We start from the raw sequence: 140,816 nt of genomic DNA, 5'->3' as shown, positions 1-140,816 counted from the left end.
GGTACTGGTGTACAGTTTTTGCACACAGATTTGGTAAAGCTCTTAATTTTAAAAGTAGAAGGAGAATGTTCTTTCTTAATCTTTTATACAGAAATGATTGAGTTTTTTTGACAGTGCTAGAAGGAAATAAAGGACTTGTTGATGTTTGTGATAAAAGGAAATTAAGTTTATATGGGGGGGTTGTATTATCCAACTATTTATTAATGAAAACTAAGAAGAACTTTAGTCTGTTACAAATATATTTTTGCAAGATTTCCATTCTCTCAGTTCTTTCAGGCACTTCTCGAACATCTTTGTATCTTTCTAAAATGTACCAATAAAACTGGCCACAGATTCAGTCTCAAAGACTATTAAGTGACTTCCTTTACTCCAAGCTGCACATCAGCTTAAGCTACATTGGTTATGCACTGCAAAGGGTGCACCCATCGCTTTATGTGGTCTCCTAACCCAGTAAGAAGCTAGCAGGGAACAAGCCAGCAAGAAACATCTATTAGGAAGTTCCTGCAGAATAATCAGTGACCTTTGGACAGCCATTCTCAATCACACAAAAGCAAGAGATAATTAAATTTGGATAAATATTAACACGGTCAGGTAGCCTGTTAGCACAAGAGTAATTGCTCATTTAAAAGTGTTTTATAAGCATATTTGAATAAAGGTTCCATCTAGCAGTTTTCACTGTTAGTAGTGCTAATAGTATTTACAAGGAAGTTGGTTAGCTGTCAATGTAAGTGGAAAGTACAGCTGCATTTACAGGTATTTTTGAACACTAATATGCAGAAAGATCAACGCGCCTGTACACTCACCCTTTCTTTGTACATGATACAAAACAGCAATGTGTAGAACTCTCCACTTTAAAAAAATAAGTGCACTTGAAATCCCAAGTTTTATATATGCCACCTGGTCACAACTCCATTCCTGCACCAGTCACAGTTACATGGTAACAAAGTGGTAATAAATAATGGTGTTTACGCCATTTAAAATTCACTTATCTGACCTAGACGTTTCAAGATTTAAAGTAGGTATTGCATCTCTGTGCTACATCTAGCACAGGCTTTACTGGTACTACAGTTACCTATAAAATAGCTATTAGGTGAGGACAACTTTCTTTTGACACAGCATTTGGAGCATTTCATCCTATCCTTAGCTGCAGTAAAGGAGAAAAGGTGATGTGAAGTAGCTGATGGGTATGAAGTAGCTGTTCCACAATGGGTACTCCAGAGCTCATGAGAGTAGCAACTTTTGTGTGCTGAGCATCATTCAGGTCCTTGATTTTTTTGTAAGAATGGGAAGAGAACTGCTCAGACCCCAGGCAAGCTACCACAGCTCAGCTGTTTTAGAAGGCACACCTTACCTCCTGTCAGAGGTCAACTGACAGCAAGGCAAACATGCTCATAATTGCTGCCAAAACCTACATACAACTGAAATTTCAAAGATGTTTCTGATATTAGAAACAACTGTGATACCACTACAACAGCAGCACTCAGAGCAGGTCAAGAAAATAAATGGGCATTAACAGTCCAAACCAGAATATACCTCATTTATCCCATATTTGAGAGATGCTGTAGCAGAACAGGGGGAGGAAGGGACAAAGAGAAAAGACAGAAGAGGAAAAAACAAACCATTGAATTCAGGCTAGCTCACCTCATACCCAGAATAGCCACTGAGGCACAAACTGATTCCTGTTATAAATATCCTGATTTCTTGTTAGTGCTAAGTCTTTGATATGCATAATAACGTCTGCTATTATTCTGAAGGGACTGTGTGAGATTTGACCAAACTTTGTGCAAAGTGTTAATCATCTTAGTTTTTGTATTCCTATATCAATAGTTTCAGACATATCCTGTCATTTTCAAGAGTAGTCTTTTAAATAACTTCACAGAAGAAATCTTAAAGTAGCACGTTAAGTAATTCGTTTCATCTCTCATGTTGTGTTTTAACTTCTGAATTAGATTGAGAACACTTCTGCCACTATCTGCTGAAAGGTCCCAGAGTGCAGAAATTAAACATGCAGAACAGCACTGAGACAAGGCACTGCATACAAAATTAAGCTCTAGGATTAATAAAATAAGTGTTAGAATAGAGACTTGAAATATTAACAAATACTTCCAGAGACAGAGTTATGAGCAGTAGACCTTAAAGTTTCCTTAGTTTATTAAATAATTCCATGGCACAGGCTGTTTTCCATCGGCATAGCTTTGGGTATGCAGTCACTAAACAGAGTCAGATTATCCAGGTAAACACCGTGCTCTTTAACCAGTTCTGTAGATGTGTAGATGTACGTGCACGTGGCAGTGCGCACAAGCTGCCATCTCCACCTGAAGAAGCTGCTCCTGGCTACACTGATAACTAGGTTTTGCTACCATGCCTTTGTTGAACAGTGATTTTGTTCCTGCTCCTAAAATATGAAGGTAAACAGGGAGTAGAACATCAGGCACCAACTGGCACATACTCAATTTGAAGTATGCCCACCGTTGCTGTAAATTCCACTATAAGGAGTGATATCAAACAGTGTTGTCAGGTAGAAATCGGAACATAATATATATTCTTAAGATATGAACTAGCATAAAAGAATTTATAGTCCAAGTATGACTTTAAGTTCATAAGTCCTATACAGATAAATGCATCTTAAAAAGAGAAATTCCTGATGTAAAATATTAAAGTTAATGCCGTTAATAAATTAAGTTTAAAAAAAGTTAAAAAAGATCTCTCCACATTCAAGAAACAGGTAAGCGAGTGAGACATTAATCAGAAGAAAAAAATCTGGAGTGTTTGAGAGGTTTTAGAAACCATACTACTTATATTTCATATACACTTTAAATTACTCTTTTAGAAGAGCATAAAAATGTAAACATTTCTTGGCTTTTTCCTCTTTGTCGTTCAAAATAGTCTACTCACAGTCCATGCAGCATCTCTCCATCAGGTATCTTCAGTGACTGAAGATGAGGGTTTAAGACAAAACAATTAAGAACTGTAATAAAAAGAAATCTAGAAAACTATTGTAGCCTAACAGTACTTTCGCATTCATTTGATTTATTTTAGCATAGCCACAGAACAAAATAACTTGTACATTCAGTCACATTAAAAACAAGGAATTACAAAGCAGTCCACATTTAACCTAAGTGCATTCCCTTGGAGTAACACAGTTCCGTTTGTTTCACTTGTATGTCTTCATATGCCAAAGACCATCATTTAAATAGTGGATATTTTCGATGCCAATCCCTTTGTTGACCTTCTCACTGTTGAAGAATGAAAAGAGTACAAAAGCATTACGTTAAAGATTAGAGCAGTACTAGACTCCATATGTAAAGTAAAAAAAAAAGTGTACTATTTGTCAATTAAAAGGGGAGAAGCTATCATCCACAAGTCATAAACGACATATGGACAGGAAACGGTGTTTGCTATCATTCAGCAATGTGAGTCATGTGTAATAATATGACAATATTTGCCTCCCATATTTTGTCAAACCCCTTTGATAGTATTTTTAACTGCTTCTTTGTGGGAGACAGTTCCTAAGAAAGTCACCAGAAGGGTTGTATGAATTGCAGCATTTCTCTATCAAAGAAGCACAGGGGCTGTAAATGACTCTTCCCCTTGTAGCACAAGTGGGGGGGTGTAACAGGAAACAAGGCAAGAACACAGAGCCTGACATGCTCTGGTTCCAAATATGCCACAGACGATCAAATACAGGTGAGCTGGTTTGCTTCTAGTTGCAGGTCATCTACCCACTTAATAAAGGACTACAAATGCTAAATTAATGTGGAACTTGCAACGTGTTACAGACATCCTGTCCTATATAGTTTGAGTCAAGTCAGCTCTTAAAAGTGGTTGTTTTATACATCTGCACTGGATTTGTGTTCATCTTTTTTCCAGTAGATTAATTCCATAGAAAAAAAATCCAGTCTTGTCACAATAAAAGACAAAACTAATCATTCCAAAACTGAAAAGTTTAATTACCCTGGAGAATATAATTTACCCTCTTTACACCAAGTACTCTATTACTTATAGAACTTGTCCAAAGGTAATCAGGAAGGAAAATACTTCTATGCTAATTGCATTAATGCATCGTGTATCATAATCATACTCATACCAAGTGACTGAAATCATACTGAATAAAACAAAACTGTGAAACAGTATCACAGCAAACAGTATGCTAACATGCTGCATAGATCAATATCAATTTTTCCTCTCCAGTTTATGTTGCTCCTTGTAAGAACAGGACATTCACCTGCAAGGCTGCTGAATTTGAAATTAGGATTAGGAATACAAATAATCCAGGCTTGCACATCACTGCAGGTGTAGGACTAGCTAGCTAAATAAATAATAGCTACACATTTCCCTTCTTCCTACATGTTCTCAACCTCTCAAAAACGCTACAGATAATCCTGAGCAGTAATTCCCTACCAGCTAGAGCAGGTGCAAATCCAGGCTGCAGCAGTCCCATTCTACCCCTGTCCGTTAGGGCACGTTGCCACCTCTCCCCCTCATGCTCTCATTACTCCTTATGATTGCACAGTGACTCAGTACAGAAGATGACCCAGATGAGAATAACCCCACAAGAAAAAGTGGCTTGTTTTCATCAGAATCAGCTTTGTCACCCACACTACTGCTGGATGGGGCTGCAACCAAAGCAGCCCAGACTTACAGGGGCTGCTTTGTATGATGCAAGATCATGCTGCTGCCAGGTGCCACAACTTAAAATGGCAAAGTGTTTTAATTCCTCATAATTTAGCATTTATGCTAGGAATAACTAATGCCCATTTTAGTTTTCTGCCTCTTTCTTCTGAAGTAGTTTTCACTTGATGTTTATCCCCAAATGGACCTCCACATTTCACAAGCAGCTTAGCTAAGCTACTAAGCACATCAGGCAGGAATGCTGCACATCGGTACAAGGCAAAGAAAAAGAGAAGGCCGCAGAGGAAATGCCCAGTTGGTCAGCCAAGTACCAGCAGGACTTTAGTCTCTGTTACTCCTGCAGACAAAATCACTTTAATGATGCCAACCCACACAGATCCAAATTACACTTCTTGCCCAGCCCAGGCAGCAAGTACTGTAACAAATATTTCTTTGTTCAGCAAGATCTTTGAAGAAGTATGATCAGAGCACAAGAAACAGTGACATTCAGAGGCACTACTGCTGTTGTGCATCTTAAAATCCACATTTACGTAAATACTTTATTTTAATTTCGTAAACAAAAATCTAGGGAAGGGATTCCTTGCCTCCTCTTCCTCTCGACTTTAATATTAATTAACAAAAGAACAGCTTGAATAAACGCCATACTTGAAAGAAATATGATACAATAGTGATTCAGTAACCATGACAGGGGTGCTTAAATTCCAAACTAACAATTATGACACGGGACAGGTTACATTTCAATTGTCACAACACTTACATGTCCTCAGCTGACATCTTCATTACTCCCACACATAATGCATGTTGCTTTCCCTCTGCCATTATTGCCTACAAGTTACCACTAAGGAAAAAGGATTTTTTTAAAACTATTTCAGAAAAGTAAAAGCAATAACATAAAATCACCTTTCAAAAAGCAACAAACTCCCTAGTTGAACTGTTGCCCCTTTAGTAATTGTAGAGCGCTAGCTCTTGAAGATAAGCAGAATCACACACTGCATTTAACAATTGAATCACAGTGCACGGAACATAAAGCATGTATTTATGAACCTCAAATAGCAATTACAAAATAAAAAGACCTCCCACCATTACATTCTATTTCTTCCTTTATGCCTAGCACAGAGAGATGACAGTCTCTCCCTTTCTAGAACAAAGCTACAACTATACATGAGGCCATTTTAGATTCCAACGTGGAGAATAATTGAGACAAATCTGAAAAAAATATAAGCACTGAAATCAGACATGGCCTTTTCAAAGTTCAATAACATGTAATGCCAACTGCTCATCTTTTCCCACAGCTTCCGAATAACGACAAAAGCAGCAGAGGTTGGCATTGTATTTGCTCACTAATACAATTAGCAGAAGTGAATTAGCACACTTTCCTCCTTTCAGATATGCTGAAGTTCGCCAGATGCATGGAGCAAGTCCGGATTACAGCAGAGCTGATCCTAAACCTCTGTCCAAATGCCCTGAGAACAGGACCACATCCTTCTATAACTGAAGATGAATTGATTAAGAAGGCAGGTTACAAATTAGGCTGTACCTCATCTCCTTCCACAGTTCCAACATCATGAAGGAGCTCCAATTACCTATCAGATTAATGGTAGAGCATCCCACCTAATGGAGCAGAGCAGAATTAATTATGTGGGGGTTTGGAACATCACGGTAAGTAAAAGGAATTAAGAACAATTTTCACCTTGCCAAATAACACCTGAACCTCTGCAGGTCTTTTCAGATTGCTAGTTACTCCATTCCATACCATTCAACTCCAGAGTAATTCAAATTACAATCAGCTGAGAACACATGAATAGAAAATTAACTCAGCAAGCAGTAATCCACAGATGAAGAAGGATACAACAACAGTATCAACCGCAGCAGGGTAAAGCTTGGCTCCAGGAGATGTCAGGCCAGGGCACATTATATTAGCTCCACTTAGCACAAATTTAATGGCTCCTTTATCAACCTGCTGATGTGGTAGAATAAATGGATCTAGGAGGGGAAAGATATAGCATTACAATTAATATGTGAGGATGACAACATGAATAGCTCATTACCAAGTCACTTTAAAAGGGGCAATTCGATGCTTAAAGTGCTGCAAGGGTAGGAAGGCTGAGAAACAATTATCAGAGCACCTGCCAGACAGCACTGTCCTGAAAGGACACGAGGACAGTTTTCCCTGATCAAATACATATATATATATATATTATTTTTTCCTCTGAGAAACAAAGGCTGCAACTATCAGAATCAAACACTGGGCCTAAGCCTCCTGCTCACTCACAGAGCCCACATACTGAGCAAGTTTTAATGAGCTTCCCCCATGAAAACAATTGCTCAAGTGCCCACATGCTAAGGGACGTTAAATCCCCCAAATAACATGTATAATCTCTCCCGTGAAAAATAAACACTTTAACATTATTGAGACGAAAAAGGCAAAGACAGACAAAATTAGGAAGGCCGTCAGCTCTCAAAGGCATTTTTCAAGCATGTACAACCTCTTGAAACATTTCAAACATTGAGACTTACTGTCACCTAAACTCATCCAATCATAACAGAATTGAGCAGAACAGTAAGAACAGCAATAAAAATAACTTAAGATATGACACTGAAACAAGTACAAACCAGGCAGCCTAAATACTGAAAGGAGACGAGCATCCATTGCATCATTAAATCCACAATTAAAGACTATTTTTGCAGTAAGAACCTACAAGTATTTGAAGGCAGCAAGAAGGGTTTAAAGAAAGACTTGGAAGAACAAAGACAGGGCAACAGGACTAACAACAAGAAGTTTAGACTATGTGCTAGAGAATTCACTGTAAAGAATTTTTGTGGGACTTTATGCAATTTATTGTTTAAAAAACAGAGGTTACATTATTTAACATATAGAATTACATTAATTCTGGAGGAATGCAAATCACGTAGGCACCTGCAAAGGCCATGCAATTACAGTTTGGAAGGTATAGGACATTTTAAAGATCTGTTCTGTAACGTGTAGTAGGTTGTGGGTTTTTTTAAACCTATTTATACAGAAGCCCTCTTGAATCACACACTCACCCCTCTCCCCACCTCCACTGTACTCAGCAAACTTACATTTGTGAAGCAACCTTAGCGTTGGGTAAAAAACCCCTTCTCTTTGTCTGAAGAACAGCAACTCCCCATTCACAGTGAGTATTTCTATATGCTCGTGACTGCAAGATAAAAAAAATAGAAACATAGTTCTAGTAACTCCTTAGCCCTTTTTTTGTTTAAGTTAAATATTTCACTTTGCACATTCTGGTCTACCTTGGCATCTGAGAAGGCAGTCAACTATCAAGAAAGTTTAAAACTAAAAATATTATCTTGTATGCCTTGAACACTGGTCCCATGCACACTTTCTTCCCCTTAAAGATCCAGAAGCAGCCAACCAGCTGTTCACAAAGATTAGCAAAAATATACTACCCTCCAATTAAAAAAAAAAAAAGGAAAGTCATCCAAACAATACATGGAAGCCCAATATTAAAAAAAAAATGCTACTGGAACTGTCCAAACAAGTTTGACCTTTCACATTCACAAAGATGAATGTTTCCCTTCAATAAGCTAATTCCCAGAGCCACCAAGTATGCTGTACATTCACTATTAGCCAGCACTTTTATTTTCCGCAAGCATCCTACCAACACACCCTCAAAAGCACAACAAGCACGTGCAAACTTTCTGGTTTGGTGATAACAAGCACTATTATCTATAAGAAACGAATCCCCTATGTCCTTCTGCTGTGAAAAGTAAACAGAAGAATGAAGCAACCCAAGCACTTTGGAAGTGGAGGTTAAGAGGAAAGAAACTTACCATCGTACTATTTTGACAGGGTCTTTCTTTGGCATAATTTGGTTCAGCCATGGTTCAATAACAGGAAATTGGTCTATCAGCTGGTTCTTAATACCTTTAATAACTGAAGTCTTCAACTGGATGCAGTTTGATACATTTTCCTTTTCATCAAATCTGCCAAGTGAGAGCATTTCAGAAACACAGAACCTGCTGCCCAAGAGGTGGCATATTTGAGAGGCATTATTAAGAAACAGTTGTAAATCGATAGGGGAATTAACAGGGTAACATCTGTACAGCTTTCAGCGTAGGACTTCACGAGGCTTAAACCTAAACCTATCCCCCTGGGAACGCCCGGCTAAGGGAGGAGAAAGCTTTCCCAGCAGGAGGCTGGCTTTGTCCCCTACACACCGTGCACACCTCTGAGACACCTCTTTGGCGTCCTACAGGCACGCAGAGGTATTCCAGGGACTCATGGAGCAGATTTTGCTGACGGCACGCCCCCCCCGGGCCTGGCTCTGCCGGAGCAGCGGGCAGGGCCGGGCCCGGAGAGCGGCGGGCCCGCGGGCGGCCCCCCTCAGCTTCCCGAGCGCGGCCCCACTTACTTCTTGAACATCCTGTGGGCGGCGGGCGCCAGGCAGCGGCGGGGCCAGGCGGGAGGCGTCGGCGCGGGCAGCCACAGCCTCACACGAGGTGCCGACCCTGCCCTCCACGCCAGCCGGAAGCGCCGCGCGCTTTACGGCGTGTCGCGCCGCCTCCATGGCAACCCAACGCCGCGCTGGGCGTGACTACAGCTCCCAGGGGGCCGCGCGGAGACTCGGCGCATGCGCATAGTGGGGAGGCGGGCAGTGCCTGACGGGCCGGGCGGGAGGCGGCTGGAGGCGCTGGAGCTGCTGTGTTGGCAAGCAATAAATATATCGCTTCTAACACGAAACCAGAGTCATAGCTATGAACATCAGCCCGTCATAACTAATGATGCTAAACACAAAATGAAAAAAGTATTGTTCTTTATCTCTGTGAGGAGCAGACGCGAATGGTTTTGCTCTTTATGCAGCTGACTGCTATAAAAGCATACAGACATACACACAGACAACAGCCCAATTTCGTTTTAGAGCAACGGAAATGTTACCACAGGCATAAAGAAGACAAAAGGTCATCGTTTATGATAACTACTGAGTTATTTTTCCATACCAAAGGAATTAATGAACTTTGCTACTATAGCTGCTAATTGGAACCTAATACAATGGCAATGCAGCTATACAAAGTAAAATCCAGCTGTTTTACATGGTATCATTTATTCCTATTGTAAAATACAGAGTCAGGAACACACTAATAGTTAAAAAAGGGACAGGAAAGGGCTGTGGTATCCGAGCTCACACACTCACTTGGGCGCGAGCAGGAGCCCGCCGCCTTGACAGGCCGTCCCAACTTGTCTCCCGCGCTCCCCAGAGCAGTCTTGACGAGCACTCTGCCGAGCCAGCACCCCCCGCAGCCGCGCCGGCAGTTTGAAACCCAGCGAAACTCCACCCGCGGCGCCCCGTCACCGCCGGAGCTCCCCCAAAACCCGGAGCACCCCACATCGCCCGCCCGCCGGGACGGGCCCGTGAGCGCCCAGAAGAGCCGCACGCGGTAGCTCAGTTCGCGCGGCCACGTTTAAGGACAGGAACTGCGGTCCCGCCGGGCAGGGCCTCCACGGAGCCCCCTCGGGCCCCCCCCCCCCGCCCCTCAGCGCCGCGGCCCCGCCCCCCGGGACCGCCTGAGGGAGTCGCGGCCCCGCCCCGCCCCCCGCCCGCTCCCGCCACGCGCGGCCGGCCAGCATGATCGCTTCCGGTGGGTCAGAGGGCGGTGGGAGGGCGGCGGGAGCGGACGCGTGGGGGATGCGCTCCGGTGGGGCCGGGCCTATAGGGTCGAGGTGCGGCCTGCGGGGCCGGGGCGGGGCCCGCCGCATCCCCGGGACGCCCTGCCGCGCTTCCGGGCGTCCCCGCCCCAGCATGCAGCGCGAGCGGATGTGCCGCCATCTTTAGGCTCCCTCTCTGCCGTGTATTGACAATAACAAGCCCCGTGCCGGGCCGCCCGCCCCAGGCAGAGCCAGCAGCCCGCAGAGAGGGGCAGGGGGGCAGCCCGAGCGGAGCCGGGCTGCGGGGAAAAGGAGTCGGCTGGGCGGCGGAGCGGGAGAGGGAGGCGCGAGGGGCTGGAGGCCCGGCGTGAGGAGCCGCGCTCAGCCTTCCCCGGGGCTGCTCGGCGGAGAGGAGGCGGCAGGGGAGCGCGAGGCAGAGCTCGGGGAGCAGGCGGCCCGGGGGAGGCGGGGGTGCCGGAGAGAAGGACCGGGAGAAGACGGTGGGCCGCAAGAGGCAGGAGCGGACACACTCCCTTGAGAAGGGAGTGCCGGCAGGAAAACGGAGGCAAACTGTGAGGAGAAGCGAAGCGATAAAGGGGCGAGAGGGGAGACAGGGCGATCGCTCCGAGGAAGAAGGCGGCGAAGGAGGGGGAGCACGGAAGGACTCCGCTGATAAGAGGAGGAGAGAGGAATTAAAAGACTCCTTGAAGAGACCCCGGCGACTGACCCTAAAACTCTCTCCCCCTCTTTGTCACATCACAAGGATTTGATGCCCCACAGCCTGTTCACTTCTGTGTGTTCATGTTTCCCACAGGTTTCTCTTCCCCCAACCCCCCAGCTGCAGCTCAGGAGGTCAGACCTGCCACTGATGGTAATAGCAGCAGCAGCTCCTCCTGCAAGAAGAGAAAGTTAAATAACAGTAGCAACAGCAACTCTGAAAGAGAAGAATTTGATTCTATTTCCTCCTGCTCCTCTTCTCCTTCCAAAACCAACTCCTCCTCATCTTCCGCTGTCATTACTGCCTCCTCGTGCTCCTCAGGGGTTGCCTCCTCCAACCATCACCTCCAGAAGAAGCTGCGCTTTGAGGACTCCTTGGATTTTATTGGACTCGATGTGAAGATGGCTGAAGAGTCGTCTTCCTCCTCCTCTCCTGCTGCCTCTTCTCAACAGCAGCACCAACAGCAGCTCAAAAATAAAAGCCTTTTAATTTCTTCAGTGGCTGTAGGGCACCACGCAAATGGCCTGACCAAAGCTGCCTCCTCTACCGTTTCCAGTTTCGCCAACAGTAAACCTGGGTCCGCTAAGAAATTAGTGATCAAGAACTTTAAAGGTAACAGGCCATAATTCCTCACCACCCGTGCGGAGCTGCCTCTCAGCTCTCTGTTTTGTTTTCAACATGAAAACCGGTTGGCTTTCAAATAGCTCCAGGTTTTACAGGAAATGCTTTTCTGTGGTAAACGTTTCTAAACTTACGTGAAGGGGGCAATAATATTTATCATGCATACTTGCCCAGTCATGCACACATCCTGAGCTAGTCTTCCCAGTTTAGGATTATTTTTCAGGCTGCTTTCACGCTGTCGGGGAGAAGGCCTTAACCTGCCTGTTAAACAAAATATTTTACTACATAAGAGTGTAAATTGCTTTTGTTAAACTTTTAACATTTCACGGCCTTTTTTTTTTTTAAATTGGACCTGAATCTATGTCTTGCCCCTATCCATTTTGTCTGTTTGTTGGTTATTCTGCCTGTGCTTAGCTTTAAATGTTGAAACTAAGGTGATTATCAGGCTATCATGGCAGATTTTCTTTCTGCTTCCCCCACTTACATTCAAAGAAGGTCAGATTTTTGTTGGATGCTTTCCGCACAATATCCTTGCTTCAGCTCTTATTGTTTAGCTTTTTAATGTCTTTTCTCTCTCTGGATGTGCTCTTTCTTCAAGTTTACATTATTTTACAGTTTCCCAACAAACATGTTTGAGCTTCTCCAGCGTTGTTACTTGAGACCAGCTGAAGCAGGGAGATGAAACTTTCTGCTGCAGTGCTGCATAATATTCTAGTAAACAAAATTACAGTAGGTGTAGACAGCTTAGCTAAAACTCTGTAGTCTTTATCCTATAAAGATGGGTAAATTGTGAGATTTTTTTGTTTCCTTCCTGCCTCTTGCAGTCTTTTACAACAGTCTGATTAAAAACAAATCAAGAAAGAAACTTCTTTTTCCTAATGTGTTTGAGTGTAGGGGTAGAGGGGCTTAAGGATATTAAGATTAAAACTAATTTTGAAATACACAACTGATGCAGATGTGCTGTAGAGATATCCCAGGAGGTAAGGATCAGGATCATTTTAGTCACTGTAGTGTTCCAGTGTAACTTTTTGTTTTGAGGGCCTTGTAATCCTCAAGAATCTTCTCCACCCATTTCCCCTGGTCACATTGTCGTTGTTTAGTTTGGCTGTTTGAAAATTTATATTTGTGATGCACGATGGTGAAAAAGAAATGTCACTCTTCTGCTGCATGTACCCTGTTGTTATCTTTAAGGAAAGTCGGCTTTTTCTGTTCAAAATACTAGCTAAATGTCATAGATTGCATGGTGCTGCAATTCTCATTGCTTAGGAATTGGTATTCTAGTTGCTGGCTTTAAAAGGATGTTTTGAGAAGCTGCCAGCTTTGCTTTTTATTTACTCTCAGATGCTAAACTGAACAATAGTCTCGGTGTGCTTTTGTGTGTGATAGCAATAACATCCTTTACAACTTCCCAAAACCCCAAATCTTGGTATTTACTGCTGAGTAGTGTACTCGTTTCTTTCTAGCGAAAGTGGGCAAGTCCTGCTCGTATGAGTTGTCCCTATAGATTCTTACAGCACAGCAATGTTGAGATATTGCCAATACTGTAGGGAAATGTATGAGGAAAAACAAAAAGAGAGAAGTGGGGTTGTTTTGCTTTTATTATTTTTTTCAAAAGAAATCAAAAAGCTTTGTTTTTTTACCTTTGGGTTTGCAGAAGTCCATTTAAATAGAGCGAATACTCTGGATCAGTTCCACTTGTTGGTGGCATGGATGTGCATGTGACTTCCTTATGTTTCTCCTCCTCCTGCTTCCATTTGAGAACTTGTGTGTTACAACAAAAAGGGTTGTTTTAACTAGCTTGAGAGCACACAGTTTTAAAATAGTTACAGTTTTCTGGGTGTGTGACTTGGCTAATCTTTCTCAGCCTTTTTTAAATGGGAGAAACTTAATGGAAAGCATCAAATCTGCAAAGCTTGAGCTGTATGAACATTAAAAGAGGGCTTCACTCACAAATATTCACTGGCCAAACCCACGAGACGTATAAATGGATTAGTTCAGAATTGGAAGGTTTTCCTTGTGACTATAAAGCCTTACTTTATAATAAAGTATTTCCGTGTATGTGTCTTGGGGTTTCTTTCCAAGTGCTAATACAGAGTAGAATTAATGAACTTGATAAGAAATAATCTATACACAGCTGTTAATCCATCATTTTCAGCTTTAATGTTCAGTTTTTTACTCTTATCTGTGATGTCCTTGTACAAAAAGGGAGTGTAATGAAGATGCAGGTCTGTTTTGCTGGGTTTTAGGGTTTCTACTAATTAAGCTGCTCATGTATGACACATTGTGATTTTTATTTTTTAATAAATCACACATACAATTTGGGCTACTGATGTTGTGATGTGTTATGTGAAGAATAATGCTGAATTTTTACGGTGTGATATCATTTCAAACATAAGGTACTGCTTTTACACTAATGTCTAAGTACAACCTAGAGCATCAGCCTATGTCTTCTCTGAGCTATGTCTTTCTGTAAAAGGTAAAATGTTTTACTTAATACTTTCTCAAATTCTATAAAATAATTTCTTTTCAAGATAAACCCAAATTGCCCGAAAACTACACAGATGAAACCTGGCAAAAACTGAAAGAGGCTGTAGAAGCTATCCAGAACAGTACTTCAATTAAGTACAATTTAGAGGAGCTCTATCAGGTAAGCGCTTTAAGTACAAGTGGTGGGGTGGGGTTTTGGTGATTTGGGTTTTTTATTTAAAACAATTTTGAGACAGTGTTAGGAATATGATATTTTGGTTGATATTCTCACTCGAAATCTTTTCATAGAACAGTTTCTCGAATCTGAAATTGATCAACACAAATCTCAGGAGACCTAACATTGAACAAATTTTTTTTACTTGCCACAACATAATCCAAGGTGTGGTTTCCCTTGCAACACTTGACAAGAATTAAATAAGGCAAGGGGCTGTATTTCCTTTACTGTTTGAGGGTTTATGGTGTGTAGCTGCTGAAGGAGAAATGTGAAATCCTAAGACGGTGGTGTTTAGGTATGAAAAAGATGATTTAAAGATATAATCCTTTGTCTCAAGACAGTATCTGTGATTGAGGGTTATAAGTAATTCATTTAAACACTGAAACTTTTTGTTTGCCCCTTAAAAAGTAAATAGAATACCATTGTATTATGTTGGTTTGATTGCAGTTGCTTATCATTGAGCATTATGTCTTAATTGAGAATTAAAACTCATTTATTTCCAGCAACAGCTTTGATTGCTTTGCCCTAGACGTTTTAGGAAGTGATCACACTCGAACTGCATTTCCTAACATGTTTTTCTGTAAACTCAACTTCTGCTTTTTCAGCTCTTTCTCCTCACCTGCCCCCTCCTAACATCCTAGTGCTTGTGGTTTTAGTGGTGTAGTAGCCATGCTGCTCTAGCTGGGTATAAGGAAGCACTCTAATTACTCCTAAAGTTTTTATTACCTCGTTGGTTGGTTTCTCCATGTGTATATATAAATCCTTCTCTGTCTGTTTTTAGTGTCTCTTCTTCCCCATTCCCTCCCCTTTCCATAAAAAAAAAATAAATTCCCATTTGGTTATACTTAATTTCTGTGAAAAGTTAGGGAGAAAAATCCTGTTTGCACAAGGTTTGGGGTCAGATTTAGGGAAAGATAAATTGCCATTCCTTGTAGAACCTGGAACCTAACTGGTCGAGTTCCTTGGTCCAGTGCATTTTTGAGGTTATGATAATTCTTTATAATGTTCAATTAATTTAAAAATAGCTTTTTCTAACAGTTGGTCAAGATGATATATGGTGTTGTTGAAGTAACTACAGTATTGTTAATTCTGCAAAACCTGATGAAATTAATAAATTACAATACACTATATTGGCTGGTATTTTAAACAACTCACTGTACACTGATCAGCAGAGCAAATAAGTTAATCAAGTACTTGAGGATATTCAAGATTGTTTAAAGATGCAAAGTTGTATTGAAAACTTTGCCTCTGCTACAAAATTAGCAATGAAAAATTTCTGTTCAGTTTTACCACAGCCTTGCTTTTTAATGGTGTTTATGCTCAGAAAACAAAAGGATAAGATTTTTTTCTAAATCTCTGTTAACATTATAATAATGTAGCTAGGTTTTAAGAGAATAGAGTGCAATCTAGTATGAAATCTTTGTATTCTTTTTATAAATCTAATAATGTCTTCATTTAAAAATAAGAATAGCAATCAGCGTTTTTAAATGCTTACTTAACTAATGTCGTTTCTGAACAGCTGTTTGGTAAATGGATCTGGTTCCAAATATGCCATGGCAGACGCCATTATCCAAGCACAGAGGGTAATTGCAAAATAACCTGCAAAAGTTCTTGCTGCACACCTCAAAATAACATACTTGATAATTGAGTTAAATTTGAATTTGGTTTAACTGTTGTCTGTGTTGGAAAACCTCTCTGAGCAAACATTTTGAGGCTTTATTTCTTTGTGGGCCATAACTTTATTACTTATGTTGTTCGCCACCTACCCCAGCAAGAGAAATAATACACATCTGTGATCAGCTGAAGTGCTACAGAATTGACAGCTTCTTTATCAAAACAAGTTTCCTTCTTGTAGTACCAGGAAGAAATCATCTAGGTCTTTGGTACTAGATCCATTGTTAGTTTTCCTTTTCTAATCAATCACAGATGTAAGTACTTCTGGGAAATTCTGTTGTTCTCTCATCAGAGCCCTTTCCAGTTTTTTCCTAACAGAGACCCTGGTGTGGATGCTGCAATTAAAAATTAAAAAAATATGTTACACAAAAGAAGTACAACACTTTGCTTTCAGGTGTTCTGACCATCTTTAAGACACCGATGCCCTGGCCAAAATGTTATATTCCACTAATTCTGAACAAAGCAATTTTTTGAACTGTAGCTCCTAAAGTTACCAGGAATTTTCTCTCTATAATACAACTATTGTTTTGTAGCACCAGTAGTTAAATTTGCTGCACATAACATTGCAATATTGTTTCGCTCCACAGAGCAAATCTTAAAGTTTTGTTTGTGTCCTTGGAAAGTTTGCCCTCTTAAAAATTAACATAATAATGCCAGTAAGTTGAGCAGAATTCACAAACTAAAACATTTTTACAGATGTTCTCAATGAGGATGCAGAAGCTTTGTACCTGTTGTTCAAGCACTCAGATTCTAGCACATACTTGGTGTTTAACATATAGGAGTTTCTGATACACAGACGCAAAAGCGCAGCTTTACATGAGCTGTTGAGATGGGGGAGCTGACCAGTAGTTTTTAGTGATGAAGTACAGCGAAATGGCTGCTGGTGTCAGGCTGCTAGTTAGAAGTGAGTCTAAGCGGGATTATGCAGGTGACTAACAAGTCGACAGCATTTGTCTTTCCAGCTCTGTTTCTTCTCCAAAATAAGTGGGAGAAGTCTGTTTATTGCACTTACTACAGGTCTAATCAGCCTCTCTAAACTTGGTGTTTAAAGAACCATGAAGTAGATTATCTCCTCCTATTGCATCTTTGTATTTGTTTGGGTTTTCTTAAGTGTTAAGGCTGAGAGTTGAATTTTACTGCCATTTCCAGCTATTAAGGTCTGTATACTTTCATGTCTGTGTATGGTGACAATCAATTTCTGGCTTTCCTAATCATGATTCATACGTCACATACCTGGTTTGTATTTGTGTAGGTCAGTGTTCAGAGATGCTGCTTTAGTGTTAATTGGTGTACTCACTCTCTTGCTGTACCTGTCTTTTTATGAGAATAAGCTTATGCAGGTTTAGTTTTCTTTTTTGGTTGTGTTGGCTGGGGTTTTGTTTTCTTTTGATTCAACCTCTCTGTCATAGAGCCCACATTAGCTGTAGTGCACTTGCAAGCAAGCTGGTGCTTCCACCCCAGGAACGATGACTGGTTTAGCTGTTTCGATTATTGCTGTGCTTGCAGTGGTGGCTGTTAACTGTGAGAAGCTGATGGCTTCTATGTGCACTGTCAGGAAGTATTTGGGGATGTGGGGACTTCAGTGTAATGGAATAGGGATGCTCTGTACACATCTGAACTGTTTTCACTGCCTGGCTGCCCATGGTTGCTGGGGAGCAAACTTGATTTTCCAGTACTTTGATCCTATGAGTTGGTTGTACTGGCAACTAAAGCACTTTCCATTAAGAAAACAAATAAGATCAGGAAGCATTGGTTGAAAGCCATATATGTTTTTCCTCTCTTGTTTGTACAGATGTTTTCCAGAATATACACACATTGTGACTTTGTATCTCAAGGAGTTAGAATTGCTCTGTTTCTTGCCAAATCTGGGCAATAGGCATACATTTTGGAAAAGTCTTCATTGTGCTTATGGACTGTAGAATGCTTGTTTCCGTGATCAGTCTCCTAAGACAAGTCCTCATTAAACTTTTCTTGCTATGAAGCACAGGCACAAATCTTGTAGTACTTGATTGTGATCTAGAACGTTTGCCACTGTAAACACCTGGAATGTAGTTATACTACCAAAAACTAAATTCAAACTAAATATAGCCAATGGGTAAAGGGACACACACACTTAGTTTTGTGGGTAAGGGGAATTTTAATCAAGGAAAGGACAAGCAGTGTGTTTTTTTAACCAATATTGGTGTGACTTGCAGAGCACGGCAGCTGATAAAATGAGGACCTTAGTGTCTGCTTTGAAGTATGAAACACAGCAAGCTGCTTGAATGTACTAAACCAACATCCTTGTTCTTTGTGTTCCTTATTAGCTATTGATACTCCAGCTGAAATTAATAAGCCCTCATGTTCTAAGCTGTTCAGGGCATGGCTCTCATTTTGTCGCATATTGCTGTTAGTGTCATGTCTCTCTCTTGCATGCAGCTGTTAAGTGTTACAATTAAAAGCAGGTAACTTTTGAATGAGAAGCAGAAGAATTCCACATCTCTTTCTTTCCTTGTAAAACCACATGTCAGACTATAAGCAGACTGCTTAGTATCTGTTTCTCTTTACTTCAGGCTGTTGAAAATCTCTGCTCCTACAAGATTTCTGCAAACTTGTACAAGCAGTTGAGACAGATCTGTGAAGACCACATTAAAGCACAAATTCACCAATTCAGAGAATATCCTTTTTATTAAGCTGTTGACAAGCCAGAATGTTTTTACCTGCCAGCATGTGGCGATCGATTTCTTTCACTAGTTCGTGACATTAGGCCATGGTGATTTGAATTCCTATTTTTTGCATAACTGGGTCTGTTTCCATTTTTTTGGGGACCTCACAAAGAACACTGCTAGTTCCTTTATCTGTAATCGTGTGATAACTTCATGAGAAAATGTTCTTGGTATTTATGATACGTTTTGACATCTTGGAGAAGCTCATAAAGTAAGGCTTAAAAACGGCTGTGTTGGCTGCATCAAGTACCAAACCTGCCGTGCTTGGGTAAACAGAAAAATTTTGGAACTAGTTCCTTTTTTTCTATTTGGAAAAGTGCTAGTGGACTGGAAATGTACGATGGTACCAGTTCTGAGGATCAAAATGGTGTATCTAGAAAAGTTTGGAGTTGCATCAGAATGAGATCTTGTAAAGTGGATGTTAATTAGTACCAGAATTACCCTGTGAACTGAGTACAAGTCAAAATTTGCAAACAAAGTTTTTCTCTTAAGGTTCTCTCTTAACATGACATGAAATTACAGAATCTATGTAGTGGCAGGCTGTTAGACATATTGTGAATTGTTGGGTTTTGAGGTTTGCTTGTTTCCCATGCAAGCCCCTGCCAGGATGGAGCATTGGACAAAGCATTCAGAAGTGTATTTCCTTTTTTTTAAATAGTTCAAATTGTTTTTGTTTGTCATTATTGAGAACACCTTGTTTACGCCAGGACCCTCATTAAAACTAAACAAGTTGGAAGAAATTAAGTGGTCTTGTTTGGGAGTAGGTGAGTTCGTTGTGCTGTATGTTAAGTGTCTTTTAAATAAAACAAAATGCTGGTTCATTTCGCCGTTAGTGCTGCCTGTTAATCATAATTTTCTTAATGATTTCTTCATGGATTCATTGGATAGTGTTCTTTTTCTAAAGAAAATAGACAAATGCTGGCAAGACCACTGCAGACAAATGGTAAGTGTTTTTTTTTCCTTTTAAAGAAAAACAGTTCACTAGTCCAGCTGATACTTTACTTAATTCTGTTCCTTTACAAACACACTGTGCTTCTGAAATGTTGTCTTAAATTTAATAAGGCTTCTTTGTGAAATACAACCATATCTGGTACGTTAGAAATTAAGCCATGAAAATAATGTAGTATATTTTTTTTAACACATTGGTCTGACCTTGGGGCTGGGTGGGGGTACACCACTTCTGAACAGTTGTTCTTATGCAACCTTTTTTCTGTTCATACCTGTTATGAAAGGAGCTATTTTTTTTCTAGAGAAAAATGCTAAATGTTGACTGAGCAGCTCACCGTAATTGGAGGAGTGTTTTAAATAAATAACAAAGCACTGCCTAAAGCCTGTCACTGGAATTTTTTTGTTGTTGTCAAGCATAATTTGTTTTGCTCTTCAGTTTCAAGAGTAAAATGATTGTGGCTTTTTTTCTTCTTCTCATACCAGATTATGATTAGAAGTATCTTTTTGTTCTTGGATCGAACTTACGTACTTCAGAATTCAATGCTGCCATCTATTTGGTAAGGGCACAAAGGATAAAATTGTGAGGGGACTATTTAAATTATCCCATGTTATCTTACTAGCTGCGTTCTAGTGACCTGTAAATTAGATGGTGAATATGTACCTGCTTATTGCAAAGGGGGGTCACATTTTTAATGTACTTACCATGAATTGTAGGATTCTTCTAGAACTGTGATAGCAAATCTCAGCTAAATATATATCAGCCTCCAGTTTGCACAGTAAAAGGAGAGGACATGTTCAACAACTGAAGTGCCAGGGTTTGGGTTGTCCAGTTATTGCCTTTAGTAGTGTAACAGTAACATGCATAGTATTTGAAGTTCTTTGAACGTTTTTGAAGGGGAAAAGTTACCTAAAAATAAGAGCAAGTAGTTTTCTTATGAACACAACCCCTCCTTCCCCAGCCCGATTTTAGTAATTAGCAAATGCCCTACAGTGCCTTTGCCATACAACATTTGGCTCTTCACTGGGTGCTAAGCTACCTGGATTACTTTGCCATAGAGATCCTTCTCTTTCAAATCACTGAGATCTTCTGATGTCTGCCTAACACACTTAGATCAGTAAGTGGTGGACTAAAAGGAATATTGTCCAACAGTTTAAACTTGGAATTGGGGCCCAGAATGGCATTCTCCTTTTCTAGTTGAAAGCTATTGTTTGTTTAGTTTCAATCAGCCTGTCAACTGAAAAATACTGCAAAAGTTAGGGGGTTATTTAAAAAAAACGTGTTGGTCTTTAAAATCTGTAACTTAGAGTTGGTGCTTTGTCATGGCTTATTTTAGTATGTATGTGCTTGTTCATCATGAGTCATTTGGGGATAAAGGAGTGAGGAATTCAGAGAATGCATGTAATTTATTGGGCTCTGTTTGATCTAGATCAAATTTTATTAATATTTGGGGCTGATTCTTATGCAATATATTAAATAGTTTTTATTTTCTTTTTAGGGATATGGGGCTAGAATTGTTCAGAACTCATATAATAAGTGATCAGAAGGTTCAGAACAAAACTATTGATGGCATTCTTCTACTCATTGAGAGGGAAAGAAATGGTGAGGCTATTGATAGGAGCTTACTGCGAAGCCTTTTAAGCATGCTTTCTGACTTGCAGGTGAGTAAGCTTGTTTCAGCTTTCAACCAATAAACCAGCTTATTCTTATTTAGTGCTCATTAAGCTTTACCCTGGATTGTTGTTGTGTTATTTCCCTAGATATATCAAGATTCTTTCGAACATAGATTCTTGGAAGAGACTAACCGCTTGTATGCAGCAGAGGGCCAGAGGCTTATGCAGGAAAGAGAGGTATTTTGAATTTTCAATTATTTTTTTATGCCTAATGACGGGACACTTCTCAAGGAGAGGAACTAGTCTGTTGCACTAAATAGTGTACTGGGCAATAATGTGTCTTGTATGTTTTATAGTACTCTGAGAAAGCAAATTCAGATGAGGCTTCCTTCATTCACAGTGTAATGATTTGTGCTTTAAACTGGAGCTGCTGGAGCTGTCAGCCAGCATTGTCATTTTTTTCTCTTTTGATTTTTAAAACATACAAAACTACTCTGGCATTTTCAGGTTCCAGAATATCTTCACCATGTCAACAAGCGCTTGGAAGAAGAAGCAGACAGGATAATCACTTACTTAGATCAGAGTACACAGTAAGTGTAATCTCTCTTTGCTTTGTATCATTAGTGGTTTGGCTCTCTTGTTGAGAGCCATCTAATAGCTACAGTTTATTTCAGTTATTAAACAATCATCAAATGCTTCTTATTTCCCAAAATTCCTTGGTTATGATGAAGTACTGTCTTGGTTCACACAGCTGATAGCCTTTTCTTGTAAGTCACTGCTTTGACATAAACATTGTTGGGCATCTCTATTTAGAAATACAGGCTGCCACTCCCCGTCCAAACATCTTCCTGAAATGCAAATAATCAGCTGTCATACTACCTGAAAAAAATAGGACAGAGGATAGAGAATTCTCAAGTAAAAGGCTGTTAATATTTACATATTCTTAATGGGGTGTGGAAAATTGACTAATTTTACTCTTCAGTCTTTTCTACTTGGAGTCAGGATTTCCACAAAATCAGGTTGAAAAAAGGACAAATGTGTATACTCATTTACGTCTTTGGCCACAGATAATTAGAGCACTCCCAATGCTGATTGTAGTTAGTGTAATCTCAAAATAATTAAAACTGTCAATACTGGAAAAAGGAAAAGTAATTCTAAACATTTTTTCTATAGGAAGCCACTAATTGCAACTGTAGAAAAGCAACTTCTAGGTGAACATTTAACAGCAATTCTTCAGAAAGGTAATCTTTCTTCTTTATAGAAATGTTTCTAATTACTGCTTCGGGGCTTTCAATTCCTCTGCTGAAAAAGAAAGTGACAGATTCAGGTGCTGGGGGATGACACAAGCTACATCATTCTTTAATGCCCTTTGCTACTCAGTTCATGAAATAGCACTGACCATTTTGCAAGAGGGCAAGTACCATTCTCCTTGTCAGAGGTAAGAAGCCACAGTGGTGTCTTCAGTTATATAACAAAGCAAACTGAAAACTAGAATAGGGGACTCTTCAGCTCAATGTGTTGAGTAGCATTCTGAAGACTTAGAGGTAAGGGAAAAGCCTTTGAATTCTGGCTGCACCGGAAAAGAGAAACACTGATTGCTTGCTGTTTGTAAAATAAAGCTGTTTTTTTTATTTAAAAAATAAAAAAATGTGAAATTTGAGCAGTGATGTACATTAACCTCAGCTCTTCAACAGTCTCTGTGGAGTTAGTGACCATTTGTTACTCTGAGGGATAGTCTGGAGATAAATATGGGTGTAGCAAAAGTTGGATAATAAAATGATCAAATTCTTATCTGTTTTGTCCACAATCTGGTTAGTATGTGAGCATCTTCCTGCACATCTGGAACAGACTGTTTATTGAGAGGAGTATCAGGTTGGCAATATTTACCCATGTACTTTTTAGAACCTTGCTCTAGAGTATCAGGCCTTCTGCCAGAAAGTTAAAAAAAGCGGAAGGTGAAGATATTTCTTGAAGTTGCTTGCCTTCAGACATCTGTAAAATGCATTTTTTCAGCTGGAATTGAGACTTAGAGCTCTGTATTGCCAGAGGACCTTTCCTTCTGATCCATAGAGCATAGACCTCTCAAATTTTTAGGGCAGAGTAGAGCAGAAGTAAGCAAAGGTGTTGTGATTAACATGTTATGTAAAGTAGCCTAAGAACCAGTCCAGATAGCTCTTCTACATTTCACTGGATTTCTGTTAAATCGGGTAGCATTCCAATTAAAAAAAATACAACCTAACAGATTGATAAGAAATGCTAGTATTGAAGAGGTCCCTTACTGTAGTAATATGCTGTGCTCTCTGGGGATCGCTGTATGTTTTCAATTTTTACTGAAATTCTCTCATTTGCAGGTTTAAATCACCTTCTTGATGAAAATCGAATTCAAGACCTGTCTCTTCTGTATCAGTTATTTAGTCGTGTGAGAGGTGGAGTGCAAGTTCTCTTACAACACTGGATTGAGTACATAAAGGTACCATTTCTAGAATTCTGGTATTGATTGGGTTTTATACACAGATATTTAAGTCATCTCTAAAAACTATTGCATTTTTGTAAGAAATCATTACATGCTTATAAGCAAATATTAACAGCCTTTGAAACTCTACTGGGAAAAGTACAGTAACTGTTCAGGTCTTGTTGAAGAAAATAGCAAATTGTTCAACTGAATTATTGAACTCCAAATAAATTTGAACTCCAAATAAACTCCAAAATAAATTTGGAGTTACCTTGTTTATAGCTAGTTGTGGGAGACAACTATATTTTTTCCAATATGTGTTTTGATAATGACAAAACACTTCTATCATCTCCATTCTGAAATTTCTTGTCAGAAAAAAGTTCTAAATTTGTTTATCTATTGACAGTTTGGTTTTGAATCAACATACACGGTCTGAGAATGACGACATATAATTCCTTTATAATGCTGTTACTTCTGTTGTGTTAGTGGAACTAATAGGAATATCAAAACCAAAACATTACAAAGATAACTTAAGTTTTAAAAGTGTTTTCATTTAAATTCATTGTTCAGACTAATTGAAAGACATGTTTTATTTTTCAGGCATTTGGTAGCACAATAGTAATTAATCCAGAAAAAGACAAAACCATGGTCCAAGAACTGCTTGATTTTAAAGATAAAGTTGACCATATTATTGATGTTTGCTTTCTCAAGAATGAGAAGTTTGTAAATGCCATGAAAGAAGCCTTTGAAACATTCATTAATAAAAGACCAAATAAGCCAGCTGAACTCATAGGTATTTTCATTTGGTCTCTTCCTATGTGAGAATTTGGGTGGGGGGACAGGAGGGGGTTGCTGATGCAGCTTAAACAGATGTGGTGTGATACGGAATTGTGTGTTGAGATACAACATACACTACATCCTCAAATTGTGGTATCTTCTGTGCCTTGTTATGCAGGTGATTTAAACAATTTAGATTTTAACAATAAAAAGATTTTAACAATATTAAATTTAAAAACAAGTGCATCGTTGTTTCCATTGTGCTACTAGGCATATGATAAACTTGTTATACCTTAACATTCTTTTAGCTAAATATGTAGATTCAAAGCTCCGTGCAGGCAACAAAGAAGCTACCGATGAAGAACTTGAAAAAATGCTGGATAAAATTATGATCATATTTAGATTCATATATGGTAAGTGATGTTTTTGTGTGTGGATACAGTTGTTTAATCAGCAACATAAAAGTACTTTGAATTCACTTTTGCGATCTTTCTACATTTTTAAGCATTCATTCTCTGTACATGCAGTTTGCTGGTGCAGTGCTGTTTAACTAGTATTTATTAAAATGCCTGTAATGAGACCTGACTCCAACTCTGTTTAAATCTTAACGTGAAGGTCCTTGCTAGCTTTACTGAATTTTGAATTGGGCCCCTTAATATCAGTAATGTTTAAAAGCTCCCAATGACTTGTGATCACTGTCAAATCTCATCTGTTACAGGAAAAGATGTGTTTGAGGCCTTTTATAAAAAAGATCTAGCGAAGAGGCTATTAGTTGGGAAGAGTGCATCAGTCGATGCTGAAAAATCTATGCTTTCCAAACTCAAACATGGTAAATCTCTCTCCCTTTTCCAGCTTCCTTTTGAAAACAGTCATTTTAATGAGACCTCCCAGAAGTGCTGTTTGTATTTCATGCTTTACATGAGGCCAAAAATCTTTGCATGCAATTCTTGAGTGACTGGTGTTTTTTGGGGAGAATCGTTTGCTTTTATTTTAGTAACTATAGCAGAAATAGCCAAAACCCAGCAGTTTAAAGTTCACTGTGTCTCGTGGCCTGTGGGATAGAGTTGATGTTCCCTGCAGAATAAATCAGTGATGTATTCAGAGAACTTGAGGGTGACTTTTCCTCTTGCAATTTACTCTGTATAAGGTCTGAACCATGAAGCTGCCAGTTAGCAGTCTTGTAGTCTGGTCTTCATTGCTTCGTAGTATGGCTTCTTTGGGTGGTAGGAGCAAGATTTTTAGAGCTCAGTGCTGTTCCACCATCAAGAGAGGGTTTGGTAGGCGGCTCATTAAGATTAAGATCAAAGTCTGAGTGACAAGCTGCCGGTGGATTCCTAGGAAGAATAGTCATGTCCACACGGGGGAAAAAAATAGGTTGCAAAATAGCTGCCACATTAAAAACACTTTTCCCCCTCTTGTTTATAACCTTATTACGTTTCATAATTAAGTCCGGGTCTTTATTTGCTGGACATTTACTGAAATAGGTGGTCTTGCTTCCAAGTGCATTCTAATACTTACAATAAATACTCTATGTTGTTGATCTTTTTTTAAAGAATGAAATTTTCTTTTTTATAGAATGTGGAGCTGCTTTCACCAGCAAACTTGAAGGAATGTTTAAAGATATGGAGCTTTCAAAAGACATAATGATACAATTTAAACAGGTAATGCTGGAAAGCCTGCCATGGCTCCTTCACTTGCTTGGTTTGTGAATGAGTTATTTTCAAAAAGGCTAATAAGAGAGTGCAGGATGTCTTCAGTTGTAAACATTTCTATTGTAATTGATTTAAACTCCTTTTGAATTATTCTAGTCTGTAATGTTCTTTCACTACAGAGAAAAGGGCTTTGTTAGTGATCCCTTTCAAAGGGAGTGGGCAAAAGCCCTCACTGAAAATCAGTGAGAGTTTTCTTAATTTGTTTCTCTACTTTTAGAAAAAAATGCTGCATTTATTAGTTGTTTTCCTGGAACAAGAAGCTTTAAACAAAAAAAAAAAAGGAAAGAAAACAATAAAAGGAGAATTGTAAACTTCTAAAACATTTCAACACCAGTTAGTAGCACTATATTCTGATGGGACTGGCTCATAAATTTAGTCATTTAGGCAAGTAACGATGCTTCTCAGACAATGCTTTTGGACATCAATTACAGCAGTCCTGTAACTGTTTGACTACAAGTGAAGTGCAACTTAATTTCTTCAATTGATGTATCTTACATGAATTGTGATGTGAAGATGTACCTACTTATAAGTACATCTAGTTATAGGATATAACTAGGTACATCTTCACATCAGCTTGCTAAAGCACTTCTTTTCCTGTTTTCTTCCTGAAAAACACCTTTAAAACACCTGAAAGTGCTTTTTCTTATCCTAATTTTCTTGTATGTAGCTCACATTTTACATAACAAAGGCATCACAAGGTTACTTGCCTTCTGTGCTCTAATGTCTGCTCTAGGTAGCTTTTCAGTTCTACCTGAAATGTGTTTAATAAACACTCGTGTATTTCAATTTGTTTTCTTTCTGCAGTATATGCAAAATCAGAATGTACCTGGCAACATTGAACTAACAGTGAATATCTTGACTATGGGTTATTGGCCAACTTATGTGCCTATGGAGGTCCACCTACCCCCAGAGGTAATGAATAGAGTCATGTTACACCAAATAGCAGCCTAATAGTAATGCATCTTGATACCAACTGCAACTTGGTTTTATCATCAACTGCTACGTAGTTTGATTGTGGAGTACGAAGGGATGCTTTTAAAGTAGAAATTGTGTATTGGTATGTGCTTTTTTGTTTTTCTTCCATTTTTAGATGGTAAAACTGCAGGAGATTTTCAAGACCTTTTATTTAGGAAAACACAGTGGTAGGAAACTTCAGTGGCAATCAACACTAGGTCACTGTGTACTAAAAGCAGAATTTAAAGAGGTGAGTCTTGTTTCTCTTATTTGTGTTGCTTTGTCAGTTCCAAAATGTCAGTTTTAGAGAGCTTCTGTTTCCCTTCAGCATTTCTTCATGGTCATGAATATATTTCAAGAAAATTTATCTTGGAATCCAGGAATGTTACCAGTTAGTTGTATTTTTCATAACAATGTTAATGATAAAACAGGAAATATCAAACATGGTTATTGCAAAGATCCTATGGTTGCTGATGCTGTATTTTTAACTAATGCACGTGTTACACTTTGGATTAGAGGTCTTTCAAACTGTGATTTTAAGCGCTTGATGGATTTGAATTTGTCTCAAGTAGATGTATACCTTAGCAAATTTGGTATTTGGTAGTTTAACCTTCTAACCTCTATCTTAGTCTGCATTTCATTTTAAAAACAAAAGGTGACCAGTAACTTTTATTCTTTTATATTCCCTAATGAATAAAGGAGCAACTGCATCCTTTAAGTGAAATAATTGATATAGAATTGACATAGAACAGTGACTTCATCGTTTTTTCTCCCCTGAAAAAACACCCTACTGATGTCTGTTGTTTTCCCTGTGACAGGGGAAAAAAGAACTTCAGGTCTCCTTGTTCCAGACACTGGTGCTGCTCATGTTTAATGAAGGAGAGGAGTTCAGTTTAGAGGAGATAAAGCAAGCCACTGGGATAGGTTGGTGTTGAAAACAACTGAGTACTTCCAAGTGTTCTTGACTAAAAATACTAAACAACTTGTTTCTGCTATAGAGGATGGAGAGCTGAGAAGGACACTTCAGTCTCTGGCTTGTGGCAAAGCCAGAGTACTGACTAAAAGCCCCAAAGGAAAAGACGTTGAAGACGGTGATAAATTCACATGCAATGATGATTTCAGACATAAGCTCTTCAGGATAAAAATCAACCAAATTCAGATGAAAGAAACGGTATTTTTGTTGTTTGTTTGATTGGTTTTTTGTTTTGTGTTTAATGCTGTGGGGTTTTGATTCTTGGTTAGGTATCTTGTTGCCTGCCCGTTTACAAGCTTTTTTCCCTCTCAGTTGTAACGTACATACTGGTATCTGTGTGAAACATGCACGTATATTGTGGATGTTAGCACAAACATAGCAATGAGGATTTAAATGTGAGCTTCCAGACTAACTTAGATACCAATGATGCTCTATAAATGAGGTTGATTAGCAAAAGTTCCAATTAGTAACTGTTCTTTTTCACCCTTAATCATTCTCTAGGGCTTTACTGATTTGTGAACATAGAAACCAATTCAGTGAATTTACCATCCCTTGTGCAAGTTCTTCTTAAGAGCAGAGTTTCGTCTTTAAAGGATTTATGTCAAATATATGACAGTAAACCTTTTATTGTCATAAACTAAGAATTGTCCTAGATATGAAGATGAATTGATTCAACAGTTCTAGTATTCTCTTTAAAACTCTTTTAAATGGATCCATCAGGTAGAGGAACAGGCAAGCACTACAGAGAGAGTATTCCAGGACCGGCAATACCAGATTGACGCCGCAATTGTACGAATCATGAAGATGCGCAAAACGTTGAGTCATAACTTGCTTGTGTCAGAGGTCTACAACCAGCTTAAATTCCCAGTAAAGGTGTAGTACTGATTTTTTTCTTTAAAAATGTGTTACTACTTGTTACGTTCCCTGGCCTGTCCTCAGTTAAACAGTGTTTCTGTCTAAAGTGTGCCTTTTTTTTAACTGTTAGGAGAGACAAATACTTAATTTCAGAAATTTTTTTAAGTGCCAGTTGCATTCATTCATTTATCTGAATATTGCCTCTGGCTTTTGGTAAGTTAATAAAACATATTAATAATGGTTCTCAGAACTGTGAGTTTGCTAGTACTAATTGGAAGCTAAGCTGTCTATGTTTACACATGGATGTTCTTGCATTGCTTATGTTTTCTGGCAATGCTGTTTTAGGGGTGAGAGAAAAATGGTTCAGATATACAGAAGTGTTTTTGATTCTTGACTTAATTTGGTTGACAATTTTTAATAAATTAGTAGCCAATAAATGTACAATGTTTTTCCTAGACAGATTATATTAGTTGATATATACAAATATCTATGGAATGAAAATTAAGTATTTGTGAATGTCTCAAAGCTAAAGCAGCCCATAGTTGCAATATATGAATGAATAGCTTATTGTGTACAAATGCCAAATGGATTTTCAAATAGACAGTGATGTATCTGTGTTTGAGTTCAAATATACAGTGCATTCTATCAATGGGAATTTAAAATTAAAGGTATTGCCATGTTACTCTGTTTTGTTAACATGTTCAGCTACTGCAGGCCTGTAAGTTTTACATAAGCTGTAGCTGAGCTTGCTTTTCCCCACTCCTCCATCTTGAGACGTTTGATATAAGTTCTTCACTGAACAAAGTCTTAGGGCACCCAAACTCTTGCAAAACTTATTTGCATCAAGATAAAATGACTTACACCATCTAGGTAAAAGTCACAAATAAAACCGCTTTGGTATGAAATGTATGAATTGTGGTTGTTCGTAGTAGAGTTCAGTTTAAACAGCAGCAGATATCTTTCCCTGCTGTAAAAAGACTATGCTTAGTTGCAAGTAACAAGCTAATTTTGTAACTTTCTCTTCAGTCAGTTATACACTGAAAATTTAAGGATCTTTAATGCTCTAAGGGATTTAAGTGATGATATTTGTTTCCTTAGTCATTTTGAACAGCATCGTATTTGGCTTAAATAGAAAGAATTAGAGAAACATTGACCACAAAATCATAATACTGACATCTGCTTTATTTTACAGCCTGCTGACCTTAAGAAGAGAATAGAATCCTTAATTGACAGGGACTACATGGAAAGAGATAAAGAAAACCCAAATCAGTACAACTATATTGCATAAACATATGTTGGCCTTTGTTTTACTGCACACTTGGTGTCATACGCAATTGCCAGTGGATAAACTAGCCTGTTGATCCCGTTAATTGACTTTTTATACTACCGATGACTGAATGAAAGCAGTGTAATGGAGAAGTATAGTAGAGTGGACGACTTCTTTCAGTGGTTAACATGCCCATTTAAAGAGTACTATTTACATTTTAAGAAGAATGCTGTTGAACTCTTTGCATGTTATTTAGTAAGATGTGCAGAAAGCTGCAAGAAAGTATCTGGTCTTCGTGATTCCATTTGTCTCTGGGTCTGAAGAGGAGTCCCTTGATAAGACAGATGTCTTTGATGCCTTTAAATGGAAACAGAAGGTTAGTTAATGTAAGAAAATAGCCTTTAAAATGCTTAAACTGCATGCAAACTTTTAATTTACTGTACAGAATGCATTTCAGTTAGCAACATACCATTGATCTGGTTGATACCCACACCTGGATTTTTCTCGAGGGAGGGGAAATGGGGAATAAGCCAAGCTATGCTTATTGCTGATCTAGTGGAATATATTCTTGGTTGCAATTAAGATAAAAATGATACCAATATAAAAATGATGTATAAAGGTTGCAGTGTGGGCATATATATTATATATACAAATACCATTCTTAAATAACTGCTACAACAAAACAAGTTTAGGTTTATATTTATATGGCTTGCCTGTAAGACTTGGTGTTCACCTTCGGGAATTTTAAGCATAAAACAGCCATAATGGAAACAAAAGTGACAGTTTTTACTAGTCATGGGTAGGAGGCCTTCACCTCTTGGCAGCAATACTCTACAAAAGAGAATCTATTTAAAGGTATTTATGAAAAGCCACACTGTTCTTGTGGTACAGCTATAAGAACAAAAGTTACAAACTAATTTTAATACTTGCTTTGCAACATTCTGAACTTGAACAAACCTCAAGGTTTAGACAGGGTGCTTACAAGACTGCCCTGCTTTGGATTGCTTTAACTTAAAGCTTTAAGAACTCAGCCCTAGATGTGGCAGGCCTCCTAGAACCCAGAAGCCTACCTCTCATACAGAAAGATAGTTGAGTATTGCTACGAGGCATCTAAAACATTTTCTTAGATGACCAGAAAGCATTCTTTGCATCTTGATAAGACATGGGAGAATTAAGTCACTTGAATGTAGAGCTTTTTTCAACAGAATGCGTTTTTTATTGCTATAGCAGTGTATGCCAGGAATACATGGGGAAAAAAAAGTGTCAGCAGAAAAGGTAACTCCTCCACATAACAGTTCTTCCTTACCCAGCCAAGCTTTAGACCTACAATCAGCTGTGTTGCAAAGTACAGTGAAAAACCTCATCCTCTTTCAGGCACTGATAGTCCTGGAGAATACCAGATATTTCTTGAAAGCAAGATGATACTTTTTTTAGTGACAGTGTAACTTAGCTATCTAGGATCTATAACTTTTTATCACTGTGATACCACATTCAGGGGTGTGTATGTGTGAGAGGGGGAGTGTGTGCGTGCGTGTCTGTTTTGCATTTGACACATCCCATCCTTGCTGCTTTTTTGGTCCATTGTTTAATTCCATGTTTTCTCCAGCTGTGTTTTGCTCAAGCTCTTTTGTATGCAGTCCTCAGTTGTCAGATGAAGCAGATGATTGTTGTTTTTTTCTCCCACTAAATTACTTGCTGTCACCCTCCACTAACTGTCATACAGCTCCTTATATGATCTGCAGAAAATGTACCTTATCTTCTGACACTATTGCAGCATAACTTCTGGTAGGTATCCAGGACCACCCTTGCCTCTGTAATAAATGCTAATACAATTATTTGGTAAGCAACTTGAAGATTGCTCCAGCAAACAGAGGCAAATCTTTAAGTATTAGTTCGAATAGACATCCACTGGGGAGGAAAACATGTCATTCCCTGCCCCCCCCCCCCCCCCCCCCAAAAAAAAAAAAACCTTCTGTATTTTCCATTCAGTGTTCCTTTTTCTTGTATGTGTTTTGTATCTTTAGCCAATAAAAGATTCCTTTTAAAAAGGTTTTTGGAGAAGGAGCATAAAACTTCTCTCTTAGTGAGACAGGAGACGATGAAATCGACATTGAACTGGTTCCATTCAATCAGTTGTAGCAAATCAAACACCACCACATGTTAAAAACGTCTGCTCTGGTAAAATCCTCCCTCATCAGACAAGTGTGTTGCGTTCAGTCAAACCAATCAGAAAGGTACAAAGGCTTAATTAATTTTTATCCCATCCTTTTCAGTAACTTAAATGCAAAAATTAGTACATAGAAAAATGTCCTCAACTCTCATGAGACTTCCATGATCTGAGGCAGACCCTGAGTGGCAACCTAGTTAAAGCAACCCGAAGAATGGATTTTGAGAATACTGGCTAGGCTGAGCGAAGGGGTGAGAGAGGGGAGGGGAGAAGGCTTCTCATTGCTGGATCTTCACAGCTTTTCCCCAAGAACTTGTTCATCTCTTCTGCTAAGGTCTCACTCATTCCTGGTTAATGACAAAGCTGCAGCCAAGATTTCTTGTCCAGCCGTATAACTCTACAACTTCTTGCTGGGATCACGTGCCTGCCTATTGAGCCATATATATCTCTATATGAAAAAAAAAAATAAAAATAGGAGTGGGCTTGGACCACAGTTCATCTGGCTATAACACAGCTTGTCTGTTTGGCCACACATTTTTAATCTTGACTCTTGCATGCAGTTTATAGCACCTTGTTCATAAGAAATTGCAGTTTATTCTTAGAAATATATATTTTAGGTTTTTTTAATCTTTATACCCATAAATGGACTATTTTTTTTGTCTTGGCTGGCTTAAAAAGTGACCATTTTGTTTAAATGCTGTAATTGCAAATGTGTTGTAAACATTTTGTTCTATAGTTTACACAAAGGTGCCAAAGTAAACAGTTAATAAAAAAAGAAAAAAAAAAAAAACTAGCAAATTGTTAAGTTGCTTTAGCTGTGCTTCATATTTTGGTCTCTGCTCTTTTTTTTTTATCATTCAGACTTTTGTTTTTTCCTAAGCATATCATTTGCCCTAATGTCTTTTTCTTTTTTTAAAGAAACAAAAGTGCATCTAATGGTGCATCTAGTGGTTCAGATACCACTTTGTTTTTTTTTAGTGACTTCATACAGTAGGAATAATATTTTCTTTGAAAAGTTACACTAAAATTGTAAGAGTACAGCAGCATTCAAAAATGTAATATACTTTTTGTATAACAGTTCTTCAGAATATGTCTGGAGTGGGGAAAAAAAAACCTAACCCTGTTACTTTTCAGAAGCCTCTTCACTCGGCTACCAGAACTAAAAAAAAAAATGTGCTTTTTCACTGCATCAAAAAGTTATAGTTTATGCAGACTTGCAAACAGGGCATGTGTCATCATTGCATCCTTCGATGCAAAAAGCAGCAAAACCTTTTTAATGTTTCATAACAAGTCTGATATGGATACAGAGAGTCTTTCTTAAAGTTGGTAAATAATGTAAATACATGTCCTTTCAGAGAGTGAGTCTGTTATCTAGGTATTTTGTGTCATTTAATAAATATTAAACAGTTTTGTGTTGATAAACTCTTGTGTAAAATGCCTTCTTACTCAAATTTCTGTATGTTGGGCTTACTAATGTTTCTGGCTTCTTTAAAATCTTTAGCTTGTGCTTTGATAGCAAAATACCCGTTTGCTATTTAAATATAATGAGTAGTTCCTTTTTCATTTCAGTCATTAAAATCCCTTGACTTTTCTAAACCAGAAATGGTACAAAAACACCAAATGTGGTGGCCTGTTGCTAGTAGAGGAGGCTACTCTCCTGGTGTATGTCTGGCCTTAAAGGTGAGAGCACTATTCCTGGTCTCCCAGTGCATTTAGTGATTTTTCTAATGGTTCTGGCACAGTCATTGGAGTAAAGGCTAGGGCTTCTCTTGTTGGTGATGGCTGATTGGGCCAGCTCCTATTTTTTCTTCAGCCATTTGGAACTGTCAGACTAAATCTGAGCAGAATTTGCTGGGAATATCTTCAGCCCAGCCTCTCCTAATGCAGGTGTTCTGGGGACAGGTGGGGAGATGCGAGGTGGTTTTGCTTTTGGAGCACTTGAGAGGTAGTTTGAAAGCACAGATAACTGCAGGGAGGCAAGTGATGATTCTTCCAAGCAGTTCTCTTGAAGATGCATATACTGTAGGGAGGCTGACCTTGCACAGCACTGCCGTGATCACAAAACAGTCCTAGTGGGTGGCATTTTAAAATAGATATGGTAAATGTCTTCCACTAATGCTGCTCAAGTGACTTTTTTTCTGTTATAGCTTGGAGACATCTAAATGCATGGCATGTTTCTTCCAGTAACAATTTCTTCTTAAAAAGAATATTTCCTACTTCCTACGTTCTCCACAATCCTACAGAATTTTGTTTAAAAAAAATAAATAATCCTACAAAAGCAGATTGATAGTTGGAGACTGATGGATCTTCTGTCTATTCCCTCTGAACAAAAGCAGTAAATACTCCTATTACAGTAAACCACAGTGCATTTCATAAAGTAATCCCTCCTGATTTTGAATTCAACTGCGAAGAGAAGCAACAGATGTTGATCTACCTACAATGGAGCAGTTATTTCTTCTGGTTAAGTAACTTTGCTTCCTCATACAAGGCTGTCTTTCAGATATCTCTTAGATCTTGCCTTGCTGCTGCTTACCGGACATTAAGTATTAAGTATACACAAAGTGTCAAAGGTAACTTTCTAAAATGAAGTAGCATGTGGCAGTGCCATATAAAGCTCCTTTTTTAAGGGTGGTAGCTGATATCCAGCAAATACTACATTTTTAGTGACGACTGTTTAGCTTAACTCCTGAAATCAATCAGATGTTTCAGCTTGAAATATCTGTATTTTATAATAGGGATGTCACTAGGTGTTCTGTGTTAAAAGTTAAAATTACTTGGGCATTTTATTATGAAAGATTGGCTTTTCTAAACAAGTGTAAGTCTAGAGGCTCTGCTCCACCTAACAATGTTTTCAGTAAAAAGGAGATTGTAGGAGGCATAGCCTTGGTGCAGCATAGCCACTGTGCTTCTGCAGCAGGGAGAGAGCATGAGAGTATGCTGCAGCTAAGATTATAAGGAATGGACTTCTTTTTACCATGTGGAAAGGGGAAGTAGTTCTAATACCTACTGAACTATTGGTGCTGGATTCTTAGCAATATGTTCACTTTGTGTTGCTTTTTTCCCCCCTCTCAGAGAAAGCCTCACATGAAATCACAATGTGCATTTTGCTCACACTTGTGTGGTCTCTGAAGTTTGAAGTATATCTGATAGCTGTTTTTGACAATGTTCACAAAAAGGTTACCTTTCTCTAAAACAGCCCCCTGTCTACGGGAAGGAAATGTTCCCCTCAGTGCCAGCTGCAGGCTCCCAGCAGCACAGCTCTGTTCGTGTCTGCTGAAGGCCATGTCTGGCGCTGTGTCAGGCCCTGCTCAGCTGGGTGCATGCTGGGAAGGAGGCAGGGGCTGGGAACAATGCTACAAGGAGTGCCAAGAGCTGCCTGCTCACAGGTAAGCTGGAGCCTGGCCCCAGCTCCAGTAGGGCCTGCTCTATGCTACATCGAACTGGTTCTGCGAGCGGAGCGTTGCAATGCTGCCACTCGCCCGCAATGGCGATGTTCTGCATGGCCCTTGCCTCCTTTCTTGCTGTTTTTATTCCTGCAGCAGCTGCTGCTTCAGACCCTAGCTCCAAAGGCACAAAGCAGATCTGCAGCCTCAAACTCCAAGAGTATTGGTGGGATAGGGCAGTGCAAGGTACGAGCTCAGGCTTTGCCAGCCCAAGCCTGCTTGCTCTGCCGGGGCTGGGAACAGGCCAGGCATGATGGAGCGCTGGAGCCCTGCAGTAGCACCCCCATAATATAACAGCTCTGTGATATATAGTTTCCCTTCCAACCCTGTACTTTAGATGCAGCTTCCTGCTTGAGTTTGAAACTTCCTGCTGAAATTTCTCCGAAAAAGCGTGTTTTCTGTAAGAGTGGAAGTGGGAGATGCCCTCTGTGCAAAGCCAGGCTTCTTCACAAAATAGTTTCTTCTCTGAAGCTGACGCACGTATCTCCAGAAAGTCAGCCATCTATGTAGATAAAAATGCAAAAGGGAGAGTACTGACATTTGCTCTACTTTGCTCTTACAAGCACAAAGAATACACTGAGTCGTTAGTCCATCTATTGAAAAATAAGTTTGTTTTTCCACATCAAACAGATTTAAATCTTGAAAACCTCACAAAATGTGTAAATCTCATCTCCTGCCACCTCCCAACAGCTGATCACTGTGCCACTCATCACCAGCAGCAGCTGGTGGGTGCTCCTGTGTGTAACATGGTACTGCAAACCAGTGACAGCAGCATCAGGGCTGGCAGCAGTGGGACAGCAAAGCAGCACCTGCTGCACCTGTATCGTGCTCGCTTCCTAAGATCTGCTTACAGGCACAATATCCCAGCCAGCGCAGGATTCAAATGGTGTTTTGAGTGTGTTTGAATAACATGCCTGTGGCCAAATGCCTTCTCCCCTACCTTTGCTTCTCCCTCTGAGCTGGGAGTGTGCTTTCCCAGCAGTGTCACAACACGAGCTGGCAGAGGGCTTTTGCAGGAAGTTTTGCAGCTGTGTCCTGCAGCCTGGTCTCTGATCCCTTCACCTCAGCACAAAGGTTTCTTTTTTTGGCATTCCACGTGATTGCCCCAGTCTTGACTCAGCAGTTTGCTGGCGCAGCAGCATTTAATGGTTTGGTTTCCTACCACCACCTCCTCCAGAAAAGGAGCCGCTCAGAAACACCGCCATCTGCTCAGAGCGAGACTGAACCGCAGCTTTCTTACATTTTTGGATAGCAATCAATTATTTCAGGGCTCCAGCAGCAGAGCTCCTGGGAGTCACACGTTTCCAATAACATACACAGCTGAAGCGCTTCAGCTGCCAGCTCTGCTGGACAATGTTTATTCTTCATTAAAGTGCCCAGGCGCAGCAAATCCCTATTCCACTGCCCAGCACAAGGAATGGGGCTGCACAAGAAGGAAAACCTCAGTGAGCAGCTGTATCCCTCACAGTGGTCAGTGCAGCCCCACATTTCATCCACCCACAAGTGGCTCTGTGACCACCTTGCCGTGCCAGCCTCTCCCTGCTCTGCTCCTCCCTTGCACAGTGGTGCCAAAGCCTTCCCCTGCCTCCCACAGAAGCATCTCTGGAAAAGACATGCAAAATAGCATGTTGTTTAAGCAAGTTTCTAAAAGATTGAATAAAAACACATTAGAATAAAGCAGTAACTACTGCACGTCCTAGATATTTTTTTCTTTTTGCACAAGCTGTACTCTTCTGCACCATGGATCAGAAGCATTAGGTTACTCGGTGCTCTGTTAAACACCAAACACTTTGCTTTGACCATCCATCGAGTTTTGCAAGTCTCCAGATTAAGAAAAATCTGATTACAAACCTAATATCCAACCAGCTGAAACTGCTAAAGGATTCACACAGGATTAAGCAGATGCTGGGCATCAAGCATATGACATGAATGAAAGCCATAAAACAGCCTATATGTTTGAAATTAGGCATGAATTTATATGCCTTGATGAAACAAATTCTAAATAAATAATGTATCGCAGATGTCTTCAGTACATGTCAATACCTTCTTAAAACTACTGACATCAAACTTGCAGTAAAAATGTAATGCTGTACAGAAACACTGCAGTCCTCGTGTTCAAATCCAGCAGTAAATGGAAGGAATGTCTTTCAAAAACAGGATCAGCTTGCCATCCACCAGTGGCTCTCAAAATCATGCCAAATGCAAAATCATTTCTCTAGTAAGCAAAAGGGAAGGCGTTTTTTTCTGCATCATGGTCATAATTGTTCAGGCCTCTATCATTAGAGGAAAACAGGTGACCACAAGAGCAGGATCTTGTGTTACTGGGGTCCAGCTTTCACATAAATGCCACCATCTTTAAGTTGCCACGATGCACAAATTAATTATTCACAACAAATAAGAAGTAATGAATATTTGTCAGAGCTTGAATCCTACCAGTACTGAACATACCAGCTTTCCACAGAATTTAAGAGAAATCAAACAACCTCTGACCCCAGCCAGTACAATTTTTTTCTAAGGAAAGCTGGAGGGTTTGTTAACAGAGAGAGAGGAGCACAGTTCATTTTTTTCCTTCCAGAGCTACCAACAGAAGACAGGCTTTGGGAACTGCCCAAAAATGCTCCCTTTAGGGAGAATACTGCCAAAACCAAGCTTCTGTCAGTTGGCTGGGCCAGAGGAGAGTATCACTATGCAAGAGCACACTGCTTTGCAAAACCCCAAACAACCCTTGTGGATAACCACCATGTTCAGACACATGAAGCATGTAGGTTTTGCTGAGCTAACTCCAAGACGGCCCCTGTCCTCTTGCAACTCCAGCTTTCTGCTAGTTACTCTTACAGCCAGTTTGGGGCTAACTTCATGGCAAAAAGAATTAGGCCCATACGTTGTTTTCCGTAGCTCCAGGGGAGGAACCGTCCTCTCATTTATCCTGATTGATACAGCAAGCAAGAAGTAAACTCCTGAATAAAAAGTACATACAACACATCACGGTAAAATGGCATAACACCACAAAATGCATGTGGAAAGTGGTTGCATAGCAAGGATGGAAACACAGGGAGGGTAAAGCAACCAGGTGTTGCAACAAGCAAAGAGATGAATCTGTGTTCTGATATTAATGAAGATATTTCTGGTGCAAAATAATGTATTTCTCACTGTACTAAGTTATATAAACTGGTTTTTAATCCTACACCAGTTGCTAATTTCAGTCTGTGTTACTGAACAGAAACCGATTCACTTGTTATGGTATCTGCCATTTCATTTCACATTTCCCTAAATTGCTGTAACGGAAACAAAGTAATCGGTCTGCCCTTTACTTGTGCAGAACTTCTTGTAATTTCGGTCTGTTTCCTAGTGCAAAGCAAAAGATCAAAAATGTTCAGGATTCTTCACTCAGAACAAGGGGATATTTGAATACAGCAATGTTTATAAATAAAGCTACATGTCCTGAAGTCAATGTTCCAGTTAACACAAAATACAACATTCCAGCACACAAAGTGCCTGAAACATACCAAACATTTTCTCCTCCTTCTATTAATTAAAGCCCAATTATGTCTCTATCCTAATATTCAAATCCTCTTAATGTAATTGCTCCTAACTCCCTGAGACACCACTCTTTATAGACAGGACTTTGCACCAAAGCAATGAAGCATGAGGAAATGTAAAAGCACCAGAGGCAGGGCCCTCCCAAGCCTCTGAAACGTCCTGTTCTTCACAACAGAACTGAGAAAGATGAAAGACTTGCTACTTTCAGAATTAGTGGTTTTAGCTCTGATGCTGTTACCTGATGCTCCCCTGCAGCCTGCAACAAGTGCTGGCTCGGGTATGCAGTTTATTTTGGTAGGTAACTTTTCTGTAAATTAAGCCCAAAGGCTGAATAAAAAAATATACTATTTCTGTGTATTTTGAAATGACATGAATTTTGATGTTCACACACAAGATGTTTAGGCAGATGTACCTACACGTATGTATACACACAGTAGGTTGGTTCTAGGAGAACTCGTGAATCACAGCAAGAAATGTAAAGAAACAGAGAACAAATCTGACCACACAAGCACTTAAGCATGGATCCCCCATAGCACAACTCACTATTTTCAGTGGTGATCCTGCCTTGCCAGGTGTTGTTTTGCGGTGCTTTTTGGAAAAATACAAAGTATTTTACCATGGAGAAGTATGGTATTACAAGTACACAATGGAGAATATTTAACTGACCTTTCACCACCAATTGCATTATTTCTACTTCCTCAGGACTTCATACCGCTTTCCTGTCTACACCATCTATACTCCCACTGTCTCCTTGTATCAGATTAATGTGTTTTATTGTCCTTGAAGAGAGCTGTCATTTTCTTTTCTCATGACTGGGCATGTCTCCTAGTTCCTGACTATTCAGATAGGATTTGCAGTTTTCCTCCAGCACCAGATGCAGGAACATCTTATTCCAGGAGAGCCTTTCCTTGCTGGACCCAGAGCTCCTGCTTACTCAGAGCATCCTCCTGCCATTGCTTTTTCTGTCTCCCAGTCTCAGTCTCTTCTTCTTCCCCATATCTCACTTCTTTGCCAGACCAGTCTTGTCTTCTTTTCATTTTATTTTTTCTCTTTTCTCCCCTAATCAATACTCTGCAGGCCACAGTCCAGCATACACCACACTTTATACCTTCATCCAGCCTCAAGTCAAGCAGGTTTCTTGCCTTCCCTGCCTTCCTACCCCACTGTCCTTTCCCCAGGTTTACACCAGGCAGCCGCTTTCTCCCACTTTCGCTCTGCATTTTGGCATCAACAAAACCAGCAGCAAAGCATCCCAGTTCTCGGTGCCGGTGCCAAACCCCACCCCGCTCAGCGGAGGCAATTACGGGAAATGTTTCTGTCCAGTCATCGCACCAGCTTGCCAGCACTGAATCTGCTCCAGCATTAGGAACACAAATACCCCCCAAAAGCTGTGGCTGCTGCCTGTGGGGCACGCAATGGATCTACCACCACCCTGGCAAGGCAGCTGGAAATGGGGGCACCACACAGAGCACTGTGGCCACCATTTCGTGACGAGAAGCCTTGCTCACGCATCTTACGCTCTTGCCATGCCTGCCCTGCTACCCAACTTCAGTGTTTTGTTTTAGCTCATTTCTCACCCCTTTATTACTTTATTTAACACGGCAGGTGTTTTAAAGCTTTATTTTTTTGCAGTGAACACCTCTGTATGGGGTGGCCTAGTGGGTGCACCTTCCCTCAGCTCTCCTCACGCAACCCAGCCTCCCCTGAGGCGCAGGCCGCGGCTTTGACGCCGGGCACAAAACATCTTTTCCCTCAGCCTCGCTTCTGGAAGGGGCTCAGATGCGCCCAGAAACACCTTTCCCTTCTGCATGGGAAAGGCGAGCACGGACAGAAACCCCTCACGCTCCCCACACGAGGAAGAAGTGGGATCGTGCCGCGGAAAGTCCCGCCCGCTCGCCCGCCTCACGGGCGGCAGGCTCTCCGTCCGCGAACCACAGCACCGAGCCGCGCCCCTCCCCTCACATGACCGGTGGCGAGGCTCTTGCCGCGCCCGCCTCCCTCACTCGACCCTCGGCAGAGCGCCTGGGCCGGCAGCATGGAGACGCGCCGGGGCCCCGCCGCCCTGCTCCCCCTCTCCCGGCTGCTGCTGCTGCTGCTGCTGGGCGCCTCCGGTGAGCGGGGGGGAGGAGGGGGGGAGCACGTGACGAGGGCAACGGCCGTGCGCGAGGGGCGGGGGGGGGGTCGCGCGCTCCTTGTCTCACGGGGCCCCGGCTGAGGGGAGACGGCGGCGGGGCGAGGAGTTGAGGGGGGCGCTCGGTACGGCCCCGGTGCCTGAGCCTCCGGGGGGCTGCGGAGGAACCGAGGGGGTGTGTGCGGTCCCCGGCTGCCGCCCTGTGTGTGAGCAGCCTTCTGACGCAGCTTCGGGCCGCTCCCTCGTAGGGGCTGTTGTAATACTTGTGCTTTTTTTTTTTCCTCCTCACGAAAAATAAATAAATAAATAAATGGTTCGTTCAAGTGGTGCTGATGCGGTTTTATATCTTTATAGCTGTGCGCTTATATGTTTTTTTTTGTTTTGTTTTTTTGAGGCGGGATCTCCCTCACAGGCTGCTCTGGAAGCATGGAGCATGCTGCCCAGAGCTGCCCTGCTCTTGTGAAGCTGGCCTTCTGGCAGTGGCCTTGTCAGCCTCTGCTTCCTTCCCCGTGTTGGTTAATGCTCTACCTGCTCTATTAAAAGGTCTTACGCCTAAATGCTAACTTCAGCAACTTTCTGCAGTTGCATTAAGTGGCAGGCCGTGCTACAGCTTCCTGGTTGAGTGGGTGCCTTTATAATACAGACAGCGAAGTGTGTATATATATATATATATATATCACACCTTTATACACTATATACATGTTTACAAATGATTACGCTGACCAATTTGTAAAAAGACAGATTCGTCTCCCAATAAATGTAACCTACCTTTTTATTATCGTGGGTTTTACTGTCTCCAGCACTGTTATGCAAGCAAAGCATGTGAGGAGGCAATTTGATCCTTAGGTTTTGTGAAGAGTAGCTCTCGTGCTTTTGGTGCCTCTGTTTTCCAGATTACATATTATAAATTTAGCGGTTAATGTAGTCCATTGCTATGCTAGTGCTTCTTGCCAGGTGTAAGTTACCTTTGCACACCTGACTTTTGAATGCATCCTCTAATCAGTTATTTAACAGTAGAACAAATGCTTTATAAAGCAGGGATCGTGTATTTTTTTCTGTCATCTGGAAAGAAGTTGTGCTGGACAAAACATATTTTTCCAGTTGTCATTAGCTGCTGCTGATGTAACTAAGTAGGTCAGGGTGTGCAAGGTGCATGTGTGTATTGGAATTATCTGTGTTGGTCCAGTCTACCCCGTGAAGTTGCTTAGTGTAGGATTTCTCCATTTCTCTTTACTGTTGCATCTAATAAAACCTATGCAGAAATATCCCCTTTGGAGAAGTTATTTGCAAGCTAATTTCTGTGTAAATAAAACAGTCTGTGTGCTACTTCTGATTAGGGCCCACTTTATTCTGAGGATATTTTCAGTCTCTGTAAGTATTGCTGTCTCTTCGCTGCTGTCACTTGCTAACCCATAGCACAGAATGTCACACCTCAGTTACAGCATTCTATACTTGTGTGCCTTTTTATGAAGGTGAAAAAGACGTGCCGTGTAAAATAACACGGAAAAAATTTAAAAATAAAATCACAGCATTACAAAGCAAATTACTGAAGCATCGTTATCAAGCTCCTTTTGATTTATACTATTCTGGGGTTGTGGTAAAATAATTACGTCCTGCACGTACCAGGCATTATGGCTCAGTGGGGGTGTTTAAGACGGCAGGTGGTGTGACCTATAGATGTGTGTATATGGCTGTCCTGGCTAGGTTGCAGTTGTTTCCAAAAACCTAAGGTTTGGCCACGTTCCTTCTGAAATGAGACTGGGCAGTAATGCAGAGCTGGTGCTCAGGTGCAGTAACAAATACCTCCTTAAACGAAGAGGGAGAGTTTTATATTTCGTGTTGCTGGAACTCTAAGCTGCCTCTTGGCAACAAGTGTGTGCTCTATGGGAGTAGATCGCAAAGCTGTTATCTCTTGGTTGCACCATAGAGCTATGTGCAAACCTTGCCTGGGAAGTAGATGCACTGCCTGTGTCTGTACAGTATGGGTGCTGTGGATGTCTAACAATCTCCTGCGTAGAAATTAGTGAAAATAGGGATTCAGATGTATGGGTATTCTTCATGTGCTGTTAGTCATTTTATTTGTTTGCTGTCAGTCTGAAAGTGAGCTGGGTTCTGCTCTGCCCACAGTCAGAATTTTATTCAGTGGTTAGGTGGCAGAGGAAAGTAAATATTACAAAATTTTGAGAAACAGCAAGTGTTGTGGATGGTGGAAATAACATTCAGAACCGTCTTTTGATTTATTGGATTGCATTCTCCTTTTCTTCAGTTACTTCCCAGGTCTAAGTGTAAAGTTTTACAGTTAGTTAGGGTCAGCATCTGTGCAGATACTAAATGGAGAACTTTCAAGTGCTGTAGAAAGATCTGCAGGCTTCAATGGATCACACAGAAATGCCGCATACAGCAGATTATTGCAGGAAAGTGGGAATGTATGGTAGCCCTAAGGATTTTCGGGAGTAAAAGTCCAACTGTTTTTGTTTCTGGCGTCTCCAGGCAGCCATCCGTGAGCAACAAACTTCAAAGGTCTGCGCAGAAAGGAGTTGCTTTCTTTGAGTTGTCTCCTCCTCCTGTTTGTACCTGGCAGGTTTTACATCTACCTAGTACTGCTGGTTTTGGCAGGGGATGGGGAATAGGGTAGTTCATGAATATTTAGGTGTTGTTTATCTTTAGCGTTTTTAAGTAGAAACTTCCAGAAACTTGAAAAATATCCCGAGAGAGTAATAGTTCCAGTTCTGTCAAAATTGTTTTTGTTCAAATTGATGGTCTGAAGAAATAATAGATTAAAACAGATAAACAGAGAAATTGTGTGATACAAAACATCTTCTGCTTCATTTTTTAATGCCAGAATGATGCTTTGTCCTTCTGACATAGTCTGTAATTGTTGTGAGAGCATTGTATAGTTCTGCAGTGTTGAAGCTCTAGCTTCTACATGTTCTCGGATCTCACTCCAAATTCAGCCAGCCACGTTTCCTGCTCTCCCACTGGAAAGAAGCAATGCTCATGCTTCCAGCTGCCAATGCTGCCCATGCTGCTCTTCTCTTGTGCTGAAGCTGTTACGCCAAGCAATCACAGTGATACCAAAACAACTTTCCCCGATGGTAGAGGGTGCAGGTGAGCTACTATGGGCTGCGTTGCTGGAGGCAGTAGCCTGAAGTTCTGGTGTACCCTTTCAGCTTTTAAGGGAGGGAGGACATCCTTTTGAGACCACACACTGAGTGCTGTTGAAGGCTGATCAGTCATTGATCAGAAAAGTATTGCTTAGCAAAACATGCAGGCGCTGAGGGCAGGAGGAAGCAAGCTCGATGGTGCAACAGAACCCAAATTTTGGTTGTGGGTTTTCATTTCCTGTCAATGACTGAGGAGGATAGCACGAATATGAAGGTTGCTTCTGTTAGAATGGTAGAGCCCATATTAGTAGGTCAGAAAAAAAATAAAGTGTGACTGTTAGCAACGAGTGGCTTCTTATGGCTCTTTCAGATTATTGAATAAGTCATTTAATGAGCTGATTTAAAGTGGTTGGTGAATTTTCTTCCAGGAAAATGTAGATAACAGGGGCAACAACAATTTGTGTAACGAGAGCAGGGTGCACATTTATGTGCCTACTCTCAACAAATAGAGTATGGCCTCAGTTACTTGACGTGATAGGTAAATGATTTTAACAGGTATTACGCTTCGTCAGGTGGGGTAGTGTATTTGCTGCCACCATCGAAGCTAAAACTCTTTGATATTTGTTGCTTCAAGTTCAAAATAAACCACGTCCAAACCCTAATTTACTGCCTTGTTCTTAGTCCGAAACGTTCTTACAACACGATAGCTACACGAAGGTTATAACACTAATAAATCACTGGTGTGGCATCCAGCACAATTTCCTGTGCTTCAGAGTGGACTTTTCTCCAAGCTCTGCCTTAGATACTTTTTACAGGTGTGCCAGTTTAAGCTTGTCAGTGTACATAGAGTTTTGAGTTCCAGACAGCATCAACAATGCAAGCTGCAGTTTAGTGTTGTGACAGCCAACTGACTTGTGTACTGAACTTGGTATTGCTGCTAGAGGAGAGAACCTGTATGGGGCAGGGAGGAAATCCTCTAATATTGAGGTAGAACATGAAGCTAGTTGTGCAGTATTGTGTGTTAGAGGATGAAGAAACTCAGATGGCTGTTGAAGAGAACTGTGTGGTCGTAATTACTGTATGTTTAAGGAAGGTTGCCTGATAAACATGAACCTGAGGTTAGTCAGGATTGATTCTTTTGATCCTTCTGATCTATCTGTTCTAGAGAGATGTGGCAGACGAGAAATTGCAGACAAAAGCAAATGAAAACTGGCTATGGGGAAATCCCCCTGTTGAGAGTCAGACTGGGTTAAAAATCCAGCAACTATAAAAAGTTCTCTAAGATCTTAAATGGAATTTAGCTTCCATGTACCTTGAGCCAGAAATCGTGGAAACACAATGAGGGCACGCCAGCGTCTTCTCTTAGAGGTCAACTTGGGTCGTACCACTGATGAAACATGTCAAATAGTTTGGAGACTGGTCTACAAGCACTACTTTGTTTCAAATGTGGTTTTTGTGCAATTCAATTTACTCAGTTTCAGTCACCAGAAAGCGAATGCTGATTTAGACAATTAGTTTTCGTCAGGTAAGTAGACTATAAAACATCCTCTCAATTTTTATCTAGCCTTGATAACGTCATGGTGGGCTTCCTGGTTTTTACATTTGTCACAAGTTCACTGACTCTCATTGTCTGGCAAATTGAATCCAGACCTGAAATAATTTACCCTACTACTTTGTAATGAATCATTCTCCTAAGTGCTTCTAGAAAATGAAGTAAAATCTGTCTTACTAGCTAATAATCCTATCTTACAGGTTTTTTCCAGTCCTATGCAGTGGAAGTAGATGTAAAGGATGCCTCTAACGTTACGTGCTTGTATGCACAATGGATGATGAAATTCTTGATAAAATATGAAACAAACAGTAGTGATTATGTAAGTATCTGAAGCTAACTTTCATTGAGAAATGCATTTTGCCTTGGATAAAACTTTTAAGTACTCTCTTGTATTTAGTTTGTTGATTTTCTTGACGAAGTCAGTTAAGAATACTCCTAAACATGCATTTTGAAACAAAGCATAAGTTCTCGATTAATAATACAAATAACTGACAAGTGCCCTATTGTATTTATGTAGAAGGCATAGTGGTCAGACTTGGTGGAGTTTGTTTATCAATGTAGTAGTGTTCTTAACACAAACAGTAAATGCTCAGCGTAGCTGAGATGTTCATCCAAGTGAGATTTGTACTTTTGTCCTCAAATCTGATGTGGCTCCTCCCTGATACCGGACTCATATAGGTTATTGTACAAAATTGTGAAAAAGAACATTGCACAAGATTATTTTAGCCTATTCCCAGGACGTTTGTAACACCATCACGGGGAAGAATTGTTATCTGAAAACATTTAAAACTTTTTTTCTTCTAGAAAAATGCAAGTTTGGATTTGCCATCTAACGTGACACACGATGGAAGTGTCTGTGGCAATGACACACAAGCTGCACTTCTGGCAATACAGTTTGGAGATGGTCACTCTTGGAGTGTTAACTTTACAGAAACTAACGAAACTTACCAGGCTGACTTTATCACATTTACCTACAACACCAATGATGCTGCTGTATTTCCTGATGCTAAAAGAAAAGGTAGTATCCAGTGCAGAATCTTGCGTACAAAACAGTCTCAGGTCGTATCTCACGTACCTGACCTTGCTAGGCTTCTTCAAAATTTTAAGTATTAAGAGTGTATCTAGTGACTTTGATGCCGTGTGCTGCCCAACTGTTGCTCAGAGTACTTGCGTTCTGGATAAGAATGCCAACTAGTTAGCTTAACTAAATCTAGTAGTGCCTCTAAACAGAAAGGAAGGGGAATGTTAACCATTTGAACAGCCTTGATTGGTGTGCTGCTAGTACGTAACAAGTATATGGAAGACTTATTTCTTTGTGCACTATTTCACCTTCCACCTAGTGAAACAATGCGGTGTTAGGCTTTCTTTCTACTAATGCCTACTAATAATAGGGTTTTTTTCTTGAAAAAAAATAATAAATAGGTAAGAGAGTTCTCCTTTCTAATGACTTCTCTAGTTCCGGAAGCTTGGTTACTTCTCAGCAGTACTTAGTACCCTGGGTCAGGACACGTGGGTAAAACATTCAGGAGAGGATAGGATTGTTAAACATAACTCCCATTTGTTCTCTCTTATTTTTAATACTATGGAATTATAGATAATGTGACACTGCCTATAAATGTTCTTGTTGTAAACAAGGTATTAAAATATTTGTGCTTGTTTGTAGGACCTGTTACAGTTGTCGTAAAGGATTCTATGCATCCAGTTCAACTAAATAATGTCTTCGTGTGTCATCATACTACCTCTTTTGAAGCAGAAAATGTAACGCAGTTTTTCTGGAATATTACTATGCAGCCTTTTGTTCAGAATGGCACAATTGGTAAAACAGGTGAGCTTTTCAAATTGTGAGTGAGCATTTTTGTATTGCATTTTAGTGCAGGGACCGAAGTCCTGTAATACAAAAAAAAATCCAACAGTTCTAAGATGTGCTATATTCGATAATATATAAATATCCTTTATGCCTTTCCTTGTTCCTGGAAAAATAAATTAATAGAGCAGATTTAGCTATATATTGTAAGGTAGATTGTTTTCATGCCAAAGCAACAGTCTAATAAAGTGTGTATTTCAATAATCGGGGTATTAAACACTACAGAACTGTTGTTGTAGACTAGATCATTGGAGCTTCAGGATTTTTAACTCATTGCCTTCTGTTTTCAGTGGTAGATTCTCTGCTTTTAAATAATACGGAGCCTGCTGTAGCTTGTAGTCTCATAGCTCAACTAGTCAGAATAGACTAGTACATTATCCTGCTACCTACAGCTCAGTAGTGTTGTTTACTTAGTTTGAAGCAAGTGTGCATCAATTTTTATAACCACCAAGAGTAATTATCTTTGTGGATGTGTTTCAGTTCAGTGTATCAGAAGTAGTATTGTTTGTGGTACATGGATTTAAATCTGTGGGCATTAATAAAATTTCTTAGAATAAATTGTAGCAGTTAATTGCTTGGCATCCTGTGCCATAGGGCAGAGTTTGAAACTCTTGACTGGGGATTAGCAGATTCCCAGTGGGCTTAGATTTCACCAGAGAAATTGGTATTTGTATTGAACTGACCTCTGGGTCATGAGACTTTAACCACCATTTCTATGCTGAAATTTGTGTTAAAACTTCTTTTCAGAGACTAGATGTCATGCTGATACGCCCACTGCTGCACCTACTGTTGTGCCTACTGCTGCCAATGTAACTACCGCATCCACCACCACTTCATCGCCTGCTCCAACCACTGCTCCCAAACCTGTTGAGAATCCAGTCACAGGAAACTATTCTCTTAAATCTGGAAATAAAACTTGTCTTCTGGCTACTGTGGGGCTGCAGCTGAATGTTTCCCAAGACAAGGTGCCTCTCTTATATTTTAGAATCATAGAAGAGTTTGGGTTGGAAGGGACCTTTGAGACTATGTAGTTTCTACCCACCTGCCATGGGCAGGGACACTTTCCACTAGTCCAGGTTGCTCAAAGCTGCATCCAGCCTGGCCTTGAGCACTTCCAGGGATGGGGCATCCACAGCTTCTCTGGGCAGCCTGTTCCAGTGTCTCACTACCTTCATAGTGAAGAATTACTTCCTTATATCTAATCGGAATTTACCCTCTTTTAGTTTAAAAAAAAAAAAAAAAAAATTTACCCCTTGTTCTATTACTACATTTCCTGGTAAAGTTTTTACCATCTTTCTTGTAGGCTTCCATTAAGTATTGGAAGGCCACAGTAAGGTCTCCTTGGAGCCTTCTCTTCTCCAGGCTGAGCAACCTCAGCTATCTCAGCCCCTCTTCATAGGAGAGGTGCTCTAGCCTTCTGTTCATTTTCATGGTCCTCCTCTGGACCCGCTATCATAGGTCCATGTCTGCCTTGTGCTGGGGGCCCCAGAGCTGAACACAGTGCTCCAGGTGGGATCTTAGGGGAATGGAGTAGAGGGGCAGAAACACCTCCCTCGACCTGCTGGCCCCACTTTTGATGCAGCCCAGGGTACAGTTGCCTTCTGCAAGTGCATGTTGCCGGCTCATTTTGCATTTTCCATCCTTCAGTACCCCCACATCCTTCTTTGTGGGGCTGACCTCAATGCATTTGTCAGTCAGTCTGTACTGGTGTTTGAGATTGCCCTGACCCTGGTGCAGCACCTTGTACTTGGCCTTGTTGATGTACTTGGCCTTTTTGAACCTCATGAAGAAGAGTAGAAAGGTTGTCCAAACTGCTTCTCAGTGTACATGACACCTCTCTGGCATCAGGATAGTTCTGCGGCATGATATGTAATTAGCTTCAAAACCTTACCTGCATTAAACTTAACTGGTTACTGGAAGCACCTCTAAGGTCATGAAAGGCCTGGAACTTTCTTAGCTTCTAAGGCTGTTGAGCCCTGCAGATGCTGTCTTTTCCCCCAGAGGGAGCCAAAGCTAAACTGTTGTTTTAGGAGCACAAAAGAAAAGCCCTGACCTTTGCTTTTTTTTTTTTCATTTTTTTTTTTCTTCTCTCTCAAGTCAGGATGAGATACCACAGGGCAAGTTGTTTGTGTTACCAGCATGTAAATGTAACTCAAACAGCCTTGGTTAGGTAGTAGCCAGACTAGGACTTCATGTTGTCCTCTCCTTCATGACAAGTTCTTCTAGCTTGAGACTGCTGTTGACTGAAATAATAAATTACTGATGTTAGCTGAGCTGCTTTGACATGGTATGTATTTCAGCCTCTTTTGATCAACATCAATCCGAAAACAACTAGTGTGGATGGGACATGTGGGAACACATCAGCTACTCTGAAATTGAACGATGGAAACAGCACATTGATTGATTTCACGTTCATTGTTGTAAGTAACTTCTTTTATTTTTAACTAAGATTTAACTTTTAACAGCATTGCATGATGAGCATTTTTGGTTTAAAAAAACAAACATTTGTAACTTGCTGGTGGTAGGCTGCTCCCATATAGGAAGTGGAAGTGGCAGCTCGCTGCCTCAAGACAAATGGATAACTGGGATAAAGTTGTGGGAAATGTAAGACTGGTAAATGTGATAGGCTTTGGAAAGCATGTGTTACTAAAATTAAAAATGCAGAATGGCACACTGACAGTTGATTCTTGCTTGTTAAACAGAATGCAAGTGCAAGTGTACGAAAATTTTATCTGAAAGAGGTGAATGTTACGCTACTCAACCACCTGAATGGTTCTGGTAAGAGATAATACCTGCCTTAAAGCAAGTGTAAGCTTTAATTCTATGTCTATATCAGTTCCTTCTGAAATAAATACTGCTGGTGCTTACTGTTACTTCCTGCTTTTAAATCTTTAAGTGGGTATGAACCAAGTATCAACCACAAATGGCTACAAAAGTTGCTCTAAACAACAGTGTAGGTTTGTTTTTTCCTAGGCTTCTGCTCATGGAGCCTCTTTTTGATAAATATAAATCAGGTGGGCTTCTGTATCACAGTTCTCAGTAAAATATTTTTTTGAGGTATGAGATAACTGTTGTGTCCACTGTGAAGCTCTTTGTCTTTCTTGGTCCATCTAGATTCAGCTCCTTAGTCTTATGAATGTATTAACATCTTTCTTGCATTTAAAGTGTGTGCAAATTCCTTTTTTTTTTTCTTTTTTCTTCCCCTTTGTTTAGTCATTTTAAATGCAGATAACAACAACTTCAGCAAGTGGGATGCTTTCCTTGGTAATTCCTACATGTGTCGAAAAGAGCAAACTCTTGAGATTAATGAAGATCTTCAAGTACATACTTTTAATCTGTGGGTTCAACCATTCCTCGTGAAGGAAAACAAGTTCGCAATAGGTAAAAGTTCTTTCTTTTTACTTGATTGCTTTTTTGCAACAACTCTTGCAATGCTTGCAAAATTCTTACTTGCTAAAAAGTACTAGAGCTGGACATAAGTACTTTGCTTTTGAAGCTCTTGCCCCACTGGTTTGTTTTTTTTATATACATGGAATGAATTGAACTTCTGAGACTGACATTCCAGGTCAAGGAAGACTGTCAGCTTTGTTCTCATCACTTAAGGAAAAAAAAAAAACAGTCTGCTAATTATGTTGCTCTCCCTCTCAAAGGATCTAGAGACGCTGAAGAGGGACTTAGCATTGCCTTGCACAGTAGGTTAGAAGTTCTCCAACATCTTCTTGACATACATACAGCTTTTTGTAGCTTAAATGTATAAGAACATGGGATAAAACTTTAGTGGAAGACCTTCTTAACACCATTAGGCATTTCTTTTCTTTAGACCTGTGGGTCTAAGGAATAGGAATGTTGGGGAAAAATGAACTGACAGAGCTACTTTTGGAAACAGTCTTGAATATCCAAGACCAAAGAAACAATCCAAAATGATTGTTTGCTGCACTATCCTGATTGTCTGGGGAAAACTGGAATGGTTTAAATGACCTAATTCTTACCCTTTGGTGTAACCTGGTATTCAGACTGTGCTTCATGATAATATTTGTAGATTAATCTGTAGGTAAATAGACTGGGTGCAGATTTTTGAACTGTTTTTCCCCTTAGCGAGAGGTAAGTAACCTCCCTAGATATAAACAGGGTAAACAGTAATTTTACTGTTTACAGTAAGTTTACTGTAATATGCTGTAAAGAGTTAGTCCCATTTTACCTTGTAGTTCCAGTTGCAGCTAGCTGCTTCTTCTTTCTTCTAGCTAGCAATTTCATCTCACTGTAACGTCTCTGTTCTAGATAGGTTCTCAACACCAAATCCAGGTTACTTTATTCTTAATCAGTAAATGTACCAGGCTTGCCTTAAGCATGAAATAGGTAAGCCTGGTTTTGTCTTAGCAGTAGAAGAATGGCTGCTCCATTGTCTAGTACAGACCTTGTGTACATGAAAACTTGTACGCCAGGACAGTTCCTTTAGTTTGTTAGCTTATCAAATGTTCCAAATGATTACAAGGATTAATATATGCTAGTAATACCCATGTGACCTCTACAGTTCTTTTAGCATAAAGATATAATCATACTTGATTTTGAGCATCTTCATATTAAGGAAAATAGATTTTTATACCACACTTGGCAAGTATTCTATCTTTATTTATTCCTTGTTGCAACCTTTCTCTCATCTACAGCCCAGGAGTGTTCGCTGGATGATGACACCATTCTAATCCCAATTGTAGTTGGTGCTGCACTTGCTGGCTTGATTGTCATTATAGTGATTGCTTACATAATTGGCAGAAGAAAAAGCTATGCTGGATATCAAACTTTGTGAATCTAAATGTAATCACTGTTCTGATTTCACTCTAAATGAAGCAAGTGCAAGTCCAAAAAAGCCCCAAACCTTAGGACTAAGTGCTAGCCACGGCAAATTGGAGTTGGGAAACAAAGGGAGAATGTTTATCCCAGATGAAGCAGAACTACATTCTTAGTTTTCCTGCTCCAGAGAAGACGACGTGGGTTTCATAGCTGTTCCGAAGATGTTCATATACCACTATTGGATACATTGCTAGGCTGAGTATTTTATTTTGGAAGAAAAACCACTGGAGTGTTTAGGATTCATTTCCACTTGTTACAAATTGTAGCCTGAAACTAGAACACGTTCTAAACTGATGTGCATTGGGCAATTCCCAGGATTGCATAGGATATGTACTTGCTTCTCCCTTCTGCGTTCCTTACTTGTCATAATTGTCGGTTAAGTTGACAGCATTAGTCACTATGTTGACTCACGTAGTACTTACGGATTGTATGATGCCCAGTAATAACTTTGTTTTTCATAGAGTTGAACTTCAGGCTGGTAATTAAGTGGTGTTTTGAAGTGGCAGCAGTAACTTACTTAGCTTTGACGGAGTTTGAGTAGTTTACTCCTGCCTTGGTGGTTTCAGGAACCATTCCCATACCCTGGCTATACAAACAAAGCGGGTAACGTATGCTTGCCAGGTGGTTGATATGTTGGAAGACTTCAGTGCAGTTTCTAAATGCTTTCCAAAAATAAAAAAAATACTATTAGGCACTGAATTCTTCATCAGTTATATACCTTGGCAATTCCCTGAAATAATTCAACTGAGGCAGGTTTCTGCTAAAGTCATGCAGACTTTTTTTTTTTTCTGGAATCAGTTTAAAGGGAATAACTGGTCTAAATATTCCAGAACTTTAAAGTGCACTTAACTTTATATCATACCTTGCACAGAACTGGTCTGTCTTGTTGCTTTGAATTACCATTGTTTAAAGATGCTTTCATTTAATGAGCCAGTATCTGTTGCTGCAACTTGAGCTGTCTTTAAATCTTCATCTTGAATGGTTCTCTGCTAATCAAAATCCACATAACAACTGTCTGCCATTGGCATCCTCAGTGTTTAATGTACTTTGTGTTTGATTGTTTGCTGTGTACCATTTATTAACGTTAAGAATGCAAAAGCCAAACAAGTTTGAGATAGACAAATTACACCTATTTTTCCTTGCTGTGTGGAAAGGCTAACTAGCTTAAAAAATGCAGTGCAAATGGACTGTTCTTAAGCTGCAGCTCTGTAGAGTCTTAACCCTTGCTGCACTTTTTTTTCTGGCCTCCTTGTGCTGTAATACATAATTTTTACTGCATGGAAAAAAACTCTTTTTCTAAAATGTGTGACCTTTTTGCATATGTCATAACATGAGCTGCCTAAACTAGTCATTTAATGAACATTATGTCTCTTCTTTAGAATGAGTTTAGCTTGCATCAAAACTGGTTTAGTGTTTTATTGGTGTTTTCTAGGCTTGTAGAGATGTCTGTGGCATGTTTGTGTACAGATAATACACTTTCAGTAAAAAGACTTTTTTGGTGAAAACAGTTTTACCTTGACAGTAGCTAAGGAAGCAAGAATGGGTGGATAAAGGTTACTATAGCTTGTAGTCTGCAGCTTGAATTTTGCATCAGTTACTGAATCATTTTAATGAAAGTGGGGAGCTACTATAAGTTTAACCTCAAAACAGGCTTCAAGACTTTACATGTTAATTAAAAACAAAATCAAATAGTGGATCTAATGACTTTATCATATTAATATATCATTAAATGCAGAAGTTCCTATAGATTTTTAGCGTTTTCCTGACTGATGTTCAGTGTCACCAGTTATACGTACATTTCTGTTATGGAGTAGTCACCACACTGTATTCATTTGATCATGTGCATTTTTGATCTTTGCATGATTTCCAAGTGACAAAATAGAAGATTAGTGCAAACTGCTCCTAAAATCCAACAAAACTAAATGCACCTTTGCAAAAACCCGGAGCTTGATCTTTGTTTGCAACTCTACTGGCTGAGAGATTAAAGTGCTCCTAGACCGATGTGCAGATAACTGGTTCAAAAAACATCTAAGTTTCACCTGACTGCCTGTTGTTATAAAACCACTAGTTTTCCTGTATGTATTGCTCCATAGGGAATTGTCAACCCGCTCAACATGTGCTCTAAATAATAAAGATTGTTCTGTTTCTTAAGGAAACTTGTTCATATTTTTTAACCGATTTGAAAACAGACATCTTGTATTACCTTTTTTTAAAGAAAATAAAATAAAGGAGTAAGGCCAACTTAATCAGTCTATATCTGAGATTCTGTTATGTAACTTGTGAAGGTGCTCCTCAAAGAGTCCTTGGTTGCCTGTGTCTTATTGCTTTGTTTTGTAGCACATTCTGCAGTGTGCTTGGGTACAATCCTCTAGCAGAAGACAGCTTGAGAACTAATTGAGACACTGTGTCCCATTCATCATTAGAAATTTGCTTGTAAACTCTTTTGGCAATTGTTGCTCCTTCCAGATAAGATGCCATTACAATTTCATTTTTGCTAGCCATCTTAAACTGGTGTACAGTTGTGAGTAGTTCATTTTTTTATTTTATTTTTTTTAAGTTGTCTTGGAAAATGAAGTAAGTCCCAGCATTTAGCAAGAGTGGGAAAGCATTAGGGACTCTTCAGGGAGCTGGTTAGCAGCTTCATCCTCTAAGGCAGAAGTTATGTTGGTCCTCTCTGTGCTGCCAGTTCTTCTCATAACAGTACTACTAAGCACTTTGGCTTCTTCTGCATCAAGAGAGACACTAGTCTTCTCTTTACCATGCCTCTTGCTGGCCTGTGTTGTGAACTCAATGGTGATATGATGGGAGGAAAAAGTACAATCTAATCACACACCCTTTCTTCTTGATTCTAGCCTGCACTGCATATGCCATCATTACATTAAAGCTACCTTCATGTCTGCTACCTAAAGACAAAATAATGTTAGTACCTTTCTGAAATGTAAGCTGAGGTCAGCTGAAGTGTTTTAATGTGAAGAATAACAAATATTTTAATAGGCTCTTTTTAAAGAGCTTAGCAGTTTCTGTTCCTGAGGCTGTAAATCAAAGTGAACTTAAACTACGATGGGACTGCAGGCATCAAACTGCCATCAGCTTGTCAGTACGTGTCAGTCTGGCTGAGTCTGACAAATCTTGAAACAAGCAGCAATTACTGTTGTCCTATAATAAGCATAAAGGTTTCTTAACTTTTTTTTTGTTTTAGTCAAAGCATTACTATTTTGATTGTAGTTATATCTCCAGTATTGCTCTCTGTCCTGGAGACTTGCAGTTGGTAACTGGTCACTGGAAGCCGCCTGTGTATACAAAGGGTATACAATAATTATAATTCTTTATATAGTAATATACAGATAGCTGCTTTTCAACAACACGTATCATGGAATTATGAATCTGTTAGTATGATGTTTGGGAAGGGGGACTATTGCTACCATATTTTGGGAAGGGGGGAGGAGGACAAGGTTTTCTGGATGACTGTCTTAATGCCCTGATGGGGAAAGGGTAACTGTTCTAAATAATTAGAGGGTGCTTATAGTATTAAATATTTATGTTGAAATGCATTTCTTTTTCAAACTTGCCCTTTTTCTATTTAGCTGAAGACTGCAGCCCAGAGGTGGACAACTTCATTGTACCCATAGCAGTAGGAGCAGCTTTGGGAGGATTAGTTGTCCTAGTACTTATGGCTTACTTTTTTGGCCACAAGAAACACCGTAATGCTGGATACGAGCAATTTTAAAATGGGAAAGTTTAACTTTCTTGAAGCAAATTAATAAAACTGAACTCAAAAGACTCAGAACAGCAGCTTGCTTGCACAGTCAGGCAAATCATAGGTTAAAACTAGCATCTGGCTAAGAACTGATGTGGAATTTATTGTCATGGTTTATGTTTGAACTTTATGACGTGCAGAGTATGTTCTAGTTCTTAATCAACTGATGAATTAATTTCAGTTCTTCTAAAATACTACATTTCAAATTTCAGAATTGTGAAGACATGCAGTGGCACTATAAGAATAAACAGTTTTGTTCTGGTCTGTGGAAACAGCATTTAATATGTGTGCTTGTGGATGTTGAATATTAATGTATATAATCTATCGTGCACTGCAGTTTGTTTTAATTAGTATTGACTGTGCCTTATATACAGTTTACTAAATATGAAAACTGTGCTTTAAGATACCAAGATTTCTGGTCTTTTAGCTTAAAGATGCCATGGTAGTAGTCCTCGAAAAGTTTTTTCAGCTGATGAATGCTTCCTTTTAAAAAGTAAAAACAATAAACACTATGGTGTTCTTTATTGTATAGCCTATACCAATAAAAACATTACAAAGTTTTGGGCTATTAGTTGCGTTTCATGATTGGAATTAAAAGGGAAGCTAGCTTTTTATACCAAGGCTAAAAATCTTGGTAGCCAAGATTTCTGGTTATTTTGAACACAGACGTTCAATCTAATGTGTCTAAAACATTTAACCCTTTTTCTCCTAATGGCCTGAATGTGAAGTCTGTTTATGGTGATGTATGGTTTCCAGGTGGTCTGTTTGGAGACACTTCTTTGAAGCTTCTCACAATTGTACAGTGGCAATATTTAAATAGACGCAAGCCAGCAGCGGTGGCAAACTTAAGAGATGGGATGTTTCTGGTCTTAAACTTTAAACCTTCTTTATCCTGTTAATTTCTTGCAACGGTGCTATATTGTAACATACATTGCAGCAATCTCCTTGCTTTTAAAAAGAGAAAAAGGGAATTTCTGTTGCTGCCTGCTGGGCACACTTCATCCCTAGCAAATTGATTCACGGTATTAATTACCCATTATGCAGCATGTAGTAATTAAATTGTATATGTTAATCCTCAGTGATCAAAGGTATAGCACAATTCACGCTTCTCTTTTAAGATACCTAAATACTTTTTTTAGTAGTCTGAATGTTTTGCAACAGCTCATTGTACAAGGTGCATGTCCCATTCCTCTTCTTTCCACTTTAAAGTGTTGCTCAGCTTGGCAGTCGGTGTCTTCAGAGTGTCAGATCAGTATTTTCAGGTGCTGAGCCCCCCGACGTTCTTGTTTTCCTTTTTACAAACCAAAGGCCTTGCATAGCCTTTCTTTGAAGGTTGGTGGTCACTGTGCTGGACTGTGAGTGAGCTAAATCAAGACAGTAAACTTCCCGTAACTAAGGCTGAATGACACTCAAATGGTTTAAATATCCACTTTAATAGCTGGTAACTTTTGATAAAGCATTGAGTGTGTGCATGATGCTTATTCTGCTCTAAAACTTGAGCACATTCTAAAATAAACTTGAGCAAAAAGGAAATTTCTAAGGAGATGCTTTAAAAGCCTCATAGCCGAACACCCTCGCGGTGCTGAAGCAGGATGCTGACGCTGAATCTCACTGAACATCCCATTTCTTGGCACCACGTGAGTGGAACCCAGCCCTCTCTTGAAACGGGTGAAGAATGCTAAGCTCTGCTTCCATGTGTGCTCCAGGCTGCATTTGAAACAGGATCCCAGCTGTGTTTGCTGATATTTGCATGAGTGTTTGTGTCGGGGAGGAGTTGGTCACATACTTTTCAACTGGTCTGTTGAGAAGCACTGCAGTGTCACAGCTGTCTCCTCTCTTCTGTTGATTTCAGTAAGGTCTGCCTAATTCTCAGCTGACAATGGTAACCCTTTTCTTGTACTTGAATTGAAAATAAATAAAGTTACCCACCCAAAAAGAGTGTCCCTCAGTATTTTCTGCTCAGTGCTTTCAGCATTTGCATCTTGGCTGCCTTTTAAAGTCTCCAGTAAGTTTCTACTTTCAGTTACTTTGTTGCCTTCTCTGTTATCTCTCCATGTCTAAAGCCTAGAGCAGGTTGGTGATTCAAGGGTTTGGGAAATTGCTTGGACAAGACAGCAGTATACCAGTCTGGTTTATGTTCCTTTATTGCTGTTAACTCAGCTGTAATTAGCCAGGTGTAATTAGCTAGTGCATGCTCAGGCTACGGTCTTGTCTTCATGTTTCTAGTATATCTGAGGGGACGGTGCACTAGAGCAAGATGAAAGTTAATGTACAAATCAGGAGTATTTTACCAAGCAATGTGCACTGTATATATGTTTAAAGAAATACATCTTTATATGAATTTTTTTACTTAATGGTGATGTTACTTCAAATGTATTATTTACATAATACAGTGATACGTATTAAAAAATGTAAGCATCTTCTTGTTCCTTGCTGTACTTGGATTCTAATGCTTGGTTTCCTTCACTAATTTGTTCTCCCTTGCCTTTCTTTCTTTTTTTTTTTTTTTTGTTCGTTTGTTTTTTTTGTTCTTTCTGCAGCCGAAGAATGCCTTGCTGATTCTGACCTGAACTTTCTTATTCCCATCGTGGTGGGCATGGCACTTGGCTTCCTTATCATTCTTGTCTTTATATCTTATATCATTGGAAGAAGGAAAAGTCGTACTGGCTATCAGTCCGTATAATCTCTTAGTTCTGTATCTGCTGCCACCTCTCCTGCTCTTCTCCTTTTCCCAGACTCACTGATCTGCCCCTAAAAAAGAAAAGTTCATAGTTTATTAAAAACAAACAACCCACATGCATCATGACAGAATAACTTGCCATGAGATGACTTGGAAATGTATTTGAAGTCCCTGTATGGTTTTGGAGAAAGTAAATATTCTGAGGACCGTAGGACTGAGCAGAGTTAATGTGTGCACACGTGAGAAATGTGATTATTTTGACTACAGACAACATCTAAGAGACTTTATTTCTGTTGTTTAATCTTTTTATACGAGAAAATTTCTAGTTGTGTACAGCTTATCTCAGATAATGCTGAAGCTAAAACCATGTGATAATTAAAGGTATGAGTGCTACGTAGAAAAGGATTGTACGTGCTGTGGGAGAAGACTACCAAGCTCTTAACAGACTTCTAGTTGGAGCTTGGCTTATGGCTGTTGTCTTTTCTCATTGCTTCGCAGCTTTTTCTTGTGAACCAGTCTGAATTTCCTGTTCCTTCTGAATGTAAAGGTAGTACCTGGCCTCACTAATAAATCAACCTAATACGAGAACAGCTTATTCTTCTGGTAAATCCACGTGTTTAATGCCAGTATGAAGAAGGTGGTTGCTAACGTGTGTGCAACGGCTTTGCATTAGCATGTCTGTGCTCACTAAGATAAGTCCTGGTGAATTTCCACTACTCAGAGAAGTCAGCAGTCTGCTAAAGCTAATGTTTTTAATTTGTGTTTTTCTTCTTGTTCTGAGCCCAGTTGTGAAATGAGGACGGGAGGCTGGTGCTTCACTGGCAGCAGCTTGTCTCAGTTTTGATTCTGTGCACAGACGAGAAACCTTGCAGCCTTTCAGCCCTGCTCCATACGAGGCTTGGCTGTTCTGAGCGCTGACTGAGAGCACAGCTTGTTCAGAGATTCCTGCAGCTCCATTGGAAAGCTTGCATGGGTTAGTAGGCGATCACTGAAAAGCTGTGGTCTAGGAATGTGTTTATAGGATTAATCTGGCTTTAACCTCCTAGTTATTACACACTCAGAAATGTTTAGCAGGGTAAGGGCACAAACTTTATAGTATGAGAAATGCTGACCATAAAGCAGAAACTTCAAATATATATGTGTGTATATATGTGTGTGTATATATATATATATACACACACACGCATGCTAAAGAAAGTGGCTTCTGAAGGAAAAAATATCTGAGGTTGCTTTCTTTGTTACTTCTTTTGTTCTGTATCTAACCTGTTTCAAAACAGAAGCTAGTCGTTTGAGGTTGAATTCATCTTCATTCCCACTAGGTTTGTGTTGATAGATGACAGAAGCCACTTTCAGCCTATTTGGTCTAGCAAGGCAAAAGCCTTTTGCAGCTTGTGAACTCCGTTCCCATTTTCTGTGCGTGGTTTGAGAGCTGCCAGGTCTGCAGAGAGGTGCTGGTGGCTTGCAGTGTGGTGTTGAGTAAATCTGCTTAGTGCTGAGTCTCTGTGCGCTGAGCCTGTACCTATGCCGTGGGGAGGGCACCTTCAATAACTCATCCACAAAGGAGGCAGTCAGGAACGTTGTTTAGTAGCTCACATCTATTCAGGGGAAGGGAGATCGCTAATAAGATAGTGCTGATTGAGAAATACCTGTGTGTTCAGTTATTTCTGTCCTCAGTGTGACCAAACCTAAGCTCTACCTGAGTCTGACATACTTGACTTTTGCACTGCAATGGGTCCTGGAACCGTCCTGGAACCGAGCTGTCTTTTTTTTTTTTTTTTTTTTTTTTTTACGGAGTATAATTTAATGCTGCTGACTCAGACTGGGTTTCAGTTTTGGTTGTCGTGGTCTTTTATGTTGTATCTTTGCTATCACAATACCTGATCTCCCTGCCAGAGAGCTGAACGGTGAATTATTTTGAGGCTGGTAACTTCTGCGTAACATCTGCTTGTCGAGGGGCATCGCTTCTCTGCTGCCAGCAGGTGGATTCCAGCCACGGTTTCATGCTCAGGTTGCAATCTTGCATCACTTTTTTGCATCACGTGCTAGGTTGTTTTATTAAAATGTGGTGAATTCCTGGTTGCACACACACGTATATTTTATATATGTGTGTATATATAAAATATATGTATATAAAAGACTATTTTGGGCTTCAATAGAAGTCAGAAATTGAGCCAGCACTTAAAGGTTGTTGTAGCATGAAGAACAGTGTGTACAGCTCTCCAGATCTTGGAGTGACAGTTTGAACCTGCTGGAAGCAGAATATGTGTATGGCAAATAAAGTTAACTCTGATGGTTGTAAATGTTTGCATCGGTGTAAGTAAACACACATGCAATTTCCCAGAGCTTTTCCAAGGGGCTTTTTAACATGCCTAAGTCTGGCTGTTGGGGTGACAAAAAAAGAATTGTGTATTGGTACAGCATCTGCCAAAGGACAGTCCCTGCTGCTTCGTGAATCCTTCCACCAGGCAGGCATGGAATGGATAAATAATGCTTGATCCTGTTGCTGGCTGGATAGCTGTTCATTTCTTGGCCTGAAGCACAGTGGGGTTTGTTTCCTTTCAGGATCCTATAGAAACAGAAGTGCTTTAAAAGACCTAAAGCAGTTGGCAGGCTGGGAAACATCTGTGGTTTTAACTTAGTTCTGATGTCAAAATTAGAGCAACTATCGCTGCAGTGCCTTCATGGGCAGAGGCTGTTTTCTGTTAATCAGAACAAGCCCTTTTGGGTAAGTTGTGGAGGAAAAAATGATAACGTTGCCCTATCTCTTATCAGTTTCATGTGGATAATCACATCTGAGGAGAATTAACTCCTAAAATACCAGTATTTAATATTTTTAAGGGTTCTTAAGAAATAGGTTTTGCCAAAGGGTTGATTGTGATACTTGCCTTATAGTGAGACTTGCTGTGCTGGACTTCTAAACTCTTCAGAAAGTTAATCAAATGCTCAAAATTCAAGGATTACACACATTACATTCGTCTTTGAAAACCAGTCCCTAGCTGGCCAGCAGAGCCCACAAAAGTTACAAATTACGTTTGTTACATTAGTGTTTTAAGAATGATACCATAGAGTTAATTTTACTGTAGTCACTTTATTTTTAATACAAAAAAAGACTTCTTAGAGACTTATATAGATCAAAATTGATGGCAGATTAAGTATCTGGACTAGGATGTAGGACAAACATACCATAATGCTCTTGTTCAGTCAGTAAGTAATTTAATAAGTTTGCTTTCCAAGCAGTACGTTATCCTAAGGTGTCCTGTCCTGCTCATAGCTGATAAGAGAGATGAAATATACTCTCTGTATGTTAAATGTGAAGGTGTATAATAAAAAAAAATCTCATTTTCCAAAGAATCAAAACTACTTTAAATTGAGTTTGAGTGTCTGTAGAAACAAAGTGTTTGGCTGTAATAGATGCTGAAATCACCACTGCTTTGCCCTGGGGAACAAAGATAGCAAATACCTTGATCGACATGAACACAGATTAAGCCTTGTAACGCCTCTCTGAGCTAGCTCAGCCCTGCTTCCACCTGAGGAGGCTGGGGATGGAGCAAAGTGGGGGCTTCCCCAGGGAGGAATATTTTTCACGGGCACTTCTGGGCGTGAGCAGGGGAAGGAGGAGTTGTGAGCCGTGACAGGGAGAGAATAAAGAGCTCCTTTCATTTGTCCCCTGCCCAACAGACTCTAGAGAAGTACTGAAGTGAGGAGGAGGGAGAAAGGCACTTGTCTGCCTGGGAACAACTGGAAAGGTTCAAGGGCTGCCCTATGTGGCCTTTGCTCGAGCACCTGGCACAAGCTGACCAAGCTGCATGAGGTGCTGAGGCTCCTAGGAGGCATCCTGAGATTTGCCATTTTCACTTCTTAGCTGTCACTGCAAGCATAATCCAGATTTTTTGCTGTTTATTATTTTAACAAGAATAGTACTTATAAATTACCATCTTGTTAGCATTTGCCTGAGAAATGCACATAAAACTATGGTGAAGACTGAAATTTAAAGCCAGGAAAAATGCATTCCGCAGGGGTGACTTGTAAAAGACCTTATGAAAATAGTGTTCAGATACCAGAGTTCCTCTAATAAAAACTGAAATGCTCTTGCAGGTTCCCTGCCCAGGGTATAACTTAGCTTTTGCTAATAATGATTTACATCAGCTGGTAAAAGATGTGGTTCCACACTGTTGCATCTCATTTGTTTCCTAACTATAAACAAAAATAAATTAAAATTTTCCATGTGTCTGTTTTCCTAGCAGGAAAAAAAATGCTGCCTTTATGCTTTAAAAAGGAAAAAGCCTCTGCCTGACAAAACCTAAGTGCCCTGTGTTTGCTGTGGCTACTTCCCGATGCTGAGCATGAAGATGATCCGGCCCAGGAAGCGGTCGCTGTTAACGTCATTGACGATCCCTTTCCCGTGCAGGCTGCACTGAATGGGGACCAAAGAATTCCTCTTCACGTCTGTGAAGTGCATGGCCACCAGTGGGGACGTGTAGTTGACCTGAAAAGGAGGGAGATTTGCTGAGGGAGCAGGAAAGCAGGCGATGTTCTGTCATGGTCAGTAAATATCACGGGTAATTGGCTGCATGACCCAGCTCAGCCCCCACCAGTGGGACCAGAAACACACTGGTGTTTTCCCGCTCTGCATCAAGCTGCTCAATTTGCAGTGTTTTTGTCATGTCTTTAATAGGAACCTCATTTTAAGGGGCTTTTCCTCCTGTGTTGCCTGTCACCTTCCCCAGCACCCTAGGAAAATGGTGGTGTTGAGACCAGTGTTAGTGTTAGTTAGCATCCCCCCAGAGTTAGTCTGGGGGACTAGCACAGCCAGTCCTGGACTCCAGGCAGAAAAAGTAACTGTTCCCACTGCTGGCAAGAGAAAACCAGCGTCCCTAAAGATTCCCTGCAGTTTGTCAGAGACAAAAATAGAGCGCTGCAATCCCAGTGCCCATGGCCTCCCTCCTGCCTGCAGCTGCCTGAAATAGCCAGTGAGTGCATCTGTACCCTCTGCAGTAGCTCCTTCCCAAGGAGAGGTAACAAAGCCACCAGAACATCCGAACCCTTACTTACATGTGTGATCTTGCCGTAGTAGGGATAATACATGAGGTCAAACGTGCCATTCCCAGGGTAGAAGTCCACTGACCTCAGGTCACTCTCATTGCCTTTCTGTGATGGAAACAAGAAGGTACTCACGTAGCATGTGGGGCACAAAATAAGTAAGGCAAAGGAACTTTAGCACAAAAATCTCCTGCAAATCCCCACCATGGCTCAGCTGCGCCAGCTGCTCACTCACTCATGGCAGGTTTGCTCTGTGAGCCAGTGGCTGCTGCAGCGAGCCAGAGCGAAACTGCTAGGAGGGTATGGGTGAAGGTTACAGCGTTTGCTGCCCATGGGTCTCTCTCTGTGCTTGGCTACTTCTTTATCACTCTCTAAGGGTATGATCCAGCTGCTGCCCTGCATGGGAGTCGCTCCTGCTGCTGCTGTCGGCTTGCAGGGTGCTCTCCGTGACAGGGCTGTGGGTGGATGCCAGCAGCTCCAGCCTCCTCCCCCAGCTCCGGGGGCTTTGGGAACCAGCAGTGAGAGGGTGAGGGCCAGGATGGGAAGCAGGAGGCTCGTGGGCAGCCCTCAGCAGACCACCTTGCTTGGGCTGGGGGCGTGAGGAGCACAGGGCCTTGAGAGGGCACTGGGCTAAGCTGAGGGCACGGCGCGCGGCAGTACCTGCACTTTGCAGTCCACGCTCACGGGGACCCCAGCACCAGGGCGGTAGCCTATGATCTGCAGAGAAAAAAGACATTCGCGCTTATAGGAAATGCAACACCAAGCACGTGCTGCCTCCCTTTCTAGAGCTCTTGTGCACGGCAGTCACATCGCCCAGGAAGACCACAATGTGTCAGGAGAGGTAGAGCAGGGTGCTGGGAGCATCCCTGGTATAACACAGCCACCTCCCCACACAGCTCGCTTCCCCCCCTCCTTTATTTTTCCAGCAGCATGCGCTGAGCTGCCAGAATACTGGAAATTTTCTAATAAATTTGGTTCTGCAAAAATACCCATTATAAAGAAATGAGGGCCTGAGGTGTAGCCCTAAAGCTCACTTTAGGAGGCTGGCACAGGTGCTGCCATGCACCCAGCCCTTCATCAAATCAAATCTGGAGAGTTTTGTAGTGCTTCCTTTTTAGGTTTTCTGGTAGGTACAAGCCAGCAGGTTTGGGGCTTCTCGTTCCCTGTTTCCCTGGGCCTGAGAACAGGATGAGTTTCGGTCCCCGCACAGTCCTTAGTCTGTCCCACTGGGATCCACTGAAGGAAGGAATTACGACAACCAGATTTTTTTGTACCCGGTTCATCTTCAGCAGGATGCAGGGCTGGCCTCTGGAGTAGCCAAATGTTTGATCCTCGATTCCCGAGCAGTTCTGCAGCAGCGAGCGCTTGAACTGGCAGGCCTTCTTCTCTTCGCTCTCATTGCCCCCTTGGATGAAGTACTGCCCCGAGATGCACTCAATGTTCTTCTCCTCTTGAACCTTGTCATCATAAGCTGGTGGAAACCAAGCGACTCATTAATGCTTCTCCAGACCTGCTCACATCAAATCACTGAGTGCACCCTCACATGAAGGGCAGTCCCTCCTGGATCGGGAAGTTTCCTCCCACAGAAGCTCCTGAGACCACCTCATGAATCCTCCCTTTCCAGGCAGGAGATGTGAGGCACCCAGAAGTGCTCTGCCCCACGGCCCCCCAGCACCCACCTGCTAGGAAGTGGTGCATGCTGTCCACGTACGGCTGCCATGTGCTGCGCTTGGAGATGTTGAAGGCGATGGTGAATCCATTCAGGTACGGCCTGATCATCACTCCTGAAGAACAAGATGGACGCCGTCAGAGCAGGTATGGGGACTGGCCATGGGCTGGGGAGCACGTCGGGTGGGCTGGGCACGGGCATGGGCCAGCAGCACCAGCTCTCAAGCAGGCAGTGACATCGTTATCATCCTCATCATCCCCATCCTCATCTTCCTGCAGCACGCAGGGGCCAAGGGACCCCCATGCTCTCAGCCAGTTGTGGGCAGGGAGAGGGCCAGGGGGTCACTTGTTCCCCACTGACATGAAAGCCCAGGGAAATGCTGCTTCTGCCATGGGGAAAGAAGGTTTTGAACATTGTTACCTATTCCCCCCCCCCCCCCCAAAGGAAACAAAACCAAAAAAAGTGTAAAAGCTACTCCTGATTTGCATTTTGGTTTTGAAGGTCTGAGGTATAAAAGGGCAGCAGATGAAATGAGTGGGTATCATCTATGAAATGCCTAAACTTGCCTCTTTGAGAATAATCAGAATAATTGAGTACTTACAATAACAATTAATATAATCTGAACAAAGGCTTCACGTGGGGGCTATTGAAGACATCTGGTCCTCTCCAGACAGCCTGATGGCTGGGGAGCTGCAACAGCATTGCTGCTGCACTGCACAGTAGCACCCTGGGCGATGCCGTTTAGAAGCACTTTGCTGAACCAGGCTTGGAGCCTGGCCCCCACAACAGATGGGGACAGGTCTTCAGCTGGTGGAAACCCAGTAGGGCTCTGCCTGGATCTGCAGCAGCTGGGACTTGGCTCGGGACAATCTCTGGTGAGTCTCTTTGGTTCTTTATTTCTGCTTCAACAGAAGCTTCAAGATCTTACCTTGACTCTCTGTCCATTTGCAAAGAAGGTAAGAAAAAAGACCTCTACATTTAGTCTGCAAAATTTCCTATTATGTCTATTATTATTAATAATTATTATAATTAATAACAATTATTATTATTAATAATTAATACTAATAATATTTCTTTCTGCCTACCCAACTCTTCCGTCACAGCTTCCCTGTGTGTGCCAGCAGAGGCACCCGAGGCCGGCACGTACCTGGTGGAGACACGCGGTCCCGGTAGGTGGGTGTGTAGGGGCTCAGGGTGAGCAGCATCACGTACATGCAGAAGGCGAACATCCCCGCCAGGCACGTGTAAAAAACGAAGTAAAACAGTAAGATCAGGCCTGCAGAGCAGAGAGGGCATGTTGCTGTCAGTGCAACCCAAGCATGTCCCATGGGGATGCTGGCAGCCACCTCCACCCTGACACCAGAATTTTGGGGCATGGGGCTGTTGGATAGACTCCCTGCCTGTCCAGGCCCTGGGGATGGATCCTTTGGGTCTGTTTTGTGGCATAGCCCTTCCCAGAGCTGGGTCAGGACCCAGGAGGGGGCTGCGTGGAGGTGCTCCCACCCTGACCTCCCATTGGCTGTGATGAGGACCCAGGCACTGGGATCGCAGCAGACGGCATCACCCAGCCCGCGGCACCGCCGGCATCTCAGCCCTGACGTCCAGGCACGGGGTTTGTTTTCCTCAGGGCCAGGCTGACGGCTGAGGATGTCTCAGGAGGCCACGGCCTATGAATAAAACCCAGTGGCGCGGAGCAAAGCAAAACCTAACCCAAACATTTCCCAGGAGAAACGTGCCGGCAGCGCGGAGGGAGCCCTGGGAACGCAGCTGTGCGCAGGCATGGGGCTGGGAACTGCTGTGGGGCTGCGTCCCGCTGCGGGCCAGGATGGGGCAGATGGGGCTGTCACCACCAGGGGTGGCATCACTGCCCACCCGTGGGGCACCAGGAGGTGCTACCCGTGTGCTGGTGCTCACTGTGCCCTCCCCATGCCTGCAGATGTGCAACTTCCAGCACTGCTTGGCTGGGGACGCATCCATGCCAGCCCAACAGTTGTACCCAAGGAGCAGTGGGGGGATGGGGAAAGGGACAGGGACAGGGACGAGACCGTCCTGGGGTGCAAGGAGGGCTGTCCTGCCAGCATTCACTGCAGGCCCACCACTACTGCCACCTCACCAGGTGCAGAGGGCTTGCTCCCTGCTTGCACTGGCAGGATCCAGGCCACAACAGAGCTGGGGTCCCCTGCATTTTCTCCGTCTCTTAATTTTTTTCTAAACTTTTGCTCATGAGCTCTTGATAAACACTGGCGTCCAGACCAAGGTAACTTTTTCTAGGTTGTCTCCTTGTCCTCCCCCTTGCCAACTAGCTGTTTTTATTGCCCCGCTCAGAAATGTGCACCCCTCACTTCTGGGACGGGGTGGTGATCCAGGCTAGTGAGGATGTTCGCAGGCAAGTGCATCCACCATGAAGGAGAAAAGGCACCAATCCCTGAAAACGAGGCTCAAACAAGGACCTACCCCAGCTCTTGGCTGTTCTCCCCAGGCAGGTTCTCTCCTCTGGGTTCCACAGGAAGGTCTTCATCTCCCCGGCCAGGTCTGCCCAAGTTTTGTTCCCCATCTCTGCCTTGGTCTCTGCTTCCCCTGTGTTGGGATCCTGCACTTTCTCTTCATCCTTATTTTCCTGGAAGAGTTACAGAACACAACCCCCACAGGCAGGCTGAGCATCTCATTGGCCAAAAATAAATGCAAAAGCACTTAATAGCTGGAAATGTTTCAAATTTCCATTTTCCCATCATCACTCTTGAGTTAAGGACGGCGGTTTCTGGCTGTTCTGACTTATGATCACTTAGATTCCAGTGTTCTTTTTTTTTCCATGGCACTGCGGTCACGCTGAGTGCCGTCTCCTTGTCCTGGCATTTACAGAAGTTTGTCTTCTCTAACCTGCGTCAATGCGACCACAAGAAAGCCTGCAAGCTGGGCGAGCTGGGGCTGTTCCCACACTACCACATCTCTTATCACATGCGCGCATTTTCCGTGCTACTGCGGATGACACCAAGCAGCATCACTGAAGAGGTCATCCGCTTTATTTTTCTTGGCGTGCAAGCAAGTGTTTAGTCTTTGGAGAAATCCCTGTGATGTTATTTTTTGAATTACACCAAGTTCCCAGGAAAGGCGCATCCCCAGGCACAGAGAGAGTTTTCTTTGTGCCACGGCCCTGGTGATGAAGAAGCATTTATCTGGAGCTCACAGACGCTAAATTCTCTCTCTCTGGCCATGAGTCACTGGAGATGTGATTTAGGGCGACTGTCCCTAAATGCCTTGAACCTGGGGAAGCTCTAAAACCAGGCAGCAATGTGGGACGGGGTGCAGCCCTTGCTTGGAGCTCAGGGCTGGGTGACCCCAGAGCAGGGCTTGCCCACCAGGAGGAGTTTCTCCCCAAACCCACCTTTCCCCAAAGGAGCAGGCTTAGTGTCGAGGTTGGATGCCGGGAGAATGGGGGCTGAGCTAGGACACCAAATGGAAAGCATGCAAAACTGGAGCCCTGGACTCGGCCCATCGCCTCCCTGTGCCGTAAGGCAGAGCTTGGGTGCAGTTGGCTGGGTCTGGCCGTGCTTGCAGCGGGCTCGGGGAGATGGGGCCATGCGGGCGAGCACAGCCGGACCCCACAGCAGCTGCATTGGCAGCTTGTGCCAAGGGCCGTGGAAACCCACTGGCTGCGGACACCTGTTGGGCCAGCGATGCATTTATAGCCTGCGGATTGCCCTGGGACGCGGCCAGTGGCTTAGCAGAAAGTCTGGCTAGGAAATCCCTCCGGATCGAGGGGGATTGAGCTCCGTTCAGATACTGCGAAGTAGTGAGAAGTGGGGGAAAGGCGTGGGTGTGCGAGGCAGAACACCTGCATGGGGCAACTGATGGAGAAAGATGACAAGAAGGAGGAAGAAGAGGATGAATTCTCCTTCCTCCCACTCTCCTCCCCGCTAAAAAGAGCCGTAGCAGGGGAACACAGGCTCCATGCTGCAGATGCAGCACCCAGTGAAGGTCCCATCCTGCCAGCTCAGTGGGGTGGGCTGAGCGGAGCTGGGGCAGCTGGCTGGGGGCCTGGAGCAGCTCCCCCAGCACTGGCTGTTCCCGTGAGGATGTCCGGGTGCTGAGGGTGCATGGCAAGCAAGGAAGGACAGGGCAGGAGTCCGGGACAACCGTAAGGATTTTATGGAAAGCCGCTCACAGGGCTGCAGCACCGCCGGCCCCGCTGCCTCTCCCTTCCCTCCCAGTGCACAGCGCTGGCATTTCGCAGGGGCATCAGGCAGCATTTCCTAAAGCAAAGCTGCCACTTTCACCCGCCAGGAGGTGAGCTGCGTGGCTGCAGCCCCTGCCTCGCCTCTCGGAGCAGCCCCCGAACACTTACCGGCCTTTTGCCTCCTGGGGAGGCAGCGTTCAGCTCCATCCCTGGCTCTGAAACAGACAAACGTGAGCGTTAGCCCAGGGCTGAGCCCAGCGCCTCTGTCCCCACCGTGGGGCCCGTGGGCACAGCCCCCTGCCCACTGCAGCCCCCAGCCCCGCTGCTGGCTCCAGCTGAGCGAGGCTCCCCCAGCCCAGGGGGGCGGGAGACCTTTGCCTGCCCGCAGTGGTAGCGGCTGACGAACCACGGCTGCTTTTGCTCACTCACCCAGAAGACTTCAGTGTTCAGGAGTGGGTCAAAAAATAACTTGCTTTCCTAAGAGGGGTGAGCTCAACGCAACAGAATCCCGTTCCGGGCATAAGGCCCCTGCCACCTGGTGCCCTTTGCAGCGGCCCCGCAGCGTACTGTACTGCTGGAGCCCCCCCAGCAGCAGCTAACACCCGACACGGGGAGCGGGGCGCTGTGCCATGGGGAGACGGGGTGTCTGTTAACAAACACTCGGCAGTCACTAGGGCTCTCGGTGGCTGTGTGGCTGTCAATATGTGCTTGTCAGTCACCGCCGGACCCCGCTCCACACTTGCAAAACCTCTCTTGCAGCAGAGGGGCAGGTTTATATTTATCCCTTTGAATCGAGGCAGCACCTGGGGGCACACAGCGTCTGCTCCCCAGGCATGGCCAGCGGGACATGCTCTGGAGTGATGCCTTGCTGCATCTCCGTGCTGGGGAGGATCACATTTTCCCTTGTCAGTGAATTATGGGCACAAGAGGCTGTGTTAGGGTACAGGGTGCTAAGGTCCTGTGGCTGTGAGGGACCTGCATGCTGGGAGCAATGGGTTGTGGGTGGGGGGCAGTGGGGGGATGAAGAGAAAAGCCTTGCTGAACCTCCTGGAGTAGCTCCAGCAGCATGGGAGCTATGTGAGAGCCACCGTTCCTGTTGTGCCCCATGCAGCTCTCGAGGAACAGTGGGGTTTGTTTTACACCAACAGCCTGAGCTGGAGCATGGCACCAGCCACTAGCTCAGCTCACACCCCCAGCACATTTCAAACATAGCCAGAAACCTTCCTTTCTTCAGGCCCCGCTTAGCGGTGAGGAAATGCTGCCTTGCCACAGCCCTAGGCTTTGCACCGAGGCATGGGGACGTCACAGGGCCGCAGGAGCCGAGTGCTGTCTTGCACCGCCTTTCCCGCGTGTGGCCGAGAGCTGCTCCCCAACTGCGCTAGCAAATGTGCCCAGCAGGAAGGAGCGGGATCTGGCAGTGGCCCCGGGCTGCCCCATGTCTGCCACTGGGCACATAGTGGGGCTAGCATGGTACCAGAGCCTGTGCAGGATGGAGCTGGGATGGGGCACTGGTGCTCCACAGGGCCTGTGGGACTTGGGGTGCACGCAGCTCCCCGTGAGCACACGCACGCCCCTGTATCGGTGTGCATGGGGCTGTGCCGGTTCATCCAAGGTAAATAACTGCTGCTTTCTCTGGAGGCAAAGCGTTCTTTGCCATTAATTGATCTGGGCATTTGTAGCTTGCCTCTTGCACCGCTGTCAGTGTGTGCTTTCTCTTTGCTCCCGGGAGAGGCTGGTAATTAGGCTCTTATCCAATAAAAGTGTGGGTTTTTGAAGTAGAGATAGGATTAGTTTCTTTTAACTTGATGAAATATGATTTGGCTTGAAATAATTACATGATTTGCACTTAGCGCCTCTCAGCCCAGGGCATTAAAAATGATTTACAAGCAATTACAAAGCCTGCTGGGAAGATGCTTTTATCCCCATTTTACAGACACGATTTGGAAAACAGAGGCTAAGGGCCTGCCCCAGCTCCTCAGCCAGGGACATGAGGTGCTCATGGGGCCTCTCACGATGGGGCCTGGGCAACATCAGGCACTGCAGGGAAACCGGAGCACTGGGAAGTAAAAATCTGCACCAAAACACGGGGGGACAGGGGCTGGAGGTGCCCAAGTCTGTCTCTGATTGTGCTGGATTCACCATCGCCCCGTGTGGATGGGGAGGACAGGGACGTTTGGCAAAGGATGGGAGCACCCAAAGCAGCAGGGAATTGAGATGGGGGGGAGCTGGTGGGGTGTAGAGAGGCCAGGGGAGCGATGTGGGGAGCGGGGAGGATGAGGCAGGGCAGCCCCAGCCCTGAATTTTGTGGTGTGCCACTGGTGAGCGCAGGGGGCCGAGCGTTGCGGCACAACTTGGCTACAGGGCAGCACTTTCAGCCCTCCCATCCACAAAATAACCCCCTGGGCAGAAACACCCCACCGCACCCCAAAATGTGCTAACGGCTGTGAGGGCCGAGTTGTAATTCTGGCGGGGAATTAGGGTGTGTGTCTGTAACGCCCCTCCCCTTCTCCCCTAGTGATATTGGGGCTGCCACGGGGCTTCACGGCTCGGAGGGTGCTCCTAACGGGGCCGAGCCAAGCCCCACTGCGAACCGGCCCGGCCCGGCCCGGCCCGGCCCGGCCCGGCTCAGCGAGGGGTCCCTCAGCTCAGAGCTCGGACTCCCGGGTGGGATTTCGGGCGTCGCACGGAGCCCACAATACCCTTAGGGCCCCACAGCGAGGCCCCGGCCCGGCCCCCACCAGGCTCCGAGCCCGCCCCCGGCCCCGCAGCCGCCTCAGCCGCTGCGCGCAGGCGCCGCGGAGCCGCTGCCCGGGCCGGGGCCGGGGCCGGGGCCGGGGCCCGGCGGGCAGCATGCGGCAGGCCCTGACTCAGCAGCGGCCGGGCGGCATTGCCTTGCCCGACTCCGTGGGTAAGCGGGGCCGGGGCCGGGGGCGGGGGCGGCGGCGGCGCGGCCATGTTGGGCGGAGGGGCCGGGGGCTGTAGGGAACCGGTGGTTACTGGGGGCTGCCCCGCTGCACGCTCGTCCCCCCTCTCGCCGAGAGGAGTCGGCGCTGTGCCCGGCGGCAGGAGCTGGAGCACATCGGGGCCACACGAAGGTAGCTGTCACTCCGAACTTCTGCAGCAATCTGCAGAAAACCACCCTGGTTTGGTAGGGGGCTCGCCCTGCTGACACCCCGGTTGGTGGTGGGTTTGTGGCTGTTGTGCTGAGGACGTTTCTGGGGCTCGATGTAAAAATGGTCTTAGAGAAGCCTGAACGCATTTCGAGTGCCATTCCAGTGAAAGAATTAGGTGATACGCAGCGCTAATTTCTTTACATCTGCCTCACAGACTTAAACGTGAGCTGCCTCATATGCTCACACTGCAAGATACCTCTAAACACGGCAAGTTTAGAGGTATCTGGATAAATCACAGAGAAAAGGCTGTTACTGCCTTTTAAAAGGAGAGATGGCAAAGCTGCGCAGCGCTTGTGGCTTCGCTTTGCTCTCCTGCACGTAAAGCTGCACCAGGTTCAGTAGCAAAGAGGAAAACAGCCAAGCTACTGGGGAATTTCGCAGCAAAAATTAATGTCCTGATGGGTGATTTAGCCAGGGCAGCCATCAGTGGGCATGCTGTTTACAAGCCACAGGACCGCTGAAGCAGCTGCAGGCGTCCTTCTGGAAGTACAAAACCACTTTATCAATGTACGTGTAACAAAGAAGCTTTTCAGAGAAAGGAATAATGACATTAGTGTCCTAGAACAGAGATGAAGTGGAGATGATTGCATTATCCGTGAGATTTCAAATTAAAGGGTTATGGTGGTTTTTCTTCAGACCTGGGATTAAAGCATTTGGCTTTTTTTTTTCCCCTCTCTTATTAAGGAATATTTAGAAGATTTCAGAAGTTTTTTGATTGGAAACCTTTTGTTCCACTCTATCGCATGTCAGTGTGTGTCACTTGTGAGCTGGGAAACAATGGAGAAATGCGAATGTGGGGAGCACGGTTGTGAAACAAGTTCCAAGTGCATATGTGATGTTTCAAGCTTCTTGTTTTAGAGCATTTTCTTGAAGAAAAGTTACTACAAAATACTCTGGTTTTGAGGAAGATGGCATATTTTGCCATTTTTCATTGTGACTTTTTGAAGGATTGATAATGGGAAATGCAGAAGGACCGGTGTGTAGCTCCATGTGTATGCCCCGCACTCATTCAGGCTGGCTCTGCAGGGCTGTTTGACAGGCAAACGAGGATCTGCACACCCACACAGCCTAACCCTAAAGAGTTTAAGCTGTGTGAGGAACTTATGGCTGTTCTACTTCTCATTTACCAGCCAAGCTATAGTGGTGATCAGAAGGTTGGTGACCTACTGTGTGTTTAAGCAAGACAGGTTCTTCCCTCCTTCCATTCAGAACTAAGCCCTGTAAAAGGTAGTAACTTGCTCCCCCCCCTTTCTGAAGCTTTTTGTTCAGCTGAACCTTTAGTCCCAGTGGTTTGGTATTTCATGACATTTCTGTGATGCTTGCATTGAAAGGATGACATTGGAACTGGAGTGTTGCACAAGCTCTGGTATTTGGGAGGCAGTATGTTCAGAATGGCCTGGTATCTTGATGGATTTTAAACACCTAAAAGTCCAGATTTTATATTATTAGCTTATTTGGCAGATTTAGGAGAATAAAAGGAGGGTGCTGATAAAAGATCCAGCCTGGGCCCTAGGGATGCTTTAGCAGTTATTTGAAATCTGTGTTTTATTTGGAACTAGCACCTGTCTAGATATTCACTCCAGCTAAGAACTGACTAACCACTTGTCAGATCTCTTGCTTTTGGACCTTGTGATGTCCCATTACTGCAGTTACAGATGTGCCCAAGGGCACAAGCAGGAGAAGAGCTTTCCTTCCAGAGATGCTAGCAAGTCAAAAAGGACACTGTTTTTCCCTGCAAACTCCTCCTGCCTTTTATCTCCTTGTTGTGGGGTGGTAAGCCTGCTCAGGACTCGGCTGTGCTTTTGAACTCATCTGCTTTTTGTGGATGTGATGGTTCAGCATGGAGCTGATTGTGGCTGTGCCAACACAGAGCATGGACCAGCTCGGTGAGGATGTGCTGTGGCTGGTGGTGGGGTCTCTGCTTGACGGGGAGAGCTGTCCCTGCAGAGGAAGGAAGTGGTTTGTACCAATGTGCGTCCATGTAGCTGTTGTGGTGAACACAGAAGATCTCTTTAGCTTTGTTGCAAAAATTTGCAGACCCTGGAGAAGGTGCAGGCCCTTCTTTACAGTCTGGAACATCCATCGTCAAGACAGCAAGCTGCCTTGTGAGGCCTGAAGTGCATTTACCTTTGGAGAATTTCGGCAGGACAGTGGTGTTTGGCTTGGCCAAGTCCTGTCAGCCCGTTGAGTCAGCAGTTCCTTTCGGCGGCTGTTTTTTCTACCACATGCAAGCTGCCAGAGTGCCCTGCTCACCTCAGATGGGGGCTCCCAGGGGTGTTTTTGTCCTGGTTTTGGCTGGGATGGAGTTAACTTTCTTCTTAGGAGCTGGTATTTTCCTCCTAAATCCAAAACACAGCACTACATCAGCTCCTAGGAAGAAAGTTAACATGTCCTGGGTTTGGCTGGGATAGAGTTTTCTCTAGGGAACATGCTCCATGGTAGAAGCAGCCCCTTGCTCCTGGGGTGCGTTCCAGCCCTGCTTTGAAATACCTTGCAAGGTGCTTGTGGTGTGCACACCACTTGGGAGCCTCTGGAGTGGGTAATGCCTCTGCCTGCTCCCTGGGTGCTTTGGAGAGCCCCGGGCTGCAGGGATGGGATTTGGAGTGGTCCCGGCAGCCGCGGGGAGCAGGCGCAGCCCCGGGGCAGGCAGGGGACCGTTACAGCCTGTTATCCTGCCAGCTGCTCGCTTGCGATGGGTTGTGTTTACATAATGCATGAAATATAATCAAAAGGCTTGTTCCACAAAGTGATTTAAAGATTGCAGAATACACACTGAACAAACACCCCTAAAGATTTTGCTGAGCGTAAGATGGCAGCCAGCTTTCCTCTTGGCTGATGGGATCACTATTTTATATTTATGTTTGTTTGGGAGATCTATAAATACATTAAAAAAAAAAAAAGAATTAGGCAGCTGTATATGAGTTTCCTTAACCCACAAATTCATTATTCAAACATGTAAAAATACCTGGCCCTTGCTGAAAGTAGAGGATGATACCGCAGGGGAAGTGGCTGTTACTGGTGATGTCTCATTTATATGGAAAATTGTGGATGCCTTCTGATATGTTTACAGTGAACAGTGAATTTCCCCCTTCAAAACAGGTGGTGTAGAGTGTGGATACTTGGCTCGATGTAAGCAGACATATCAGAAAAGAATACCTAATGGTAGTATTTCTCATTAGGTCAATTGTCCCAGACTCGAAGGGACTGGAAAGCTTTGTTTTATCTAGGTGAGCTTTGCCAAGTTACAGTTCTTAAGGCTCTCTTCATCCATATCCAAGCAATGATAAACAGATGTGAATTCAGATGCCCTAGTTAGCAGTTGATAAAGCATGTTAGTGAAGGTGAAAAGAGACAGCCAAAACCAAAAATATTCTCACGTTACCAGAAAGGAAATTCACTGTTATGTGGCTGGTGGTGGGAGGAGAATTTTGCGATACAGTGACCGTCCCCAGATGGAATTAGCAAATTCTGTTGTGTATGTGTGTTTTTAGGGTCGTTCAATAGAAGAAAAAGAAATTCCCTCTACGTAACTGTGACTCTCCTCATTGTGTCAGTATTAATTCTAACGGTGGGCCTAGCTGCTACAACAAGAACCCAAAATGTGACTGTTGGAGGTTATTACCCAGGGGTTATTGTAAGTATAGAACTCCTAGGTAGGTCTAGAAAACTTATTGCCTACAAAGTCCCTTGTGATGCTGCAAATGTTGTAAAGGGTGATCTTGTCCTGAATATTAACGTATGCTCAGCTACTTCATTGCAATTTGATTTATTTGTTTTATTATTATTTTGCACCTGCTGCTCATTCCCATGCAAAAATCCCATCCAGTCAAGTGGCAGTTTCCCCTGAGCTTAGGTAATTACATGCTTTTGATCTAATAGTGAGACAGATAAATAGGTGTGACGTCAGTCAAAGCAACGCAAGAACTTCTTTGTTTGCATGCATCAGATTAACCCCAGCCATAAGTGAGAAGGACCATGAGGTGCTAACAACAGCTGAGAGACTGGGTTTTAGGATAGACTAGTTCAGCTGAAAGGGACCTACAAAGATAATGGAGTCCAAAAGCAAAATACTGTTCATATGAACTCATGGTCAAAAAGTTCACATGCAGAAGTGTTTAATGGTTGGGAGTCTGAATGGAGAACCACGCTGGCAATAGCTTTGGCAATTTGCCAGGGAAGCATACATATCAAAGCGGCTAGCACATCGATTTTTTTATTTTTATTTTTTAAATCAATAAATGAGAATGAGGAAGGATGATCTTCAAATTGCTTAATTTAGGGAAGACCACTGGTGCCCAGCCTTCCTGCCAGTAGATGTACAACCGTCTGCAGAAGCATGTGGGGACAGTACATTGAGCACCTCCTGGCTCAGAACCACACGTGTGCACTCTGTGGTGCTGCCCAAAAAGAGGTCCAGCATGAGCTGGAAAGCACATGCTGGGCTGTCCCGATGTCTGAGGCATGCTCATACAGGAGAACCAAAAGGACTGAGCTGCAGCTAAATCCATTTCTTAGGAGCTGAGCACAACTGCAGCCCTCGAGCTAGAGGCTCCTGGTGTAACAGCCAAAGGCTGCTGTGCGCTTAGGTTTGGAGCCCCAAAGTCGGAGGTTTAAAGCCAGGTCAGATTACTAGGGGGAGAGTTGTTCTTGCCTTATTGCTATCTGATTTATTTACCATGCACTGCTGATCTCTGGGAGGTTTTTACTTCCCTGTGGACAAGCTCTTCTGTGAGTGAAGAAAGCCCCTTTGTAGCCATTTGTGTGGAATGTTATTACAGACAGCATTTGGTCTCTTTGATTTAGGATCAGTTTTCTGGCTCATGCAAGTAACTCTGCTTTTGGACCTGATCTTTTTAAAAGAGAACTATCGAGGAAAGGTGTTGAGAAGGGTGACGATCTGGCTTCCAGCTCTCCAGGCTAAGCCTATGCTGTCAGCCCGAGCTGGACCTCGTGCCTCAGAGCAGGTCCCCCAGACTGCCGCAGATGGTGGAGCCTGGTGTTTGCATCCCTGTGACATCTCCCTTGCTATTTATTCTCTGGCAACGTCAGCACCGCTTGCATGTTTTTTGAGACTCGATCTGCTCAAGGGCTTCTTGAGTTCCTGTACTTGAGAAGGGTGTTGAGTCACTCACTTTATTTGGAGACCCCCTGATTGTGTCTGTAGGCTTGTCACCAAATTCCCTCTCTCAGTCCACTAAGCTGTGGAAATGCACAACCACCTCGCTGCTCTCCTGAGCAGGAAAGCATTCCCGTTTGCTGCTGGGTGCCTCAGCAGGTACTTAAAGTAGCTGATGTTTTGTAACAAGATGGGATCTCTCCCTTTGCTGTGCTGAAAGGGTGTTGGTGAGGTGTCCCTGGGCAGATGACATCCACAGGCAGTGGCTCCACAGAAGTCGTGTCACCCACAGCTTCACACTGAGGTTAGGCCCACACATGTCTCCACGGCATTGCTGGTGCTGTTACTCTGTGTCAGTGAGGAAAAGAGAGAGCCCCAAAGCTCTGTTTTGGTCTAGCTTTGTGCTCCTCAGCCTAGGGCCCTGACATGTGCGAGTAGGCGAAGCAGCAGGCTCCATCTGTGGTCGCACAGCAGCCCTGTGGTGATCTGGGTGGACGTTCAGCTACCCTGGGTGTGATGGCTCCACATATGTGCTGTCACTGACACCTGGCTGGCACTGGCTTCTCTAAAAGTAGATCTGTACTGTGCCATTTGGCCGCCAGGGTGCCTCCTAGCCCCCAGGCCTAATGCTCCTCCCTTGGATCGCCTGTGTTGGGTATAGAAGGAAGTGTATGTCTGTGGGGAAATCACCTTCCTAGGCCTCTGCTCCTGAGGAAGGACTGAAGCAGGCACTAGAGACCTTCCATGCGTCAGTGGGGTTTTGTTTTTTTCACAAACAGAGCAGTTCCTCACTGACACAGCTGGAGGAGCTGAAGCAGAGGGCACGAGGACGTGTCCCGTACCTAGGCTGCCTTCACTGCCACCCTGACCACTGGTACCTTCACAGCTACTTCTGTGAACACCTCAGCGGTGCCTCCATGGGAAATAGCATCACCTGTGGCTGGCTGACTGATGTGGGCCTGGGAAGCCCAGACTACAAGAGTGATGCTCAGCAAGCAGGAGTAATCATCAGGTACAGAGGGCAATTACCCTTATGGGAGTGGGGATCACAGGTTGAGAGGTTAGCTTAAAAATCCTGCATCTTTTTAAAGTAATAACTCACAAGTTTCTTCCATCTCTTTTGTGAATCTTCAAGAAAAATGTTCTTCAAGACTTCTCAGCTGTGAACTCCAAGAACTCTTTCGCTTTGTACAGTGGAAGAGGGGTGTCCAGCAGCTGCAGAGGCAGCCAGATGTGGCACAGCTCTGTGCAAGACAGCCGGATTGAGGAATGGGACAGTGCCTCTGTGAAGGCAGAACAAGGCTTATAAGAAGCCTCTTCTCTGTGTTGCCGTGTTAAAGGCCATCCATGTGGTACAAATGCTCTCTCCAAGTTATAACAGCTTCTGGCATCAGTGTAAATGATTGACCTTTCTTAGGCTTTGAGTGAAAAGCCTTTTCTGTAATGGCTCCTTGTCAAGGAAGTTGGCCTCGGGCATTCTTCTGGAAAAGCACGTTCATTTGTACCCTGTCCTCCTTCCAGACAGATGTCCCCGGGGGATCCTATCCACCAGCAAATAACAGTGATGCAATTAATGCAGATTACTAAGGGCTCTGATGAAGAACTGCTGTTTTTCCCATTAATGCAGGATGAGAATCCACCAACTTATTTGATCTTTGCCCATTGGATGTGCTCAGTCACTCTGATTTTTTTTCTTTTTTAGTTATCTTAAATTATCTCAAGTCTCTCACATTTTGGTTTGGGGCTGCTCTGAAATGCCATGTGCACTTCTCTTAAACATGTCAGATCAAGTTTAAAGGGTACAAAATGGTTTTCTTGAATGTTTGCCTTAGGTGTGTATTGCCAGACATCCTCTTTGCTGCTAAATATCACCAGACTGAAAATATTACCTGGATCCAAGTCACTGTTAATGCCTGGATCGCTCAGGTTTGGGGCTTGAAATTGAATTTTAAGACTCTTCTTACATGGGAAAGGTGGGGGTTTTTGTTTTCCCAGGCTGAATAAAATAATAAAAGATCAGCCCAGAAACATCAGCAGATCTGTTTGGGGCAGTTCAGCCACGCCCTGGCTCTCTTCCCTTTTAGTGCCTGCCCTCACTGCTGTGCTTCACACCGTGGTGGCTGGTTCCTTTGGAGCCCAATGTGGGTCCGCTCAGAGTGCAGCCCAGACAGCTGGGAAGCAGTAGCTAAGTCAGCTGCTCTGCTTTAATCCCCTGCTGTTGGAGACAGCACTCTTTGCTGCCTTTTGCACCAGCACCAAATGTTACAGGGCTTAAGCAGGGCATGGTAAGTTTTAACACCAACTTTTTGTCACGTTTCTGCCTGCTAATCTCTACTTATGCCCCTCCTTGTTAATACTGGATTTGTTAAACCATTCCTTTCCATTCCTGGATCTTAAAATACCGATTTCAGGTTGCTTGACCCGTTCTTGAGCCACTGCAACTTGTTTTGTGCCTTACTTTGCTTCCTTAGGAGCTGGCCAGTTATTTAGCTTTCTCACCCAGATCTTCACTGCCCCCCTCATCTACTGAATGGATTTGTAGCCCGCTGAGTACAAGCAATGGCAGCTGTAGGACTTCCCAGCATTTCTCTTTGCTGACCAAGAGAAGCGGGGTTGTGTGTGCTATGCACTGATCAAAGACCTTTCTAGTTATGACCCTTACAGAAGTACGTCTGGATCTTCCCCTGTAGTCCTCAGTTCCCTGTTTTTAGCTTGGTTGAGGCATACTGTGTCCTAGAAACTTCTTTAGTGTAGTTAAATAGCTTAAGGCTATAGAGAAAGGTGGTAGGACACTGCACTCCTAACTGACTTCACTGAGCTGAAATAAAAACAGGGTTGTCAGTTACAGCAGCAAGAAAATATGCTTTTGCTGGAGTAGCTCATTCTGTTGGCTGGGCTGCTGTGGGCTCTTTTGGTGAAAGAAAGACACTGGCTGATGACACTTCACCCCTGGAAGTGAGGGAGGGGTAGCAGGTGGAGAGAAACTGCTGAGTCTTCGTGAGCATGAGCTCTCCCTTTTTTCATGCTTCACATCAAGGGACTCTGAGCTGAAAACTTAGGTGAAAGCTCGCATCCTTGGTGAGGTTACTAGAGCCTGGTCCTGCAAATGCTAGTGATGTCCTGCTAGGTTTGCATCTGAGGACTGCTGAACGTTGGCAGGGTTGTTCCAAGACAGCAGTGCACATCCTCATCCACCACCCATTTCTCAGCATCACCAGGGAGGGGATTGAGGTCAGAATTCATCCTTTTGGTTTTTACACACCTTTTAGTGTCACATGAGGGATACACTTGACAGTTCTAACTAGTGACAGACTCCATTGATTTCCTTGCTGAGGGAAGAGTGCTCACGCATCAATGTGTTCTTTTGCTGCTTCTGGATTTAATTGTGTTCTGTCTGTATGTGAAATATGTTGGGTGTTTTCCTGATCTAAATGCTAACAATATGTTGTCTTTCAGCTTGGTTTTGGGTCGTTTCTTGGAATAATTGGATCAAACTTGATAGAAAACAAAAGGCAAATGGTAAGTTCACTATGTAGACTTTCAAGAAAAAAAAAGTGACAGTAACTTGAATTTTGTATGTGAAGAGTGTTACTAGTTTTCCTAACCCTTCCAGGCTAGAGTTGCATGCCTCTTGAGAACTGTGGATGGTTCTTGGCAGCCCAGGAGAACAAGGCTGTTAACCCAGATATTTTTTTAAATTTTAAAAAATGCTTGAGGAAGCACACAGTGACTATACACAGTCTCATTGAACTCAGTGGGATTTTTCAAGGGCTCAAAATAGTGTTTGGCATTTTCAGGACACTCAGTGCTTTGTGGACTCACTCCCAGCGCTTTTTCATTTGAGCTGTCACAGTATGTGGCACAGAATAGAAATAGTTTAGGTACAATACAGTTATTTTAAATCTTTTAAAATAAATTCCTAGAGGCTTGAAGCTCTGCAAAAATTGCTTTTGGTGGCTTTCTATTCTAAGCAAAGGATAGAGAGGAAGATCAAGCACGTGGTGAAACAGCCAACCCAGAGACGAGGCGAAAGCCTCTAGAAGGCCCAGCAGAAAGGCCTGTCTTGGCTGGGTCTCTCATGTCCCCTAAGGGTGTCTTGCAGGCTCTGTTTCACAACCTCTTCCTCTTCCCACCTGTGCCTGGAGGTGCTTGGAGGTGTCAGCAGCTGCAGTGTCCCTCCCAATGGCTGCCCCAGGCCCTGGCAGCAAGGTCTTTCCAGCCTTCCTCATGTGAGGTGGCACGGGGGGACCGTGCTGCAGCTGCCCGTCCTGCGCGCCCACCACCACTGCCTGCTTTTGCAGTGATGGAGCTGCCTCTGCAGAGAGGCCTGTGGACTTGCTTAGCACCATGTGCTGCTGACAAAGGTAGAAGGGGATCTGGAGAAATTCCTGCTTGTACTGTCAGAGGCTGGGCTGCCCTTTGCTTTGCAAGCAGCGTCCTCCCCCCAGAGCACAGCCCTGGCAGCAGGGAGAGGATGGGACAGACCCTGCAGGAGAGGAAACCTTCCTTTCCTACAGGGCTCAGGGTAGGTGGGTTTCCTGATGGCTATTTGTTGTTCTTGCACCAGCTATGTGAGAGCAACATGTCCTGCTCCTTCTGTCCTTGCAGCTTTCCAAGCCTCTTGCTCATCGTGTATTAGAAGCAGATCAGAGCCTGGTTGAGCGAGCATCATATTATACCAGTGCCATGTTCACAGGGCTGCTCGTAAATGACAGCGTGGCTCTGACCTGGCTTGGTTGTTTATTCTGAAGAGCCCTGGGTAGCAGGTGTCTGTTCTTCTCATTTCTCTGTCATTTTTTGTCCTAAAAAGCATGCGTGACCCAGCTTTGCAAGGATTGCATCACTGCCACCTCAGTTTGCAGGCTAACGTGAACCTGCTCTGACTGCAGAGGACGCAGAGTTGCTGCCACTCATTGTCCCCATACTTTATTCATGTTTCCTCTTTACCCAGGGGCACTTAATTTTACAGTGGCACTTGAGCCCATTACATGTTTCCTTAATACCACTGGCAGTGCAAGATGGTTTTATTTTTTTATGGACTTCCTTGGTGTCCTAATTTACTAGAAGGCTGTCTGCATTGCTCATTACTCAGTCTCTCCTCAGTGAGGGCAGGACGAGCTAAAAGCAACTTTTATAGCTGTGTTCCTGTGCATGTTTCTCCCCATGAGCTGGCTGGGGGGGCACGAGGAGTTAAGTGTGCCAACATGGCCAAAGGGAGAACTAACCTGAAACTTAATTCTGTCCCTCCTGCTGGCAGAAATAGATGGCTCTCATTCCTCCCACCTTGGCATGCTGGCTTCCCTGCCGTGTGGCTGCTCCTCTGGCTTGTCAGAGCGAGGGAGATCTTTCAGAAGAGCTTGTTCCTCGGGGGCAGCAGTTTTCAAGTGAGGAGTCAGCATTTTGTGCAGCTTTCTGACAGTCACCTATGCCATGCAAAAGGAGTTGCCAGCAGCTTTGCATCCTGCGTGTTGCTGGGATGTGGCCTGAAGGAGACTTCAGACCAGAAAGCTCCTATTTTATAGTTCCTACTTTATCCAAAATCAGTTTGTCTTTTCTTGTGCAAGTTCAGCTCCATGTAACTGACATCAGTGACAGCTACCTGAAGAGCCACTATCTTTTTCTTGTTAGAGTAACAGTATTGTCAACTCTGAATCAAAAATCTTCTTGACAAATCATAAGATTAGTTGAAAACCACGCAGTTTTTAAAATGCCATTTTATACTTTAATTTGCCGTTTTATTATCTTTCTCATAAATTCTCAGTGTTTGTTTTTCAGGCTTCTTTTTCTCCAGCTCAGAGAGGAAATCGGGGGTATGTAAAGTTAGCAAACCCATTTCTGACTCCAGATCCTCAGATCCTAGTGGGGCTGTTACGAAAGTCTTAAGAAAAATTAAAGTCTTAAAGAAAATTAAAGTCTTAAAAAGTCTTAAAGTCTTAAGAAAAATTAACCTTGTGTCATTTGAAATAACCACATTAACAGCTCCTGTCTGCAAGAGGGGGGCCAACAGACAAATAACCCAATTGTATATACTTAGGTTTTGGCTCAGTTACCATCTCCAGTGTTCGTGCTTTTTAGGGAGAACATCCTCCTTTGTGTGTGCATGCAATGAAGGAAAGTACAGAGGGAAACTTACTACAGAATAACCTAAGCCATAAAAAACATTCCTTCCACTGAGATTGTACGAAGTTGTGGTTTCCCCCGTTTTGTGCTCTCACTGGTTAGGGCAGAGGAGCGTGACCGTTGTGAGTGATGGTCCAAGTTGTGCTCCAGCCGTGGAGATGGAGTGGGTCCAAGTGGGGAGGAATTGCTGGTGTTTACAGCAAACAGAAATGGGGTCCTGACCCTGGAAAACTTGTTGCTTGCTACCATCGGCAGGCTTATTGGGGCATCTAATTCCAGCAGCAGCTTGTTACTGGTGACAGTGACTTGTTTTTGCAGCAGTTGGATTAATCTTAGTCTGCTCTGCCTACCACCACAGTTTCTCTTTGCAATGGGGCAGTGCAAGTCTTGGAAGCATGCTTGTGTGTCCAGGATGATGTCTCATTCCATTTGGCTGAGGAGGAAATAGGATCGTTTGAAGGTCTGGATTGGAGGACAAGACAGTAGGAGCCTTTCAGGGTTTTAGCAAGGTTAAACTTTTACTGATAATTTGCTGAGGAATTATTAGAGGCTTGGTAAAAGCACATACGTTCCAAATAAAGGAAAAAGATATAGGGATAGAGGGATGTATCACCACCTGTGGATTCCACATTGTCTTGTTCTGTTCAGGTTCTTGGGTGGTGGCTGTTTTCCAGCTTGGGTGGGGAGGGAGCACCCTGCCTGCCCTCAGGCCTTCAGGGATTTTTGTGGTCTCCCTGAAAACCGCTTCAGACTCTAGGAGAGAGAAAAGGTGTTTGAGATAGAGAAATGACTCCTCTTCCTTCAGGATCACCGAACAACTGGCTGGAGAGGCTGCAGCAGTGGGAGAAAAGTAGGGGTGTCTGCTCTTTGTTGGCACTGCTTTCACAGAATAAAACCAGTGTGAGTTACCTGAAAATTCCAAGATACTTAAAAAAAATACATATAGGATCCTTTCTGGCTTGTGCTTGTCAAGGGTTTTGGTTTGTCCTCCTGAGAACTGGCTCTTTTAAGCAGTGCCAAGAACTGAGTTTTTCAAGTTAAGTATTACTTAACAGCTGGGCTTTAAAACAAACATCCCCAGCCATGCCCAGAGACCTGAGGTATTTGTCAGTGCTGGCCAGGCTAGTTGTTACTTTTGTGTGTGTATTATTAATCACTTTTAATGTTGCTCAGAACTCCTAATTACCAGAATCACCTCTGTACTTGTGGAGAAGCAGCTTTTAGCAAGCAGCACTTGAAGACTACAACCTCTGGAGTTAAAAACCACTGGGGAAAAACTCACCAAAGCTTTCAGTTCTTTAAATGGAAATGCTGCCGTTCCCAAGTGTGTGAACCTGTCTGGTAGGCTGCTTAGTTTGGAGGGCAAATGCTAATACTGACAAAATGCTTGTCGTGCCCCTCAGTGCCCCCCTGCTTTCGGTGGTCTCCCTGCTCGGTGTCTCTCCATCCCAGCACAACACAGGGTGCGACATGGCCGTGGCTGACTCCTTGCAGCCCCTCCAAGCCAGAGGGGGCTGTTCTGGCACTCACCTGGCACAGGGTACAGAGGCAGCGCACGCACCTCTCCTTGCCAGCTGAAGAAGCTGCAGCCCTCAGCCATTTGTTGTGCCAGCCAGCACAGTCACTGAGGTCCTGTGTGGCCTTTGCTGGCTTCAGCAGAAGCCACCGTGGGCTGAAATGGCCTGAGGGGTGTTCACGGGAGCACCTTGTCTGCAGCTCTTTGGGGTGGGGGAGAAGAAATCCCTCCTTTCTCTTCAGGGAAGAGTTAAGGACAGCAGCAGCCAGAAGAGGAGGTGTATCCCCAGCCTAAGTTTAGCACTTTGGTGTCACGGAAGAACTTGCATTACAATATCACATCCCCAGAGAACCTGTCTGGCACAGTGCTGCTGCTCCTACTGTGTTGCCTCTACCTCTGCATGAGAACAGGCTCTCCTCTGAGACACGGATCCCATCGACTTCAATGAGACCAGTCTGTGCAGCCCAGGCAAACGTTTGGGTCATTGATTGCTCGAGGGCTTATTGACTGTGGTTTCTGTATTCTTGTGGAGCGGGCACGAAGCATTTGGTTGTGGCGAGGCAGATCATACTTTGCTTTGTTTTCCTTTCTCAGCTGGTCGCATCGATTGTCTTCATCAGCTTTGGTGTCATTGCTGCGTTCTGCTGTGCCATAGTAGATGGCGTCTTTGCTGCCAGACACATAGTAAGTGCTTCCAGGAAAACACGGGGCCTGCCGTCCTTTTACTCGAGGAAAAGAGGTGATGTGTCCGCACGCCACAACAGACTGCATCGAGCTCTGTAAATACATGTCAGGTGCTGAATGCTGGTTTAAATTACAAAATTTAGGAAAAACGTGTTGGCTTTACAAAAATATATTTTGAAACTTACATTAAGCATTAAGACCTGGAAACTTTGCTTTAGTTCTTTTGTGCTTTGTGTGCTTACTGAGACTGAAATGTATAAGGCGTAATGTGAATTACAGCTAGTGTCAAGTGATAATATACGAGCAGTAGCATCAGTCTTATTTTACATGCTTGTAGTGGTCGTTCCTAATGCTGATTGAATCAGTGTATGTTCTAGTAGAGGGAAGCAATTTGATACAAAGTTCATTGCGGGGGTGCAGTCCAAACAGGAAGCACTCACTGGGCTCTAAGTTTCTATTTGATGACTTAAAAACCAATATGAGCTGCTGCTGGCATGACCAATCACTAGTACAGCAGGACATGCAAAAACTTCAGCTGTTAGGATATAAAAAAAACAAACAAACGTGATTTCATTTGAAGTTTTAAATCAAAATTTATAACTGCAAACAGATTTTTTTTCCTGCAGCTTTGATGTTTGATGATTTTGTTTTTGTTTGGTTTTAATTTTTGTCAAAATGGGATTAAAAAGACACGCTTAGAGTTTATTTGCAATCAGAGTGGGAAGCAATTTCAGACTGTCACAGTTACCATGAAATGGAAACTCCGTGTGTCAGCTGGCTCTTTATTCTGCCTTGTAATGCAGACTCCCCTTTCTGCCTCTGAGCATCCAAGTGGTAGAGAGATGTTGGGATGGCAGGATTTGCTGGCAGAGCACACGACAGCGATAGGTCTCAGTCTGTCGGGATGTGATGAGTAACTCTTGACCACCTCTGCCTGCCTCTCAGGGGCTCGTGAAGCTTTGATAAACCCTCTCAGGGGCTCATGAAGCTTTGATAGAGCACCTCTAGAGCCTGAGCCCACAGGCCAGCTGCGTGATTTGGGGCGCTGACCTCGTGGGCTGGGTGACGGCGTGAGCTGGCACTTGGTCCTGCCAGTCGCTGGAATGCCTGTGCGTCTGCAGCAGGGGCCGTGTGGCTGGGGAGATGAGGGCTCTGGTTTCTGTCTCTTGATTAATGGGCGTGCTTTCGGCCTCCCCTAACCGTGCAAGAATGTCGCTGTCTGGCCAGAGACGTGCTCCTGCCACCCGAGCACATAGTGTTCCCACTGTGGCCCTGCCACTGGGTGCTCTGAGTGACACACAGAGAGTGGGCCCGGCTGCCTGCAGGGGGGGTCCTGGGCATGGGTTTGTCCCTACTGCACATCAGCCAGCATGCACAAGGCAAAGGAGCTGCCACCACCCTCCCTGCCCCGAAGGGAAATTTGGCATTGCTTTCTCTGCAGGTTTGGCCGGGGAGCAGGCTGTCCCTAAGCGAGGCATTAACGGCATTAACGTGTGTTTGCAGGCTGAGCCACCCGTCATCCTTTCCCACCATTCACTCAGGAGCCCAGAAGGGCAGATTTCCCGATACTTTAATGATAAAGCGTTATGATTCAGCATGAAGAACCCTTGGAAACATGTTAGGTGTCCCTGGGATGCGTCTGGGGAAATGAGGAATGAGTAATTCAGCTCAGGGTGGCTGCCCTCACCCAGGCGAGGCTGGCTTAAGAGCCCGCTGCTCCCATGTTAGCTGCCACAGATATGTGCCTCAAAGGACCAGAGCTAAAAACTGTATGGGGCTTGGGGGGGATGCCGTGGGTGGGTCCTGAGGCAGGAGTCTCTCCAAAGCCTGGCCTGCTTTCACAGCCCAACTGGGCAGCAGATTTTTGTTTTAATGTGGTGCTAATTCTGGCGCTTTTCCATCGGCAGGACCTACGGCCGCTGTATGCAGGGCGATGCCAGTACTACTCAAAGAGCACCACGCCACCAGAGGTGAGAGCAGCTGTGGCTGTGCTGTCTCCTTGCAGGGGTGGCTTCGTCTTGCAGGTGGAGAAACCTCCTGCCAGGCGGCCGCTGCCATCTTCAGAGCTCTGCGGAGCGGCTGGTAGGCTGGGAATACCTTTCTCCATGTTTGGTGCTGTGCTAGCGGAGAAGTAATTAGAAAGGAGGAGATGGGAGAGGAAAATACACTGATTTCTTTAGCTCTTCAGCTGCACGTTCATTACAGGAACAGGGTGTGGATTTAAGAGTCCAGACAGCAGTGATTTCTGTGGATGTGAACAAAATGTACCTTCCTCTGCACCTCTGCTCGTGTCTTCTCCTGCTGGGGGCAGGTGTTCCTGCCACACAGTGACAGTGTGTATGGGACACCCTTGGCTTCTTTTCCTCTAAGATTTCCTCCCAGGTGTCTGAGTAGCTGTGAATAACCACTACATTCCACATAAAAATGCCTGCTGGAGGTGCAAATAAAGTGCTACCCAGTGGCATTGGTGGTGTCCATTCCCTTTTCAGCCCAAAGACCATCCATGTGAACTTAGGTGTTAGCACCCACAGGCAGCCAGTTAACCTCTTTGCTCAGTTATTTGCCGATATGGGAATCTTTCCCTCAGTTAGTGTCAGCCTCTTGACAGTTCTTTGCTCTACATTGCCATCTGGGGAAGAGTGTTAATTCAGCAGGGTCTTATCTCTTTGCAAGAGTTGTACAACCCCCTTCCTATGCAGACGTGTGCTTATCTGTGACTTCCCCATGGTGGAAGGAAAGCCTGGTCTGTTCTAGTCATGTGTGTCTTTATTGCAGTCTGCCTACTTTATGAGAGCTGTGCTGCAAGATAAGGGAAGAAAAATCTGCCTGGGGCTTGTATTGGGATCAGTGCAAAACCTACGTGTAGAGCAGGCCAAATGGCAGCGGAAATCGTGTTTGGTGATTGTATCCTCATGTGCTTTACGTATTTCTTCTGGATTCACACAGGCAATCTGTCATCCACAACGCCGTGCACCCTGCACACCGAAAATAAAAACCAACACCTGCTTCTGTTGTGACCTGTACAACTGTGGGAAGTGAGTAAGCTTAAAAAAAAAAAAAAAAAAAAAAAAAAACCATTCATGCCATGGGCAGAGTAAGCAGTGGTCATGCTGTCATGCTGTTTTGCAGGTGTCTGAAGGGCCAGGATAAGGCAGGAGCAAAGTTTTGGTTAATGACAGCTGTTGTAGGAAGGGAACTGAAGCTGTCGTTGCTCCCCATAAGGACTCCCAGTCAGAAAGAGAGTGAAGGGGTGTATGAAGTATACTAAATCTATGCCAGCTACATGTAAGCATACCCCACGCCAGTCCAGCTGGAAAAATGGGTGTTACTTCCCATTATGGGTGTAATGTTCCGTTACTTCCATTCCTGGTCCCTTTTTTTTTCCCACTGTTGAGTGTCCTTTGTCCTGACACCTGTGGGTACCACTTGTTCATTGGGTTTTATTTCATTTTAGTAGATAAAGACTCTGACACTGTTCTTCCGACGCTGTTCTTCCTCACCTTCCTCGCTGTTTTGTTCCCCACCCTAGTAACAGGGAGGAGAGTTCACAAACTAGTGCCACCTGCATGTTCATAAATCAGCGCCCTCTTTGCCCAGCGAATATCTTCTATGGATACAAGAGTGGAAAGCGCACCAGCAGTGTGCAAGGCTGAGTCAGAAGGGTCAGAAGCAACAGAGCACTCTCACACAGTGATCACACCATTGTTTGATCCGGCTGCTGTGCCTAAGCTAACTGTGGAGCATGCAGTTCTTATATCATTTGGAGTGTCTAGTGTGTGTCAGCAGAGAAGAAAATGATTTTCTTAGTGCTGGCTCTTGCCTAGGGCTGTTTCGAGGTTAATGTTTCTCATCATACTTAGTTGAGCTGGCCCCAGTGTAAATCATTGACTGTGGAGGGAGATCAAAAGATGCTGTTGGAAGAGGGTGGCTCAGCATGCTGGGAAGGGTAATCCCTTGTCTCCGTAGTACGTCGTTTCTGTGTGAGCATTTAAAGAACATGATTGCTTTTTACTAACTGAAGGGAATGATACACCTAGAAGTGACTGGAACAGAAAAATTCGTAACTGTTCTGTATTAATGGGTGTTTATTTATTTATTTTTTCCCCAGCCAGCCTGGTTCAGGGTTCTGCCTTAGACCCATTTTCCCTTATTTTGTACCAGTTGTTACAATCTTAATCTTGCTTGGTGCCCCATAAGTGCATTGCACTGTGGAGATGCTGGTTCTTTTGGGATCTCAGTAAGAAAGGCACTAAAGGCTGGTTAACACGTTTATTGTGTAAAGGATGGGAATTACTGAAAAAGCGAGGCAATTTTACGTCCTTTGTGATGCCAGGAATGCTGGATGCAGCAGTATTGTATGAGCCCCTTCATGTTGAATGCTGTGCAGGGTTGCCATCCCTGGTGAGATTCAGCAGCTTCATGGTTCTTCACGTCGTTATAGTATTCTTTAAAGTCTGTACAGTGCTGAATGTTCTTGATGGTGTACCAGGGTTCACTGAGAGCATTATGCTCTTACGCATCTCCATAGGAACAAGCTCGTACAAGCAGTAAGTACAGGTTGTGTTGTTAAAGGCAGTCATGGTATGTGCTTTCTCTAGTTCAGGTTGTTCAGGCACTTCACAGCCAAGGCCAGTGGTTAACCTCTGCCTCGATTCTGCTTGAAATCATCTCCTCATTGCAATCTCTTCTGCAGTGGCCCACTACAACAAGAAAAAGGAAAAGAAGAAACTGGAAGTGAGTAATAGGGGAAGGAGGCTGGTTTCCCTACTGATTCCAGGACTGGTATGTCCTTGGGAAGCCACCAGCATGAAGGGCTGGCTCTGGAGATTTCAGTTGATGGAAACAAGAGGCAGGTTCAGACTCAAGGGCATTTTGATATTAGTAGGTCTCGCAGGACTTGTTTGTTTCACAGCATATCAGGGCATCTCTGCTGCCAGTATCATGCAGGGAGATCTCAGATGCCACAAGAATGGGATCTAGCAGGCTTTACCCTCACTCTCTTCTTGGTGGTTAGGTCCAGGCAATCATTAAATTGCAGTGTGTGTTTTACTGCCCAGTGAAGAGCTTAGGTTTTATTATGTGGTGCGTTTTTTTATCATTATTGTTTTATTGTGGGATTTTTTTTTTTCCTAATCCAGCAGAGTAGAGATTTCTGGAGGCTACTATGAATACATTGATGTCAGCAGCTGCCAGGACATCATTCACCTTTACCACTTGCTTTGGTCGGCAACAATTTTGAACATAGTGGGGCTATTCCTAGGGATCATTACAGCAGCGATACTTGGAGGCTTTAAAGACATGGTAAGGTGATACCAATTTCTGTGCAAATCAGACAAATTGCCTTTTTAAAATAAGCATGGAAACAGCTATTGATATTTCAGTGCAAATGATCTATGCATCACTGCAATCAGGCCAGGAAGAAGGACATGAAATAATTCTAAGGAGAAAGTGAAAATGATTAACTTTTCTGATCTGGTGTCACTGCCTGAACACAATTAGAAAAGATGAAAAGAAATAGGGATTTTATTTTCAAAAGGAACCTTCTCGGAAGTGTTGGCAATACCAGTATGAATAAAAATGAACTTTTTCTTTAAAAATGATCTTTCTTTTCATAGCACTGACCTTCAACAAGGAAATGCGTGGTTGTTGCTCTCAAATTGTTGATTTTATAGCAATAGTAGAGTTCTGAACTGTATTACGCAGCCCTGCTAGGCTGAAACTCTCCATCTAGTTTCTTAATGGTGCAGAATCTGAGAAGGTAAGCTTAGGACCAAAGCCAGGCAAGAGAGTGCAAACTTCAGAGAGTGGAAAAAAATGCTGTTCTGGCACCACAAGCTTTGAAGTACCCTCACTCAACCAGGCTGCTTGTCACGTCCCATACAGTTTTGTTCTGCCGAGAACAAATCAATGGGGAGAGCTGAACATTCAAAACATATTTCTTTTTTCAGTCTCTTGTGACTCATTTGGAATAATACAAAATGAGACACACAGAAAAAGAGCATTTTTTGTCTCGGCAATATATTTTTCTTACAAACAAATCTTGGGCCCTTCGCCAGGGGTGCCTTATTTCAGAATTTTGAACTTTCCTACTCTGTTTTCAGACCCACTAAAATCTTCCCAAACACATCTTGAGATACATTCCCAGCTGTGCGTTACAGTCTTTTGAGATTTGACCCACACCAGACAGTTTGTAAACCACTGCAAAAAGATATATGGAAGTGTCTGTGAACAGCAGCACAAGAGGATTTGAAATATGCCGATCTCAAAATGCGCTGAATAATAGAGTAATCAAAATTAACACTTAGCACCTTCACAAATAGGAGAAATAGTCCAAGCAGTCACTTTGAGTACTAGCATGCACTGGGCTATTGCCAGGCTTGTTCTGGGGAATCTAAAGGAAACAATGGATTGGTAAAGAATGAAATGACCTCAAGACTTGCCTGCTGCCTAAGAGGGAACTGGATTGCTAGCTGCTGATTCAGCAGAATCAAGCTCTAGGGAGACACTTTGCTCCTTTAAATCATCTCTGTTTTCATTCAGCTGTCAGTTTTTGGTGACTCTGAAGATGTCCTGGTTAGCAGCTGAGATTCTCTTTGTTTTAACAGACTCCTTCCCTCCCTACGCTGAACTGCACGGTTGAAAATGCACATCCTACGGTGTCCTATTACTCGAGGCCACAGGTGACATCTTACAACACCTACTACCACAGCACTCCTCACCTGCCTCCGTACTCTGCGTATGACTTTCAGGTACAGAACGTTATGGGATGTTTCCTTGTTTAGCTAGAAAGTTAAATATAGCCCAGTCTGCAGGACTCTGGAGGCCTGTCTTCCTGTCATTTACACGGTTTAATTTTCCTGTTCATACAGAGAACACCAGGCCTTTCTTACTATCCACTGCTCCTTGGCAGCACTCTCTCTGACTAAGACAAGGTTTTCCTGAAAGCTTCTCCTTGAGGAGAAGGCAACAGGACGTGCTGCCTGCTTCCCCTGTCATTCACCAGCAGAGGCCACATTAAAAATAGGCATTGCCTCTGGCATCTGTGATGCTCTGAGGATAGAGGCAAAGCAAGATGTTCTGGTGATAGTTTTTATTAGGCCAGCTGCTGTGCCCGAGAGAAACAGATGAGCTTTTGAAAATGAGCTCTCTGAGCTCCTGGTATACCAACTGAAAACCTCTTCTGTTTTTCCGACATACTTCAGCTGTTCTAAGAGCAGTCCCTGCAAACACCACTGCTGCTGCAATCCCTGTCTCTTCTGAGTTATGGACCTGTGATTTCACTTGAACCTTGCTGTCAGCATCAGTTTTCATTTGTAGAAATGTCCATATCTGCTTCAACATCAGTTCTTCCTTCAGGTGGATATTACCAGAGTGGTGATGTTAATTTAACATCATACATTTTCTTGGCAACCATCATGGCTGGAGACTTTTTTTAATTAACAAGAGCTCAATTTCTTAGACGTCAGCTAAGAGATGTGGTCTGCAGTAGCCACAATCTCCCCCATCAGACCCATGCACTAAATGTGCCTTGCATCCAAACCTTTCTGTTTTTACTGCTAGTGCCACTGGACAACACTGTTGTTGGAATTTCTTAGAGATATTTGAACATCAGAAATTCTAGGACTTATGTATACAGATTCGTGACTTATTTTTTGAGATTAGCACAACCTGGGACAGTCAGCAGTGTTGTATAACTTTTTCCTGTTACAGAAATGCCAACCTCAGCATATACCTAAACAAGCTCTTCTGTGAAGTCCATTTGCCAGACACTCAGCTGATAATAAGCACTGTTTAACTCTGTGCTTGTCTGTGCTGCTACTGCACCAGCAGTGAGCTCAGCATGGGTTGATTTGCCCTGCTTTTCAACTAAAAGTACTGCTGGGGCTCTCCTAGCATTTACATCTCAGCCAGCAGATGAAAGCCCTTGTTTCTCACTGCTGTGATACCACAGGTGTTGGCTTAGGAGCTGGCCAACAAAAGCTGGTTGTAAATCAAGGTAATCTAAATTTAAAATAGCCAAGTCTTGCTTTCAGACGCAGTTCTAAGTGTGATCCTTTCTTGTCCTCGAGGAAATGTGAGAGCCTGTGTGAAAGCATTAGCTGAGGGCTCTGGTTGTGTAGGCTCTTTATCTTTTCTGATCTGAGCAGTGTCTTTACCACACTGATACCTTCTCCCCTGCTGTTCTGTAGCATATGGAGCATGCCCAACCTTGCTCCTCAAGGCCCTCTCGAAGGCTGCAAAAATTCTGGTGCTAAAATTGGCAAGGTCAGTACTTCCCACTCTAAGTGACCTCTTTCCCAAGGAAAAGAAAAGAAAAAAATGCCACTCCAAAGTCTGTAAGGAAATTTGTGTCCCCGTAGCATCTTTGCTTTTCCACACAATGTAAGATAGCAGAACTGGCGCTCTGGTTTTTGCCGATGGATGTTGGCAGTTACTAGTACTCACCATGGGAAGGGACATCCCCCAGGAGGGCGGGCTCTTCATGGTGACAAAGTCTTTGCGATATGCTGAGACAGGAACTGGGCAGGAGGAAGCTGTTCTGGTGGGGGTGGCAGCCTGTATGTTATTCTTCCCTTTGCATGGTCTGGTGGCCAGGGGACAATTAGCTGAGCACATCTCAGTCCTGCAACGTTTTGCCTTCTGCAAGAGGATGCAGATGAATGGTTCATTTCACCGCAGCAGCAGCAGCATGTTCTGCCTCTTATCCCCTTTCGAAAGAGAGGTATTAGTGCTGGCTTCGTTAATAAAACCGGGCTGCTGCCTGAAGCTGGAGCAAGCCAGGCCGGCTCTGCAGCTGCAACAAAGGCAGCTCTCCTCAAAGCCTTGGGCTGTTGCCAGGCAGCAGCACTCAGATGCTTTGTTGTGTTTGAAACCCAAGGCTGCCTTTGCTCAACGGTGTCCGTGCTGTGCTGCTGCAGCAGTGTCTTTCCAAATAAGTGGTTCTGCAGGCTCGGGGTTGCCACTGATGGGGGCTGCTGTGTTATTTAAAATGAGAATGAGCTGTATGGCTTTCTGTGGCCACCTAGATGACCAAGCTGGGCTTTCATGGGTTATATATCCAATCAATAAACTGTCACAGGTCAGTTTTAGGTAAGTGATTTAGTAAGTAAGCATTAAAAAAAAAAGCTGTTTGAAAACAATTTACTATCTCCACAGTCAGTCATCCTTGCCCCGACCAGGATAAAATCTGACCTTGAACGTTGTCTGCAGCTCAGTCTTGCAGGGTGTGAGTGCCCTGCTCCAGTGCTGATCCCTCAGCAGTGCCATACAAATCCTCTCCTGGCACACCTTTTGTCATGCTGGCTCTGGGTGAGCAGTGCCTGCCCGCAGCCCATGGGATGAGCCAGCCTGAGGGTGCTTGCTGCTCAGTGCCAAAGCAGGAACACTTTTCAGAAACGCAGTGTGCTGATAGCATGACCCTGTCCCTTCCCCAGGCTGCCCTACGAGTGCCTCCTTAGGATGGGCCAGGTGGCCAAATGGTAACACAAGGTGCAGCTTGGGAATATGATTGCCAGGGATAAAGATACCAGTGTATTGGTGGCCCAGGAGCCGGTGTAAGTGACAGTATTTCATTACCTATTCAGAGTTAATTTGTCTGGCCTATTTGTGGACAGAACGCAGCATGTTCACAGGTCTCTCACAGTGCCAACGTCATATGACTTTAGGCTTAAGGTATTTTTGATAACAAAGGTATTTTGGAGAGCAGAAGTTAATTTTCAGGCACGCACAAATTTTCTGTGTAAAACCTTTTGAAGCTTTGTACTTACTGAAGGATTTCACTATCTTATTGCCATTGTTTTTCTTTTGGTTGCTTTTTTCTTTTTTAATTAGTGATAAAAGTAGTACAAGAAGAAATGATCTCTAGCCTCTTTGTTGCCACTCACTGATGTATGAAACCCAAGATGTGAAAGAGATTAATCAGTTTTCAGTTGGCCAGGCTATGTGAAACGCAAGCAGGTACGCAGCAGAAGTGATGAGAGAGAAATTCTTAAATGCCTCCTTGAGTGCAACGAGTTATTTGAATGCTTACTTGTGTGTACACATGCTTTGCAGAGTTGAGTCTTGAAATATTAATCTTACACTGCTCGGTAATGAAATCTTATTTTACCATTGTCCTTTATTTAGAAATGTTACAGCTTTCTCGCTTTTTTCCTGCAGCATTCCAGCGTGTTTCCAGCCTCCACTCCTTCTGGCCTCTCCGACGACCCCCAGTCAGTGTCACCTTCTCCCAGCTATATGTGGTCTTCCAATGCACCGCCTCGTTACTCCCCGCCGTATTTTCCACCTTTTGAAAAGCCACCACCTTATACGCCATAAAGAATGTGGGAGAGAAGAAATACTTGCCATTGAAATAATTGTGAACATTTTGTATTTATATTTTACTGTGGGAGGTAGCAGGAGGATAGAAACAGAAGATAACTGCAAATATGACTAGTTGATCAGACTGTTATTTCATGCAAAACTTATTTCAGAGGTTTATCAGTGGGGTGTGAGGAACGGGATATACTGCGGATGTTTTGCAGTGGTGGTGAGTAGCAGGGGACCTAAATTCCAGCCTCCTCATTTTCCAGTGAGGTTCATATAGTCATTGGTTTTTAATAAAGTGTCACGACACGTATGTTAGATTCTGGTCTGCCTTACTCCATCTTGAGCCAAGCCGAAGTAAGAGTAGCCAGGACCAACAGTTGCCCAAGAATATCTATCTGTTCAAGGTGAGTGTGCTTGCAGACAGCTCAGCTTGATGCTTGTTTTGTTTGGTCTTTGGTCTCCAGTTGTTGGGATTTTGTGGGGCCACAGAACCTAGCTCACGTCACTTGTTGATTACAGTCTGTGTAATGGAAATCCTCGTGAGGAGCCACGACAGCGTCTCTTAACACTAAAACTAAAGAATAGAGATAACTTCATAGGGTATTTTCATATGTGTCTAGCAGAACAACTGGAATATTGCTTTTTTGACAGGAAAAACTTTAATAAGCTTTATTAGCTGGTTTATTTTGGGTTACTTCTTAAGATAAAAGGTGAAATGCAGTTGTTTGTCTCTGAATTCTGTATATGTAATGCTGAAATCAAACAGTTCGGGTGGTTGCACTGCCTAAATCTTCCTTGTATTCCTAAAAAGAGCATCAGGAACTATCCACAAGTCACTGAAACAATGCAGTGAAAACTTTTTTTTTGCCTTCTGTTTGGTTGGGAATTTTTTTTACGCTTCTAATTTTAACTTTTTTAACGGGTTGAATCAGCACCCTGAATAAGCACCGTTTTAGTAGCTGTATTACAGGCTGCACATAAGGAATTTCCACTACTAGTTCTCCAAGATGTAAGTCTCACATGGATAAAATTCAACACCATGTAATATAGGGTGAAGCTGATAGGAATTTACAATTATTGTTGTGACTTTCATTTAATCTTCAGCTGATGACTGTGCTGATTGATTTAGATTCCAACAGATTTTGCATGCATCCTGCATAACAAAAGAAGGTCAGCTTTGTTATGTGATACAATAATGTCCTGTAAAGTGTGGTTCTACTCCAGGAAGTGACTTCAGATGACAGCTTTTAGATCTGAGCTGCTCAACCTGAGCATTCTCAACTGCTTGCTTCAGAGGTAAAAAAAAAAAAAAAAAAAAAAAAAAGGTATTGACATTTTATTCCTTATTTCCTAAAGATTTGATTTCCTTTGCACCAAACTGTTGATCCTATTCTTAAGTGGTCTACATGACCTTCAATTTGATGCAGACAGAAAGGTACCAGAAAGCTAAATCTGGCATGCAGAATCTGGAAGTGGTATACATGCTAGGGAAAGAAAACAACAGCTAGAATTTAAACTGTAGCATCTCTCTGCTCTTAAGCTAAACAAATTGAAATACTGTCAAAATGGAAAACAAATGCTGAAGTCCCTGATCTCACTTTTCAAAGTATACCCACACTTTATAATGCTGTTTTTACTACTATGCATTTGCAAAGCCTTTAGCTCGGCTGTGTGTTAACCTTATCATTCCACTGTCAAACTCTAGTCAATATATCAGTAAGTTAAAGGATGACACCTTTTATCCAGAAGCAAGCATGTACCTTTTCTCCAGCAACAAAGAAAAATAAATAGCTGGAGAAAGCAATACAGCTCTTGGGATTTAAAGCAGTAGTGTATGCAGAACATTTCCTGGTGACATTTTGTTTTACTGAGATCGTTGAAGTGCAGCTCCTGTAAATTTGCATATTGAAAATAAATTTGCATACTAGGGCTTCATCCATTTTATATTACGTTTTTGTGAACGAAATATTGTTAAAGAGATTCGTGTGCAATTTCCAAATAGGCAGTACCTCTGATAAAACTCCCCACAAACCTAGAATTTGAAGGATACATACATTTAATATCAGAAAACTTTTTATTGCTGCATCCTTGAAATGGAAGCTAACAGTCCTGTCCCACTTTCAACAAACATACTATACCATTTGTGCCTGTCTACCAAATAGGGCTAGAAGGACTAGGGGACACTATAGGACAGGACTAAGAAAACTCATGAGGGGAGCACAACTTAGTGGCAGAGAAACAGTAAGGAAATGATGGTGTCATTGGTTTCGACTTGACAGATATACTAAACTTAGGAAATTATCCAAATTCTTGTTTTTTAAGGAACTCTAAGGAATATTTAAGCAAAAATTACATTGCTGCTTTAAATTCACTGTAAAAGGATAAGGCCATTGTCACATTTATAAAAAAAAAATAAAAAATTACCAGTTGGATTTTTCTGTTGAACTACCCACTACCTTCTGCTTGAGTAAAACTGTTTAATGTAACTGCAACATTCTGCACTGTATTCATTATTTCTTATGCGAACGTAAAATTGTGACTCATATGTACCCTTTTATTACTTTACCAAGGTTAAATAAAATTGTGTGATTTTTGTAAACATTTATAACTTGCATTTTACGCTTTAGCAATGGTCCTGTTTCACAAGCACCTTTAATGCTAGTTGAGGAATTTGGTTTAACAGCATGCATTTAAGAACAAACAAAAACACAAAACAACAGGATTTGCTGTACTGGGAAATGGGTGGTTCTACCAGGAGTAGGCAGAGATTTGTTTTATTATTAAGTTCTGTTTTGTTAAGCCTCAGATGTCCCCACACATCATAGTTTTGCAGCCCTACCCACATAACGGGGCACGTTGATTTCAGTCACTGTAAAGTCATTGCTGCTGAACTTCTGCTTAACATGGGTGAATAATCCATCCAGTTAAGAGTTTCATGTACTTTTGTGTTTATTGTATTTGGGCCTAATTCTTTCCTGATCATGCCAACTGCTATTTGATGTTAACAGAAGTAAGTGGAAGACCTGTGCCAAGTAGATAAAGACATCTAAACTATCATTTTTATATATTACTCATTGAATTGTATCCCTTATCTGTGCTAAGCTCAACTGAAGTCAGTAATTTTCTCAATGTTAGCCACCGTTCCACAGCAATCTGACTATTCCATATGATAACCAGTTAAGAATAGAAGACCTAACGCTGAGCTAGCTGAAATGCATTGTGCTGGTCACTATATATATTTTTCTTGATTTCTAGGTCATTTGCAACCACATTAGTAGTTGGACAGAGTACTCTACTGGTCTGAAGGGTAAGCATATATAACAAAATTCAGCTTAAAAATATGCAGAGGAGTGTTTCAGCTAAAATGCTTTCTTGGAAAGTGTTCAATCAAAGGAAAAACAGAAAAAAAACAACAAAGAAAACCTCAAATAAAAATAAAAACAACAAAAACAACCTCTAGGGAGAGTTTCCTGCTATTCTTATAGACCTGGAGAAGAATGTTACAAACTATTAGCCATTGAACATGTTAGATTGCAGAAGCTGATTTGTGATCGAAAAGAAACATGCTACACATCTCTGGAATTAAACTTTTTATTTTTTGACATAGAAAGCTCAAAGACCTAATATCAAGTATTGATTAATGAAAAGTAGAACACAACTTTAAAAAGTATGTTAAAGAAAGGCTATACAAGTATATACATTACAGATCTAGCAAAAATTATTGATTTTTCACATGGAACAGTTCATAGGTAACAGGTGTAGAACTCAAATGTTCAATGTATATAGTTGTCAGCTTCTGCATCTTTTTATAAGCTGCATGCCTTAACAGTACAAAATAAATAAGCAGGTGATTTTTTTCTTGTTTTTTATTTTATTCATATACTGGAATGCTATGGGATGAATCTCCAAAGAAACCATACAATGAGGATGCAACCACCATCATTACATTTTGCAGCAGATCCGTTAATGTTTTTATATGTGTATAAATGACTGAGGTTTGCTAGCACTCTGTTGAAATTGTTAATTTTTATATAAATGCTTTTTCAGATTCCAACTTTTTCGCTCATTACCCCAAAGCCAATTTCTTAATATTTACATAAGTTTTTTCATTAAGTTAAAGTGGAAGCTAAATGTTTAAAAACAAACGAACAAATATAAGTGCAATAGCCAGGAATCTAAATATAAAAGCTCATGACCCCATAAAGTTTAAAGAGGATCTAACATGTTTCCAAATCAATAAATATTGGAAGTAAAATTAAAAAACGCTTTATGTGACCTCTGGACTTTGGATATCAAAAATCACTTCCAAGGAAAACTGAAGACCCTGAGACACATGCAAGCACGAGTCTTCTAGCAAAAATACAGTTACAAAGCCCTAATTTTCCAGTTTTCCTCCAAAGAGAGACCTTTAGTAGGCACAGTTTAATTTAAGGTTTAAATATATCAGCAGCAAATATTGATAGCCATTATTTTTTGTTATTACTGAACGCACACTTTGCAGTGTATCCTTAATTCTCTATGTGTCATGTCAACTACAGAACCATCGCATTTTTTATGACCAAAAGTTCATGAAATTTCTACACAGCACGCAGCCAGCTACGTCAGGCAATCAATACTTACTCCTTGTGAGGATTACATGTGGCTGCTGCAATACTATCTCAGACTACATCCAACCTGTAACATTTGAAAGCATATTCCGTTATACTCAAAGGCATTTGCAACATGATCTGGGAAATAACCACGTATATAATTTTTGGCCTACAAAACAGAAGTGCTGAGTATTACACGTAGAAAGTAAACATTCTCCTCTTTCTCCCATCGTTATGCATTTCTGGTACCCTTTTTTATAGCTCCAGTTGTATTTGAACCATTTACCAGTTAAGTATCTTTCTGTCAGGAAGGTTCATATACAACTGGAACCTTCATAACATGCCTAAAATCTTTGAAAGTCGTAGGACCAAGACGCTTACTTGAAACAGGAGAAGAAAAACTTTTAGCTGTAATTTAAGCAATGAAAGGTTACAATAACTAACTAGCACTACGCACAACAATCTCGCTCAGTCAGTCATTGCTAGAATTTCTGTGCAGTTTTCGTATTACCATTTACAGAAATTCAAGAAGTCACTAAATCTGACATGCTAAACTATGGTAAACAGTTGTTTTTCTCAGATCTACTGTTTCCTGTTCAGGTTGGACTTCTTGAATCATCTCCTGAGTCTAAAAATGTACCAATTGCAAGGAGAAAAAACAGGGCAATATAATAAACTTGAAACTGAAAACAGATGACAACTAGGCAGCTGTAGAGGAATTATACTGTGGACTATGAGGGATGAGGGGTATTTTTTGATTGTTGGTTCATCATTATTACATGGTTACATTCCTTCTATAAATGGGAGAAGGAAAAAAAAAAAATTCCTGTTTCACTTAAAAATCTAGCCAAATAGACATACAAGATCCTCAGCAGTCTCAGTCCTAAGCTGACGCAGCACTTGGGTTATTTCTCAGTTTTAAGAAGCAAATTTCAAAGCCTTCAGCTAGCAAAAAAAAAAAAATATCATAAGGATTACTTTTTTTTTTTTATATACCAGATTGAAACCTTTCTTCATGAAGAGCAAAAAACAGCACTTTATTCCAAACTACTGGTATCTTCTGTAATAAGAAAACCTAACAATATTCCTCAAGATTTGAAAGGGCAAAATTATCTTCCTAAGCATTCCAAGTTTCCTCGCTACGGATCACTGACTTTTTTCCCTGTTACAAAGAGTAAATTATAATGGTCCAGACACTGAATACTCTGCTCACCATACTGCCAAACACAAATATAAAGTTTGTTCAAGTTAGCCCAGACTGGCTAACGTGTTGGCAAGAATACTTGCATGAAGACAGATGATTCATATTGCTTATAAAAGCAAAATGAAGATGCTAGTTCAAAAATACACTACTCCAAACTCTGGACCCTTGCAGTAATGCATTGCTCAGAAAAAATAAAATGAGTTGTGGGATTAATTTTTTAAATGGTTCCACATTCAAGAGACTATGATGAATATTTTTACTGTTTTCTTGATTAATGTTTAAACACAGTTCAGCATTAAAGTGCTACCATGAAAGAAAGGGTTTACATAAGAAGTGTGGGTACAGGAAATACATCAATTACTTTACAAATGACTTTAGATCTCTAGTTCTTTAGAATAAACTGTACCTTTTTCAAGTTACGAATCCCCACAGTTTGATCAAAATTAACATACTAGCAAACACTGCTAGCTCCTTGGAAATGTCGTAATCTGTATTCAAGTAAACTTTCAGATGAATTGCTTCCACAAATTGCTTGCAGCTACTAACGATCCATCTAAGTACTACCATTTGATGACTTGGTAGAACAAGTTAACTTGTTTTCACTTTAACAATTTGTTCTGCAATTATTTTAACAGTTCATTTAAAACAGCTGCAGTGTTTCCGCACTGAAGCCCTTTTCCAGCATTTAATGCATTTCAGTAAGATTCTGGTATTACAAACTCAAATTCAGTGCTACCCTCTGATTGATTTTGTTTAAAAATTGCTTCGTTTGCCTGCGGAATGAAAATATCATCCCAGGTCATTTGTTTGGCTGGAGGATTTGATGTTGTTCCTTCGGTGCTCTCTTTTCCTGTGTCAACACGATAAACAATTCCATTCTCATTTAATACCGGTATACTGCTTGAACGATCAGTAATGTATGCATACTGTCTGATCTGCAACGACCTGCAAGGGTGCAATCGGTAAAGCTTGGTGTCTCCAGAAGGGTCTTGGCTATGGACCGATCTTACGTGTGAGGCCATGATTTGGTAGTTGATGAAAGACTTGCCACACGTCAAGCACTGGTACCTCCGCTCGCCGGTGTGGTGGATTTCATGCTTTGTACGGTATTCTGCGAGAGGGAAAACCTTATCACAGTATCGGCACGGATACTTCTTCTCCCAGGAATGAACGTTAAAATGTCTCCGTAAACTCGTCAGACACACATAGGATCTCTTACATACAATGCAGATGTAGTAGACCCTTCCATCCACTATCAGCTCGTAGTGGTCGTCGTGCTTAACTTTCATGCGTTTCCTGCCTGGAGAATCATCACCAGATGTTTTGGGCGTTTCATTACGCTTGGCTTCTCCTTCCTCGGGATCATCCTTTACGGGAATGACTATGTCATAGGTGTCCTCACCAATGTTTGCATAGACCTTACAGCCTGTGGATAAGCCTTCTATTTCAGTGGCTGTATCTAATGTTATGATTTTCTGCCCTTCTGCCACATGTTTTGGTGCAATGCCTGCACTGAATTCCCTGTTGTTTCCAGTAAGGACATCTGAGATTTTTATTTTAAATTCTCCAGGCTTAGAAGATGGCTCTTGTGAAAACGTAACAACCTGTTTTTTCTGTACACCTGATCCTTCAGAGGCTGTGGCCTTGGACGCAGCAGGCTGCTGAACCAAAGAGCTATTGCTGACTGAACCAGGACTAGAGGAGCTAATGACATCGTCGTCATCTTCAACCACCTCTTCTACATCATCAACAGCAGTCGTTTCTGTTTCAGCTGAGGAACTGTTGTTAGATGGCTTCTGGTTCTCCTCAACCAAATTAATCGTAGGGGTCACATGTGTTTGATGTGAGGAGCTGACACTGGGTGGTGTGTTAACTGGAGGCCGATTTAGCAAAATAATCTCAGGTGTCAAATGCTGCGGTGTCCCAGAGATGAGGGATTCCGCACTTGATTGTGTTTGGTTTGGATGCAGCTGGTTAGCAGAGGAAGAGAGTTTTTGAGTTGCTGTGGGGCTAGTCAATAGTGGGGAGCCACCACTGCTGCATGATTTTTGGTCAGAAACTCCAGCTGCATTTGGGCAAGGTTGGTTGTGGGTTGCAGCACTTGTATCTTTAGTACATTCTTTTGGAGGAATGATCTCAGAGCAAAAAATGACATCATCGTCATCATCTGAGTCGCTCACTGTTATTTTTGCAGTCTCATATGATATGCCATGCAAGGAGAACGATTCAGTTATAACCGGCATCCCCCCCAATACATCCCCACCCTCTTGCCTGATTGCAGGTACTTGTGTTTCAGCATCCTTTTGAGTGCGGGTAGACGTTGAAGTTTCTGAAGCAGCATCTTTGACCTCGTTTGACGTGCTTTTTCCTTCAGAAGGTGGTATGCACAGATCGGCTATGAATTTAATGCCCAACAGTTGCCCTGATTTAATCAATTCGTCAAGTAAGTCAGATCGGACAGAGATTATTTTGGAACTATACATATAGTTAAGTATTTCCGCAAAGATTTCGGCTCTTACAAAGCTCAGTTCAACCACTTGCCCTGCCACCGAGAAAAGCTGGTGAAAGTATGTGCTTGAGGCAGAAAGAATGTTTCTGTGAGCTCGAAATTTCCGGTCCTCCACGATGACAGTAACATCACAAAAAAGTCCGTGGCCACGTTGTTCGTTCAAAGACTGAAGGAGCGCACTAGAATACTGCGTGTCTGTTGCAGAGATCAGTTTTTCCCCCTCCATTCCTAAGAAGAGAAAGCAAGAGGTATCAAATAAGCAAAACCACGGATTTATGGCTTTAATGGTGTGACAGTGTCCCACATTTGCAGTTTAATAATTTTGAAAAACCAAATCTCGGCATGAGATACTAAGCATAAGCTTAATGCTACAGCACTCTGCGAATTTGTTTTTTTTTTTTTATCATCTGTCCCTTTGCCTCCCGTGCAAGGTACGTGCAGAGCTGAATATACCCTCTGTTCTTATCTCCTAGAGAGGAAAAAACCTGCTGGTCTAATTCAATAGCAAATAGGGTAAGTTTGAAAACCAGGATGCCGTATGGGTGTTCCTCAAAGGGTCTAAGCGTTAACAGAGGTTTGTTTTCAGTTGTGGAATATTTCCACCAGTATTTAGGAGAGGCTCGGCAGCGTGTTTAGGGCCCGGCCACCAGGACCCGTGCATACCTGCCCCGGCGCCGCTGGAAACGCTGCGGCTACCTCCCTTCCCTGCCCAGGAAGAGAAACAGCCCCGCTCCCCGGGCATCTGCAGGGCCGTTCCGGGGAGGCGAGGCAGCAAAAGGGGGAGCGGGGCGCCCCGAGGGGCCGGGCAGCCCCCGGGAGGAGCTCCCCGGCCGCGGCTGGACGCGGAGCCAGCGCCCGGAGGCCCCCGGGGGCGGCGGGCCGCGCTGACAGGCGGCGGGCCCGGGCCCAGGCCCGCAGCTCCGGAGCGGCCCGGCCCTGCCCGGGGGAGCGGCGGCGGGGAGCGGGGGGCGGCGGGGGACGGGGGAGGGTGGCGAGGGTCCGCGTTACCTGCGCTCCGGCCGCCCTTCCCCTCACGAACGGCCGCCGCCGCTCCTCGGGCTCGGGCTCGGGCTCGCGCTCGGGCTCAGGCTCGGCTCCGCTCGCGCGCCGCCCCCGCCGCGCCGCCGCCAGGGGGCGCTGCGCCGCGCTGCCCTCCCCCGCCGGCCGCCGCGCTCCGCCCGAGCGCCCTCGGCTTCCTTCGGCTGCGACCCGAGCGGCCTCGGCACCCTTCGGTTCCCAACCCGAGCGGCTTCGGCACTTTCCGGCTTCCCGCCCCGGGAAGCACCGCGCCCCGCCGCCCTTGTGTGGCGCTGACGGAGCGCTGATAGGCCATGGCCACGGGACTGGCGCAGCCGGGAGGAGAAGCGGCTCCTCTAACGGAGCGCTCGGGTCTGAAAGGCTGCAGAGCCAGTTCCTGATTGTTTCTGGGCTTGTCCTGAGAGTTCAGTGACGAACAGAAAAGAGTAATCGGGAAAGATTGGCTTTCTGCCTTATAAAACCCTTCAGTTGGGTTCTCTCCTGATACAGGCTCTCAGTTGTTTTTATACAGGAGGTCACATCAAATGAAAATAGCACTACGACTGTTTCAAGTCTTAACATACAATCCACTGTTCTTTTCTGTCCTCCAAAAACATCCAGTGGTTCAAATTAAACTATCTCTTAGCCTTTTATCCCTCAGCTTTAGGGATTTTTCTTCATCTCATTGTCAATTCCCTTTCTGAACACTGACAGGAAAATTCAGATGAGCACGGAGTTGGAAGAAGCCCTGCTCCTGAAGCATCATCAGCTTTGAACAGTCAGGTTTTGAACTGCTTACCCTTAGGCACTGTCTCATGTAAAACATGATGGTCTAGCTGTGCGAGTCTCACCATCTCCTGGACTTCCCCTGCTTCACTGAAACTTTTCACTGTGGCAGCTTCTTAGATCAGATGTAAAATCTGAACTCCGCTGTTGTCTCACTGTGGGCAGGTCAGAGCTAATGCTTGAAATATTTTTAAATTTTAAAAGCTGGCCAGCTCAAAAAATTTTACTGGAGCTGCCTCTCATTTCTCCTGCACCTCAATGCAGAATTTCAGTGACTTTTTTTTTTTTTGTCTGACACACGCCTCTTAGGGTTTTGTTTTGTTTCTTTCCGCCTTTTTTATTTTTAGATTAGCCTAGAAAGTCTTATGTGACTTAATTTACGTAAAAATTTATGTAGTGACAAATTAAATGAACCATTTTTTCTAAGATATTGACAAGAAAGACATCTAGAACATTTAATTAAATGTGTTGTTCTTAGAACTGGAAATACAGGTGAGAGAAACAACGCCAACTTTTATTTTAATGCCTACCAGTGATCCAAAGAAACTCTGGATTAGAGATTCTGAAAATTACAAGTACAAATTGCAAGAAGTGATGTTTACGTTTTTTTTTTTTGGGGGGGGGGAGAGAAAACAAGAAAATGCACAACCCAGCAACAAGTTTTCAGTTAAGCCCTTCAAAGAGCTCTCTTCTTTTTTAAAAAGGCAGCTTGTGGGAACAAAAAATTGTTTTAAAGACTTGACAAATCAGAGACAGAAGCATTCTCTGTCATAAAAAAGTGTATTTTACATTAAAATAAATTACATTGGTTAAACAAACCAATGAGTTTCCACTTGGGGACTTCAATAAAATAAAAATTCAACAGTTATCCTAGCTAAGACTACTTTTAGGAATGGAACTTCAAATTCTTGAAACGCCTGGGGGGAGGCTGGGGAGGCCTGGCTGCATCGCCTGCCCTTCCAGAGGCCTCAGGGGTGCATTCGTGTGCCACGTGGACAGGTCCCTATGTTAGGCATCTGTCTGGAGTGTTGGTGACATGAACTCATGTACCCGGTGCTGGGAGTACACGGCGGCCTGGACTTCTTCCTAGGGAGATCCGACTTCACATACCGCGGGGGTAGATGAACTCGGGCAGCCTGTGAGGACAGGTCGGTGCTGGGGATCACCCCAGGCTTCGGGTTCCTCCTGAGGCGGCAAGGTCCCGAGCTGTAGCTCACACAGTGCAGTCAGCTGGCAAAGTTACAGCCACTGCAGCTTCCACCTGTCTCATTCAGATGACCCCATATGTAACTCTTTACTGCATATAACCATGGCAAGTTGCCGTGTCGCGCGTGCACGATTTTGGTGGGACTACCCCCCATGCTGCCCAGCGCTGAATAAACATACCTACTTTACAATCTTACTGACTGTGGAGTCCGTTTTCTGCGAGTCAGTTTGGCGAGCCAGCCAGGAGACGCTCTGCTTGGCTGCGGGATTGACTGCGGAGCGGATGCCCCTAGGTGCACCCCGAGTATTTTCCTTGGAGGAGCCTCCACTCTCAGCCACTCACCACAAGAGCAGACAAAGACCTCCTGAAGCTGTGGACAAACAGTATGTTTTATAGTACAGGAAGGGCCTGAGAGAGGGAGTTAGGAGAATCTTATCAAGTAGAGATAGAGCACCGACGGCATTAAACTAGGATGCTACTTAGTGTCTTTGCTAACTATGGTGCGTTGTGCAAATTAACTAAAGCAAGAAGCCTTGGGCCCCTTACCAAGGTCAGTCTCTTAATAACAGTGTGAGCCTATCTTAAGAAACTGACAGAAACTGGTCCTGTGGATGGACAAGAGCCAAGGAGCGACTGAGTCTGCGCAAAGACAAGAGGTCAGCTAGCGGTGACGAGGAAGAGTCATCAATCTTCATCCCCACGACCCCCGACGACCACCACCAGGAGACACTTCACAAGTGCAGATGGGAGGAGTTTATGGAAATGACACCTTGGAACTAATTTTAATATGAAGCAGGGACAGGTTATGAATATGTGTAGGTGTATTGTGAAACTTTATGCATATGTAACTCTTTGCTGCATATAACCATGGCAAATTGCTGCATCAGGTGCGCACGACTTTGGTGGGACTACCCCCCATGCTTCCCAGCGCTGAATAAACATACCTACTTCACAGTCTTATTGATTGTGGAGTCCGTTTTCCGTAAGTCAGTTTGGCGAGCCAGCCAGGAGACGCTCTGCTTGGCTGCTGGATCGACTGCGGAGCGGACACCCCTAGGTGCACCCCGAGTATTTTCCTTGGAGGAGCCTCCACTCTCAGCCACTCACCGCGGGAGCAGAAAAAGACCTCCTGAAGTTGTGGAGAAACGGTATGTTTTATAGTACAGGCAGGGCCTGTAAGTCGTATGCGTGGCTGGGGCAGCTGGTAAATCACGCAGAGACATCTGGCGTGGAGCATAGTCCCCGTAAGGGAGGAGGGTAACCCACAGGCTGACCGATAGAGCGGTCACAGGAGATTTGGTGACCGATGGAGTGGTCAAGGGGTATTTGCTGACCGATAGAGTGGCTGCTAGCAATCTTGGGAACAGATCAAGCAAATCTGAGGTTACCGCTGCATCTCAGTTTTGGGAGCCAGGATGGACCTGCTAAGGACTGTGTAAGAATCAGGAGACGGGTAAGCGGGCCTCTCGCAGTTGTGACAAGGTTATCTGGGTAATATTTACAGCTGCTGGAGGGCTATTAACTGGAGTGGTAATAATTGTATGTCTTATTTGTGGATGTCTGGGTATCTCATGTTGAAAGCATTTGTGCAAGTGTATGTGTTTGAGACAAAGTATTGTTGTGAAGTGAATTACTCCACGAGGAACACAGCCAGAGACGGTACAAACAAGTTTGGTTATTGTTTTAAGTGACATATTCTTGTGGTATGAACGAGAAGTGCAAGGGGCCTCTCTGTGTAATTGCGTGATTGTGCTGTGAGTGAGACACAGCATCGCTGTGATGTGAGTGCGGAGTTCCAATCTGCGGTTCTGTATTCTCCGCGAAGGGAGCGGCTGGAGATGAACGAAGTGCATGACAGACTGAAAAGAAGTGCTGTTTTAGCCAAGTGTTGACTGGTGGTGCCCAATATACGGGCCCAGTGGTGCATCTTATAATCCTATTTTGTTCTTAAATATTTTGAGTGTAACAAGGAGGAAGGCGGAAGCATGATCTAAGTAACAGTTTAAAAGTTTTGGTATATTCATGGTGGTGTTTGGTCAGTTTCCCAAGCATTGGGGGGGAGGGGGCTGACTGATTATCGAAGTGGTAGAACAGAGAGTCGCTTCTTTGGTGGTTCAGGCTTGAGCCCTGGGAATTTGGTAAGAAGGGGGAGAGCGAATTTATTTAGGCCTCAATACCTTTTTAAACCCCCATATTGACGGATATGCAGGAGTGATTCCTTGTTTGGTGTGGGCTTACTAACCAAGTGCATGAGAAAAACTGGCATTCAGCTTGAAATTCGGTCCTGTTGAAATGTAAATTTTGTGGAAAAGGTGGTATTGTTTGTCTAGAAGATGGAAGGCTGAGTGCTTCAGGTGTTTCCTGAAATCCTGTGGATTTATGATTGGAACGGGGCTCATTAATAATCTGAAATAGTAAAGTTTGTATGTGGAAAGAAGAGTTTAATCCCAGAGAACTGGGACATTTGGGAAGAAGATTAGGAGAAAATAGTAAAAACCTGCAATAAAAAGGTTTGTGTGGAAATTGAAACAAGGGACAGTAACTAACATAAATAAATAAAAGGGAATGGGAAGTCAAGGAAATGGGTAATATCCAAAACAAAGCACTAAGTATTGCAATCAATGGTGGCCACTATATAAGTTAAATGGCCACTTTATGGATCAATCGACTATAACGCTATCTTGCAATTAATATTTTTGAAGAGAGAAGGAAAATAGGATGAAATGTTGTATATGTTGTTTCAGCATCTTGGAGGGAAAAGGTATGGAATTAAGTTGGCCCCTGACTGAGGCTTTGGTGTTGGCATTAGAAAAATACAGGCTGGAGAAAGATAAAGGAAGTGTTAAAAGGGTTGTTGAAGGTGTTAAAGCTGTGGCTGTAGTATTTGACAGAGCTGTTTGAAGTTGAATGAGCAGGGAAAGAGGATGTAGGAATGTTAATAGTTCCACCTCAACTGGAGGCTGAGATCTCAGAATCATGGTGTGAGCCCTCTGGAGCAGAGGGACCATGATGGGTCGGAGAGAGCTGTCATGGAAACAGAAAAGCAGCTAACTCTTAAAACAACCTGAGTTCATCTTTGAGCTCAGATTGCCAATGGGACCACTCAGAGAACTGTCGACGATTGCATTCCCCTGACCGACCCCCCACTGAGACCCTAATCACCCCAGAAATCATGTATGGTTATGTAAATACCAAAATCTGGTTAAATTGGGAATTGAGAATCTGTCCCAACAAGGCCCAAAAGAAACCCCTATGGAATTTTTGAATTTTTGGACCAACTTTGAAATGCAATGAAGGAAAAAACAAAACAAAACAATCAACAACAAAAAAATTGGACCTGGCTTCAGAAAACAAACAGAGGCAATTGGCTAGCCTCTTCCTAGGGCAATTGGCCCCTGATATCAGAAAGAAATTGTCTTAGGCTGCAGGCAGGAATGACAGGGACCTGGGACATCTACCCTAGCAGGTCCACTGGTTGAAATAAAGCTAGGGAACAAAGAGAGAGGCTTGAATTTTTTGTTGCTTACGGGAGCTTCTTTCTCTGTGTTAATAAGTCTGTAAATGTAATAGGAGCAACTGGCCAACAGGAAAAGGCGTTTTTTGCAATGCCTGAAATTTAAATTGGGAAAAATGATTGGAATTACAAAATGAGAAAAACAGTTGTAATGGGTAAAGCCTTGTTTGTTCATTAAATATTGCTGATGGGAAGGTTTTCAATGGTTAACTGCTTATACTCCCAATACCCTGTTGAAGGAAAAAAACAAGTATAGGAATTTCCTGTTAAGTTAACAATTGCAGAAGAAACCAGCTCCAAAAAAGGGCAAAATGGCATTCCCCCTCGCATGAGAACACACATATCAGCAGCAAAGTCATGACCCCAACGCAGAGGAAGGCAACGATCTTCATCCCCACGACCACCAGAGGACTGACGAAGACCCCCTAGCAACAGGCCTCGCAGTCGTAAGAAGACACCAGGATGTGCCACTAAACCCGGAACTACTAGGCTATAAATCGAGACTCTGGCAGGCTTAGGTGTGTGCCATTGGCGGAGCAGGAGACTCCCCGGCCACCCAGAGCTGTTTTACTTATCGCTGCTTGCTGAATTGCTCAAATAAATAGAAATTCGATCTACCTTACCCACGATGTGTTGGGGATGATTTCTACCAAAACTAATTTATAACAAATTTTTGCCATGGCTTTGATAGTGGTAGCTCAGCTGGATCCCTCCCAGGGGAGGCGCGCCCCTCTGATTCTGCGGTCCCTGTCTGGAGGTCCCCAAGCCAACTCACCCCTACCGACGAACCTAAAGTTCCAGCGATAAGTAAATAAATAACCGGTAACCCCTTAATCTTTGTGCACGAAGCTCCGAACGAAGACTCAGGAGTGAGTAAGTATAGGCCGGTTATCTGTTCGATTGGGGTTGGGAATCCCAGAGTGTGCCTGTGTGAGACGTCCAACCGAGGACGAAGTGAGTGCGGACTCCCTGGTAGTGCGGTTCCCACCTCCCGCGAGGGACTGGGCCATGAACGGGAGGTAAAGACCGTGTGTGTGTGTGAAGGCACTCTGGAAGATGGGACAGAAGAGGAGCAAGTCTTCTGGTCCCATGGGTGGGTCGGAACCCAAGGCTAGGTTGCCCCCGATACCACTGGAGAGCCCGTTAGGGTTAATGATTAAACATTGGAAAGATTACCCCTCTAGGTGGGGTAAGGATAAAGTTAAGATGATACATTATTGTATGGAAGTCTGGGTTGGGAATCAAATTAGTGGCTCACCCATTATATCGGCCCGTGTTTGGGTCCTTTGAGGAATGGATCTGTCAGGCTCTAAACCTTTATGTGAATTCAAAGGAGCCTTTCAGCCTAGAGGAGAGTGAGTATGCACACTTATGGATAGGATCTGAGAACCGAGCCAACTTATACCCATTAAGAGAAAAAGGGGGGAGGAAAAAGAATGAACGGAATGAGGAAGAAGTCCCAGTTTCACCCCTCCCTTATATACCCCCTCCTCCCTCACCTCCAGCCCCCCCCCACAGCTCCGGGCTACCATAGTGACTCTGATTCAGCCACGGACACCCCTCGGGGAACTAGACGGGTAACTTGGAGCCAAACTAGAAATCGAGAGGGTGAGGGTAGACTACATCCCCTAAGAGAGGTTGCAATGGGAGGGCCCCAATCCGGTATGGGATACGTCTCCATCCCCCTAAATACGGGAGACGTCAGAGAATTCAAGAAGGAGTTGGGAAATCTCTTAGAAGATCCTCTTGGAGTCTCTGAGTGAGTAGACCAATTTTTGGCGTCTAATGTTTACACCTGGAAAGAACTCCAGGCCATTTTAGGTATATTATTCACTGCAGAAGAAAGGAATATGATCCTGAGGGCTGGAATGCGAATCTGGGACCAACAACACCAGCAGGGTCCTGTGGGAGATCTTAAATGGCCCCTACAGAGGCCTAACTGAAATAACCAAAATGATCAAGATAGGGATCATATGCAAGATTTAAGGACTATTATTGTACAAGGTATAAGGGAGTCAGTCCCTAGAGGACAAAATATAAATAAGGCCTTTAGTGAACATTAAAAGAAGGATGAAACTCCCACAGAATGGCTGGAGAGATTAAGGAAGAACCTCCAGCTTTATTCAGGACTGGACCCTGGTACACCAGTGGGACAGGCCTTGTTAAAAACACAATTTGTGGCAAAATCATGGGGGGATATCAGGCAGAAATTAGAAAAATTAGAGGATTGGCAGGATAGAGGGATGGATGAACTGCTGAGAGAAGCTCAGAAGGTATATGTGCGAAGAGAAGAAGAGATTCATAAAAGGCAGGCCAGGATTCTAGTGGCAGCGGTCCGGGAAGGACAAAAAGGGCCCCCCACTCGCCCAAAGGGTGTTCCGCTACCACGAAAAAGACCTCCGAGGAGCCAGAGTGATCAGAGGGATCTAAGACAGAATGTTTTTATTACCAAAAGAAGGGACACATGAAAAAGGACTGCAGAAAACGCTTACAAGATGAGCGAATGTTTAAAGATTAGGGGAGTCAGGGGCTCCATCGACTGGGGACTTCTGGTATAACGGAGCCCTTGACAAAATTGAAGTTAGGTCCCCAGCATCAAGAAATGGAGTTCCTTGTGGACTCTGGGGCAGAAAGATCGACTATCCAAATGGTACCCCGGGGATGTCAACCTTCCTCGGAGAAATTACAGGTGATAGGAGCAAAAGGAGAGCCCTTTAGGGTCTCAGTAATAAAATGGGTGGAAATAGAGACCCCAGCCCAAAGTTGCACAGGATCCTTTTTATTAGTACCAGAAGCTGAATATAACCTGTTGGGAAGAGACTTAATGGTTAAGCTAAAAATTAATTTGGAGGTAGAAAATAAAGGAATTGAGGTTAAATTATACGCCCTCACTGTAGAGGACGAGGCAAAAATAAACCCTGAGGTGTGGTATTCTCCCGAATCAGTAGGCTGTTTAGATATTAGTCCCTTTGAAGTCACTATCAGGAATCCCGAGACTCCTATCAGGGTAAAACAATACCCAATGTCTCAAGAAGGCAGGGAGGGGCTGCAACCAGTAATCGAGAGGCTACTACAACAGGGATTACTGGAGACTTGCATGTCACCTCATAACACTCCTATATTACCTATTGAGAAGCCTGATGGCTCTTATCGGCTAGTCCAAGACTTGAGGGAGGTCAACAAAAGAACAATAACCAGATTTCCTGTAGTAGCTAACCCACATACTTTGCTAAGCCAGCTGTCCCCAGTGCAGAAATGGTATAGTGTCATAGACCTAAAAGATGTGTTTTGGGCATGTCCTTTAAAAAGGGAATGCAGGGATTATTTCGCCTTCGAGTGGGAAGATCCTGCAACCCATCGGAAATAACAATTAAAATGGAACGTGCTTCCCCAAGGATTCACAGAATCACCAAATCTATTCGGTCAGGCATTAGAACAAGTATTAGAGAACTATGAACCAAATCCTGAAGTAACCTTAGTCCAACATGTGGATGATTTGCTGTTAGCAGGAGAGAGTCAGGAGGCAGTCAGAACATAAAGTATCAAGGTACTAAACTTCTTGAGCTTAAAGGGACTGAAAGTATCAAAGTCAAAATTACAGTTTACGGAGGAAGAGGTGAAATATTTAGGACATTGGCTAAGTAAGGGTACTAAGAAACTAGACCCCGAACGAGTAAATGGGATTTTGTCACTACAAGCGCCAAAAAGCAAAAGACAAGTTAGGCAGCTGCTGGGATTGTTAGGATATTGTCGGCAATGGATTGAAAATTATAGTAGCAAAGTGAAGTTTTTGTATCAGAAACTGGTTGGGGAAGGATTAATGAAATGGAGCCAAAGCGATGAGCAAAGCCTGATAGACTTAAAAATGGATTTAGTGAACGCTCCTGTGTTAAATTTACCCGATGCGAAGAGACCCTTTTATCTATTTATCAACATAAAGGAGGGGACAGCATTTGGGGTCTTAACTCAAGACTGGGCAGGGAAAAAGAAACCCATGGGATATCTTTCTAAACTTTTGGACCCCGTGAGTAGGGGATGGCCCACCTGTCTCCAGGCAGTGGTCGTGGCTGCGCTCTTGGTGGAAGAAACACATAAAATCACCTTTGGGGGCGAACTGAGGGTATTGTCACCTCACAATATAAGGGGGATCCTGCAGCAAAGTGAGTAGTACAATGCCCCCCCCACTCTAGAGATGGCCATACACAGGATCAAAGCAGGAGACCAGGTTCTGATAAAATCCTGGAAAGAGACCTCTTTAACTCCTCGTTGGGAAGGACCCTACCTTGTTCTACTTACCACAGACACAGCTGTCTGGACAGCTGAGAAAGGATGGACTCACGCTAGCCGAGTTAAAGGACCAATACCGGAGGAACAGTGGAGAGTGGTCAGCCGACCCGGAGACTTGAGGCCGACTATGCGAAAAGGGACTGAAGAGTGAATTTGTAATCGTATGATCGGTAACCCTCTCTAAGGAATAATAGGTTCACTGTAAACGAAACTGGGAAGTAGGAGAAGGTAAATTCTTTAATGTACCCAGACCCATACATCAGAAGGGTAATGCGCCTAAGGAGGAGTGAGTAACTGGGACTGGGAGTGGCTGGAACAGGGAAATCGGTACCTAGGCCCCTGAAGATTACCCTTGCTGCCGTGAAGAAAGTGAACCCCCGCTGCTTGAGGCAACCAAGCAGGCGGGCGAGGCAGAAGGGTACAACAGTGGGGAGAGTTATTTGGTACCCACCCCTATTTGAGATGATGGAGTCCGGCCGAATAAACCGCCTAGTACCCACCATAACTTGAAGCCGCCTCCCCAGAATTATAAAAGGACGTTGCCCTGGTGTATGTTGGCGCTACCTCTCCTATTGAATATCCCCTGTCCGGCTGGGGCCGACCAGGGATATTCGCACCAGCCCTTTAAGTGGAGTTTAATTAGGTGGGAGGACCAAGTTATCATTAACCAAGTAACTACGGTGGGTGCACCAAGTTTTCTCACATCCCTTTGTCAACTGGCACCCCCAAACCTGTGTCTGAACCAAACAGATTTCTACCTCTGCCCCAGCTCGAACCCAGGAAGGGGCACTATGGAAATTGATGCAAGTAAGCTACCAGCTGTTAAATGCTACCAACCCTCACCTGACTGAGCGGTGCTTGCTCTGTTATGGGGTAAGGCCGCCCTTTTACGAAGCTGTGGGGGTCAATGAGAAGGCCCGACGGGTAAATGGATCCAATCCCTCACAATGTATGTGGGGGAAAGAGGGTCAGGGCATAACGCTGACCCAAGTGACTGGGAAGGGGAGATGCATGGGACAAGTCCCACCCGATAAAATGCACTTGTGTGCAAATCAAACTAACATCGGAAATATAAAGAAACTGGCGGAGTGGTTATTACCAGCGAAGGATGCTAGGTGGATATGCTCAAAGATAGGAGTTACCCCTTGTTTATCCCTGGACTTGTTCAATGGGTCTGCAGAATTCTGTGTTCAAGTAATAATCATCCCAAAGATACTCTACCAGCCAGAGAATTTTATGTATGACAATCAGATCAGTCAAGAACACCATTTGACAAAACGGGAACCAATTTCCACACTGACAGTGGCTACCCTAATGGTTTTGGGGGGCGGGGTGCAGGGGTAGGCACAGGAGTTGCTTCGCTAATCAAACAAGAAAGAGAGTTCACCTCTCTACGAACAGCTGTGGATGAAGATTTAGCCAGAATTGAGAAATCTATCACTGCTTTAGAAAAATCTATAAGATCATTATCCGAAGGGGTATTACAGAATCACAGAGGACTAGATTTATTGTACAAGGGGGATTGTGCACCATTCTCGGGGAGGAATGCTGTGTATATGCTGATCATACTGGAATTGTGAGGGATACCATGACCAAACTTAGAGAAGGATTGGAAAGGAGAAAAAGAGAGCGGGAGGCCCAGCAAAGCTGGTACGAGTCCTGGTATAATCACTCGCCGTGGCTCACCACTCTGTTGTCAACAATAGTTGGCCCGCTGATTTTATTAACCCTAGCACTGATGTTTGGTCCTTGTATCCTTAACAAAGTCATAGCGATTGTTAAAGGTAGATTGGAGGCTGCTCATCTGATGCTTATGAGGACAAAGTACAAATCGATAAATGATAGACCCATACTAGAGGAAACATGAATCCTGAGTCAATTAGAACTAAATAGATTTAATGAACAAAATGATACAGAGAAAAAGGGGGGATTGTAATGGGTAAAGCCTTGTTTGTTCATTAAATATTGCTGATGGGAAGGTTTTCAATAGTTAACTGCTTATACCCCCAATATCCTGTTGAAGGAAAAAAACAGGTATAGGCATTTCCTGTTAAGTTAACAATTGCAGAAGAAACCAGCTCCAAAAAAGGGCAAAATGGCATTCCCCCTCGCATGAGAACACACATATCAGCAGCAAAGTCATGACCCCAACGCAGAGGAAGGCAACGATCTTCATCCCCATGACCACCAGAGGACTGACGAAGACCCCCTAGCAACAGGCCTCGCAGTCGTAAGAAGACACCAGGATGTGCCACTAAACCCGGAACTACTAGGCTATAAATCGAGACTCTGGCGGGCTTAGGTGTGTGCCGTTGGCGGAGCAGGAGACTCCCCGGCCACCCAGAGCTGTTTTACTTATCGCTGCTTGCTGAATTGCTCAAATAAATAGAAATTCGATCTACCTTACCCACGATGTGTTGGGGATGATTTCTACCAAAACTAATTTATAACACAGTCAAGTTTGGTTCACGGTACGAGATTTAAAGGATGCCTTTTCTGCCTGCCTGTGGCAACTGAAAGCCAGAAACTCTTTGCCTTTGAATGGGAAAATCCTAATAGAGGAGGGAAAACAGCTTACTTGGACAGTGTTACCACAGGGGTTCAAGAATAGCCCCACCATATTTGGGAAACAACTAGCCTGTGATCTTGAAGCTTGAAGGACCCCTTCGGGAAAAGGAGACACTGCTGCAATATGCAAATGATAGCCACTAAAGAAGAAAAAGAATGTGTACAATGGACTATTAGTTTGCTGATTTTTTTCGGCACTAATACTGTGAACCCAACCTCTTTCCTTAGTAACAGAGTTTCCAGATTACCCATTCATGATTGCATCAAGACCATGGACAAGGTATACTCCAGATGACCAGACTTAAAGGATACACCCCTAGAAGATGCGGAGGATTGGTATATAGATGGCAGCAGCTTCGTCTGCCAGGGACTTCGCCTCACAGGATATGCGGTAACAAACATCAGCCCAAAAAGTGGAAATCATCGCCTTGATAAGAGTTCTTGAGCTGGCAAACATTTGGACAGATTTGAAATATGCCTTTTGTGTGATGCATGCACACAGGGCAATTTGGAAGGAGAGAGGACTTTTATCTTACTGAAGTAACTCCAAGCGGTATACCTGCCTACTAAAGTTACATCAAGCAGGGGATACTGATATTGAAAGGGGAAATAGATTGGCTGATGCAGGAGCCAAGGGGGTGGCAGAACAGGCATCTGAGAGTCAAATTTTGGCACTAGTACCAGGAACAGAAAACCAGGCATTAACAAAAGCTTTAGAAAATGAAGTAGAATATTCTAAGATGTAAACGGAAACTGTTACCTACAGGTTTAACGTAAATAAATTATGGGAGAATTGTGATATTAAATTGAATGGTAATTGGAGAACATAATAAAGCATGCTGGGGAGCTGAAAAGTAAACCACAGACAGGAATCAAGTTCCAAACAGTGGTAAATTAATTTTTTTCAAACTCCCAAGAAAAGGGGGTATCAGTATTTATTGGTATTAACTGACACCTTTTCAGGATGGCCAGAAGCATTCCCTACCAAAACAGCCAGGGCTCGGGAGGTAACTAAGATATTAACTCGTTTTGGAGTTCCAGCAATTATATCCTCTGACAGGGAACCACACTTTATCTCCAAAGTGGTACAACAAATTAGCCACCATTTAGGTATAGACTGGCAACTTCATACCCTATATCGCCCTCAGTCGAGTGGCCAATTAGAAAAAAAATGAACCACTTAATCAAACAGCAAATTGTGAAGCTGGGACAAGACGCAAATTTGGTCTGGCCTCAGTCTCTTCCTTTAGCCCTTTTGTGTATACGAAGGGCAAAGGAAGGGCTAAGCTCCTTTGAAATCTGATATGGACAACCCTATGGAATACAAAGAGGAATATCCATGCAAGATGGGGATGAAATTATGACCTCCTATATGGTGGCCTTAGGTAAACACCTCAATTAAATTGGAAAGCATGTGAGTGGGACTCTGGGTAGAGGGCTAGATGGACCAGTTCACAATATACAACCTGGAGATTGTGTGTATGTAAAGTCTCTTGCAGAGAAGACCTTGGAACCACAGTGGGAAGGACCGTTCCAGGTACTCCTTACCTCTTTCAGGTGCCACCTGGAAGGTTACATTTCTCACAGTCTTAATGGTATCATTGGTCAAGGGAACTGAACAGTGGGTGCACAATACCTATATGAAACTCACCCAGGCAGTGAGTGATAGTTTCAACCTTTCTGACTGTTGTGTGTGCACACTGCTGCCTAGAGGCAACCTAGAATTCCCCGTATGGGGCATACCCAGTATGAATTGGACACTGACCTTTGCGCACCCAAGAAATGGAACATGTCCATTTGGCAAGGATGATTGTGAACATCTAGGGGAGAGATTTGAACTACTCCCACGCGAAAATGTTAACATATACACCAGATGCTTAAGCGATAAAACCCCATGCGTAGGTACAGGTCCACTTAGTTATTTAGCCCAGTAACCTGACAACTGTAGTATGGAAGAACATGTAGGAACTTTTAATCTTACTAAAATTAGAGATTATGGTGTAGGTGTCACAATATGTGCTGATAAAAAGGATACGAACTCAGGATCTCATGGCCTCAATTCTCTCACGCAAATTTGCAAGCTACAAGAAGGGTCCTATTGGCTATGCAGAGATGGGTGTGCTAGAAAAAGCTTACCCTTAAATTAGAAGGGTCATTGTGTTGGAGGCTGTCTTAGCACTCGAGGGGGTATATTCACTGAACCACCTCCGGGAATAATCCGGACCTTATGGAGACAAACACGTACTGTTTCAAATAACCCCTTGTGATGAGACCCATGGGAATCCATAGTTTGTAAGATGGTTGATTCCATCCCTGGGAATAAGTGAATTAGAAAAAGCTGTCATAAATATCTCAGCCACATTAGAAATTATTGAAAATGCCACAGCCGATGCTCTTTCGGCATTACAGTAAGGAATTTCCTCCCTACACAATGTAGTGCTTCAGAATAGGATGGGATTAGATATGCTTTTAGCCAAGGAGGGAGGATTGTGTACAGTCGTAAACCGAACTTGCTGTGTATATGTTAATAAAAACAGATTGAGACTGACCTGGAGAAGATTTGGGAAAAGAATAAAATTTTGCATGCAGTAGCTCAGGATGATACATCCTGGGGATTTACAGACTTGGTAGAAAAATTAACTTCTTGCTTGCCAAACCTAACCTGGCTGAAAAAGTTTATTACAATAATCATGGTCATGGTTTTGTCCATGGTTCTTTGCGTAGTGATCTGATGTACCTTACGGTGTTTTAAGAGTACAGAAAACTCCTACAGTGAGTGGAAAAAGAGCCAACTCAGATGGAAACTGGAGTCTAACAGGTATTTTGAAAGAGTGTTAGATGGGGAAACACTATATTGAACCTAGAAATAGTAAAAGAATTTATTAACTTTTTAGAAAAGGGGTGACTGAGGGAGGGAGTTAGGAGAATCTTATCAAGTAGAGACAGAGTGCTGACAGCATTAAACTAGGATGCTACTTAGTGTCTTTGCTAACTATGGTGCGTTGTGCAAATTAACTAAAGCAAGAAGCCTTGGGCCCCTTACCAAGGTCAGTCTCTTAATAACAGTGTGAACCTGTCTTAAGAAACTGACAGAAACTGGTCCTGTGGGTGGACAAGAGCCAAGGAGCGACTGAGTCTGCGCAAAGACAAGAGGTCAACTAGCGGTGACGAGGAAGAGTCATCAATCTTCATCCCCATGACCCCCGACGACCACCACCAGGAGACACTGCACAAGTGCAGATGGGAGGAGTTTATGGAAATGACACCTTGGAACTAATTTTAATATGAAGCGGGGACAGGTTATGAATATGTGTAGGTGTATTGTGAAGCTTCATGCATATGTAACTCTTTGCTGCATATAACCATGGCAAATTGCTGCGTCAGGTGCGCACGACTTTGGTGGGACTACCCCCCATGCTTCCCAGCGCTGAATAAACATACCTACTTTACAGTCTTATTGATTGTGGAGTCCATTTTCCGCAAGTCACAAGGGAGACCAGCCTGCAGCTGAGGTGAGGTAGCAGCTGCTAACTTTGCAGTTATTGCCTTTCACCAGCAGCTTGAGTCAAGAATTCGCCATGACCAGACCTTGAGTCTGTAGGGCAATTGTGGAGAATAGATGCATTTACTCTGTTATTAAGATTATGGTGCTCATCTCCTATCAATGGAAAGGGGAGATCCTTTTGTTTTCATTCAGGAGAATGTTCTACACTTCATATAGAATTAGTATAAGTAAAACACAGAAATATTTGCAATACTTTTTAATGCATAGCAATGGTGGGACAAATTGACTGTTACATTCAGTGAAATATATCTAAACATTCATAAAGCTCTGGGGCACTTTAACTCCACAGACTGCAGCATGGCTGTATATCCTGCCCATCGCATTCAACATCTGTGTCTGCGTGTGCTAGCCGTTTCCCCAGCCCTTTGTCTCTCTTTTCTTGATGCTGCTGCTGCTATGGGGAAAAACAGAGAGAAAGAACAACAGGATATTGTCTGGTTCTGGGCTGTGTGCCAACAGTGACAAAATGTTTTCTCCTCGGTTTTGGGATTCTTGTTGGCTTTTATTAGTCTTGGGCGAGCCTGAGCACGTTAAGATGTTTTTTAAATTCTTCCAGTTACTGTGGAAACCTTGAGTCTCCAGGAGGAAGGTGGTGTCATGTGCCCTTGTGCGGACATTCCTGTTCTGGAGTATGACACCCTGACTCATGCAGAGGAAAAGAAGAGCCCAGTTGCAGACCACAACAGGAAGACATTTAGCGTTGCTCTTTGCCAGGATGACACCTGCAGGGCTGCTCAGGAGTGGAAGTGAGCCAAGGACTGGATGGGTAGTGCTGAGAAAACTGCATTGCTGTACAAATCTCACGCCAAACCAGAGCATCATTTTGGCTTCCATTCTCCTTTTCTGACACTTGTAGGTAAGCATGAAGTGCACTGCCAGATAGACTTCTGCAGCAAGTTACCAAGCAAAGGAATCATCCTGGGGTGCAGATTCACACCAAAGTGGTCTAGTTTAGCTGTCAGGATTATAATCAAGGAATATCAGCTGCAAATATGCTGGGGTTGCCAAGGCACGAGCTGGCTGCTTGCCGGTGCTTGAATGAGGAGGTGGCACCTGGCAGGACACCTGAAGTCGCAGGTGACATGCAGGTACATGCTGCTGAGGCTGAAGGCTGCGGGGTACAGCAAGAGGAGAGCAGGCGTACGGCCACTATTTTGGGATGGGGATGTTCCCATGTCTAATTTGACTCTGGTAAACTCATTTCACCCCCCAGTAATTCTGCTTTCAAAATAGGTTATTAGGGTACAGTGACACACTTTGTGATTTTTAAGAAAATCTTAGCTTTGATAATCTTCTTAACATGCAATAAACCCAAATAGTCTGCAACTTCTGTGAAATGTGGGCAAAAGCTTTCATTTCTGCGTGTTCTTGCGGTTGTGGGGACCACTGTCCCTTCTTTGCTGCACCCATACAAGGCACCAATGGTGATAAAGGCCTTTGTGAGAGGATGAAGTGGGGTTAAAAATGATAATTTTGCCAGCTAGTGAGTTGTATTAAAACCACACAGGATAAAATGGAAGTTTTCATTTCTGCAATAATGTATCATATAGAACACCTAAAGCTAGGACACAAATGTCGCAAACACTTTGAAAGATAAATGGCAGAAATTAAAAAAATCTGCTTGAAGTGTGAAAAGTGACAAAGTGAAATAAAATTACAAAGGTTTAAGAAATTGATGTGCTAATTACGTAGCTGTGGGACTACATAAGTAAGAAATGCCTGCGATAGGGGGAGTTTATGCAGTTTGTGAAGACTTTGGTATTGATTTAGAAAGGCTGAATTTATGGTGTTGCAACTTCTGTTAAGGTATAAGCTTTTTAAAGAACTTCTTAATAAATTGGCCTGTTATTACATTGTTTTAGTGTTCTAAGATGTGAAAAAGCTTATATGAAAGGCTACTAAAGGTGCCTGAGGGGATATTTCTTAAAAAAAATAAAAATAAAAAAAGTCACTAAGACTACACTGTTGGGTTTTATCATAGCTTTAGGACATGTATAGTCTGTGAGTTTCCTGTTTGTGATTCTGATTTGGGATTGCTGTGTTAATAGTTCTCTGTGTTCTGGGAAGGTCTGGGCTCTGTCTGATGAACTGGTTCTGTTGCCGATATAAAAAGCTCCTTTTTTCTGGTTTAATGGCTTTTTGGAGTTGTAGAGTTCTCTTTACTTTGAACTTCTCTGTGTCTGTGAAGAGCAACTATGTAAGACATAAGAATACTTTGTTTTGCAAATATTTGTGAAGCTTAGGCGTTCAATCTGTTGTGCTTCTAAGCTGTTCTTTCTGGAAATACTAAATAGTTGAGAAGCTTTGGCCAGCTCTAGTTACAACAGGGTCATTGACTGTTAAACAAGACTTAGTTTAGTTCTTGTTTTGCTTTAATTACACTTCTTTACAGAAACTAGAATATATTCTACTTTCTGCCTGGGAATAAATGTGCATGCTTCTTCATGGTGTTTTCTGATGTGAACATACTGATTTTTAAATTGATACTGCTGCTCTGTGTAGGTATGTCTAAAACAGTTGTCTTACAGACTTGTTTCAGTCTTGTTGAAATGTCTGTTGCTCAATAACTGTTATCAAAATTTTAGATATTTTAGTATAAATTAAATAATTTCTTTCTAGGTATACTTGTCAGATGCTTTCTGTGATCTTTCTCTGTGAATCTGCTCAAGCAATTCCTTCCTAAATTCACTTGAGGAACCTCATCTTGGTCCTTGTACTGCTTTAACTCCCAGAGAAATAATTAAGTAACAAGATTGTATAACCTACTGAAAACATATAATGACTGAATTCCTGGTTTGTTTTAGCTGGTGCAATGGTGAACAACCCCAGCTGGTAGGTAGATGCACAACTACCATCTTTTATCACATTTGTAATTTTATCTTTTGGTTATAATATAAAACACTTTTACTATCACGTTGTTTTGATTAAATTGGACTAAGTAATGGAAAAGCTAAGAATGGATGTGTTATGCTGTGTTTAAGCTTTATATGTTTTTTTGCCAGAAACTTTGCCTGTATGATTGTTTGCAGTTCTCAGACCCTGTATGTAGGGGACTGACTTTTCCAAAATTCAAGAAAGCTTTTGCTAAAAATCAAGTAGCAGTAATAAAGGTGATTTTGACCCTCCCATAGTGTGACCAGCGTGAAGCTTCAGCCTTGTGGTGCAATTGCCTAAAGTAACTAGGAAAATAAAACTAATATTCACATTTTAAAGAAAATGTACAGCATTTGAAGAGGCTTTCAGGGTAGGGTGTAGCTGCATTACCTGAGCGTTCCCTAGGCTTCCAATCTTAGATGCTACTGCACTGGCGGAACCTGGTGTGCTGACTCTGAGGAACAGTACAGAGCATAGAGTGGAGTGGAGACACCACGGCTAGGCTCTGTGATCAGGTGGGGACTCGATTGTTCATGTGCACACCGAGACTGATATGCTGCACTTTTTGCTACCCTGAGCCAACGACCTGTCATGTTTTGACAAATGCTGTACTCTAGTGTAATTTTGCTCATTATAATGTCATTATAATACCAAAACACACCTCCATCCCAAAAGCTACCCACCTCCAAGGTGCAACCACCCCTCACTGAGCACGCGCTCTGAATTTCTCGGAACCTATACCTTTAAACAGAGACGGGAAAACTTTTCACCAATCATAACTAAGATACGCTTGACTAGAGTCACTCAAGCTCCACCTAAAAGATAGGAAATAATATAAATTGGCCTAAGAGAGACGACATGTCAGGGAAGATACCATCATTAGGGAAGATACCATCGTTAGGGAAGATACAACCATCAGGGAAGGTACCATCACGAGGGAATCCTGAGGACCTCCTGACCCCTGGGATCAGTTGACGGGCTGAGCCTCTCTTCCCCCCCCCATTGGGATGCCTTTGGGTGAGATTTGAACACTTGGTTATACTGTGTGTCTCCACGGAAACTTAGAAATCTCTAGAGTCTTTGTGCCTTTTAATGTGTTAATTTCCAGGCTGCACACCTGTGTATTTCATGCATGCTAGCTTGCATTTGCAGACAGTAAATTATCACCAGCAATCCAAAGAACCTGTGTACCTGTTGCTGTAATAAATTGCACTTAACTGCATTGTTCCTAGCCGTGATAGTTCTCACTGAATGCGACTAGAGTAAGGGCGGTTATACGTTATTGGTGAATCCGTGACAGTGGTAGTTCAGTGCTCTGAATCTGATCAGACCCATATTGGTTAATGCGTTATTGGTGAATCTGTGATTGTGATAGTTCAGTACCCTGAATCCGACCGGACCCGTAAAGGTTAATTGGCTACACCCCTTAACGCGACAAGCCTGGTTGCCACAGGGAGTCACTGGGGGGTCAGAACTGGCTGTCTTTTTTCTTTGTTTGCCACTCCTTGTTTCCGTCTGAAAGCTGCCTCATATTTTCTGAGTAGAAACATACCTTCCTTCTTATAGAAGAGGTGTCAGAGACTGTACCGGAACATGATAGGGGAGCCAATGAACTTTTTCCACAATGCTCATGTTGGGACAAGAGAGATGAGTAGAAACTCTTCATCAGTAAGTACGCACTCTTGGATAAGCAGGAATCTCGGCTCAGTAGCCTGTAGAGCCACTAAATACTAAAATACTAGGTAATATCATGGAAGGAAAAAACATCTGTCTTCATGTTCACCCAAACCCCCCAGAATAGCTTCAGAACAGAATTGCCCCTTGGTCTGTAAGCATAAAATACTGTAGAAGATATGTTCCACAAGACAGTCTGACTTCCCCAGTGTCTCTACATGTGAAGAGAACCTTTTGGGATAATGATTCTGTGGGTGGAAGCACTTGATACTAGGTCCAGATTTCGCATCACCCAAAATCAAAGTTGTGTCAAGGTGAGAGATGTAAGAATAGTTGGACTTCGGACAGCAATACCCATTTCATACACTGACTTAACACAGAACTTCCAGGTTGTTGGTTTTTTTTTAGTTGTTATTTCTCCCCATTGCTGTTGGGACCTAGCACTGTCTGCTTCTTCAAACTTATGCTTTCAGAAATTGCTCTGACAACCAGACTTTGTAAGACGAATGTTCTAACTCACTCTACCCCTTCTTCTTCTAGACTGCATCGATTCAGGACCACATAAAGTCTAAAGGTGGTTACACAAACGGCACTTCTGCAACTGCTGAGCTGTAGGAAATGGAAAAAATTCTGACATTTGCCCTGTCTTAAGAAGATCTCCTGGGCTGTGCTTTCATCTTCTCTAAAGTCTCTTTATCATGAAGTAGAGAGAGTACTTGAATTATAATAGGTCAGTGTGAGCTTTTGCGTTCTTTGCACAATGGCTTCTGAAGGAGTTACTGGAAATTACCCTTAAAATGGTCTGTCGCAGTAGTGTTGTAGCAGCAACAGTAATTTGTCACTGGATGATTTCCGGGCTGTTCCAAAAACCTCAAAGTTTTCTTGTAGGATGGGATTGTAAGCTGGCATGAATTGTCTGGGGTTTTGGTCTCTCTCTTCCCCTCAAGAAACAAGATTGATTTTTAATTGGAAGATAACATATTTGCACTTCCTATGTGGGCTAAATTGAATTTCTAAGTAGGATCTTAGCCTATAACATTTGACCTAATTTTTGGATGGCTTACAATTAAGGTGTTAATTTACTGAGCTATACTTTAGTATTTTTCTCCATGACTTTCAATAGCGAACCAACTCTAATGTGATGTAGCTAGCTGAGTCTGCAAAACCCAGTGAAACTTCTGTCTTGCTGTGGTAACGCTTTTGTAGCTAAAAAGGCAGGTTTTACAGACCTGCCCACTCCCAAATGAGGCTTAGAAAAACAAGCATTTCTCTCAGTTACTGGCCTGCCTCCCCTCTGTATGTGCACTAGTATAACTGACAGGTATTAATACAACAAAACCAATGATATCAGGTATCAGTTAATTTGAAGTGGTGCTACAACATGCTCAAAACTTTATGCTAATTTTGCATGAATACTATGGAATTTTAAGCTAAATATATTTAAGATCTCTCTGTATTACCTATCTGTAATGATAAATGCACAGAACTGGAAGGGGTATCTCTTGCTTCTGTCTCCTTAATTTCAAAACCATTTTCTTAGATGAACTGAAGTCTTTCTTATATATGATTTTAAATGATATGGGTTAAATATAGTATGGTTTAAATGATAGAGCCAGGAGAATATTAAATGGAAACTGTCTCTTAGAGTTCCAGCACTTCAAAAATATGGATATTTAGCCATACCCAAACTACAGTTTCTATCTTATATCACTGAATAGAAAAAATAATAAGAACTGACAAAACTGCTGAACTAGAGATTTTCCTTTTATCACATCACTGACAACTGTTCTCTGACTTAAAATTATGAATGACTGCCAGTGCAGAAACTTTTTAAGTTTGCTGTCATGGGACTAACTAAATACAATTGTTAAAATTACTGTCAAATCAGCACCAGTTATACCCCAAGTCAGTGCAACTCTCCCTTTCTTGCTCTAGGCATAAGATCATCCATTAAACTTTTTTCATTAAAAATAAGAAACCAAAAGATTTGTCTGCTAGATTTTTGGAAGGCAGATTTTTAACTTCTATGATACCTCATGGCTTATGATACTTTTCAAATTGGCTTTGCTTAAGTCTTAGGCTGCCTGTTCTGAGTATATTAGGTAACTTAAAACATGAAAGGTAGATTTCTGTATGCATTATAAAAAGAAACATTTTCCCCATGCTTCCTTCCCATATTTCATCTTTAAGGGCCAAAGAGGAAGAGAATGCTACTTTCTGTAATAGTCAACAGCTGATCATCGCATTCAGCAACCACATCAAAGAGAAAATCTAATGTCCCATGTCTTTCTAGATCCTTGCTTTTGATTTAAATACATGCCATATTTTAATACCTTTTAAAATTAGCACATTAACTGTAAACTTAGCTTTTTAAACACTTTCATATTTTTGTCTTCTAACTTCAGACTTATTCCAGCAACCTAGTTAGGATGCAGAGTTCAAAGAAGTTAAATTCTGTATACTGTTGAGGAAGCATAAAGTGGCCAAATTATTCTTTAAAAATACATTCTAATTCATCTGCTATTAAGTTGAATTCATGTGTTCATTAGTCCATACCTGCCCAGAAAAAATAAACATAGGACAGCAGTGATGAAGAAAATGGGTTATATTTTTCTTAACACTACAAGAAAAGCTAGAGAGTTAGTATTTCCTGAAGACTCATTCAGTATATTTAAGAATAGAGTGGTGTATGCATGACTACAAGTAAAGAAGTTGGGGATCATGATAGTTCTTCTTCCTATAAATAAATCAACAGAGATAATTCTGTTATTCAGCTTATTTGTAGAAAAATCCTACTCCTTATTCTGTAAACCAAACAGCATTACCTAGTGTAAAAACACAGTATACAGACTATACAGTATTATCTAGGACTACACTAAAATTAACCAAGTAGTCATGTTATTAAAAAAAAAGAAAAACATGTTATTGCATTACGTGCCACTTTTTTAAATGTAAACAAGCATAAAAGCATGTCTCAGGTATTTTCTTTGTATAATTAGAAGCCTTATTTAGCTCTGGTCTGTCATGTAACTCAGTATAAACCTATCTCGGTTATAATAAATCTGTTGAACAAGGCACTTGCACTCTTTTCATGTTGTCCAAACCTTGATATTTTTCTCTGCACTAAAGATGGGTTGGTCAGGTGGATGAATCAGCATGGTTTGAAACTTTATTGTGCAAAATCACATTTGTCCACTAGAGAGCACAATTTTCCATCAAGTCTCTGTCAACTGCTCTATACAGGTTGTTACTTCAGTGTGGGGTGGTTTTTTGTTATCGGGGCTTCTTGTTTATTTTATTCCAGTCAAGTTGAAAACAGCAAATGACACCAAAGGGTCAAACCTCTTAATATACCTTGTAGGCTGTGACAACCTTACACCAACAACGCAATGTGGCAATGAAATATTAACTGCTGTGACTTGATGGAATTTTTATGTTACCTTTTCGTAGTCAAAAATAAAGTAGCTTACAAGTGGTATAGGATTAAGTCTTTTATATGTAGTCTGCCAGAGTCTCATCACTGTATCTGTTTGCCTTTTTTTTTTTTTTTTTTTAAAGGTAAAGGGGTGTGGGGGGGTGGGTGGTGGGGGAGTAGCTGTTATTTTAAGCACTGTCCGTCTTACCTTGTGATGTCCCTGGTAGGCTTTACCGACTATTCCATACTTTTGCTTAAACCTGTAGTCAGTATTGAGAAAATGTATTTTGATTTTTCACAACCTAATATGTCCTTTTATCTCCTGGAATGGCTTTGTAAAGAATATGTAGTGTCATGCTATGTTCCAAGTTATCCTGTAATATGGCAACTTGGGACTCAAGCATGTAGGGCTAGTTCCTTGTATGGTCTCGCCATAGTTGGACTACCACTTGCTTCTGTAAATTCCACTCCGTATAAACAATAATTGTTTGAGATTAATAAATACTCTTAAACTTATTGTACCAGCAAGAATAAGCATAATTTAATAGTGCTAAATTCCATGGAGGAATGGTTATGAAATTTCTTACAAGTTACTAAATATGGTAATGTTAGAGGAAAAAAATAATCAAAGCTGCCGTTTAGAGGTGATTGCTTGGGTGTTCTTGATTGTCTTTGGATGTAATTTGCTATCATCGCTGCGACAAATGATGAGCAACCCTTGACCCCCGAGCCACCAACCTGGACCCAATGCCAGAGCCCCTGCCTCAAACCAGACCCTGGAGACTGGGACCTCTCACTCTGGACCTGACTCTGGAGCCCCCGACCCAGACCCAACCCCAGAGCCCCGGACCTGGTTCCGACCCTGAGCCCCAGACCTGGACCTATGCCCGAGCCCAGGACCCTTGACCCCAGAGTTTGCCCTGACCCCGAGCCCTGACCCCAAGCCCCGACTCTGAGCCCCTGACCCTAGAACTGACCCCAGACTTTTGACCCCGGAGTCTCCACTCCAGAGCTAACTATGAGCCCCAAACATGAGTCCTGGACAATGGAGCTGACCCCGGAGCTGACCCAGGACCCAGATCTAACCCCAAGCCCCATCCCTGAGTGCCAACCCCAAGCCCCACCCCAGACCTGACCCCGGATCCCCCACCCTGGAACTGACCCTGAGCCCTGGACCCAAACCCAACCCAAAGACCTGGACTGAGAGCTGACCCCTGGATCTGACCCCGAGCTCCAGCCTTGAGCCCGAGGCCCAGACCCGAGATCCAGACCCGCACCCGGACCAGATACTGAGCCTGAGCCCTGGACCCGGACCCGAGCCCCAGTCCTGAGCCTGCGACCGTGGAACTGACCATGAGCCCCAACCCCAAGCCCCGACCTGAAGTCCTGACTCCGAGCCCCCAACCCCGAGACCCCAAACCCGGAGCTGACCCCGACCTTGGAGCTGACCCTGAGCCCTTGAACCTGGAGCTAACCCTGAGCCCCAAACCTGAGCCCCAAACCCCAACCCCATACCCATGACCCCGGACCCTTGACCATGGAACCATGACCTTGGAACCCCCAACCCAGACCAACGCCGGACCCTGGAGCCGAGCCCCGGAACCGGACCCAACCACAACGCCCAACCCTGAACCCCAACACCTAGCCCCAACCCTGGACTCTTGACCACAGAGCCCCCAACTCCAGAGCTAAATCTGAGCCTCGGACCCAAGCCTCAGACCCCATAGCTAACCCCAAGCCCCGACTCCATAACTGACCCGGAGCCCCACCTGGGACCTGTCCTTGAGCCCTGGACCCGGACCTGACCCAAGGACCCAGAACTGACCCCGAGCCCCTGACACGGAGCTGACCCTGAGCACCAACCCCGTGCCCCAGCCCCAAGCCCCTGTCCAGAGCCCCAGCCCCGAGCCCCAACGCTGGACACTTGACCCTGGACCCTCGACCCCAAAGCTGACCACAAGTCCCGGACCTGGAGCTGAGCCCGAGCCTCAGACCAAGCCGGAGCTGACCCAGACCGCCAAAATGGACTTCAGACCTAGACCCAGAGCTAATCCTGAGTCCCAACCCCAAGCCCAATCCCAGACCCTTGAGCCTGGAGCCCCCGACACCCAGAATGGACCCCAGACCCAGAGCTAACGCTGATTCCCAACACCAAGCACAAACCCCAAGCCTGAGCCCCGTACACTTCACCTGGGACCATCGAACCCGGACCCTTCACCCTGGCCCCCCGACCCTGTAGCCCCCACCCTGGAGCTGACACCAAGACCTGACCCAGCAGCTGACCCTGAGCCCTGGCCCAGGAGCTGACCCCAAGCCCCTGACCCCAAAGCTGAGCCCGAGCCCCCGACCCCAGAACAGACGCTAGACCCAGAGCCCCGAAGCCAGACCCCAACCCCGAGCCCTTGACCATGAGTTACCGACCCCGGAGCTGACCGCGACCCCAGAGATAACCCCGACCCGCGACCCCCGGAACAGAACCTGGAGCCGGAGATAACCCTGAGCCCCAACCCCAGACCCTCGATCCCAGACCCTCGACCCATTACCCTGGACGCTGAGCCACAACCTCAAGACACAAGCCCCAGCCCCGAGCCTCAAACCCAAGCCCAAGCCCTGGACCTGACCCTGAGGCAGGGACCTGAGACCCAGACCCTGGAGCTGACCCTGAGTTCTGACCAAGGAGCTGACCCCAAGCCTCCAACACTGGGAACAGGCCCCGGACCCAGAGCCCTGACTGCGAGCCCCGACTTCGATCCCTGACCCCAAGTCCCTGAACCCAGAGCTGACCCTGTCCTGGAGCTAACCCCGAGACCCAAACCTGAGCCTCAACCCCAAGCCCCAACCCCGCACCCTTGACCCCAAACTCTTGACCCCGGAAACACAAACCCAGAGCCCCCGACCCGGACCTGACCCTGGAGCCCCCTCCCCCGACCCCCAGAACTGGGCTCGACCCCGAGGCCCAACCCTGAGCACCAACCCCAGACTCTCGACCACAGAGCCCTGACCCTGAACCCACGACCCCAGACCCGTGACCCCCGAGCCACTGACTCAGACCCAATGCCAGAGCCCCCACCCCAGACCAGACCCCAGAGCCCCAGACATGGATTCGACCCCGAGCCCCATACCCGGACCTGTGCCCGAGCCCAGGACCCTCGACCCCGGAGTTTGCCCTGAGCCCCGAACCCCAGCCCCTGACCCCGAGCCCCGAGTACAAGCCCCCGACCCCAGAGCTGACCCCAGACTGTCGACCCCAGCGTCCCCACTCCTGAACTGACCCCAAGACCTGGACCCAGAGCTGACCCCCCATCCCAGACACAGATCAGACCCCGAGCCTTGGACTCGAGCTCGAGCCCAAGGCCCAGACCCAGACCCGAGATCCAGACCTGCACTCGGACCAGATCCTGAGCCTGAGCTCTGGACCTGGACCTGAGCCCCGATCCTGAGCCCGCAACCGTGGAACTGACCCCGAGCCCCAACCCTAAGCCCCCACCCAAAGACCTGATGCCAAGCCTCCAACCCCGAGACCCCCAATCCTGGAGCTGACCCCAGACCCAGAGCTAAACCTGAGCCCCAAACAAGAGCCCCAAACCTGAGCCCCAAACCCGAACCCCAACCGCATACCCTTGGCCCTGGACCCTTGACCGTGGAAACATGACCCCAGAACCCCTAACCCAGACCAACGCCGGACCCTGGAGCTGAGCCCCGGAACTGGACCCGACCACGACGCCCAACCCTGAACCCCAATACCGAGCTCCAATCCCGGACTTATGACCACAGAGCCCCCAACTCTGGAGCTAAATCTGAGCCTCAGACCCGAGCCCCAGACCCCATAGCTAATCCCGATCCCCGACTCCATATCTGACCTGGAGCCCCAACCCAGAGCTGACCCCAAGCTCCAAACCCGGAGCTGACCCCAAGCCCCAACTCTAAGCTCCAACCCTGAGATCCAAACCTGAGCCCCAACCACGAGCCTCAACTCTGAGCCCCAAACCCAGACCCTCAACACCAGACCTTTGAACCGGGAACCCCCACCCTGAACCCGACCCTAGAGACTGCACCCCAGACCTGACCCCGAACCCCAGACCCAGACCTGACCCAAGGACCCAGACCCGGAGCCGACCCTGAGCCCTGACCTGGAGCTGACCCCAAGCACCAACCCCATGCCCCAACCCCGAGCCTCAGTCCAGAGCCCCAGTCCTGAGCCCCAGCCCCAAACCCCAGCCCCGCACCCTCGACCCCGGACCCTCGACCCTGAAGCTGACCACAAGCCTCGGACATGGAGCTGAGCCCGAGCCTCAGACCAAGCCAGAGCTGACACATACCCCCAAAACAGACCTCAGACCTGGACATGAGTCCCAACCCTGAGCCCAACCCGGACCCTTGAGCCCTGAGCCCCCACCCCAAGCTGACCCTGACTCTGAGCCCTGACTCCGAGCCCTAACCCCGAGCCCCCAACCCCAGAGCTGACCCCAGACCCAGAGCTAACCCCGAGCCCCAACCCTGAGCCCCAACCCCGGACACTCAACCCCAAACCCTTGACCCTGGAAACACAACCCCAGAGCCCCCAACCTGGACCCGACCCCGGAGCCCCCGACCCCAACCCCTAGAACCAGGCTTGACGCCGAGGCCCAACCCTGAGTATCATCCCTGAGCCCCAACCTCGGACTCTCAACCACAGAGCCCTGATCCGGAACCCTCGACCCCAGACCCCCAACCCCGGAGCCCCCACCCTGGACCCTTGACCCCAGAACCTTGATCCCAAGCCCTTGACCCCAGACCTGTGACCCCCGAGCCACTGACCCAGACCCAATGCCAGAGCCCCCGCCCCAGACCAGACCCTGGAGACCCCACCCCAGATCCAACCCCAGAGCCCCCGACCCAGACCAGACCCCAAAGCCCCAGACACGGATTTGACCCCGAGCCCCAGACCCGGACCTGTGCCCAGACCTGCTCCCCACACCTGTTCTGCAGATCTGGTCCCCAGAGCTGGTCCCCAGATCTGGTCACAAGATCTGGTCCCCAGACCTGATCCCCAGATTGAGTCCCCAGACCTGTTCCCAACACCTGGTGCCCAGACCTGGTCCCCATATAGTCCTCAGAGCTGGGCCCAGGTCTGGTCCCCAGAACTTGTCCCCAGGGCTTGTCCTGAGACCTGGTCCCTAGACCTGCTCCCCTGATCTCATCCCCAGATCTAATCCCCAGATCTAGTCCCCACATCTGGTCCCCAGCTCTTGTCCCCACATCTGGTCCCCAGACCTGGTTCCAAGACCTCTTCCCCACACCTGGTTCCCAGAACTTGTCCCCACATTTGGTGCCCAGACCTGGTTCCTAGAGCTGGTCCCCAGACCTGATCCCAAGACCTATTCCCCAAACCTGGTTCCCAGAACTTATCCCCACATTTGGTGCCCAGACCTGGTCCCCAGAGCTGGTCACAAGACCTGGTCCTCAGATCGAGTCCCCAGATCTGGTCCCCAGACCTGGTCCACAAACCTCGTTCCCTGATCTGGTCCCCAAATCTCGTCCCGAAGTCTAGTCCTCACACCTGGTCCCCAGACCTGGTCCCTGGACCTGGTTCCCAGACATGGTCCCCAGACTGGCTCCCCAGAGCTGGGCCCCAGATCAGCTCCCCAGACCTGTTAACCTGATCTGGTCCCCAGATCTGGTTCCCAGATCTGGTCCCCACACCTTGTCCCCAGATATGCTCCCAACGTCTGGTCCCCAGACCTGATCCCAAGACCTGGTCCCCAGACCTGGTCCTCAGATCTGGTCCCCAGATCTGCTCCCCAGATCTGCTCCCCAGACCTGATGCCAAGACCTATTCCCCACACTTGGTCCCCAGACCTTGTCCCAAGATTTGACCCCCCACATTTGGTCCACAGATTTAGTGCCCACACCTTGTACCCAGATTTGGACTCCACACCTGGTCGCCAGATCTGGTCCACAGAGGTTTTCCCCAGATCTAGTCTCCCAGATCTGATCCAAAGAACTGGTCCACAGACCAAGTCCCCAGATCTGGTCCCCAGACTTACTCTGCAGAGTTGTTCCCCAGAGCGGGTCCCCAGACTTGCTACTCAGAGTTTGTGCCCAGGGCTGGTCCCCAAACCAGGTCCCCAGATCCGGTCCCCGGACCTGCTCCCCAGATCAGCTACCCAGACCTTCTCCCCACACCTGTTCCGCAGTTCTCGTCCCCAGAGCTGGTCCCCAGATCTGGTCACAAGACCTGGTCCCCAGACGTGCTCCCCAGATCGAGTCCCCAGTCCTGTTCCCCACACCTGGTCCCCAGACCTGGTCCCTGGACCTGGTCCCCTGACATGGTCCCCAGAGCTGGGCCCCATATCAGGTAGCCAGACCTGCTCCCCAGACCGGCTCCCCAGAGCTGATCCCCAGACGTGGTCCACAGAACTTGTTCCCAGACCTGGTCCCCAGACCTGCCCCCAAGACCTGCTCCCTACAACTTCTCCTCACACCTGTTCCACAGATCTGGTCCCAAGACCTTTTGTCCAGAGCTGGTCCCCAGACATGATCCCCAGACCTTGTCCCCAGATCCCTCTGCAAACCTGGTCTCCTGACCTGGTCCCCATACCTGCTCCCCACACCTGCTCCCCTGACCTGCTCCCCAGACCTGGTCCCCAGACATGCTCTGCAGAACTACTCCCCAGACCTGATGCCTACACCCGGTCTCCAGATCTGGCCCGCAGATATTTTCCCCAGACCTGGTCCCACAGATCTGATCCAAAGAACTTTTCTTTGATCGGGTCCGCAGAACTGGTCCCCTGAGCTGGTCCCAAGACCTGGTCCCCAGGCCTGCTCCCCACAACAGTTCTGCAGATCTGCTCCCCAGAGTTAGTCCCCAGATCTGGTCACAAGAACTGGTACCCAGACCTGCTCCCCAGACGGGCTAACCTGACCTTCTACCCAGAGCTAGTCCCCAGACGTAGTCAGCAGAACTGGTCCCCAGGACCTGCTCCCTACACCTGCTCCTCACAGCTGTTCCGCAGGTCTGGTCCCCAGACCTGGTCCCCAGGGTTGGTGCCCAGGGCTGCTCCCCAGACCTGCTCCCCAGACGTGCTCTGCAGAACTGATCCCCAGGCCTGGTCCCCAGACCTGCTCTGAAAGACCTGATCCCTACACCTACTCCTTACACCTGTTCTGCAGATCTGGTCCCCAGACCTGCTACCAACACCTGCTCCTCAGACCTGGTCCCAAGACCTGCTCCCCTGGGCTAGTCCCCATGGCTGGTTCCCAGACCTAGTCCCCAGGGCTGGTCCCCAGATCTGGTCCCCAGATCTGGTCCCCAGGATTTTTTTTGCCAGGAACATGATTCGACAGAGCTGTCAACTGTTTCTTTAGCTTTGAGGATGCTGAAATGGTCCCTGGCTTGAAAAGAACTGCTTCCCAGCTTGTCTCTAAAAATAGTTGCTTAGGGCTAAAATCTGAGTTTCCTTTCTGTTATGTGAACGTCCAGAGAGACTCATCCTCCCTTCTCAGTTGACTTTGGTGCTGCCTAGTCTTAAGATTTTCAGTACTCAGTCGTGTAGCCCAGACTCTCGTATTTTGAGAGGGATTGCACTCCCCTTACATAATACGGGAATCTCATTTTTATGTCTCAAGGGTGAATGGTGTAAGGCACTTACAAATCATTGCAGATTGAGGTTGTTGTCAATTGCCATGTAAATTAAGGCCATGCAAGTACCTTCTACTGTTTCATCTTCCCTTTCATATGTTGTCTGGTTACTATTCAATATTACATATTGGGTGAAATGTCCTAAAAAGACATTACTTTTTAATTTTAACAACTTTTGTTTTTTCTTTCTCTAGGTCTGCCAGCAGCTGACAAGGTAGAAAGATGTGCTTTTCTCGTTCATTCTTGTGAAGTCAGAGGCAGTGCCGATTTAAACTGTGACGGAGGCTCTGCAATGGTGCAAGTCTATCCTACTACTTCAAATCCAGTGATGCAACCTGAGTTTACATTAATTAACTTTCAAGGATTCAAGCAATTTAAAGCTTTTGGACAATGACAATTATTTGAAAACATTCCTACAGGTTTATTTTCTTCATTTACATTCGGTTGCTATCTCCAACTCATTTAAAGCAGTCAGGACTGGTTTGCTTCTCTCTTTGGAAATTTGCACTAGGAACCAGTGTTAGAACCAGAATTCTGATCTAAGAGTATGATGAAAAATGTTGCACTCCAAGTTGGAAATTGGAGAGGAAAATCTTCATGTATACGTAAGAATTGTGCTCATACTGCTGATGACACTTTTTCTTACACCTTAACAGATGCTTACACTTTTTAACTTTCTACCTGAGAAGCAACAGGTAGTTTCTACATTTCCCTTGGGGATAGTGTACTCTTCTGTATTTTGCTTCTATACAAACAGTTCAGAATTTTAAAGTCATGTTGTCATACAACCAAACAACCTTGCACAGCATTCCATGTTCCCCCCAGATAGATCAAGCCCTGAATGCAAGACCAGATAAGTAAATAATATCAACGTGTAAAACTAACTTGTAAACACATTACTTTTTGGCAGGCTTTTTGGCACTTTGTGGGTCTTAACTGTACTTCAGTGAGAAGAATGTCTTCTGGTGTGAACTGAAATTATACCTCTATGCCAAAATTCCTAATTTTTATTTATTTGTTGTTTTTTTTTTTGGAGTGGGGGGGAGAGGGGCAGAATTCCTTGTGGACACGTGAAGGAGTTGCAAAATAATAATAAAATTGAGGTGAAGGAAAAGTTCCTTCTCTGTTGTTGTTGTTTTTTTTTCTTTCCCATACAGTCTTAGAATGAAGGTCTGGCCTTTGGCCTTTTCTGGCCTTTGGCAGATTGTAAGCATGCCGAAACACTTCACATTAAGTAGATCATATTTATCTGAAATGAAAATATCATACCTATAGTCTGCTGCAGGCTGAAAAGTAGCCTATGCCTCAGGTACTGTTTTAGGGCTTTGCTTTTGTTCTTACATCCTTGTAAGTCTTCAAAAGGTAAATAAAATTATCCTATTAAGAAGAAACACCATCCAGAAGAAACTTCAGTTGTGAGGGCCTTAATTCTCGCTGAAACCGAAGGCGGTTATAGAATCATAGAATAGCCTGAGTTGGAATGGTCCCGTAAGGATCATCGAGTCCAACTCATGACACCACACAGGTCTACCCCAAAATTCAGACGATGTGACTAAGTGCACCCCCCCCCCCCCGCCCCGGTGACCCCCAACGGGCCCCCGGGCACCCCGGAGGACCCACCCCGGTGACCCCCGGCGGGCACCCGGGGGCCCAGGAGGTGACCCCTGGGTTTTCCTCAGGGTTGGGGTCAGAGGGGAAGGGGCTTTTCCTCAGGGTTGGGGCCGGAGGGGAATAGGATTTTTCCTCAGCATTGTGGCTTTTCCCCAGGGTTGGGGTCGGAGGGGAAGGGGCTTTTCCTCAGGGTTGGGGCCAAGGGGAAGGGGATTCACCTCAGGGTTTGGGGCCGGGGTGGAAGGGCCTTTACCTCAGGGTTTCGGCCGGGTGGCAGGGGCTTTTCCTCAAGGTTTGGGCATTTCCTAAGGGTTGCGGCTGGAGCGGAAGCGGTTTTTCCTCAGGAGTGGGGCCGGAGGGGAAGGGGCTTTGCCTCAGGGTTGAGGATTTTGCTTAGGGTTGGGGAAGGAGGAGAAGGGGCTTATCCTCCAGTTGGGGTCAGAGGGGAAGGGTCTTTTCTTACGGGTTGGGGCTTCTCTTTAGGGCTGGGGCCTGAGGGGAAGGGGCTTTTCCTCAGGGTTGGGGCTGGAGGGGAAGGGGCTTTTCCACAGGCTTGGGGCTGGAGGGGAAGGGGCTTTTCATAAGGGTTGTGGCCTGAGGGGAAGGGGCTTTTCCTCAGGGTTGGGGCTCGACTGGAAGGGGCTTTCCATAAGGGTTGCGGCCTGAGGGAAAGGGGCTTTTCCTCAGGGGTGGGGCTGGAGGGGAAGGGGCTTTTCCTCAGGGTTGGGGTCAGAGGGGAAGGGGCTTTTCCTCACAGTTGGGGCTGGAGGGGATGGGGCTTTGCTTTATAGTTGGGGCCGGAGGGGATGGGTCTTTTCCTTAGAGCTGGGGCATTTCCTCAGGGTTGTGGCCGTAGGGCAAGGGGCTTTTCCTAAGGTTTTGGCCTTTTGCTCAGGGTTAGGGCCGGAGCGGAAGAGGTTTTTTCTCTTGGTTGGGGCCGGAGGGGAAGGGGCTTTTCCTCAGCATTGGTGCCAAGGGGAAGGGGATTTACTTCATGGTTGGGGTCGGAGGGCGTGGCAGGGGCTTTTCCTCAGGCTTGGGGCCTGAGAGGAAGGGGATTTTCATCAGGGCTGGGGACAGAGGGGATGGAGCTTTTCCTCAGCATTGGCGCCAAGGGGAAGGGGATTTACTTCACAGTTGGGGCCAAAGGGGAAGGGGCTTTTCCTGAGGGTTGGCGCCAAAGGGGAAGGTTCTTTTCCTCAGGATTGGGGCAGGAGGGGAAGTGGCTTTTCGTCAGGTTTGGGGCCGGAGGGGAAGGGGCTT

General features: G+C 44.0%; 7 protein-coding genes and 1 long non-coding RNA gene across 19 annotated transcripts in view; 5 read left to right on the top strand and 3 right to left on the bottom strand.

The window, feature by feature from the left end:
* The window catches only part of C1GALT1C1 (C1GALT1 specific chaperone 1), a 1,814-nt gene extending 1,469 nt beyond the window's left edge, over nucleotides 1–345 (top strand). For both annotated transcript variants that reach the window (XM_083797748.1, XM_083797749.1), the window contains exon 2: nucleotides 1–345. This exon is cut by the window's left edge and continues 1,036 nt beyond it. The gene's annotated coding sequence lies outside the window, so the exon portion shown is untranslated.
* Nucleotides 346–2,999: 2,654 nt separating this feature from the next.
* On the bottom strand, nucleotides 3,000–9,307 carry MCTS1 (MCTS1 re-initiation and release factor). Its single transcript, XM_083797751.1, has 6 exons — nucleotides 9,027–9,307; nucleotides 8,446–8,598; nucleotides 7,714–7,811; nucleotides 6,482–6,615; nucleotides 5,390–5,457; nucleotides 3,000–3,236 (listed from the first exon to the last, which is right to left on the bottom strand). The coding sequence occupies exons 1-6, from the start codon at nucleotides 9,035–9,037 to the stop codon at nucleotides 3,155–3,157; spliced, it is 546 nt and encodes a 181-aa protein (XP_083653877.1). The 5' UTR covers nucleotides 9,038–9,307; the 3' UTR covers nucleotides 3,000–3,154.
* Nucleotides 9,308–10,242: 935 nt separating this feature from the next.
* CUL4B (cullin 4B) lies at nucleotides 10,243–33,810 on the top strand. Its single transcript, XM_083797733.1, has 20 exons — nucleotides 10,243–11,588; nucleotides 14,129–14,244; nucleotides 18,525–18,628; nucleotides 19,551–19,620; nucleotides 20,109–20,182; nucleotides 21,122–21,284; nucleotides 21,384–21,473; nucleotides 21,744–21,826; nucleotides 22,410–22,477; nucleotides 23,588–23,706; nucleotides 24,289–24,481; nucleotides 24,774–24,878; nucleotides 25,184–25,294; nucleotides 26,041–26,126; nucleotides 26,982–27,089; nucleotides 27,268–27,381; nucleotides 27,950–28,055; nucleotides 28,130–28,302; nucleotides 28,825–28,977; nucleotides 30,152–33,810. Exons 1-20 carry the CDS (start codon nucleotides 11,060–11,062, stop codon nucleotides 30,245–30,247), a joined length of 2,661 nt encoding a protein of 886 aa, XP_083653859.1. The 5' UTR covers nucleotides 10,243–11,059; the 3' UTR covers nucleotides 30,248–33,810.
* A 7,518-nt stretch (nucleotides 33,811–41,328) lies between these two features.
* LAMP2 (lysosomal associated membrane protein 2) lies at nucleotides 41,329–58,568 on the top strand. Of its 2 annotated transcripts, none has more exons than XM_083797735.1 (9): nucleotides 41,329–41,487; nucleotides 46,364–46,482; nucleotides 46,968–47,181; nucleotides 47,827–47,988; nucleotides 48,775–48,992; nucleotides 50,328–50,447; nucleotides 50,730–50,805; nucleotides 51,241–51,408; nucleotides 56,460–58,568. In XM_083797735.1, the coding sequence occupies exons 1-9, from the start codon at nucleotides 41,412–41,414 to the stop codon at nucleotides 56,600–56,602; spliced, it is 1,296 nt and encodes a 431-aa protein (XP_083653861.1). In that variant the 5' UTR covers nucleotides 41,329–41,411; the 3' UTR covers nucleotides 56,603–58,568. The 2 variants fall into 2 exon arrangements, with proteins under 2 accessions (XP_083653861.1, XP_083653862.1); XM_083797736.1 differs by lacking the exon at nucleotides 56,460–58,568 and adding an exon at nucleotides 52,692–55,121.
* Nucleotides 58,569–62,384: 3,816 nt separating this feature from the next.
* Nucleotides 62,385–71,115, bottom strand: ATP1B4 (ATPase Na+/K+ transporting family member beta 4). The gene is made up of 8 exons (XM_083797750.1): nucleotides 70,364–71,115; nucleotides 68,476–68,638; nucleotides 67,169–67,297; nucleotides 66,032–66,136; nucleotides 65,627–65,823; nucleotides 65,013–65,069; nucleotides 64,365–64,460; nucleotides 62,385–63,798 (listed from the first exon to the last, which is right to left on the bottom strand). Exons 1-8 carry the CDS (start codon nucleotides 70,400–70,402, stop codon nucleotides 63,637–63,639), a joined length of 948 nt encoding a protein of 315 aa, XP_083653876.1. The 5' UTR covers nucleotides 70,403–71,115; the 3' UTR covers nucleotides 62,385–63,636.
* Nucleotides 66,133–99,715, top strand: TMEM255A (transmembrane protein 255A). Of its 8 annotated transcripts, none has more exons than XM_083797743.1 (10): nucleotides 72,959–73,103; nucleotides 79,264–79,496; nucleotides 79,620–80,410; nucleotides 81,941–82,003; nucleotides 86,715–86,804; nucleotides 88,712–88,774; nucleotides 89,751–89,839; nucleotides 91,943–92,105; nucleotides 93,410–93,553; nucleotides 96,963–99,715. In XM_083797743.1, exons 3-10 carry the CDS (start codon nucleotides 80,291–80,293, stop codon nucleotides 97,119–97,121), a joined length of 891 nt encoding a protein of 296 aa, XP_083653869.1. In that variant the 5' UTR covers nucleotides 72,959–73,103; nucleotides 79,264–79,496; nucleotides 79,620–80,290; the 3' UTR covers nucleotides 97,122–99,715. The 8 variants fall into 8 exon arrangements, with proteins under 8 accessions (XP_083653865.1, XP_083653863.1, XP_083653868.1 ...); XM_083797744.1 differs by lacking the exon at nucleotides 72,959–73,103 and adding an exon at nucleotides 76,865–77,002; XM_083797739.1 differs by lacking the exons at nucleotides 72,959–73,103; nucleotides 79,264–79,496; nucleotides 79,620–80,410 and adding exons at nucleotides 66,133–66,977; nucleotides 67,125–67,190 and having other exon boundaries at nucleotides 91,946–92,105.
* Nucleotides 99,716–100,687: 972 nt separating this feature from the next.
* On the bottom strand, nucleotides 100,688–106,575 carry ZBTB33 (zinc finger and BTB domain containing 33). Its single transcript, XM_083797734.1, has 2 exons — nucleotides 106,423–106,575; nucleotides 100,688–105,642 (listed from the first exon to the last, which is right to left on the bottom strand). The coding sequence occupies exon 2, from the start codon at nucleotides 105,638–105,640 to the stop codon at nucleotides 103,601–103,603; it is 2,040 nt and encodes a 679-aa protein (XP_083653860.1). The 5' UTR covers nucleotides 105,641–105,642; nucleotides 106,423–106,575; the 3' UTR covers nucleotides 100,688–103,600.
* Nucleotides 106,576–109,886: 3,311 nt separating this feature from the next.
* On the top strand, nucleotides 109,887–130,441 carry LOC310881055. Of its 3 annotated transcripts, XR_014572086.1 has the most exons (4): nucleotides 109,887–112,811; nucleotides 121,877–123,214; nucleotides 124,978–126,249; nucleotides 127,447–130,441. It is a non-coding gene; the product is annotated as an uncharacterized lncRNA (long non-coding RNA). The 3 variants fall into 3 exon arrangements; XR_014572085.1 differs by lacking the exon at nucleotides 124,978–126,249; XR_014572087.1 differs by having other exon boundaries at nucleotides 121,877–125,190.
* Nucleotides 130,442–140,816: the final 10,375 nt, after the last annotated feature.

Source organism: Anser anser (assembly GCF_964211835.1).
Source record: "Anser anser genome assembly, chromosome: 13".
NCBI classification, from domain to species: domain Eukaryota; kingdom Metazoa; phylum Chordata; class Aves; order Anseriformes; family Anatidae; genus Anser; species Anser anser.
This window is presented reverse-complemented; position numbering and strand designations above follow the sequence as displayed.

Excerpts from the sequence above, each read along its gene's own strand:
- TMEM255A (XM_083797737.1), top strand. The coding sequence starts at position 66,756 with ATGCCGTTTAGAAGCACTTTGCTGAACCAGGCTTGGAGCCTGGCCCCC. Across the intron at positions 67,191-81,940 it reads GGTGGAGACACGCGGTCCCG|CTTGGTTTTGGGTCGTTTCT; the intron begins GTAGGTGGGTGT and ends GTTGTCTTTCAG. Across the intron at positions 82,004-86,714 it reads TAGAAAACAAAAGGCAAATG|CTGGTCGCATCGATTGTCTT; the intron begins GTAAGTTCACTA and ends TTCCTTTCTCAG.
- LAMP2 (XM_083797735.1), top strand. The coding sequence starts at position 41,412 with ATGGAGACGCGCCGGGGCCCCGCCGCCCTGCTCCCCCTCTCCCGGCTG. Across the intron at positions 50,448-50,729 it reads TTGATTTCACGTTCATTGTT|AATGCAAGTGCAAGTGTACG; the intron begins GTAAGTAACTTC and ends CTTGTTAAACAG. Across the intron at positions 51,409-56,459 it reads GGAAAACAAGTTCGCAATAG|CTGAAGACTGCAGCCCAGAG; the intron begins GTAAAAGTTCTT and ends TTTTCTATTTAG.
- MCTS1 (XM_083797751.1), bottom strand. Across the intron at positions 7,812-8,445 it reads CCTGTCAAAATAGTACGATG|TCACGAGCATATAGAAATAC; the intron begins GTAAGTTTCTTT and ends TTTATCTTGCAG. Across the intron at positions 5,458-6,481 it reads CTGCGGTTGATACTGTTGTT|GCAATAATGGCAGAGGGAAA; the intron begins GTATCCTTCTTC and ends GGTAACTTGTAG.
- ATP1B4 (XM_083797750.1), bottom strand. The coding sequence starts at position 70,402 with ATGGAGCTGAACGCTGCCTCCCCAGGAGGCAAAAGGCCG. Across the intron at positions 68,639-70,363 it reads CCCCAGGAGGCAAAAGGCCG|GAAAATAAGGATGAAGAGAA; the intron begins GTAAGTGTTCGG and ends TAACTCTTCCAG. Across the intron at positions 67,298-68,475 it reads GAGAACAGCCAAGAGCTGGG|GCCTGATCTTACTGTTTTAC; the intron begins GTAGGTCCTTGT and ends TCTGCTCTGCAG.
- CUL4B (XM_083797733.1), top strand. The coding sequence starts at position 11,060 with ATGTTTCCCACAGGTTTCTCTTCCCCCAACCCCCCAGCTGCAGCTCAG. Across the intron at positions 19,621-20,108 it reads AAGACCACTGCAGACAAATG|ATTATGATTAGAAGTATCTT; the intron begins GTAAGTGTTTTT and ends TTCTCATACCAG. Across the intron at positions 20,183-21,121 it reads TCAATGCTGCCATCTATTTG|GGATATGGGGCTAGAATTGT; the intron begins GTAAGGGCACAA and ends TTTTCTTTTTAG.
- ZBTB33 (XM_083797734.1), bottom strand. The coding sequence starts at position 105,640 with ATGGAGGGGGAAAAACTGATCTCTGCAACAGACACGCAGTATTCTAGT.